The sequence below is a fragment of the Magallana gigas genome, chromosome 8, assembly GCF_963853765.1.
Source record: "Magallana gigas chromosome 8, xbMagGiga1.1, whole genome shotgun sequence".
Classification (NCBI taxonomy): Eukaryota; Metazoa; Mollusca; class Bivalvia; order Ostreida; family Ostreidae; genus Magallana; species Magallana gigas.
The window spans coordinates 10,424,692-10,546,587 of NC_088860.1; the positions used below are offsets into that span (position 1 = coordinate 10,424,692).

Below are 121,896 nucleotides of genomic sequence, written 5' to 3' on the forward strand. Positions count from 1 at the left end.
CCCCCCCCCCCCCCCCCACTTTGTCTCGCAGGAAAGATTATTGTTCCTAAATTTACCTTGAAAGATTGAGAAGTTGGATTCAGAAGCATATTAGCCCCCCCCTTCCCCCATGGATTAGGAATTTCATGATTTTGGAAAAAGAAAAAAATTGGGTGAGTAATTTTTTTTTGGAAGTTTAGGTATACACCCCCCCCCCCCCCCCCCCCCCCCCGGATTAGGATTTCCATGATTTTGGAAATTACTTTTTTCTCAATATTTTTTAAGGATTAGTCTAGCCCCCCCCCCACTTTCAATTTGCTTCCGACGCCAGTGGCATGGATGATGCATGTTATGATACTGATGCACAAGACAGGCTTGAATGGTTAATCTGAGCCATAGGTTTCAGATGCTGGAAGAGGTTGAGGTTTTAAGAGCTGGTTAAGGGTTTTGGAGCAGGTGCCCTCTGATGATGATATCTTAGTGCTTACTGGTCCCAACTTCACCAAAGTTGCATGGATGATGCGTGTTATGATACTGATGCAAATGACAGGCTTGAATGCTGAATCTGAGAGATAGGTTTAGGATGCTGGATGAGGCTTAGTTTTTTTGGAACAGGTCACATGTTTTATTGATAATAGTACTATTTCAAACTTACATAGTGTATTTAACTATAATATAAATGAATCGCAGAGGTAGCTTCAGATGCAGAGCCTAATCTCCATTATCAAGGATGCTAAAAATATATCTTGGTTATTACTGGTCCTAACTTCACTAAACTTGTTTGGATGGTGCTAAACAGGTAATACTAATGCATCTGACAGGCATGGGTGCTAAATATGACCCATAGGTTTCGGATGCTGGTTTGAAGAGCTGGTTAAAGTTTTTGGAGCAGGTGCTTCATAACATATGCTCTGTGGTCTATAACATGAATCCTATGATATAGTATTGTATGATATAATACACTGTTCTTTAATATGATACATTATTATATGATACATTATATTGTAAAAAGTTACAAGTCATACATGTATGTTATTATCTGAAATTTTGCGGTTAAGATGCGTTTCAATAAAACACGCAATATCGAAATCACTAACTATGGCGTTAAGGGAATCTATCTTGTTTCTAATACTTCGAACATTTAAATGAATAATTTCAACTACACTTTCATAAGTAGGGCCGTTGTAACGAAGAATTTTGACCCGGGTTGAAAATTGACCCGGGGGTCAATTTTCCACGTTGAATATTGAGACCAAAGGTGTTGAATAAAGACCCTAAAGGGGGGAAGGGTAAAAAATGAAACTTAAATAATTATTTTTTGAAATTACATATTATCCCTTTAAATATGTAATAACTACTTGATTAAGAGAATCAAAAATGCTTTGGAGCTCTAATATAAGTATAAACATGGGAAACAATTTTACAATTTTATCTATATAAAAATTTAGAACTACCATAAAGTACATAGTTCATATAAAAAGGTACACCAATGTAAATAAGTTGTTTAAAAAGTTCGTCTCTTTGTTGAGTTTACCTTGGATATTCAGGGGAAAAAAATCACATTTCTATCAGATTCAGACTCACAGTATTAACATCGACTCTCATCAGTTAAAAAAAATCCTTAAATAAGTAAGCTTTACTAGCTTTATTCCGTAATTGACGTAAAATAATATTTCCTATTGTCTTAACTGAAAGGTTTGTAAGCTCTAGGTATATTTTGTTTTTTAAGTTTTGACTTAAAAGAAAGATGATAAAGTTGATGAAATTTTCTTTTCTGCAGGAAGATTATTCCATAATTTACATGTAGACGGAGCAAAGCTATTGTAATAAGTATATAGCGGTAGATAGGAAAAAAGCTCATTCGACCTAAGATTATATGTATGTTCAGTTAGAAAATATGATTGAATTCAATCTAACATATCTTGTGGTGCTAAACCATTTATAATCTTGTAGAATATAATTAGTTTATGTTTATCCCTTCGAGATTGCAAGGTTTCCAAATTAAGCTCACTATATAAAATGATTTTAAAAGAATTAACTATGATCCCTGTCACTGTCCTGGTTGCTTCAATTTGTACATGTTTAATAAGCAATTCGGATTTTCCCTGATACAGCTGTTCCAAATAACATCACCATATTCCAATCTAGGTCTGATAAAAGCCGAATTTTAACAAGTGTTAGTCTATCAATTGTATGCTTGAGAAATCTTAATACATTCAACTTTTTGTATGCCTTTTCATGTATACTATTGATATAATTAGATCAACCATCCTCCGACTGCATATTTAGATGCAAACCTACTTTTTTAAAAATTGATAACAATTTTGCGGTAGAGGGTATATGTTTTTAATTTTGAGAAAATATATTACGTCGGTTGCCTGTGTTTCTAATTTACAGGTAAATAATGGAATTGAAAACTCAAAATGATAAAAATAAATTGCATTTTTTAAAAAGAATTATGATTCTGTAAATGCAGAAAATTGGATGGTGCTTCAATAAAGTTTATATGACAAGTTTATGAAAAATTATTGTTAAGTCGTAAAAAAAAATTAAAAACTAAAAACATGTGTAAATATGTATATGCTGTGTATATACGTATATATATTTACATTCCAAATATTTTTTGCATGTAAAGTGTGCGAAAAGGTACTGCAGTTATAGGACTGTAACACACATAAGGTACTCAAAGGTTAAAATGACGAGTTTTATTATGACGTCACAAACATTGAACGCTGTAAAATGAACGTCACAAGTGAGAATCAAAGTTCACGCTTGCGGCTGTTACAGTGGCTCTTCCATTAATTTGAACTTACCCTTAGGATAAAAAAGTAATTTTTACCTATAAATCACATTTGGCGACAAGGCAAGAAGTAAAAAAAATGTAAATATAAACATTAAATCATTATTTTTTGAAAGATATAGTCTCATAACTGCAGCGGTGTGTGCATACAAATTTTCATAACGCGCTAGCGCGCGTTACTCAATTTGTATGCACACACCGCTGCAGTTATGAGACTATATCTTTCAAAAAATAATGACTCAATGCTTAAATATTTACATTTCACATATATTTTGCATGTAAAGCTACTGCAGATATAGCAACATAACACAGACAGGGTACTAAAAGGTTAAATCACGAGTTTTAATTGTGACGTCACAAACGTTGAACGCTGTTAAGTGCAACGTCACAAACGAAAATCAAAGATCACGCTTGTGGCTGTTACTGTGGCTCTTCCATTAATTTGAACTTACCAATAGGATAATACAGTAATTTTGAGGTATCGCATAGCCCCCTAACTCCGTCACTACCCTAACTCCGTCACTTTCGGAAAACTCCTCGCCGTTTGAAATCAAGTACGATTATGACGTCATTTTTTACATGTCAAAAATCTTTAATCAAATGTCAACAATTTGCAACGGTTAAATTTAAGAATGTGTCAAAAAATAACAGAATTAAACCTTGTTCATTTTATGCACCATTAATTGTGTGAAATCAGCTAAAACTTTTTCACGAGTGCACTAAAATATCGATATTTCTGACATGCGGACCCATTCGATCATTTACGGTGGTCAGCCATTTTTAGAGATATCAAGATGAAACATTTCACATGTAATACATTTTTGATTAAGGTAATTAACACATTTTTTTTCAGTCCACAATAGTCTTTATGCACTATTCTTGATGATAACGTCAAATCGCTCATGCCGTAACTTTTGCCTTATACAGGGTATAGATATATCCGGTATATCGCTATTTAGAATAGGCTACATTTCTAAAAATGCAAGAAATAAGTAATGTAATAAGTAATATATTAATTAATGATATAAAATATTTGAAATAAGTAAGAACATAAATCAAACGGCATCCATACATTCTGAAAAGGCCATAGTGATAGTTGTTACATGGACCCATTTTTTTATTCTGGCAATCATTTCATTTCGATGAAATTAAATACAATTAAATTGTATGCACCATTTTTACTTATTATAACTTGGACTAGATACAAATGGAATTTTAACTAAATTGTTAATGTGTCTTCATTCCCTGCCATATCATAGAGCATGTGGGTGACGGAGTTAGGTTCCTAAGATATAATATTTGCATATGCATTGTTCTTTCCCACTGTAAGTCCATAGGGAGGAACTGCAATTATTTTTCTATAATCGCAATTGCTCCGTCTGTATACTATGACGTCATAAAGGTCTGACGTCATATACTTTTCCATGACGTTATAGATTTAAACCACTATACGATACATCATGTGTTTTTTTTCTCCAACTCCATAAAATTGATGTATTTAATATCAAAACCTGTCTTATAATAACATTTTAAAAGATTTACTGTTATAACATATCATTGATTCTGTTAAAAAATCTATGTGAATTAAAATACATTACAGTCTGAATGTTTATTTTTGATGTAATAGCTAACTGTCAAGGTCTAGGCTAATACAGGGTATTTGAGAGTGGTAAAATGCAAATATAAGTAATAAACAACGATTATTTAGTGAACATGGCGTTATGAACAGCAACTGCTCTGCTGGCATATTTTCCATGATGCGCTAGCGCGCATCATGGAATATGCCAACAGAGCAATTGCTATTCATAACGCCATGTTCACTAAATAACGTTGTTTATTTCTTAAATAAATCCTTATTTTTTGAAAGATATAGTCTCATAACTGCAACGGTGTGTGCAAACAAATTTTCATAACGCGCTAACGCGCGTTATTCAATTTGTATGCACACACCGTTGCAGTTATGAGACTATATCTTTCAAAAAATAAGGATTCAATACTTAAATATAAAAACGAGAAAAATTATTACAACCATTCATTTATTTTTTTGTCAGGGAAATATTTTGACTTCTTCAAATTAAGCATAGGTATCTGACATTATATCCTTTTGTCTTGATATAAATATATATACCATTTACCCAATAAAACAGTATAGAGGTTATATATTTTCAATTATTAGAAAAATATACAACGTCAGGTGCCAGTCAAATAGAGCTCTGTTGAATAGCCTTAAAATTGACGATAACGGGCAATACATTTGTTAGATATAATTATGAGAGATTATGACAAGTTTAAACTTCAAATTCTGTCACACGAGGGAATGAAAACCATGTCATCTATGTCAAAAAGTATTATAGCCCTACTCGCCTGTTCCATTCCGAAGCAAACGGTCATCTTCTTAGCTTTATTCACATAGTATTGTAATAATACATGGATATAATATTTTCAGTCTCAAAACTAAATGATTAATCGGACATATCAACCTGAAAGAAATTAGCCACGTCCGCATATGTATCTGACAGTATGAACATTCTAAAACTGAAACTTCAAATATGTGCATGATTGTACATGTACATTTAAACCGTGTAGAGTAAGTTCCAGTTCAGATCAAAACTCTGAGGTTGAGGTCAATTCTCAACAGGTTCAATTTTCAACGTGTCGAGGTCATCAGAGTTTAGAAAAATCTTTCTCATACCGTTGAAAAAATGACCCCGGGTATAAATTTCACGATTTTGGTCTCAATTTTCAACCTTGAAAAATGACCCCCCGGGTCGATATTCAACGTTGAAAAATGACCCCCGGGTCAATATTCTTCGTTCCACCGGGATTGGTTTCAATATCACCCGATAACATTAGATCTAAAGCAAAAAAAGCACATGGAAAAAATGATGTATGAAGCGATACCATAAACTCTCTGAAAGCTATTAAAATTACACATTCAACGTATTTAATAAACGACAAAATATGCTGTAATTTGAAAATAACGAAAATTTCTGAACGAATAACCTGCCTACACGCAGAGTAAAAATTACCTATCTCACTTATAACTTGATTTCTAATATTCAAATTTTGGTGAATCATTCAAAATACATTAGTAATTCATTTATACATGAAAATTAAAATTTCATCTATATAATAAAATCGCGTATAGGTTCCTTTGACTTGATCTAGGCAGTAAAATAGTTCATATTTACCTTAAATTATGAATAGCAATCATAAGCTCTTTAAACACGAATTCTTAGACGTTATAAAATATAGCCATGATGCTAAAAACTAATGTAATTGTATATTTCTGATTAGATTCAATACCAATTTCAATTGTGTGCGTAATACCGTTTTATTACCTTTAAAGCCTTCCTTAGAAAACATAATTTTTAAATCGAAAGTACACAGCGAATTGGTATCGTACAGTGATATTGTTCTTACATTAGATATTACTGCTTTAAAAATTATTTGTAGATAAGGGTAAGTAAAATATAGGGTTTTTTATATTTAAAACAGTATTTTAAAACATTACATAATGAATCAAATGTGCAAAAGACATTAAAAATCGCTTACAACCATATAATTGATGTATGCGCGGCCATCTTTTACATTTGAGAAGAAAATTGTGAAAATTTCTTGAATTGGCTTGTTTCTGTCCAAAACTTACTAAAAGATACAGAAGCAACAAATATGACATCAACTTGTTCCCTTTTATGTAAAATACGCATACAAGGGCAGAACAATGCATTTTTAATCACTTATACTCTCTCCCGAATTTTTGCTTCCACCACTTTTCCCTTGATATTTCGTTAATAATAAATACCTCTGTGCTCAAACTAGGTTCATCCACTAATATGAAAAATGTTCAGACTATCTACCCCTCTACCGCTTCAGGTTTCAATACATATCCCAAAATAGAAAGTCTACGGGGATTTTGCATTGCATCAGCCAGTAAAAAGCCCGGATGATAATGTTGAAAAATTGCGCGAGGTGTCCCGAGTACTTCAAAATGGAGAAAAGATGTAAACATTTCCCATTATGAATCTCCGTAAAAAAATATTTTTCCTTCCTGTTAACTTTTATGAGTGAAAATGAATAATTTATCAATGAAGATATCTTGGATATTTTCCATTTCATCAATTTCAACTGTACTTCTTTCACAGGTATGTGTATTCTTATTTAAAATCATCAAAAAGTGATGGAAGCAATACCTTGGGACAAACTATAATTAGAGCTGCGCAGCTTCAGACTAAAATTTAAGATTCTTAAAAATTATGAAAAGAGGTCCTTAGTGTTCACTCTACAACTATTGTTGAGAAAAAGGTCAAAGTTTGCTTATTTAAGTTATTGTTAAAAATAGATCTCAAAAACCATCAAATTGCACGAGATACTTTTGTCTGTATCTATGGAGGTACATAGAAGTTATATTTTCATTGAAAAATATTTATATATTTTTTAAAGGCAATTGATTTTTTGGACCCCTATCCTACTTCTAAAAAGAATTTAAACAATTGGAACTGGTGTAGAGATGTCTGTCACATTCAGCCCAGATTGACATTTTTTTTCGATAAAAATATAACTTCACTGTTAATTAATTAATCCATAGACATGGGAGTTCTAAGTATAGCTTGCTATTTTCTTGTTCTAAAAATAGACCCAAATGCCGACTGATAAAAATAGGGTACCCTATTTTGAGGCAAAGTTTCTACATTTAATTTGCAAAATTCAACCTTTTTCTAAAACAAATGGGTGTAGAGAAGACACCAATTAACCCCTCTGTTGCAAGTCATATAAAAAGCATTGTTCTGCTCTTGTATGCATAATATGCACACAAAACATGTAGAACCTCATATTTATTGTTTTCTTTTTTCATCTTTAGAGAACAGTTTGACCAGTTTTATGCAGAAACAAGCCAGTTTAAGAAATGTCTACATTTTTAATTTCAAATGTACAAGATGGTCGCACATTCCTCTTAACTTTAGAGCCTACGATTTATTCTAACAAAATACGCATTCTGCTAAATTCATCAGAACTGCTCAGAAACTAGTAGTAATTTACAGAGTCGATTTATCTATTAGATTTTGTTTTGTTTATGGTTCGACTTGAAGAACGAGAACTTCTTTACTTATTTTAAGCATTTCATAGGTGTGCTTTTCCGTTAACAGTAGAACAGCCCATTGTATTTCACTGTTTTCAAAGATTAAATTTATTACACCCCAAAAATAGATAAACAAAATATGATGAAACTAGACTTTGACCCGTGCGTGCACGGGTTGACATTGCATATGATATCGGACGTTCACGAAATAGATATACCGTATTGTTGACATTTACATAACCAAGCTTTAAGCCTACAATAATGCTATTAATTTCACTACACTCTGCTTAGTTAGAATAATCGGTGTCTCGGGACAGACCTTCACCACAGTTAAAATGCCTCTCATATACCTGTAATGTAGCCAAAAATTGCAGAATCGCTCCGAAACAATTTTGGAGAAAATTAATGAAGCTGCATTGAAAATAACAGTCAAATTATTCATAACAAACCATTTTGAGGCTGTAGATACCTTTCATCAAAAAATTTATTTCATATTAATGAGGAATTCAACACTATTTCATACCGAGTTAGAGTTATCTCCCATATTTTCTTTGATGAACAGAATATATGGAAAATTTTCAATGAAAGTTTACACGTACTTGTATTATCGTTTCTGAGTTTATCCATGCAAATATGATATTGTGGAAACATAAACTAAAGAGCCTCCCATGATTTAGCGTGAATGTAATGCGCATGCGCAAGATTGTAAAATCCAATAAATCCAGATGATTTCCGGATTTTTTAAAGGAATTTTCGTTGATTATTAATTAGAGAAGTTTGATTTAGAACAAACAAAAACAAATTGGTAATCTTCAAATACCAATGATGTTTAAAATATAGAAAGCAAGAGACAGTACGAATATGGTAGTATAGATTATTGTAATGTAAGTGGTGTCGACTTATAACAATCGTCTAGTTGTGTTCAAGTTCTTTAATTTTATTTTTTAAGCATCTACATGTATTTAAGTCTATTTAAAAATTAGTCATTTCCAATAAAATTCACCATTATAAAAGTGAAAACACCAAAATTATATATTTTGCCTTTTAATTTGATTTTATTTTTGCACAATTTTAATTACATGTATGTTTATAATTCTATATCTTTCGCAATTTCTAGCCTACTTCAAAGTTTTGAAAAATTGTTGAATACCCTGTTATCACTTGATTTTTTTGTTTCTACCAAAATTAAAAGAAACGTTTTATCATTTAGAATTTTGGGACCAGAGCAGCTGCTTTCATTTGTAGAATGAGCTATTTTTACATGTACCCTGCCCCCTTAGAGATTTCTGACTTTAATCCAAAGAAGTTACTGTTCCTCATCAAATCCCCTCCAAATCAGCGGGCAGTAGAAAAACAATTGGAGGCTGTTTATGGAAAGCCTGTCTGGCCTAAAAAGTCCAAATCTTATTCTCTCACTGTAGAATGCACACTGACTTCAGAAACAAAAGATTGCAGAAAGCTTGCCCGCACATGGGAAACAAAAGTGAGAGAAAACCTCAGTAAATTTTTAGATCTTCTACATGTTTGCAAGCACACTACATTACAAGAGGCATTCCCTTTGGTTCTAAGTGAGCTGAAATCTCTGATTATCTCCAACCCAGATGCTGTGTCTATTGTTCTGGAGAAAAGTAATCGTGAAATTTATGTGACGGGTCACAAACAGGCAGTTACTGACGTGTCCAAACAAGTGTCAGATATCATTCAAAAAGTTGATCAAGAGCTAGACAGAAAGAAACAGCAAATACAGGAAGAGAAACAGCTGAAAAGGCACCTAGTGCTAATGCTACAGTTCTGCAAGTTTGAGCAGGTACTGCAAAAGAAATATAAAGACATTTCATTAAAATATGACATCAGTAAAAATTTGGTCAAATTTGAAGGACTTAGTGGAGAAGTCACCAGTGCCATAGTGAAAATGTATGAATTTACATCAAGAGTTGTCAAAACTGAAGTTAAACCGTTTTCTAAGCTTCTACAGCAATTCTTGCTACAGCAGCCAGTGTATATGTATGTGAACCATAAAATGAAAGAGAGACACATCATTGGGATTTGGGAGTTTTGTACAGAAGACGAGACATTGACAGTTTTCTCAATGTCAGATGAGCAAGCTGTTCAAGCAGCACATTTCATCAAGGAGTCCGTAATAGAAACCCCGATTAAGTTGCAAAATGAGTCCAAAGCTTTACTTCCAACGAGAGAATGGCAGAGCAAATTTGAAGAGATCGAGAATAATGGGCAGGGTTTGATTAAGATAATAGCCCAGGCAGACCAGGGGAGAATTATCATCCTGTGTACAGACCAGTGGGAAGGTTTAGCTCGGGAATACATTGAAGACTTTATGTTAGCAAATACCATATATGAAGAAAGCTTAAATTTGGAACCATCAATGATGAACAACTTACAGATGAATTGTACAGGAGACCTCTATGATGTTGAAAGGAGTTTGCAGTCAGAAAAAGTAAATATTGTAGTAAAGGAAACCGGTATTGTTGTAAAAGCAACTCAGACGGGACTGAATCAAGCCAAATATGCAATCGATAAAATTATACAGGAGGTGAAGAAACAGATGAATTCAAATAATACAACAGGAAATTGGAAATGCATTAAATCTTCTCCAGGACAGGAGAAACATAGAACCATAGAAAGAAGTCAAGGGTTTGTGACTGAAGTCAGAGATGAAAGCGCTTTTGGTGAAGAAACAAGTAGTTCTGGACTAAAATGTGATATAAATGAGCAAACCCTAGCTGTTTCTGTGACAAAAAAGATCTCGGCTATTGTCGTGGATATGTTAAATTTGGATGTGGGTGCGAATGAAAACCCAGTTAACAAAGACATGTACTACATTGATGGTGTTGCTAACTCCATTGTGGATAAAGGTAAGAAATTCGTTGAAAATATTAAAATGTATTGAAATATGCAACACTTTTCAACTAACCAAAACCTTACTTACTATTGTAAAATGTCGTCTCTATTATGCATTGCCAACCAGACCGAATTAATTCTTTCAATTTACTCTTTTAAAGTAATTAAAGACAATTTTAACACAAATGCATATAAATATCTTTACTTATAATAACAGACAAAAAAGGAAACTAGCTATTTTAAATTTGTTGCACCAAACTAAACAAATTTTTAATAGAGACAGATTTCATTGATAATATGCTCATGATTTACACTTAAGGTCAAGATCTAGTAAATGAAAGGTGCCTACAGTTTTATGATTTTCAAGATATATCTTCTTTAAATGATGCTTCATAACAATACCTTTGTTTCATAGGGTGTACCGGGGCTTAAATTTTTGGTAAGCACAATGAAAAATCATGTTTTAATTAACCATTTTCTATGAAACATGAAGAATAAAAGTAACAGATCACTGAGTTTTGTCCATTTATGACCAAATAAATATATCTAGAATGCCTACAGTCTCTCCAAAAACAGCATCAAACAAGCTCTTGACCTCCTCTTTAAAAAAATGTCAAATTGAATATAGGCACCGGGATTACTTTTCCCGTTATTAAATATAGAATGTCAAAAAATTGTTTTATTTTCTACATAATCCCTTTAAAGCCGTAAAATACGGGAAAAGATTCATCAAATCAATTATGACGTCATAATGGTTCTAGCACCAAAAAATACACTTAAGCAGAGACCCGGAAATCCGAAAGCGTTTAGAAAAACTTAATAATCTTTTTAATCAGTTAAACCCTAACCGGCACACTTCTTTGAAAGATGTCGGCCCTTTAGTTTTCAATGTAATGTTTCCCCCACCTCAACTCGGCCACAGCAATTGTTTTCTCAAAATAAAAATTATTTCTTTTTACAATAGGCCATAAGCAAGTAGTTACTGAAGTGTCCAAACAAGTGGCTGATATCATTCTGAAGATGCATGCTGAACATCGTTTGACAAAAGGTGAGATATATAGCAATTCTTTTCTCAAATTATTGTTGATGTTGAATGATAATCAGTTGATGGTCTAGGCAATTCTAACAGCATAAACCTAATTAAGATACAATATGTATTGCATGAAGTAGTATTCTGTTCTAACTATTTACTGTATATATCCAACAGTGAATGCAATGTAAAGAACATATAATTTAACATAAAGAATATTTTCCCCGACCAGTAAACATGTTCTTTGTACCTGATTACAGAACTTTCTTTGAAAATATACATTTACTTACATCGAATTCTTAATCATGCTATGTTTATTGTTGAAATAAATATGCGATCGTGAGTCCCAGTGATAGCACTTTTTTGTGACATTTCTTTTTTTGCATTAATAGACGTATCTGATCTTTCAATGTCTCAGCATTGTGTGGAATGTCAGACCTGTGGATGTTATTCCGAATTTTACTGCAATGCCTGTCATCAGCAGATGTGTGGCAAATGTAGAGAGGAACATCTGAGGCACCGTGATAATACTCATCACGAAGTATGCAGGTATGAGGACAGAAAATTGAAAATTCCATCCGTTCCATGTAAATTACATCCCCGGCAACTATTGACCCTGTACTGCAAAAAGTGCCAACAAGCGATATGTGCTTTATGTACGACGAAAGAACACGATGGTCATGGTTTTTTGGATCTTGAAGATGTATACACTAAGAAATGCAAAACGCGAATTGAGCAAATTTGTAGAATTCGTGATGACATTCTCCCAAAAACTTGTATTCTTCTCCAAGAATCAAGGAATGCAAAACTGGAAATTAATAGAAATTTAGAAATGCTGAAAAGCAGTATGAAAAATCAAGCCAGTCAAATCAAAGGATTGGTTGACTCAATTTTGACAGAAAATTTACAAGATTTGCAAAGTTACGAAGCATTTGCTGTCGAGAAACTGGAAAATCAAGAGAAGGATTTACACACCTATGTTACTCAGATGAAGGATATGTTGGAGGAATATAACAATTCACTGTCTGGATATCCCTTTGAGTTTTTGTCTAAAATGAATGACACTTTAACTTTGAATTTAGAGCCTATTCCCGAAGTCCCCAAAGTAAGTCCAGGAAATTTTTCCCATGGAAAATTGAACAAGGAAGAAATACTTAAACAATTTGGGGTATTAACAAAACCAACAAATCAAACATGATTTATTGATTATATGAAAATAACTTTTTATTGAAAAAACATTGACAATTGATACAATGAAACAACTGGCCGTTGAATACAAAGTAATGTAAACACACACACACACACACACACACACACACACACACACACACACATACATAATTATATATATATATATATATATATATATATATATATATATATATATATATATATATATATATATATATATATATATATATATTTCGATTTATGAAACGTTCTTTTCGTTGCAAATATCGGTTCGGCTGCTGGTCAATATCCTTTGAAAATTTTAGTGGACGGTCTTCTCACTTGATACGCAAAACAAAACTAATGTCTAGATGATTCTATTTTACACAGAAAATAGAGTCTTAAATTTGCGAAAAGGGTTAATATGATTAATATCATTTGAAGCCAATGTTAAAAGTAAGCTAATATAAAAAGGTTAAAGTTATAAAGTACAGATTTTTATTCTTCAGATTTCCCTGTGTGTATTTGTATGCATGTGTGTGTGTGTGTGTGTGTGTGTGTGTGTGTGTGGGGAGGGGGACAAAAGGGGATAAAATTTGTTGGTTTGAATTAAACGTACGCCCAATTCAATGTTGAAAGGAAGTCTATACATAGAAGATTATAACTTTGTTTGAGCAATGCCTTTTTGCATTGCAATCACAGGTTAGTAATTACCCTGAAGTATTGGCTACGGATTTCCAATGAATGTGACTTGGCCATCTTTAACGTCTCTGCAACAGTTCAGTTTTTTTAAAAATTGGCAATGTTTGTCAAATTATTTTAATATTAAACTTTAGTCTGCTTAATTACTTTGAAGATTTTTACATTATTACATAATGTTGAACTTTATTATCTTCATTTTTTATAGTTATTAGGTATATAATTACAGTTAATAAAACATTTATATAACACTTTTAATTTGTGGTATGCATTAACTTTTAACACTGTTGATTTGTAGTATGCATTTAAGTATCAATACAATGTAATACTACTTCTTAGAAAAGTTATCGTTATTTTATAGTTATAAAACGTGTTGATATGTTTGAAAGTCGTATTATGATATTTGAAAAAAAACCCCATAAAATCATCAGATGGTGATGTTTAGAACATTTTATAGGTTACTAATAAGAGTCATGTTGATGAAAATTGCAACTTTTTAGAAACATTTGGTTTTCTTTCCACTTAGGTAACGTGAAAGTCAATGTCTTCTATTTAATCTTTCCTATCAAATTGATATATATGCAATCATTTTTATTTTAAGTTACTTAAGTCAGTTAATTTTGGGAATATTTATGGGTGGATCTGATAACAGCTCTGTGTGACTTAATATATTCTATGCTCATGTGGGATGGACGAGCAGTAAACAGTTTAAAGGAGACAACAGAACAAGTACAGAACATACTTTGACTCAGAACTCACGACTTTGTAATGACTAGTTCTAGTAAATGAAAGGTGCGTACAGTTTGCTAAAATTTGATGTATAATTTCTTCCGATTGTGCTTCATAAAAAAGCCTAGTTTTATAAGGTGTACCAGGACTTGATTTTCAGATGAACGCTTTGAAAAAATCGCGTTTTAAACTGTCATGAAATATGATGGAAACCAGCTACAAATCTGAAAGTTGTTTTTCGTCTTTGACATTATATAAATAGTGCCTGTTTGGGAGGGTAACAGTTGAAATTGACACCCCGAGAAAACCATTGTCAACCGACGCGAAGCACTATTTATTTTGTTATACTGAATGTCTTAATTTTTAAGAAAATTTTACTGCTTTTATATAGGAATAACGTGAATTCTACAGCGAACCGTACGTGCATAATTTTCGCGCATGTAACATTTTTTAATGTTACCCGTTGCTAAGTGCGTTGCTAACGCTGAGGGTAATAGAAAGGATTATGAACTGCGTCTTAACCAATCAGATTTCAGTATTTAACATGAAAGTATAACAAATGAAATATAATGCCTAAGGACTCTTTAAAAAAGACCTATAGAATATTCTTTACATCTTCTTTAAAATGACATTAAATTGAACATATACATTATTTTTCATTGGATTTAAATGGAATATCTAGAAATGTTTTATTTTCTATATAATTCTCTTGTAGTCATAAAGTACAGGAAAAAAATATATCAAATCAATTATGACGTTATGATAGATCTAGCATCTAATAAACACTCTGAAATCGTTTATTAGATCTTGACCTTTAGAAAGGTAGAGTTCTCTTTATAATGTACATGTAGCAACCCATGCAGCTAGTTACGTACTTAATGACTGCTGGCTAACTAATTGACCTTTGTCTTGGTTTTATAACAATCAGTTTCCCACCTGTAAGAAACAAATCTCCACATTTTTTCAAGTATATGCTTTTATAGCACTATTACTTTAAACATGTATGATACTTAGTAGAAATTGAATTTTCAACAGATTTGCGTTATTGTGATCTAACACATTACTGAATGTAGCGATACAGATACGGATATGCATAATATTCAGTGTTGCAATTCATTTAGGGAAGCTGCTTTCCCCCAAAACACTCAATCCAATACACAGTTAATTGTCTTACGTTTATAACAATGCTTCTTTAAATGCTCAATCATGTTTCTTAGATTGTCTTTTCGTTCAGGTTTTATCAGGGATGAAGAACATTGCGATATGTACTTTTATGCCACAATAATGCTGTTCGATGAAAGGTTCATGATGTGTAAACATTTAGTCTTTATTTGTTGTTTGTCAATTCTTGTATTTACAGCGATACAAAATGGTTTTATGTTTCACAATTTGAAATAATTTCTTCCTACTTTTGAAACTACTTGCAGTTTCCTGTGGGTTTATGGCACATTCTCAAATACATTCATGAATTCTTTATGTGGATGTGATTCGCTAAAATTTCAGATAAGAGCTAGTTTGTTTGCAGTGAATATAAAACATATATCGGGTACAGTACGATGTATATACAAAATTCCAAATTCTGAGAATTTAAAATTATTAATAAAGGATTTTTTTCATTATAGTATATGATTGTTATAATGCAAAGAATAAAGTCTCCTAAATAAGTATGGTATACTATTTATTATCCTTTTAGTCTTCCTTAGATAACATAGATCCAATAGAAAGTACAGCCAACTGACACTGCATTACAGTTACATTAATCTTGTTCATTACAACCCCCTTTACCGGTATTTTGAGTGTACAGGAAATTATAGTACAAAAATCCCCAGTAATTGTAAAATTGTCTTTAATGCGCATATAAAAAATCATGTTATTAAGGAGACATGTAAAGGTTCCAGCCAATATTTATTCTTCATCTTGCACTCTGAAAGGCCTCATGATGGAAACAGGAGGCCCCAATATAACTTTTGAAAAAACAAGCAAGTGAAGGGAATGGAAAACACAATATAGTATAGTTGTTACTAAATTTTTTTAGGACAGTTGATTTTCATGTCAAACAAACTGAAAATTGTTTACTTTTTATTTTATTTCCGCAAAATTATTTTCTTTCGTTATAGAACAAAATAAAATTAAGACTGCTATTTATTGATTCATTTTTTTTTTCAATAATGATTTGAAACTTGTCGTGTTGTAAATTTTATATTTACTGCCACTCCGTAAATTTAAAAAAAAGTACAACATGACACTGTAAACTCGTTACACAGTAAAATCTTAAATCGTCGATGACTTTGGAGGCTTACTACATGCAGTGAGAAAGACATTTAAATTGTCATCAAGTAGCATTTAAAGATTTCAAAAAAAGTGTTGCATTTGTAATTATAATAATGGTGTGTAATAAGTTACTACACTTTAACAGATTTTTCTTGTTAATCCCGTGACACCTTTAAGTTTATGCTTAAAGTCAATGTGTTTGCGATCGATTAATAATAAACAAATATAGTCCTCAAAGTAACAATTTTGTACCTTAACTACGAAAAGATTCATTGCTCCAATGTGGTAAATAGTTGTAGCCAAGTTTTGTGTTAATATCGGGTTTTTATTGCGTGGCTGTCGACCAGGCTTGGGGCGAATTACATTGTAAAGTAATGCATTACATTACCATTACTTCATGAATTAGGGCATTAAATTACCATTACCATTACTTAATTTTCTTGAAGTAATGCATTACATTACCATTACATGAGAGAAGTAATGCATTACCATTACCATTACTTTGTGAAAAGTCAATAAGTTTTAAAAGAGTACTTTAAAAGCAAAATAAAGAGTTTTTGTAAATGTTTCAGAAATAAAACATGTTTAAACATATTTACAGGTTCATGTTCACTATCAGGTTCAAATTTAATGACTTATACAAGATTGCTGTTGCACTATATGATCAAAGTTTCACAGGTTTCACATCTTTCAACTGCATCCTGATCCTGTCGGGTGTGAAAATCTAAGATACATGTATAAAAGTGTTTAGGTAATAATAGAAAAAATACATGAATCTTGTATTTTCTATCATTCCAAACTATTGTACTTAATACATGTATACAACATGTATACAACAAAGAGAGAGAGAGAGAGAGAGAGAGAGAGAGAGAGAGAGAGAGAGAGAGAGAGAAAGAGAGAGAGAGAGAGAGAGTGTGTAAAATTATTTTAAAATGGGTCATAATACTGGAAGTAATTTTTAAGCTTCAAGAGATCATGGTTGAACAGTGCATTCTTTTTAGTGCATTCATTTTTGCTTTTAAGGGTGTATGTCTGTTCTCCATTCTAATGGAACATGTACAGCAAATAGAAGGTTGGTGATTGGGGTGTTTAGCACCTCTTTAAACAATAGAATGTTTTGATACTTAAAACAACACTGTGTACAGTTGACACATTTTTCACAGTAAAGAATTAATTGAATGTACAACTAATTGGAGTACATTATTCAAATGATTTGAAATTCTTAATAAGACACTCTTAAAATGTTATGAAATTGTGTTGGTATAGCCAGTTATATTGACAATTTAAGAATGGATTTTTAATCTATTTTTTTTTAACATGCTTAATCATACAACTAAAATATTTTTATCTCAAGAATTATTTTTCTTCTTTAAAAACAATTTTTAATTAAATACATTTATTTAATTCATCACGATTTTACAAATAAACATGCATAGAAAAGCATAGTAATGCAAAGTAATGCCATGTAATGCCAGCATTACACTAGATTTTTGGAAGTAATGCATTACATTACCATTACTTGTAATGCTAAAATTGTGGCATTACACATTACTAGCATTACTTTGAAAATATGTAATGCATTGCAATGCATTACCATTACATTTAGCATTACCCCAAGCCTGCTGTCGACTGTGAAAATCACGCACGACCTGACGCTTACTTCAGACTACCGAATGCAAATAAACTGATTGATAATTATCAGTGCCGTTCCTCCATACATTACAAGTTCAGACGATTTTACTTTAACTGTTTAAGTACATGTAGGGTTGTCCAGATTGTTTGATGTCCATGTCCTTGTTTTGAAGTTGGAAAGAAAGTCCTGCTTAGATTCAACAGGACTAGAATATTTGATTATTGAATGACTCAAGGTGAGTTCTATATTATGACTTTGATTTTATAATACAGTTACTCTACAAAACGAAAGTAAAATATGGTTTATTTCATAATCCAGCCAAATTCTTTAACTATTCAATGACTGGATACAAGTTCAAATTTTCTGTGGCTTTATAGGTATATTTTATTAGGTCTTTACACCACAGTGTAAAGGCCTATTGATATTGTTCTGTTTCTTTTTATTTTTCTTCCGTAAGCAAAAATGATTTTTTTGTTTAGCGACTTATCGAAACGCTTTCATTCACGTCTTACTGCTTTCGGAAAATGATGAGGGCATTTTACCCTGCGTCTTAAAAACACCTCGCGTTTCGTTACTATTGACGCGTGCACGTAAAAGTTTGTTATCGCTACTCCTCGGAAGCCGCGACACTTGCAAGTTGCAAACCTTCGCGGATGATGTCGGTCTGAAGGGTAGTTGCATCTCTCCGAAAGACAGAAGGTTTCGCAGTCTCCTCTTAGAACGACTGCCTCTCAATTTTTTTAATTTTCATGAAAAAAAAATGTAACGACTAAAGGTAGAGCCGCGAAACCACTTGCGATGGCTTCGAGGAACTTTTTGGCTGCACCAAAGGTCAAGGTCAAAGGTCAAGGTCATCTGAAAATATGTGTATTAATGAGTTTTCGTATCTCTTTTGTTTAGGGTGATATAGAGAAATTTTATCAAGGATGTAGTAGGACGTCTTAAGATATTTCAAAATGTAGCCCTTCAGCTCCCACCTTGTAATAGTTAGCGAGTTATTGCCCCTTTTGTACGAAACGCTTGTTATCGCTACTCCTCTGAAACCATAACAGGTAGACCCTTGAAACTTTTACCAATGTCTTCAGCACACTTAGAAGTTTCTTCAATCTATTGATCCCAAAAGGGTCCAACGTCCCCTTCTGGTAGTAATTCCCCTTTGAATTTCATTGATTTCACTATCAAATACAAAATACCCCCCCTTTTTATTTTTAGGTTTGACCTTGACCTTTGACCTCTTAGAACTAATGAGTAATAAGTGTATGCAACATATATATCAGATTTATTTATATGTACAATTAACCCCCCCCCCCTTCGTTTCTACAAGGACTGAGTTCTTATATGAACTTGACCCTCGATATTTGAACTTGAAATTTAATATTCCTTTTTAAAATAAAACCTAAAAAAGTGTTACAACCGTTTGTCAGAATTTTTTGAAAAGTTGAAACACTGCCTGCCATTTCACTCCAGACCGCGTTTTAGACTACGCCTCCAAATAAAAATTCCAGCTCCAGTAAAACTCTGTAGAACTTGGCGAAAATTCATGGGACTGTTCCTCACACGGTCACGCCTGAATCTAATTGCCTGCCAAATTTCAAACGATATGAACCCTATTGAAGAAATTTATCCACCTCAGTGGCATCGAACCATCATTCCAAGAAACGAAATTTCAACGCTTCGATATTTGTGTCTAATAAATTCATGCTCAAATTTCACTGAAAATCTGTGTTTACATTTCTATCAGCAACCTGTGACGACTTGTGTTGAAGTTCTACGAAAGATAACTCTTCCTTCCCAGACCCCGATTTTAGATGAATTTAGTTTACATTTTCTTTCAGTTTGTTTATTTTCCCGACTTGGCTGAAATACATGACTGGCCTTAATTCAGTTCCGATTTTCCGTACTTGTAATCCACGAATGCATGACAGTTAATAGATTTCTAAGCACGTGCATTTCAAATCACAAGGAGATTCGCACCTTCAAATACCCGCTGGCGACCAGAGTTTGACCTGGCCTGTTGATTTCTTAGTCAACGCTATCCGGCCACATTGTTTACAAGCGGCACTGATTTTTATGAATCAACTGATGAACAAATACTGCCCTCCCAACCAATCGCTAAGCCCCCATCTATTCTAAAGGTTCCTCAGCGTCGGGTATCAATTTTAGATGGACAGAAGAATGCTTCATCTTTTCTTTCTATCATCATCCAAATCGACTAAACAGCTCAACAAGTTTTACCTTCTGTCATAGAACAAGCGAAATAGCGTAGTGGCAACACTCTCGCCTAGGAATCTAAGGGTACGCGGATCGATAGCGGGTGGGCGCGACCATTTTTTTTTTTGATTTTTTTTCGTAAATTGATTTTTCTCTAATTACTCAATAATTATCAACATTTTCGGGAATTTTTTTTAATCATTATGAATGGTGGAAAGGCCTCTAAATGTTCCGTGAACAATTAGTCTACTAGTTATTATTAATTTTGTAATGGTATTGCTTTTCGAATAGATGACATCACATATAAATTTGATTAGGTGGTGTCACCTATTCGAATATAATATGATATCATCAATTCGAACTGAATAGTGAATCCTCAATTCGGAAAGGTGTTATCACCTGTTTGAAACGAATTTGTGATATTACCTATTCCAAAAGGTGCAAATTGATTAGAATAAGCGATATCTACTTTTCGAATAATTGATATCAAATGGGAAACTTGGTTTTCCATCTAAATATACAACATCGATAATAGGAAACAGAATCAACTTTTGAAACTTTAAGTTAATAATTATAAGAAGATAAATATGAATAATAAAATAGTTTTTTTCCTCTCTCGAGTTGAACGCTCGCGTTGATAGGTGAACATATTTACATTTTCAATCTTAGACCTACTATGATTTTAATAACCAACGAATGAAAGTACCAAACAGTCTTCATCGGCAATGCCCTATCCTAAAGAGAGGAAATGTGCATCATTGGAAACGATGTTTGATATTTTTCATTGATGCTTACACCTTAATGATAGAAAATAACCCGCAAATGTAGATTGACGAATCGGTAATTTCATAACCTTTCAGAATTTTTTTTTGTGATAAAGAGCATCTCCTCTCTGTTGATACTAAACAACCCCTTATAAACATGTGCGTTTTTACAAATTTTGCAACCGAGTTGTAAAAAGTGATTTGAAATACCCCAAATTGCTGTGTACAATAACAATATCATTGTCGATCAATTTACTTTATAATAAAGTTTAAAACAAAGTTTAAAATGCCGTTGTAAATCTGATCTCTAGCAAAAAATATCAAATGTAAATTTTATTATCTCTCTCAAAATTGTCACATAACAGCGTAGCGCAATATGTGTTAGAGCGTTCACCACGAATCCAGAAGTCGTGAGTTTAAGTCCCATCGGGCATTTTAAATTGTTTACCTTTCCAAAAGTTTTAAAACCTTTTTTGGTTAAATATTGTAAAAATGTTTGTCCTATACGACCTTAAAGGGTCGACCGTAATAATGATATTGATATCGATTATAATTACAATATCAAATTTGATAACGATTATTATAATAACAGTTTGACTAAATATCAACCATTTAATCGAAATGTAGATTAAGAATTATCAAACGGTAACGATTGTGGCATATAATCATGATAAAATATCGTCGATTTATGTATATTTAGATAATCTCCTTTGAATAATTGATTACAACTGTATCGACGGTATTGATCCAGCCTGAAAACGAGTTGTTGTCAATAAGAATGTTGATTTTCTTGCTGAGAGTGTCACATGTTTATCATTTGAAATATACAATGAAATATTTGTAAAGAAAATATAAATAACACCTAGCTTGGTATTAAGTTTTGGATAAGGAATCATATTTTGAAGATTATGAGGTAATCAATAATAATGGTCATGATAAATCAAATCCAATGACTATATGGTAGATTTGAATACGCCCCGACCGCAATAATTACCTATTAAAATTCAAAATAGAATAAGTCCTTATTACTTACATTTATATGATTTTCTGCAATTTTACGATTCAAATTAAAATCAGCGACATTTTTAAATCATTTTCATTTCATATAATTATGCAAATCCTGCTTGCGCTCCAACAATACGTTTGCGTCATTGATAAACTGTATGAAACTTTGCGTTACAAATGATTCGTTGTGTTATCACAGAAAAATACGATTGAAAATGAAAATATCAAAAACTAAACTTTAAAGTCAATCCATGTTTCATTTGCATTTTAATTAGCTCTAATATATCTGTACTAAACATTTTTTAAAATTTAAAACAGTTACTTTGCGAAAGGAAGAATATATTTATGAAACAAATCATGCACCAACCACATACATAGAAGTTAAGTGCAATGGCTTATTCGGAGTACTCTAGGATATACCTGCCAGATAAGGAGACTGGAAATTCGGGTACATTTATTGTAATTATATATATAAAAAAAGAATAGTCTACATCTTCTGGAAAGACTTTATTTAGAATGTATAACGCTGAATTCTTGTGTTTGTTTTGAAAGAGGCAACCATGATAAAAGTGACCAATATTCCGGATGGAACTTACAAGGCTGCTTTGCTGTTTTTCTTTGAAAATCGTCGGAAAAGTGGTGGTGGATCGGTAGAAGACTTGGAGTATGACCCAGATACAAAGTCAGCTGTTATTACTTTTGAAGAGCCTGAAGGTTGGATTTCATACACTTAAGCAACGATTTGAAACATCTTTAATTTTATGCAAATTCTAGAAAATAGGACAATCAACACATCTTATAGAAATTAAAATTAATGTTAAACTAGTTTTTAATCATGAAAATTTTCACAATTGTTTAAAACAATATTTATAACTTATCATAGATATTCCAAACTGTAAAATGAGTAGAACCATATGGTTGACAAAGAAGGTAACTCATCTAAATAATTCAAAATATACAACGATATTAATTTTTTGTTCAATTCTTAATGTAAATTGGGTTAAGGTACTTTCAGCCTATTGTTTTCATAGATTTATGAACTTAACCGATTGTGATTTGTAGCTTTATAGAAACCGACAAGGCTGAAATGTACATGATCCAAGTTTATCCCTTTTATCGTTTGGCCGAAACATTCACCAAACGAACAAAGATCACGGACCGCACGAAATAATTATGATGATGTCAGACTCATAATCCCATATAAGACAACTTGATTATACATTTTTCTAACTAACTGATGTACCCTAATAATAATTGAGTTACTTTTACCTACTCTTTACGATCAACTCATTAATTTGTCCCATAACCCATTAACTCAACCCAATAACGCGGGTTAAGTATTTTATGTATCTTCTGCGATGTTGCTATCCCGCATGAATCATCTATGGAAGCAATTTATTGTTAAATTAGTCTGTATCGTACTGGAAGCAAAATAGGAAGGTATGCATCTACCTATAGCTGCGTCTACCGGTTTGAAAATCCAGACGCCTTACGCCATGAGTTAAAAAAAGGTTATTTTTTCTGCAATGCTAGCTACCGTCTAAACCCGAAAATAACACGCGCCAAAGAAATCATTTAATTGCTTTATGTACATTTAAAAGTTAAAGTATGTAAACTATTATTGTTGTCGGTTGAAACGTAACACATAAGTACAGTCAATTTTCTATACACATGTATATGAATGTTCCCATGATAACAACAACTACTTTGATGTATGAGGTTAGTCCTTGCAAGTCCAAGTTTTGGTTCTAATCGGTTAAGAAATAATCCACGCAAACATACACATCAAAAGTATTTTTAACGACTGAAAACGGCGTTTTTAAGTGCAAAAAGATCGAATCATTGATTAGGTGATGAAATTGTTAACATTTCCTTTATATTAGTTTAAATTTTATTCATTTTAAATATATTTTTATGTATTTGATGCCATGTTTCATTTAGATAAAAAAAATAAAGAAAAGGAAAATATGTTTATCTGTAAATTGCACTTTCAGTGCAGAAAGGTCATGTTAAATCCACTGTAGCGCCAAAAGAACATTATAGACCCCAACTTTTTGTTTTGAGTTTTGGTTAAGCTGTGAGTGTAGAATTTTTAAAAAATACTTTAGAAAAAAAAACTTAAAGACTCAACCTTATTAACTGCAGATGCGAATATATGTATTCCAACGCCGACAGCTAGGTCATTTTATGGAATCACGGAGATTTATATGACCCGCAAAATTCACCAAATGATCATAACATAGTTTCAGAATTGAAAAACCAGGTGTATCGATTATTATCTATTCTTAACGAACCACAATCTATAGTTAACGATTTATCAACTTTTTCATTTGTAAAACCTTATTTGATGCTTGTAAACTATAGTTTACGAATGCAAAGTTTTTCTGTCTGCAAATAAACATTAACTTTAGATTTTGACGATAAAAGTAGATTCACGTCTGTTAAAATACTTTATTTTCGTTAACTATAATATTAAGACTTGTTAATTATTGTTTTACAATCATGACACTATATATATCAGGGACATTTAAATTATGTTTTGGGACCGCAATAGTTAATTTTTTGTTAATTATACATGTAGTTTACACGTCTAAAACATAGACGAACGCGTTAACTATGATTTAGAAATGCTAAATAAAATAAAAAAATTGATAAATTAGGTTTGTCAAATGCCATTCATAGTTTACTTACCCTTAACTATTATTAACTGTTAACTATAGTTTAAAAACCGTAAATTACAGTTAACGATTCGGTTACTAAAGTGTTCATCTGTTAAGCTATGGTTAAAGCTTGTATTTTATATAATGCTATTCTAAGTTCATTTGTCTGTAAAAAACGTTAACAGTTTAGATTTTGCCGATTAATATAGATTCACATCTGTTATTTGCATTCCTTAACTATACTTTAGAGTTGTTAATCATAGTTTCTCAATCGTGAAATTATTTTATCAGATAAACTTTGTTTTGCAATCGCAAATGGTTGTTTTCAGATTTCTAAAACATAGATTATTATAGATGTGGTTTACAGCATCATTATGGAGGAAATAGATCCTCATGTATTCTTTAAAAAGGTTTGAAATTACAAATGGTTAATACATTGAAATTAGAAAATATATAACTGTAGAATCGTGCATTACATTTATTGTGGGCCAATTTTCGTGGAATGCATTGATTTCATTTTTTAGGTTTGTTTGGACGTAATTTCGTATATTTTCTTAAACTTTTAAATAACACGAATTATTACCCTTTATATTTTTAAATTCGTGAATATAAGCTACCTACGAATTCCACGTAAATTGAGCCACCACGAAATCTAATGATATCTTAATACCCGACGCAACAAAGTTTTGAGGGGTATAATGTTTGTGAGATGTTCTTCCAACCGTTTACCATCAATAAGTCAGTACGTCAGCCTTTTTTCTGTAAGAGCAACTCCTCTTTGCAGATATTTAAACAGAAGTGTAGATGTGGATATTAAATGTACTAGGAATTTCATTATTTTCTGTGAATTTTTGCTCTTTTGAACTTAGATTGTTGGCCATATGTTGAATATATTAATGAACTGTATGTAAGCACAACTCCTATCAAACCGGTGCATTGAATTGATTGAAACTTTGTAGGCATTTAGAACACAATGTGTAGATATGCTTATTACCAGGAAATGTTAGATTCAATATTTTTCTGTGAATTTCGGCTCTTTTAACTTTTCATTTTGGCCTTATATTGAATATAGTAATGGACAGTATGTAAGCGCACCTCCTATCAAACTGCTGCATGGACTTTTAACTAGATAAACTTTGTAGGTATTTAGGACATAATAATGTGAAGATCTATGTATACCAGGAATTTCCGATGCCATTTTTTAAAAAGACAAATACAAATGTGTGTAAATCTCAGGAAGGATTGAGCTGATGATAATTTATGAGTTATGTTCTCATTCAATGCATACTTTGCCATTTATTGTCATTTGAACTTTACGTTGGTTTAAAAAATACAAAGGAATAAATATGCGTATTTGTTTTGCAAGTTATGCCCTCTATCAAATTATTTAGTGTATTTAATGCATAATCTGCCATTCATTATGTAAATTATTGTCAAATAATAGGGGAACGTGGGTGAGTTTTGTGAGCTTGCTTACTTTTTATTTGATTTTATAATAAAAAGTGCGAAATACTTGTACAAATTTTATATCTGAGCGATCCTATTTTTATAATTAAAGCTGTGAAGAGAGTGATTAGAAAATCACCACTTCTCTTTAACGGAGTCCAAATTGGTGTAGAAGAATTCCGCCCAGATGTTAGAGTTAAAGACTTTTCAGGGGAAGCTGGCAAAGACTCGGAAAACGTCCTGGAAGTTAGAGGCGTGTCTTCTAAGACAAGTGAGGATACAGTGATGATGTACTTTGAAAACACTCGTCGATCGGGGGGTGGAGAAATAAAGAGCATGAAAGCAGAAGACGGGGTGTTTTACATCATATTTGAAGATGATCAAGGTAAGTTTTTATTACAACAAACTGGAATTTTAAATATCTGTTGCCAGTACGTTAGCGTGTATGTGTATTTAGCTTGAGAATTATTTATAATTTACTCTCCGATGCAAATAGAAATACACCAATAAATTTATATCAAAAATATATATATTAAAATATATATATATATATATATATATATATATATATATATATATATATATATATATATATATATATATATATATATATTTGCATAGCCATTGCGCTTTCCCACTGTAAGTCCATACGGAGGAACTGCAAATATTTTTCTATAATCGCAATTGCTCTGTCTGTATACTATGACGTCATAAAGGTGTGACGTCATATACTTTTCCATGACGTTATAGATTTAACGTAGCTCGCGGGTTTGCTGACGTCACAATAGGAATCGACGTAAAGAGTTGACCGTCACAGTAAACTCATAATTTTATTTTAAAATGACAAATGAGATGTTTAGAAGTATAAAAGAAAATATTTTAAAAAGCTATAAATATGCGGTTTATGACTGTTTATAAAAAGATTTATAATATCAAGTGCTGAAAATTTAAAGATGTCACATACATTGTCACATTTTGTTCTATAAAGATAAAGAATGAGTGTGCGTTAGAACTCTTCCATTTAAAGTCATGTTTTAAAATAGAATGTATGCATTAACTTCGCTTTTTTTTACAATTATAACTTCGGTAATCTGTACTACCGATTAAATTCTTAAATTTCTTTTGGCTTGAGATAACTGTTTTATATCATTACTTACTAATAATGTCAGTAGTTGCCTGGCATTTTATTTTTGCATTGATTGACTCAGAGTTTCATAAAAACAAAAATAGCAATTTTCTGTATCTTTACAGCCTTACATTAATTGCATTTACCGGTAATAACATTCACAATAATGTCTAATAAGCATTACCATGTTCTAAAATGTGTTAAGCAGCTAGTCTTGTCAATAAATGCATTTCAATTTTATTGTTCTAAGAAGTAAGGAAATGATGACGTCAGGCTAACGTCGTAATGAAAATATTATAGCATTGAATCATGATTTTTTGAAGTATACACTCTCATAACTGCAGCGGTGTGTGCATACAAATTGAGTAACGCGCGTTAGCGCGTTATGAAAATTTGTATGCACACACCGCTGCAGTTATGAGAGTGTATACTTCAAAAAATCATGATTTAATGCTTATATTTACATTTTTTTTAACTTCTTGCCTTGTCTGCAAATGTGATTCATACCTTAAAATTCCTATCTTATCCTAAGGGTAAGTTAATATTAATGGAAGAGCCACAGTAACAGCCATAAGCGTGAACTTTGATTTTCGCTTGTGACGTTGCAGTTTACAGCGTTCAACGTTTGTGACGTCATAATAAAACCCGTCAATTTGACCTTTGACTACTTGTTGCATTTAGAGGCATTTAAACATCACGGAATTTAATGGAAAAACACAGTAGAATGTAAATATAAGGTTTTGAGAAATCTTTTAAATCTTTAAAGTTTTTTTGCCAAAAATTGGCCGAGAACACATACTTATATTTTTTTATGAATTGATTCATAATTATCTCCTCTGTTTTTGTGTTGAGTATGATTAATTTCGTCTAAATCGTTTAAAAGTTTGGAGCATAGTTTTGTAATGCGTTTCTCGGTTAAAATGTGCATTTTACTATATATTTCATTGAAATGGCGTTGCTTGATTTTATTAATGACACTGTATTTGAAACACGATAACATTATTACCGCGCAGACGAATCTTAAATAAATTTTAGAAATAAAACTATAAAATCTATGGATCACGTGGACAAATTTTCAAGGTAGGTTTTCTCACAGGCAGGTAAACCCGCGAGCTACCTTAAACCATTACACGATACATCATGTGTTTTTCTCCAACTCCATAAAATTGATGTATTTACATGTAATATTAAAACATGTTTTTGATAACATTTTAAAGGAATTACTGTTATAACATATCATTGATTCTGTTAACAAATCTATGTGATTTTAAAGGGTACATTACATACTGAATGTTTATTTTTGATGCAATGGCTAAATGTCAAAGTCTAGGCGAATACAGGGTATTTGCGAGTGGTAAAATGCAAATATAAGTAATAAACAACGATTATTTAGTGAACATGGCGTTATGAATAGCAATTGCTCTGTTGGCATATTTACCATGATGCGCTAGCGCGCATCATGGAATATGCCAACAGAGCAATTGCTATTCATAACGCCATGTTCACTAAATAACGTTGTTTATTTCTTAAATATATATATATATATATATATATATATATATATATATATATATATATATATTATAAAAAACTTTTAAAACACTGTTTCAAAATATTTCGACCGTGTTACCGGTCTTCATCAGTCGGTGTTTATTGTCCATAGCAACACAACGTAGAACATATACTATGACGTTACAATGTGAATACAGTCTGGCAAGTGACGTCATACAACAATATTGCGCCAAAAACATATGAAATATAGGTGAGAGTCTATAGAAAGCACATTGATAGCCGTAATTAGTACATAAACAAGTAATATATGAAAAATGTATAGATAACGGGACATAAAATAAAGGAAATGTCTATACAAACTAGTAATAATGTAGTCTAAAGACAATAATGTTCCCTTTTGTTGATACCAAAAGGCATATAAATATTTAATTTTTTCTTCCACAAATTTTCACTGAATTTTCTGTAAGTTTCAACTTTAAACAATTTTTCGATACCTATTACAGAATAATCCTCAACTGTATGTTCGTCAGTATAAAAATGCATTGCTACAGGGTCGTTAGTTTCTCTCCTGATCAGTGACAAATTTAAAACATGTCTTTGATATAAAGTCACCCCCGTTTCCCCAACATATACAATTTTGTTACACTTTTTACAAAACACCCCATAAACAACATTACTTGACTTGCAATCGATATGATTTTTAACTTGATACGTTTTGCTCTTAGAATCTTGAAATTGGCCAGAACAAATAATATATTTACACATAACACATTTTTTTGCACCACACGGCTCGCATAAGTGTTGTTTTTTTTAAAAAAGAGGTTATTATGTTTCTTATGGACCAATATGTGTTTCAAGTTTTTGTCTCTCCTGAATGCCACTATAGGTGTGTTATGAAACGCAAGTTTTAGGCGGTCGGAATTTTCGAGAGTTTTTTGACGTTTCTTTAATATTTGATGAATATTTGGTAGTCCTCTGGAATAGTTTAACACAAACGGAACATGGTTACACTTTTTGTTATTTTTTCTGTAGTTCAATAAATCCGAGCGGTTGAATTTATCCACCTTCGCCAGCTGATCCTCGACCTCCTTGTTGGAATATCCACATTTGTGTAAATTAGTTTTAAATTTCTCCCGTTGTTTGAAATATCCCTCATCTGTTGAGCAGATTCGGCGCGCACGGATACCCAGTCCAAATGGTATAGATTTTTTTGTAGATTCAGGATGGCTGGATTTTTTATTTAGGTACATGTGTTTGTCAGTGGGTTTACTGTACAGGTCGGTAGAAAGAAATCCTTTTTCAATAGAAATATTTACATCTAGGAACTCTATGCTAGATTTAGAAAAGCGTAGATCAAGCTGAATATTTGGGTGTATACCATTTGCCATTTTATGGAAATGTAGGAGATCGGCTTCTGTCCCTGACCAGATTCCAAATATGTCATCGATATATCTAACATAAAAAAGAGGTTGTACGTTACACTTTTCCAAAAGAATACGTTCCCAATCCCCCATATACGCATAGTTTCTGCCAAGTTTGGATCAAATAGCAGTTCCTTCTGTTTGAATATATTGTTTGTTGTTAAAACTAAAATTGTTATTTTCCAGGACAGCATCCATCATTTGTAAAATGGTTTTTGTGTCAACTTCTTTTTTCTGTCGTTGATTTAAAACATTTGCTATTACTTCTTGCGCTTCTTGTCTGGGTATACTGGGATACAGCGCTTTCACGTCCATACAAAATAATATTGAGGAATTGGATAATGGTTGATTTACGGTAGAAAGTTTTCTTAAAAAATCCGTAGTGTCTTGTACATAACTTTTTAACGATCGGTTTGCCTCCTCCAATTGCGATTCTACATATTCTGTAAGCTTCTCTGTTGGATGTTGGCGGCCATTTACTATTGTTCTAAATGGGTGGTTTTCCTTATGAATTTTTGGATTTGCCTGTAGTTTTCCTGAAGATATTTCTGTAGGTAAAAGATAATGTCGTAATTCAGACGTGATGGATCCTTTTTTATACATATTGTTAATTAGTTTCTTAATTTTGTTAGTGATTTGTTTGCTTTTATCTACTTTAACTTGATCATATGACGCACTGTTAATCATTTCGTTCTCCAACTGGTCGACGTACTTATTGGTGTCCATCACTACTATCCCAGATCCCTTGTCTGCTGGTCTAATAATTATGCTTTGATCATGTAATAATTCCCTCATTGCTTTGTCTTCTGAAACAGTTAAGTTACTTGAAAATTTTCTATTTAACCCCCGGATAACGTCTTCTTTAACTTGTCTGATGTATTCATCCAACCACTTGTCTCTTCCCTCTTCTGGTGTCCAATTACTCTTAGAGTTTTTATGATTAATAGTACCTACATCTTGTGAAGAACTCCCGAAGCCGCATCCTACGTTCCCAATTCTGCAGATCTGTTAGTAACTGTGTGAAATAAATATTTTTTCTAGTTGGTACAAATTTTAATCCTTTTTTCAATAAACTCATTTGATCTGCAGTAAGTTTTTTTGATGATAAGTTGATAACTTTCATGTCACATGTTTCAGCTACTGTTTTTGGTGAACATACTTCCTGTTCGTTGGCCTGAGTAGTTATTTCATCAATATTAGCGTGGATTGATGGTTGGTAATTCTCTTCTTCAGGAGAGGGTGATAAGTTGCAAGTACATGGGCGATGTGAGGTCTTAATTAAGTTAAAATGATTTGACGAATAATTAAGACAAATAAAATCTTTCTTATGATTACATTCACCAAGCGGATATTTCTGCCACTGCGATTGTCCATTGAAATATGTTTTAACAAAAATGTCTTTATCAAAACGATAAGATGTAGCGATGATTTCTGCCTCTGTGGCCCAGGAGGCCACACTGCCATCTAATAACTTGACGTTGTTCAAATGAGTGTCAAAATCCCCATCCACAAATTCTCTGTAATATATATATATATATATATATATATATATATATATATATATATATATATATATATATATATATAAGCAAACTTGATTTCCAGACTATGAATGAAATGATGCAGTTACAAGATTTATTATTAAAGCTTATTTTACTCATCTTGGTTATTTCCCTTTTAAACACAGTTTGATAAAAGAAATCGTGCACATACCTAAAGTTTTGATCTTTTTGCTGCAATGATAAGCGTGTTAAAGCTTTTTCCTGTAATTCAAAATTTAAATGTTAAAATTTTATTTACAACACAAGTCAAATCTTTAGAAATTCGTGGTCTTTTCATCCTCTTACAGAGGCAACGCTGAGATGTTGTAAATAAAATTTCTCTGTTATCGAATCATACGTTCTGCAAAAGAAAAAGAAAGAGAACTTGGTATCAAATAACATAACATTAGGGATTTTCTAGCAGAGATGAAGATGAAAAAAATAAGGTGTTCAATATATTGTGAATCATTATTTATACATGTAATCATAACTATTAAAATATTTTTCCTTTTTGTAGCTTATTTGTTTTGTGTTTTACATAGAAGAGCGCGAATATTTAATATTCACAAAGTAGTTTATCGACTATCTCATGGAATTATGTGTAAGCGGTTTTTATCCGTTTGTTCCTCTATACCATTGATCGTTGAGGTATAACATGGGCATGATTCTTGTATCTGAAATAAATATATTTCAAATTGGCAATTATTTAACTGCACAATATAGACGTTTATCTTATTATCCAATAATGAAATATCAAATATCTTAATTGTAATGCATATGGATTTCAAGATTCGTCAACTGTCTTTTGATTTAGTACTATCATCCGGTGCTATCTATTTCATAAATTAATTTGCACTGAATAGTTTTGGAATACTTGAGCAAATTAAGTCTCAAAATGGGGTAGATCTCCTTATGAATTAATATATTCTACATTTTTTTTTGTAAAAACTCTTTTACTGATATTTGAAATGCTCTGAAAAAAAAAGCACAAGATTGACGGAACACATGTTGAATTGAATTTAATTTAAATTGAGTCTATATTTAGTGACTAATTCTCACTCTATTTTTACTTTACACTAACCTAGACAATCTCTTTTACAGCTATTGAAAAGGTTCTTAATAAACAGCACAAGATTGATGGAAAAACCATTGAAGTGTGCCGGTATATTCCACCCCCATTAAAGTTAGTGCATATGTACTCCAACAAATTTTTTGTAACAAACATCAGTAAGAAAACAGCCCAAGATAAACTGGAGAACTTTCTGGAGGCCAAAACGACCATAACACCTGCCAGTATTGAGTATGGGGAACTGGAGGGAACGGCTCTTATAACGTTTGAAGAAGATATAGGTAAGATGGGTAATAGTTATTTTACAATTTTGAATAATCCCATTCGAAAGCGTACGCCGTCGTCAGCAGGCTCGTTATTGTTCGTTATGCTTATACGATTTTCAGTGCTGTTCAAGTGAGTATTGTGACTTATGTCCGACTTATATAATCCGGGTGCAAGCAAAGGACTTTATTTTGTTTTACAGATTTTGAAAAACTACAACTGGCTTGTAAGAAGAGCACTTTAGGCAAATCTCACCTTGAAATATCTCGAGTCCCTATCACGAACTGTGCCATGGTAGGAAACATCGCAGAGTGGACGTCTCGAGATACACTTGAGTTTTACTTCGACAATGTAAAAAGAAGTGGTGCCGGCGGTGTGTTAGATGTTAAAATGCTAGATGGGTTCTCTCTGGTGTATTTTGAGGAACCGGAAGGTGATTATCATTTTAACAATATTCTGTGATATAAATTTGAACTATCTATTATTCAGGAATAGGCCACCAGTTGACCACTTGAAAAATACAAATATTACAAATAGTAATGATGAATAAAAAAAGATCTGCACTTATTAAACAAAGTATAGTTTTCAGATAGTCAGTAGAGATATCTTCAGTTGTGTACTACTTCATTACTTGATTTGACGAGTAAAAGCAAACATTTTAAAGGTTGTCTGGGAGACCTCCATATAATGACATGAACACAATATACATCCTTTCGAAATAAACAATCATATAAATTATAATTGTATATTTTTGCCCCAAAACTTTTACTTTACAGTGTAGCGCAATTTGTTAGAGCGTTAACCACAAATTTGAAAGTCATGAATTAGTATCCGCTGGGATTTTTAGAGTTTTTCACCTTTCAATTTTTTTTAAAACATCCTTTTGGTCAAGTATGCATGGTAATATTTGAAAATTCTTAAACGGAGAAATTATTTTGATTCTAATTTACTATAATGGTATCAAAATCGACAGGTGCTACATCCTACTTATCCTACTTACAGTGGCCATATGCATTATTGTAAACTTAATACTGTAGAACCATTGCACCATAATATGTAAAGAAAATCAATGATCATTCTACATGCTTTAACGTTTTAAATTTCCTTTATTAGGTTATCATTATTTCCAATGGAAAATAATGTTTTAAAATAGGTGTTTTAATTAGTCGTAATTTTACAAGACGCTAAAATATATTATTAAATGTACATAAACTATTTACTAGCTTATCAAATAGTTACAGTGTAGAATTACTTTTTCACAGCCGTGGATGTTGTATGCAGAAGACCTCATCGGGTAGATGGACAGGATCTAAATGTAAAAAAATATTATGAATGCCTTGGACAAGTTGAGCCATTTAAACTTCCTGCACCATTGGTGATTTCTGACTCTGATCCGAAGAAGTTACATTTCCTCATTGAGTCCCAATCAAAACAAAAGGCATTAGAAACACAACTTAATGCTGTTTATGGGAAGCCTATTTGGCCTAAAGAGACAATAGATAGTTCTTTTACCGTAAAATGCACCTTGACCCCTGAAACAAAGGATTGCCGAAAGCTTGCCCGAACCTGGAAAACAAATGTAAAAGAGAGCGTCAGCATATTTTTTAATCAACTAAATGCAGGTAATCATGCACCCTTTTATAAAGAAAAAAGATGTTTTGCTTCTAAATGAGCTAAAGTCTCTGAATATCGGTAATTAAGCCAGACTGTTTTGTAGAAGAAAATGACATCATAAAATTATGTGACTAATTGCAAGCAGGCAGTTACAGATGTGTTCAAACATGTGTCAAATATTGTACATAAAACAAATATTGACAACAGTATTTTCAAAAGGCGAGATGTATTACAGTCCGTTTTCTACTGCTACAGTTACAGCTACTAAAGCTGAAGGTTATATTCATGTACTTTGTTCAGTTTCCAAAGGTGATTTGGTGTTTGTTTTTTGTTTTGTTTTGTTTTTTGTTTGTTGTTTTTTGTTGTTGTTTTTACGTCAGATAGGCGCTTACTTTTAATAGATTGTATCTCTTTAAAATGATAGGCCCACTCTACATTTACCACCCGCATTTATCCTTTATAAAATCATCTGTTAATTGTCTGTTAACTGTGCTGAACGACCCCCCCCCCCCTCCCCAACATCTCATATCTATTGTATAGTGTTCGCAATTGGGCAAAGTTAAACACTGTTGTTTTTTTTTAATTATTTAAAATGACCAACTAAAGCCAAACTATACAAAAGTATTTGACTTAAAGAAACTGAATATTTATTTAAACAAATGTACTATAAGAACTTAAACCGGGTTCCTTTTTTGTTGCAAAGTATTTGACTTGAAAAATAAATATTCTAACAGATCAAAATACCAAAAGCACTGAAATATGGAACAGTTTTGTTGTGAAACAAGATCACTCAGTTTTGATTACCGTATAGCGTTTTTTTATCAAATAAAAAAATGACGTTTTGCCTGTTAAAAATATTGAAAATTTATTGCCCACATTTTAATAAAAGCAATGAACTTGATAAGTAAACTTTGCTGTTTTTGAACGTACTGGCACTGTGTGAACGGCATGATAAATTGCCTTTTTCTCTTTTCTACTAATTTAAATGTAACACTGATCGAGTGTAGAACCAAATCGTAAATACGAGTTACATTAGAAATACGTGTTAATAATATCTAAGGAAATTCAAATTTAATCGTTATTCATCATTATAAAGCTACATGGCAAGTTGAAAATCAATTCATCAAACCATAACAAAACAAGCTAGAAAACAAAGTTTTGATAGAATGATTGACAGGGAGCCAGAGAGACGGCAACAGATGATATACATTTAGACTCCCCCGAAAACAAGAATCGATTTTTCTCTGTTTAAACAATAAAAATAAATTTCAAGGAGATTCCTAAGCGCAGCTCTGTTACATACAGTAGAGGCTTATTCAGTAAATTTGAACAACTCTTATTCGATGATAAAGCATCTTTTTAATTACAAAAATTCACCAAGAATGCAGTGTTTTAATCCATCAACGAAATCCTTGTTTTATTTATAAAATTATATTTTAAAAAAACCCATAGAACAATCATTGGCCTGCTAATATCACTCACTCAGTATATTCAAAATTATTTATGTTTAATTGTGCAATATTGTTTTTAAGTTTTACAAGTAAAGTCTAATCTAGTATTAATAATGTCGGTATTTAATCAAAGTACTGAGAGTACTGAAAGTCGGGGTCTTGAAAGTTTGAATTTGTAATTGTCCTGAATTTCCTCGAATAAGCTTCCAAAATTTATGAGTTTGAATTAGTTGTTACAATCTATGTTAATTCGGCTTTTTTGCAATTGTCTGATACTTCGTCTAAATTTTACTCAATCCTGGCCTTCATAATTGTAGAAAATTGACACAATGTAATATATTATGTAAAATAAGACTTCAAGGAAAATTTTTAAAAACTACTACTAACCGGGAAAATCAAACAACTCTATCAAAGAAGATAATTTCAATCATTAGATTTATTCAATTTTGTGATCCAAGGGAAAATCCACAAATCGGACGGTATCCGTAATAAAAGTTTTATGAAAACCCCAAAAACTCTAAAACTGCTGAATTAACAAACAAAGTGAACATTTGTATACCGATAACAAACTTAGGCACCTGACGTTAGAAATATTTTTTTTACAATAAGATCCCAAGAACTTTGACAATAAAAAGATTTTTCACGGTCGCCAAGAAGACCGACCTATCCGACACGATTTTCTTCATTTGTGATTCATGCAAAATTAATTGGTAAAAATAAATCCGTTCGCCACTTACTACTTTTTTGAGTAAACTTGTACATCACCTACACGAATTACGATACAACCGTTTCTTTCCTTAAAAATCATACTCCGAAAATCAGAGACATAAATAACAGAGATTGTCAACTCCGCCATTAGCGTGTAAATGTTACGGGACCAACCTTACTAGTGCAACAGCAATCTTGTATACATGTAAGTCATTAAATTTGAACCTGATAGTGAACATGAATATGAACCTGTAAATATTTTAAGCATGTTTTATTTATGAAATATTTACAAAACTCTTTATTTAGTTTTTAAATTACTTTTTTAAAACTTATTGACTTTTCACAAAGTAATGGCAATGCATTACTTTACTCATGCAATGGAAATGTAATGCATTACTTCAAGAAAATTAAATAATGGTAATGGTTATTTAATGCCCTTATTCATGAAGTAATGGTAATGTAATGCATTATTTTACAATGTAATTCACCCAAAGCCTTATTCCAACTAAGCCGGAAAACAAGAACATTAACATTTAACTTGGTTCTTCAATCGATAAGATTGTATATACTATATGATGTATAAGTCTTCCAAAATGTATAATCTATAATAGATTTTGCTTACAATGCATTGTTTAAAATTTAAATTCAGTTTAATCAACTAAATAGCCAACGAACGAGAAGGCAAATTCAGACTTTTTTTTATTTTCTTTGTACAAAATTCCTCTCGAGGAGAACAGCAGTCATACCGCAAGAAGTTTGGTAGTTTTAAGGTGAAAGATTGTGAAAATAAAATTCACAACTTTTCAAAAATGGCACATTGCGTTTGGGAACTTTAATTTCGATTCCACCATCAACCTCTTATATTGATTAATGAGATCGTACACCTACTGAATCGTCAACGGCGCTGTGCATTCAGTTACGTAACTAATTTGAACCCGAGCAAGAATGATTTGATCAATAAAACTATTTGTTTATTTTCTAAATAGAATTTTGTTTATACACAGAGGACTTCAAAAGATTTAATACGTGTTTTATTATACATATTTACTGAAATGGATGAAAACTTTCTGCACTATTTTCTTACGCGTAGACTCAATTCATGTGTTCTACACGTGCCATTCGGTTCGTGACCCCGTCTAAAAATCAAAATCAATTTTTAAAAAATTAATAATCAAGTAAACATTTATATCAAATACTTATTACTGTAGTAAATTGCAGTCCGAAACTCTAACTTTCTGCATATCATCAAGTGCCCTAAAACCGACGTATATTTTCTTGATATCGTAAATTACAATGTACTCCTGATATTTTTCACATGATTGTACCATTAAGTCTCTTTGCTTTGCATTGGGTTATTTTTTTTTTTCATGAAAAAATGAAATATAATTTGTTTGTGTGTGTGAAAGTTTGGGTTTTAATGAATATATATATATTTCATATCAATTATTATTAGAGGGACATTGAGTGTCGAATGATGGAAGTTCAAGTTGCGCTGCGTATTTGATACCATCAGAAGCGTGACACCTTTACATTCATTATCGTATATTTCTTATTACCCCCGAGTATCTTATGGCATCCGGAATTTGCATTTTGATCACCTTTATTATTTAGATTTTATATTTTTAAGACGTGTTGTCAAAACGCGGCCTAGGATTTCGGAAGAACGTTTTTGTGACAGCTAAATGTAATATTTTCATGGCAATATTTTGTGTCCGAAGTGGAATTGCTTATGACGACGTAGACTTTACTATTCAGAATTCATTATTCTGCAATCCTCAATATGTGATAAGACTATAAAAGCATCCTGTTACAAAAGAGTATCAATGATAAAAATAAGAATATTTGGAGAAAAATTATTATATACACGATCCTTTCTACTATATAGTCCTGATGTTTTGTACATGACTCCATTTTATTACTTATTAGGTTTGTTGCTGAATGTTTACAGAAATTTGTGGGGTCGGTAAAGTCCATAGAAGGCGAGACGAAGCCGAGCTTTTTATGGACTTAACCGACCCCACAAATTTCTGTAAACAGTCAGCAACAGACCTTATAAGTGTTTTGTTTTGTCGAGGACCTTAAGTTTAATATGTAAACAAACAAAAGATAATATTAAGGAATTAATTTCATAGGCTTATTCTTTACCCTTTTCAAATTTTTTTTTAACTTCCTCGTCAGTCATCTGCGCAAATCTGGATGCCATTATAAGATCGTAATGTTACGTCACAGGCAAAGGGGGGTTATTCTTAATATTTTGGGCTTATAAATTAAAGGTATGGTTGAACGTTTGTGTGAATGAAAAAGAACAAATAACGTTGCGTCCACCATGTTCCCGTATAAATTTTGACGCCCACCGTGTAAAAAAAATTATAAGGCAATCACGTGACGCGATTCATCCCATGACTTCGAGGCATTCTAGTCCGAGGCAAAACAAATATGCTTTTATTATGGCTGATATTGCTCCGCTGGGTGAGTAAAGTAACCAATCGGCCACTTGTTGCGTATTTTAAAATGCCACATCAAAAGTTGAAATAAAAAAGTTTCCAACATAAAATGAAACCCTTTGAATTAAGGAAGCATTATTTAAAATATCAATGTGTTTATCAAATTTAAGGCCTTTTATTGCGGTAGACGTAAAGCATTTAAAAGTAACATCGTTACTGTGAGTTATGAAAATAAAAGAAAGGTATTTAATACATTCCTAAATATATACACATGAAATTGAACAAAAGCGTTTTTCTTAGAATTTGGGCGAGTGTTTGCCAATTTGTTTAAGAATGTTAATTGAAGTAAGAACAACAACAAATGATTTTGTTTTGCCGCCTACGTTAGTGTTATTAAAAAGGTTGTCTATTTTTTATTTTATTTTTATTAATGCAATTTAATGTGACAACATTGTTGTTTATTGTTTATTTCTATTAATGGAGAACTGAAATTGAATAGAAAGATCAGGTTAGAATAGAATTCTACAAGTAAATTCAACCAATATCAACATTATCAGAGCGTTGGTCCTATTGACATAACAAAGAACTATGTCTCTGGCTTATGACTTGAGATTTTAATGTTTGTTGAGCACTATAAAAACACTACCGTAGCAATAAAATATACAAATGAAATAAAAAAAGAAACTTTTCTACTCAAATTGCCACAATGTCTTTTAACATTGAACTACAAACATGTTTTTTGAAAGTGTACAAACATTAATTTATAAACTGTTTTGTAGAACCAGATTCATCTAATCTAGCAATGTATCAACATTACATAGAATGCCAGACTTGTGGAAGATATTCCGAATTTTACTGCAATGCCTGTCATCAGCGGATGTGTGGAAATTGCAGGGATGAGCATCTAAAAAATCCTGATAATACCAAACACGAAGTATGCAATTACAAGGAAAGAAAATTGAAGTTATCTTCTATTCCATGTAAATTACATCCCAGTCAGCTATTGGCTCTCTGCTGCAAAAAATGCCAACAAGCAATCTGCGCTCTATGTACAATAAAAGAGCATGAAGGACATGGGTTCTTGGATCTTGAAGAAGTATACACCAAGCACCATCAAATGCGTTTAGATCAAATTCGTAGAATTCGTGACGACATTATTCCGCAATGTCGTGTTCGTCTCAAAGAAGCAATGAATGCAAGAAATGAAACAAAAGAATACGTGGAATTGATGAAAAGCATTATGAAAGTGCAAGCATTTAAAATGAAGGAATTGGTTGACGCCGTTTTGACCGAAAACGAGCAAAATTTACAGAATTTTGAATCATCCGCTGTTAAAAATTTGGAAAACCAAGAGACCGCTTTAAATATCTATTTTACTCAGATGCAGACCTTGCTTGAATGTCATAATGAATCAATACCTTGCGCCAACCCTGTTGAATTTTTGTCCAAAATGAAAGAAATTGTAGATATTGATCCGATTCCTGAAATCTCTAAAATCAATCAATTAGTTTTTACCGATGGAAAGCTAAACAAGGATGAAATACGCAAACAGTTTGGGGCATTATCTTAATGTAAAAAAAACGGATTTTTTTTTAAGATTATAAAATTAGCACTTTTTGTGTTTTTGATTGAATTATTTGTCATTTATGATGAATTGACACAATGATCATTAACCAACATTAACAACTAGGTTACACTTTTATTATACGATAAAAAAAAAAAACAAAAAAAAAACAAGTTGTGTTACTGGTGATTTTTTAATTAAATAAAACTGATTTGTCTTGCATATAATCTTCCCCTTTATTATTTGTTCCTGTCTAATATTTTATGTTCAAAGAGCGTTCGAACTATTTGTATATCAGTAACAAACAAAAAATATGTTTAAATTACATTACACAAGACAATATACGTCTTTCGTGAAAGGATTTTCTCTTTCACAATAAGAAAACTATAAAGTATATTTTTGAAACATTGCATCATTTTGAAAGGGAAGATAAAAGCTGAAACATGGTAAGAATAGTCGAAAAATCAGTTCACCGTTCATCGATACAGTATGTGTTCAAAATACTTTACCAGTATCAATTAAATGCATTTATTCTTACTTGCAATAAAACTGTTACAGAATTTAAGCATGAATTTTAATTTCAATAAAAAGATTTTTTTTCAATTCCTCTTTTCTTGTCAATCCACATCACCTATTTGTGTGTTCTTGCTATCTTTTAAATGTACATTTATTTGTCAGTCTGACATGATGTTTAATTAATTCACATATAATGAGCTTATCAAGTTCCTCTTTCAAACATAATTCTCTTAATATCTGATATCCACCAGTCAATGTAAAAAATATATATTCTAGTTACGGAAATACCTGAATGCGACTTTATAAAAATGTCAACTACAATCAAACCCTGAAAACTCCGAGCGCTGATCATATTTGTATATGTTTTTCTACTAATAGTCTTTATTTGTTAATTTGAAGTTGGAATATAGAACCATTTTTATAAAGAGCTGGACTCTTTTCAGCTAAGACTACGCAATATATGCATTATTCACTCAAAACCAGCGTCATTATTAACTTGTTTTGATATTGATAGTTTTACCGAAAGTCCAAGGTCTTTTTAAAATGGTTCTAACTTTTTATTAATGTTGTATTTAGTCACTTTGCAAGGTTTTAGTACACCGGTGAACTGCACAAACTGTCTATCATTTTTACGATCTCATATGATTCCTGGTACTGTACTCTGTCCCAAGATATTTTGGATTCACGTTTGGACGATTTTTAATAAAAATACACTTACCTGTGAAAGAAGTGCAATTGAAATAGTTGAAAGGGATATTTTCCAAGATAATTTCATTGACACATTATCATCTTTCACTCGAACGAAAACAGATTCCTTACGGAGATTTAAAATGGGGAATGTTTACATCTTTTCTCCATTCGGAATACACTCGGAATACATCGCGCAATATTTCAACGTTACCATCCGGGCTTGCTGCAATGCAAAATCTCCGTAGACATCACATTTTTTAGCATTGTATTGAAACCTGATAAGCTAACAGGGGCGTTTTGACTGAGAAATCTTGGAAATTTTTCATACTTTTGAATGAACATCGTTTGGATCCTGAGGTATTTATAAATATCAAACAATTAAGCCAAACGTGAATCCAAAATATCTTGGGACATAGTATAGTATATATCAAAATTGAATTTGTACTACATCTATATACATGTTAACGTTGGCATAATTAGTTCATCTCTCTCCTCGATATAGATTATGGATATTTTTGACATATTCCATCGAGTTGTTGATGAAAATGCATGCCATCTAAAACATTCTAATATAAAATTCTAATCTCAAAATGAAGTTTACTATTTTAAATTACCAGAATGCTGTGACACAAAGGTGAAGGTCTCGGAGTGTCGAGGACCCTTGATAGGATAAGCGAGTAAGTCAAAACAGGTTTCTTTTAATTGATTAGCAAATCCGCAATCGATTTAAATCAAAATTTAAAAAAAAATCATTTTTTCATTTTGCTAACATTCCTTACATTTATGAATTTATAAAAATGAAATATTTTTTTGATTTCTTTTGAATATTTGTTACCCCCCCCCCCCCCCCAATATTGAAGAAGTGTAAGAATAATACAACGATTTAAGGTATTTATCCATACGTTGCAAATCAACGTCTGACGTAATTCACGCTTTATTACGTCTTGTCCGTACCCGATCTAATTAGGGGCTAAATGATGAATTTAACAAAGAGGCCAAGCTGGCCTAAAATTTCATTCAAAGTAAATTTTATTAAAATATTTTGACAATTGCACTCAATTACTAATCAACGGAATAAAAACAAGACTGGGTTGTGTTGATTGTTTACTCTTTAAAAAATATAGACGGCTTACTTTTTCCTGTCTAAACATCATTGCGTTGTAAGGTTGAAGTTAATACAGAGCACACAGGGCAGTCAGGTGAGACTGAGGAGGAGGTGATCCAGAAATCTAGCCGCGGTGACATAAGCGTCAAATTGCCAGTGAAAGAGGGGGAGGGAAACCAAAGAAAATTTATATCTTCAGGAGTGGAAAAATCTAAACCCAAGTGGCAAGCTTGTAAGAAAAAGGCAGAATAGGAAAAGTTTCATAAGGATGTAAATACTATCCTTAACGCATCAGAAGAATAAACAAGAAGATTGAAGGCATGTCAACGATGATGTACAATGTAGGTCTGGACAAATTTGGCAAGAAGGAAAAACAACAACCAGAGGAAGTGGCAAAAAAACCCTTAAAAAAGAAGACAAAGTGTGATTACCACTGAGGCATGGACTGTTATATGTGACAAAAATTTTGAGAAAATCAAATAAAAGGACTTATTTTTAGCTGAGTTAAGGAGGAATATCAGAGAAAAGCTAAAGATTATAACATGGACAAAAAAAGAGACGGAAAAGAAGCAAGCAAGAGCAAGATTTACAGCCAACGTATTCCAATTTACATCAAGATTTTAGGCAGTGAATTGTCCGAAACGTTTAGGCCTTGGACGAGGGAAAACATCGGATGTAATAGAGAACTTACTTACTGTCCGTGACATCTTTGGCGTATAGGGCAGTAACGATGGTTCTCCATCCTTGTCTGTTTAGAGTGTGCCCAAGTTCTCTTTTGTTCTTTTATTTCGGCTTCCATCTGTCCTCCGCCAAGTGTCCAGAAGAGAGCTGTCTTTATAAAGCTGTCCGATTTCCTTCTAAGTACCTGACCAATCCAATTCCAACGTCTTCTGAAGATGTTTGTGGCCATGTCCTCTTGCTGACAACTGTCTAGAAGGTCCTGATTTGAGATTGTTTTGGGCCAAAATAGTCTTAAGGTTCTTCTCAGGGACTTCGTATGGAAAGTTGATAATTTGCTTAGATCATTTTCTGTCATGCATTCTCCAGCACTCTGATCCGTACAAAAGGATAGGTAGAATGCAGCTTTTGTATAGTTTTAGTTTTGTTCTAGAGGTGTACTGACTAGATCTCAAAGCAGTTTGTAGGTTGTTAAATGGTGCTCTTGCCTTAGATAGTCTCTGTTTGATATCGGTCTCTGCTCCAACATCTATTGTTACTTTGCTACCAGAGTACGTAAAGATGTTGGTATGTGGGAGGATGTGATCTTCCACTTTAAAAGCTGTTGGGTTGTTAACATTTAGGGTTACTCATTTGAACAGAACAGAACTTTATTTATTTTACAATGATTGATGAGCAAGTTCTACAACTTATATTAATATCTCTCGTTGCCACGGATGTTAGCGCGAGGGGGTCAATGGTGTGGGATGACTCCGCGGAGTACCCGGAGAGAACCCACGTGTCCAAGCGGGCGACCACCATACCCTATCACACACAGCCATTGTCGTTCACGAGGATCGAACTCGGGTCGCAGCGGCGGGCGACCACCATACCCTATCACACACAGCCATTGGCGTTCACGAGGATCGAACTCGGGTCGCAGCGGTGACAAGCGAGTGCATTGTCCACTACGCTACTTGGACCCTAACATTTAGGGTCATGCTTATCTTTGGCCCAGTGCTTTCCGTGAGGTTTTGGAGTCTGTTGGTCTCGTCTCGAATGTGCTGGTGGGAGTGGGAGAATAAGGCTATGTCATCTAAGGCTAGGTCTTCTAGTGTCATGAATGTGCCCCATCTGATGCCTCTTGGGATGTCAGATGTTGTATTCTTCGTGATCCAGTCAATGGCTAAATGTATGATAAAGAGTGTTGATGACATTACACAGCCTTGACGAAGTCCTGTTTCAACATCAAACTCGATGCTGGTGTTTCCAACTCTGCATCTGAAATTGACATAAAAACTCTTGATGATATCTAGCAGATGTTGTGGGATACCATATGACCGCACAATTATCCAGAGACTGTCCCTGTGAATAATGTTGAAGGCTTTTTTTCAAAATCAATCAAATTAATATACATGTATAATTGTCGTTGCCATTTTGTACACTGATCTATGATGTTTTGAATGTAAATATTTAATCAATACATCCTCACCTCTGTTTGAATCCTGCTTGTTCTTTACACAGTTTGACATCCGCAGTTACGGATATTCTTCCTTTAATGGTTTTGAGCATGATATTACTAGGGATGGAAAAAGAAGTGTAACTAGTATTCCTCGCGAATTGTTGCAGTCTTTTAGGTTGTCTTTCTTTGGTATTTTAATGATGATGACTCCATGGTTTCATTCATCTGGTATGGTTTTTCTTTCCCAGATGTCTTGAAATAGTGGCTGTAAAATATGTTTCTAAGTAGAGCATCTGTGTTAAATAATTCTGCATTTAAGTTGTCAATTCCAGGGGATTTTCCATTTCAAGGGATTGTGTTGCAGAAACAATTTCTGGAATTTGTGGTGATTCAATGTTGATGTTTAGGTCAGTTGCTGTATTACTGATGTCAGGTTCATGAGTTGGAGTGGCCTGTTCAATTTTTCCTTAAAATGCCCGGTCCATCTCTCTTCCATCTCTTTCTCTGATGACAGCAACCTTCTTCTTTTATCCTTGACAGGTAGGTTTGGAGATAGTCTATTCCTATCACTAACTGCCTATGGTATTTTATAAAGCTTTCCCTGCTCTCCTCTATTGGCTGCCTCTTCTGCTTTTGTTGCAAGGGCATCTATGTGTGCTCTCTTATTTGTTCGCAGAGCCTTCTTCACTTCCTTCTGCATTTCACTGTATCTCTTTAGGCCTTAGTGATTCAGCCTCATTTCCTTCTTTTTAGCATCTCTAAATAAGCTAATCATTTTCCATGTTCTTGGTCTCATCCACTCTTTGTTCCTTTGTTGTTGTTTTTTTGCCTATATCCAATACATTTTTCACTAGTTTATATGAAGACTGCTTATTTCTTCCCACTTTTTGTCGATTGATGTTACTTGTACGTTGTTCTCTGGTTCCAAGTTTCGAAGTATATCAAACTTATTTCTGAGCATGATGTTGAAATAATTTCGTATTTTGATGTCTTTAAGTTCAACGTTGTTTAACCTTGATAGTTGCTATTTCCAGGTGGTGATGACTGTCAACATCAGCACCTCTCTTCACTTTTACATCTATTAATTGATCGTCTCCATTTTCCATTAATCATGATGTGATCAATTTGGTTTTTGTCTCTCAAATTTGGAGAATGCCAGGTTACGTTGTGGATGTTGATGAGGAAATAGTGTTCCTCCAATTACATAGTTGTTAGTGGTACAAAACTTTCATGATTCCACAACCATGTTCTCCCATTGCTCTGTTGTGTAGTTCATTATCAGCTCCGACTTTGGCATTCTAATCACCCATGATGATCTTAATATCATGGTCTGGTGTGTTGTCTAGTTTATGCTGTAGTTGTTCATAAAAAGCATTCGTGACCTCTTCATCTGCATCGTTAGTAGGCGCATAGCATTGGAATAGTGTCATAGAGACTTGTTTTCCTCTAAGCCGTACTGTTAGCTGTCTATTACTGATTGACTTCCATTCCATCAGAGACTTTTTGACCCCCTTTTTGAGGATAACTGCAACCCCTTTATGATGTCCATTTTATCGACCAGAATACAGGAGTGTTCCACCTGTTGTTGTTCGCATTCTCCTTGAATCCATTTATTTTCACTAACTCCCAGCACATGAAATTTGTATCTTCTCATTTCTGCTTTTTTTTTGCAAATTCACTTGTGGCATACATAATATGTACAATCCAAAATCCTATTCTGATCTTGGGTTTGGCCGTGTTGAGGGCCTCCCTATTCGTGCTGATAATTTTCCTATGTCTTTTACTACCTACTTGTACCAGTACTGGTCCTTGAGAGGCTCTTATTCTTATTATATGTTCCTCGTTACTGCTTCTGTAACAATATTTTTTTATGAGTTAGGGTTGTTAGCCCCAAGCTCAACCTCCTAGACTCGGAGGGCCAGTGGTTTTTCTGTCAGTGTGTCCTTTCCTTGGCCACGGGCTTCAGTTATTTCAAGGCGCCGGATGCTCGCCTTTTGCCACTGCCATTCAGCTTCTAAAGCATTTCCAGGTCCACCACAAGGAGGTGTTGCATGCGATAGAGAATGATTAAAATACGCGACAATATGACGGCGGCGTTTCGGATCTTGATACATGTATGTCTAAATATCTGGTTATTCCGGATTTTACTCCAATGCCTGTCATCATTGGTTGTGTGGCAAATGTCGAGATGAACATCTCTAACGTCCCGATAGTATCCAACACAAAGTTCCATCCTTTCTATGTAAATCACATCCCCGGCAACAACTGATCGTGTGCTGCAAAAAATTCTAACGAGCCATAAGCGCTCTTTGTATGACAAAGGGGCACGCAGGGCAAAGATTCTTGGATATTGAAGAAGTGTACACCAAGAAATACAAAATACGCAATGAACAAATTCGGAAAATTCCCGATGACATTCTTCCCACATCACGTCTTCGTCTCCAAAAAAAGTAAAACGTAAAAGAAAACTTGGAAATGTTGAAGAGTAGTATGAAGAAGCAAGCACGCCAACTTAAGGCGCGCCATTTTAACAGAAAATCATCAGGATTTACACATTTACGAAACATCTGCTGCATGTTTAGAAACTTGAAAACCAAGAAACGGCTGTTGACATCTTCTTTACTTAATTAAGTGCAGGTTATGTTGGAAGAATATAAAAATTAATTGCCTTCTGAAGATCTATCGACTCTTTGTCTGAATTGAATTATGCTCAAAATGTGAATTTGAAGCTTATTTCTGAAGTTCCAAAAAATAAGTCCTGGAAACTCTTCTCTTGGAAACTGAGCAAGGAAGAAATACATGTACGTAAACAATTTGGGGTATTAACCAAACCAATAAATTTGTATGAATCATTGTAGATGTAAAGTTCTTATCTATTTTTAGTCATATATCAATCTGTTAAAGTTGATAGATACGAGCTTATCGTTCCACTTTAGAAACATGGGAGTCAGTGTCCAGTCTACATCTTTTTTAATAATACTTTAACACATCTGATAACGCCAATTAACAACCGCAAGTGCAACTTTGAAGGACATATACAAGAACATATATATGAAGTTTAAACCCGTTATAAACCAACAGTGATATTATAGTGTTCAATGTACTTTTATAATAAATATAGAAGCATGTTATCCTCTACAGTAAAGACAAAATTGCAAAAATATATTTACAGAATATTCACGGAAAATGTCCCTCTTCTAGTTACATACACACCGTCATAAAATCATCACGCATAAAAGTAAAAATATCATACATAATGTAGATGCACTTTAATTGTACATGTATTTGTGCGTAAAATAATTCAATGACCATACGACATACCATCAATTGGATTAGGACCGACATACAATGAATATGGTATATCAACTGTATCTACTGTACATGGTAGCAAGTAAGTTTATTATGTAAGCAATTACAATAACTTAAAACAGGCATGAAACTAGGTTTAATGAAAGTATTGAAGTACTAAAACTGGGCTCTTTTAATTTGTAATCATGCATATTTTGTAGTACAGTCTCTCTCTCTCTCTCTCTCTCTCTCTCTCTCTCTCTCTCTCTCTCTCTCTCTCTCTCTCTCTCTCTCTCTCATGTTCTTAATGTCGGTAATGCGTTCTGGAGACTAAATTTTTTATATAGGGATTATAAGCAAAAATATGTATGTCTAGTATAAAAAAACAACAGTACATTGAATTTCATAACAGTCGCTAAAAACCAATTCCCTATTTCTTCAAATACCAATGCTTTGTAGTCCATGGAAATTCATGCGCATTGTATATGTGCCCAACATATAATTGTATAGTCTTGTTTTTTAGACACGTAATTAATAAGAAAATTGACTCATCGCTAAATTCAATCACCCCCCCCCCCAAAAAAAAATTGTCTGTCTACAGGCAGGACTTTGCTTTCAGCAAAGCCCGGTTAATAATTTCCCCCGTATTCTTTGTATTTCTGCCCTAGGGATTTCTTTTTCTTTCCGATATATAAAAGCTGTTGTAAAAAGTCACGAAATGGTGAAATTAGAAAAAAAAATGTTTACTTCGTGGTATTGTTAAAAAATCAAAGCAATCTGATTAAAATTAGACCTCTATGAAACGCCATACAAGTTGTATAGCGTATCGTAGATGAGCGGATTTACAATTCCAATTTCAATTAGATTGAATTTCAAAGTAAATTTTTCACTAAAAAATGGTACATTATGATATATATGGTTATAGAAATTAACTTTAAAAAAAAACACTTTTAAAATGCTAATATGTTTTTTTGTGATAATCTATCAAAATAATTTCCTAATTTTAAAATCCATCGCCGCCTCAAATAAATGAGCTTTTCATACCTTTTCCCTTTGCTTAACGGTTTAAATACCGGAAAACGATGACGCGTAAGCGCCATTCCAGTATTTGATGATCAAATTCATTAAATCACAATTTCTCAAATAAAAAAAAAACACTATATATTTTATAAAGTTAATTTTGTATACAGTTGCAAACACAATTCAAAAGAAAGTTTTAACTTTGCATGGAAAAAAAAGTTGCGTACTAGAACTGTACTAGGCTTCGTTAAATAATATTTTTTTAACAACATACCATGGTTTGACAGCCTTCATATTTGTTACTTAGCCAGTCATTGTCTTGAAAGGGGGATCATCATTCATTAGATATCCAAATGTTAAACTCAACTATTCAATAAGATAATATCATCAATTCAAGGAAATCGGGAAGAGATGTTACCTATTTGAATAGTTGATTTTATTGAAATAGGTAATATCGCTAAATGACAATTATTATACTTTATGTTTATAATTGGATCATGTAGATTTTAGTGTTGTGGACCAGTTTTTCTACGAATTACAACCGGTTTTTTTTGTATGAATTTGAGAAAAAAAAATTGTAAACCGTTTTAAAAGCCTGCAAATACATTTTTATTACCCTTATAGTCTTTGGTAGTTACAAACCAAACCGAAAGTACACCAGTGATTTGACACCTCCTGTTAACTCCTGTGCGGTGATATCATCCTAACGTTAAATACAACTTTTCTTTACCAGTGTTACCTATATGAAGGTAGGCAAATATAACTTATTATAGAAAGCGTATACATTTTAAAATCATCACAAAGTGACTTCCTTGTGCAATATCAATTATATTGAATATAACTAGGTAAGGAGACAAATTCATGTCACAAATCTTAACCTTTATCCTTTATTTTGCACTCTTTCAATCCTGTACAAAGGTTGTATCTTTCAAATGTATTAAGGGCCTATTATAGTAACATTAACAGAATATTCGAAATGTTTGACCTATTCTTTGACCTCATATTTGTTGAACGTGGAGCTGAGATCGACCTTCTGTACAAGTGCTGGCACGTTATACGAGGGTCAATCAAAAAATACGAAGACTTTTGTCATAGCTATGTTACTTAACGTCATATCATTACTAAATTTGGTAGACATAATTTAGCAATAGTTTCAAACAATTTGCAAGAAAAAAAGTTAAAAAATTCCTTTATTTCTAAGAATTATTTAGAATCTAATCCTGCAAAAATGAGGTCACGGCGCACGGTCAAAATTTGTGTTATGTCAACAATAAATCATACAATGTTGAAAGTAATATCTCTATAAATTGGGCTTAAAACCAAATATTATTGAAACCTCAAATTAAGTTTTGTCTTGGTATTCTATGTTCCAAATAATGACGGGATATATTGTTTTGTCGAGCAGATATTAGTACCTAAAGACAGATAGTCCTCTTTAGAATTGACTAAAAACATCGACGTCGCCGGACGTCACGGCGCAATGAGAGGTACAAACAAAATGGATTTAACTTAGGAAAAAGCCGACACAAGCTGTGAAAATGCTCAATGGTGCAAAAAAAAGTCAACAATTATTTGCAAGTTTGTGTTTAACTGTAATAAATTTTGTGGGGGTGGTGGTATTTGTATTTTGAATATAAAACAGTCCGAAAGAGAGTAGAATATCTGTAAATATTTGGTCAAAAAATAAGTAACGGCAACCGACGTTCAGGGTTATCCTTACTGTAAACCAAGAGATACACGGTTAGAAAATGAAAACTTTGAAGAACTAACTTATGATTCTCGAACAAATGTGTGCAAATAAGATGTTAAGTGGTTCAGTGCAATTTTAAATTGTAAGGAGAAAGGCACAAGAGACTAAGCGTGATATAAAGATGGGGTATATCTATAAACTGTGCGTGTTTAATATTGACATCATGTTTTGAACGTTACCGTGCGCCGTGGTGACAAAGCATGTTGTTTTTAAAAAGGGATAACAAAAATACCGTTTCATCAAATGGACTAAAACTTCGCATATCAATAACATAAGTGTTGGTGCACAGATTAATCTGTTAAGTATGACTTTTATGAAAAATATCTGATAGACAGCCACAATGTCTTCGTATTTTTTGATTGACCCTCGTAGTTACGTTTTATTTCATTGGTATGCTGCTTATCATCTCGCCTCGTAACTCGACTTAAGCAGTTTTGTAGACATCAAGCTAGTTTTGTACATGTAACATTCAAAATTTAAACGGTAGAAGAATCCACTCCACTGTCCACAGTTTTAGTCCAAAACTGAGTAATCGTTTTGCCAGAGATAAATAAGTTTATCATGTAAGTTTTTTAATGTTTAAAATATAAAACTTTTTGACATTCAGATTTGGGCATACAGAACACCCGCTTTGTGAAATGAGTCGTTCATTCAAACCTCTTGCTCAATTGGAAATATCTGATCTGGATCAAAAGAAGCTGCAGTTTCTCATCAAATCGCCTCCAAATCAGCAGGCAGTAGAGAAACAGTTGGAGGCTGTTTATGGGAAGCCTATCTGGCCTAAAAAGTCCAAATCTAATTCTCTCACTGTAGAATGCACATTGACTCCAGAAACAAAGAATTGTCAACAACTTTTAGGAACATGGGAAACAAATGTGAAAGAAAAACTAAACGTATTTCTTGATCAGTTGCTTGTTGTCAAGCACACTGCTTTACAGGAGGCTTACCCTTTGGTTCTAAATAAGCTGATGACCCTGACTATCCGCAATCCTGATACTGTAGCTGTTGTTTTGGAGAAGAGTAACAGTGAGCTTTACGTGACGGGTTATAGACAAGCAGTCACAGATGTGTCCAACCAAGTGGCTGAAATCATTCACAAAATCAGTGCTGAAAACGGATTTACACAAGGTTGGGGTCTCTCGTATAAGCTCTTTAAGTTAGAATAGAATTGCCTCTCAAATTAATACCACTGGTTCAATTTCATCGATGTTTGATGTATTTTTTACTTTATATAAAATGGTAATGTATGCTTTTTTAAAAATAGAGAATTAGATTATATAGTATAATTATGCACTGTCAGTGAGCACTTTGTATGATTAAGGTGTCAAATATTATATCTGTAAAGCCGTAAGATTCATTCATTCAAACATGCACTTTTCTTACCTATTAGCTTCTGTTTATTCATTTATTTATAATATAGGAATTTTTTCCTTCTTCTCATTTGTCAACGACATTACATTTCACACAAAAGACTTTTTGATTGTTTTGCTTTAAAATAAATATAAACGATATTATTTTATGCAGGAGAAGATCTCGCTATGTCTCAGCATCACATAGAATGTCAGACTCGGACGTGCGGAAATTATTCCGAATTTTATTGCAATGCCTGTCATCAGCGGATGTGTGGCGAATGCCGAGATGAACATCAGAAACACCCCGATAGTTCGCAACACGAAGTTTGCAGATACGAGGATAGAACGTTGACGGTCTCGTCCGTTCCATGTAAATTACATCCCCGGCAACAACTGACCCTCTGCTGCAAAAAATGCCATCAAGCAATCTGTGCGTTTTGTACAACAAAAGAACATGATGGTCACGGTTTTCTGAATCTTGAAGAAGTATACACCAAAAACTACAAAACTCGCATTGAGGAAATTCGGAAAATTCGCGATGACATGCTCCCAAAATCTCGTCTTCGTCACAAAGAATCAAAGGATGCAACACTGGAAGCAAAGGGGAATGTGGAAATGTTGAAAAACAGTATGAAAGAGCAAGCAAATCGAATCAAGGTATTGGTCGATGACATTTTAACTAAACATTTACAAGATTTACAGAGGTACGAAGCGTCTACTGTTGAGAAACTAGAAAATCAAGAGAAGGTTATCGACTCCTATGTTACTCGATTGCAGACTTTGCTTGAAGGATATAAACATTCCATATCTTCTAGTGATCCCACTGAATTTCTGCCTGAGATGTCAAATACCCCCATTGTGGATTTAGACCCTATTCCTGAAGTCAATAAAGAAAGTCCTAGAAACTTTTCTGGTGGAAATCTGAACAAGGATGAAATAAGTAAACAGTTTGGGAAATTGACTTAAAAAAAGATATTATATAAGGAGGCTGAGAGGTCAACAAATTATCCATCAGATCGACCCTAAATCTTTGGATTTGTTCTTTACATTTACAATTTACGATTTTGTTAAAAAAGAATAGTTAAGAAAAATTCCAAATAATTTTTAATTTAAAAGTTGAATATAATCCCATATATTTATGTAAAGCTCTTCGTCTAAAGGAAATTAATATTGTCTGAAATGACCACGGCCATCCATAAACAGCAAACTTATTAAAACTAAATATATCTCTGGTGTGCCTTTTTGGGAGTTGATTTTAATCAACTCTCATATGCAGTTACTCAGACAAACCGAAAGTGAAAGAGTGTTTGGACCTCAGCACAAATCATCGCTGCTGCCAAGACTTAGTTCTTGAAAATGATTGATGAATTCGATGTAATGTATGCTAAAGCATTGTTTTTCAAGGAAACTTATTTATAAATACCTTGAAAATAGACAGATTTTAAATGGTACGAACAATATAAATATTTTTTGTAGTCGTATGTATTCCTACGCCAGAGTTCAATATAGTCTCGTTCAACTCGACGCTCGGCTGTCTCCGTAAATCTCCGACAAGCAGAGAGTCTCTCTGTCGGAGATTTACGGTGTCAGCCGAGCGTTTGGTTGAACGAGACTAAAGTACAATATTGCTTGGATCCATACAATTTTCGAGAAATATTTCTATTACTGATACATAGTTTGATTGAATTAATTTTATCTTTAAATATTATTCAACATGATTCATATGGGGGTTTCTCGACATTCTTGTCGAAAAAGTCCAAAAATTCATATTAAAAAAATGTGCGTAATTCAAATACAAATTAGAAACTACCTGCACTTGTCATGCAAAATAACATATCATTGATTTTAAAATAAATAAACATCGACAAAATCAACTCCCGTCAGTTCTTCAGTACTTTGATTAGTATTAGAAGCGATGAAAATCGCCATGTGTTATAATCGGCAGAAATACAACCTTCGAATGTTATTTAATAAGGAAGTTCTTTTTCAATAAATATACTTGTATTATACATTTTACGAACAATATATAGTTCCAACATACAGAAGCCTTGTATTATTTTACCTTCAAAAGTCTAGATCTATTTGTTTTTATTTGACAATAAAACATGTTGCTTATACTTTTTTCTAACATAATCCACTCAAAGCACTTTACAACCGCCAGAAGGCCTTTAGTGTTCGGCAAATATATTACATTTGTACATGTTTTGATTTCGGATATATAAGAATTATTAAAACATTGATTTAATGAAAATCAAATATAAAATATTTCGAATTTGGTTTTTAAATTCCATGACAACTTGGAGGAACTGGCCGTTGATCCCGTGACTGTCTCAAATCTTTCATCAATCTTAAATCTATCAAAAGTTTCGTAATCTGTGTGATTTTATTTATTTTTTGGTGATGTAAAGTATCTTTTGTTGCAAATGGCGGTGGGAGAAACAGTTTTTGTAAGACCAAACTATCATGATTTTAGCCACGAAGGCGGGAATTCTATTCATTCACAGCTACCACGGCTGAAATTAAATACACTACACAGAAGAAGTATGTAAAGAGCATTAAACCAAATAAAGTTTTGAGTTTATTAAGGTTTCAGGTCTTTGAATGGCGATGTGTTCCTTCTCTCTGTAAAAAATCAATGGCCGAAACAACACTGCTACATTCTATCACGTGACGGGTGGTCTTGTGGGTTTTTTTACAAAACGGAATTTCATAATCCATTTATATTTATTTTGTATGGAAAGGTATTTTTCTTTACAACTTTCTGTTAAAAAATCATATACTAGTATACATCCAAATCCGTTTTGGAACAACCTGCAGCAATGATCACAATGGAATGAAACGATTATATATTCCACCTATTGATAAAATTACCCGACTATTATAATATATGAAAGCTACATTTGATAAACACCATTGAAGTGATACACTCTCATTATCTGTATGTCAACATCAGCTCTCTCTCTCTCTCTCTCTCTCTCTCTCTCCAGATGATCAGATCTTTTCTGTGTTTATCTTGCTTTATGGCAGGCACGTAGCATCGTTTTTTAAAGTTGGGGGGGGGGGGGGGGGGGCAGACTCATAAAAAAAACTTGGAAAAAAGAAGAAGAGGAAGTTACTTTACAAAATCCTGAAAATCCTAATGGGGGGGGGGGGGGTGTACTTTGCACTTCAATTTCACTGTTTATTTCCTTATTTTAAATTCAATTTTTACATCGTCCCATAAAGGTGGGGGGGACTCCATGTTGAATCAATTTTTTGTATGTAAAATAAAGAAAAATCTTTGCTGCGCAAAAAAAGGGAGGGGGCACCCCCCCCCCCCCGATGCTATACGTGCCTGTGTGGTGTGATAATCACATGTCATAAGAATAGAGTTAAGGAACGGCTCCTCCCTGACATTACTGGAAATTATTAATTAGATATTAATAACATGCATTTCCAACAAATTTTAAACTCTACAGTGTGTTAATTACTTGTATTGAAAAACCAAATTTTTTACTTTCTCTTAAAATATACATAAAATTTCGTATAAAATAGTTGGTGTAGCATTTCAACTTATAAGTTATGGTATCCATATTTATTTATTTAAAAAAGGTAAGAAATAGTTAATCTGTTAATGTGTCTTTGGCCTACGATTCATAGTTTAGGTTGCTGCATGATTCACATACCGCTGCCTTTCGTCAACAAATTACTGAAAGTTGTTGGCTCAGATACCAGTGCGAGCACTTGATGCTGTGTGTTCTGCTGAGCAGGGCTCCTCAAATAACGTTAGTTAATGTTGTTTCATTTCATCTGACCACCCAGAAGAAGACATGCACAGTGTATACGGCTTGCGGAGGCGGCACGTGACAATAATTATCAAAAGACCATTAATAAATAACAAGTGCATGACGTATACACATACATAGAACCATTTTAACAAGACCTTGGACTTTCAGTTGGACGAACCCTCCAATTTCTTGCGTCAAAACAAATTATAAATGACGCGGTTTCAAGTGAAATATGCACCGACTGCGTAGTCTTAGCCCAAAAGCCAGACAAATCTTGTTGATTTCAGAGAGCTGTGGCTGAATGGCCAGCAATGAAATAGACAGACCTACGTCACATCGCTGTTTCACACAACTACCCAAAGTCCGAGCTCTTTTTAAATGCTTCTATAATAATTTATTTACCAGTTATATTCAGTTATATTCAGCCTAATACGATATGTGTAGCTATTCGATCTTTGTTCGGAGGTAGAAAACTGTTTAAAATCAGATTCAGAAAGTCAAATTAATATTTTTGTATTGTACATATTAAGTTTGTGCAAACTTTGTAATAAAGAACGTTACTTAATTAGGCTTTATAAGGCATTTTACATCACCTTTGGAAATCATCAACATACGATGACCTAAATTGATAAGAAGTGAATGGAAGAGGGCGAGATTGTAACAATATTTTTAACCCTTACCCCCCCCCCCCCCCCCCCTCAACACACACACTTTGACCAGCTCCGTTATCTGTTAACAAATTAAATCGGGCTCGGGAGTCAGACTACAACTTTCTGAAATTCGGAGTACTCAGAAAATTAATCGAAAACGAAAGTAAAATCGATAACCATGGCCGTGATATTACTATAGGGATGAAGGGAACTACGTTGGATAATGTCTGAGAGTAATTGGAGAGATCTTTTGTCCCCACGTTGTCTTTATGTGTACAGCAATGATACAGAAACAATACGATCCGAGGAACTCGTGAGGGCTGTGGATGGGGTTGTCCAGGCGATTTCTGTACCTGACCCAGCAGATCAAAGGGGCGGAAATAGGCTCCTAGTGCTTCTTAATAATGAAGGTTTGTAGATAAGGAATTATTTAACATTTTGATTTTCTTGTGTGTGTTTTATTGTCTAATCTGTTAAGTCCGTAAACTATTAACTGTATACTTTTGATTTAAAATAAAAATGTTATAGGCCTAAAAGCAAAACTTTCAAAACGAAAGTTAAATCGAGAATTCCGTATGAAATATGCTCAAATAACAAAATTAACTTTGTCTTTTTCACAATACCTTCATTTGCAGTTACCTAAGACTCAAAAAACCTTTTCAAGGTTATTTTTATGAATGTTTGTTCAAACTTTTTAGCATTAAGATAGTAAAACTTTGTTTCAGAAAATAAAAAACATTTGGAGAATCATGGCATTATCTACCAAGGAAGAAATCTGAATGTTGAAAGAAGCAACAACACCTGCGACATTCCAAATGAATGGGAAAGATTTGTGGTATATCTAGTGGACTCCGCTTAATATAATAGTTATTTTGTCAGGAAAAATTATTATATTAACCGGACTATAATAATAATCAAACTTACAAAAATTAAACTGAGGCATACCTTTTGAACTAAAATGTTATTGTATGCATGTAAAATGAACATATGCTCAATATAATTGTTCTATCGTTTTATAGGATGGCGCATTCCAGCAGCCTATGCAGTATCCATCTGGTCAACAATCAGCCCAGGAAAATGATGTATATGCCAATACGCCCAGTGTTCAAAATATGCCTATGCCTAGTCCTCAGCAATACATGGGTCAACAAATGGCTGCAACCCCAGGACAACAGAACCCTATGAATCCTGGTCATTATCCATTCATGCATCAGTTTTACATGCAGGGGATGCCTCCCAACATGTATCCGCAGGAAGGAGCAGTGGGACAGAATGTACCACCAGAAGCTGGGAACTTCCCTAATCCCCAGCAACTGTGGCTGCAGATGCAGCATATGCAGCAAATGTTTTACCAAATGCATGGTGGAATGCCTGGTACTGAAGGGGCAACAGCTGCACAACCGCCTCCTTACACTCTTACCGAGGAAAAAAGTAGCTCATTGCAAGACTCCCTAGAAAATACTGGTATGTCAAAAAAAATTTATTTGGGATGTCAATGAGTATTTGAATACTTCACTATTGCTTTAATATGATAATCATATCAATCATCGACTGAAATTTTCTTAGTCAATTTTTTGCTTAAAATTGAGTTATATAAAACATCTTATATCTTTTGGTGTAACAGTTTTTGGGCTATGAATGAAAAAAAAACAGCTTTGTTTTCTTCACTCTTGTGGTACATTAATACGGTCTTAAGTGGCTAATAGTATCCGAAATCTCTTTTAATTTTGTAGATCAATTAAAAGTTTTGAATAAAGGTACTTTATATAATTGTGTCATTGAGGACACCAATTAAATGTTTCTTAATGAAAGATATCAGTTCAGTTAATTATTGAATTAACTGTTTGTAGAAATAAAAATATATATTAAAGAGACAGTACAGCGCATCTTATAAAAAAACCGACTTGAAAAAATTTTCCAATCGGGTTCGGTATTTTTGTACTACTCATGAATGTATAAACTTTCAGAAAATTACAAAGTTCTCCCTTAAATAAATCTAATTATTTCATTAAAATTAGTAATTACGTATAACCTATCACATAAATACATCGCAACATGTTAGGGGGTCAGCCTTCTATACTATTACGCATGCGTATTTACTGTAAACAAAACACATGCAGGGCTCGAGAAGATTCTCCTGTACATGTTTGTTGATAAAAATATGTCTTTTCTACTTCTCCCTGGTAATAGTTGTTCAAAGTTTTTAAAATAACACAATATTTTTTTTTGTAAGCATGTATTTTGCGTGCTTGTCATAGGAGTTGACTACAACCTAAATTTATTTTTGTAAGTGAGGCCCCTTGAGGGGTTATTTGACTCATTTATGTCTGTTCATTTTAAAATGAACCGAAATTGGAAAACCATTAATAGATTATCGAGAAAGTGATCATGTGTTCCGTTTAGAGAGTCCTTTTTACCTCGTATACCACGATGATCGTAGTCGGGAGAATATCTTGTAGTTTTCAGCACGTGTCAATTACTGTCAATCAAAATCCACGTGGTACAAATAAACAATATAAGATTATTCCGGTTTGTACGACTCTTAAATTTCAGGAAGCTCATAATTACATTAATTAGGTATGTGAAAGGGATTTTTATCTATTTCAACTGTTACAATCAACGTTATTTCTTATTTCCTAACGAAACAATGGGTAAATCTGAAGTTATTCACACATGTGTTTTCAGCTGTACTGTCTCTTTAATGATGCATATTACATACAGATTGTTGATTAGGAAGGGACAGTGACCTAATTAGCATGGAACAATTAAGACACGTTTGAAAAAAGTCTAGATCTTTGAGAGATCCATTTTCAAATCAAAGCTATCATGAAGCATCTCACCTTTTTTATGCTCATGATACCAAATTTAAAAAAAGACGCAAACGTAATTTAAGAAAATGTGGAAACTTGTTAATGAAGAGGAGAAGATACATATATAAGTAGCGGTATGTCCACTATATTTTTGTTTTCAGCCACTAAATTAAAGCAGAGCTATTCAGACCTTCAAAGTAGTGATGGAGAATCAGTAACTCCCAGTGCTCCAGACGAAGAGGTCCAAGAGGCCGATGAGTCGGAACAGGAGACCAGCAAATCAGGTATTGTAATCTATTAGAAAATGCTTTGTCTATGTCTTCAGACAAGAGTTTTAATCTAAAAATATGAGGCTGAATTCCTATATGATTTTTATTGTTTAATAGAGGCAGCCATGATAAAAGTGACCAATATTCCGGATGGAACTTCCAAGGATGCTTTGCTGTTTTTCTTTGAGAATCGTCGTAAAAGTGGTGGTGGATCGGTAGAAGACTTGGAGTATGACCCAGATACAAAGTCAGCTGTTATTACTTTTGAAGAGCCTGAAGGTAAGATTTCCTTAAGTCATATGATTTTGATTTATATGTTATACCTATTGGTGTTTTGGTCTACTTGAAATACACTGTTAAAAGCCTTAAGAGGTTCTTAAAAGAGGAAAAAAATTCTGTGGTTGACATACATGAAAATATTGTCGAGTGCAAGTGATAAAACCTGTCGCAAGGATTTTATGTAACTTTCATTACATATGAATTATCAGAAGTGAATTACATGGTAAATGCATGATTGTTTGTTTCGATGATTTTGCGAAATCTGAATTCTTTACCTGAATATCAGATGTGAAAAATTTTGAGGGTTAATTATGTTCAATTTACGTAAAATACATGCAACTTATAATTGACTATCATGTAAATCCGCAGACTTTTACCTCTTATGTTTTTAATATATTTTTTGTTCAATAGCTGTGAAAAGAGTTCTTGGAAAATTACCAATTCTCTATAACGGAGTCCAAATTGGTGTAGAAGAATTCCGCCCAGATGTTAGAGTTGAAGACTATTCAGAAGAAGCTGGCAAAAACTCGGAAAACATTCTAGAAGTTAGAGGCGTGTCTTCTAAGACAAGTGAGGATACAGTGATGATGTACTTTGAAAACACTCGTCGATCAGGGGGCGGAGAAATAAAGAGCATGGAAGCAGGAGATGGGGTGTTTTACATCAGATTTGAAGATGATCAAGGTAACTGCACATTTTTAAAATGTTTGTATACTTGTAGATACATGTATGTTATTCAGTCTCAGTGTAGTACTGACTGAAGAGAAATGACAAAGTTTGTGAAACTGAATGAAGGATTGTTTTTTATTTTTTAGATTACTGACAGTGCAGACACATATATACATGTATTTGTTAAAGTTCCTTCTTATTTTATCAAAAAGCATAATAAACAATTTTGAGGGTTTGCTTTTGTTGTTGTATAGTATTGTCCTCTGTGTTTTTTTATTATGCCAACATGAAAAAAGTTGATGTCTGCATGGTCACATAAAGCCAAAAGTTTTAGTCATAAGAATTACCATATTTTCAAGTAACTTTTAGTGGTGCAAATGTCTATATGTTCGTTTGATACCAGTTATTTTAGCCCAAATGAAATTAAAATGTACCTTATTGATGTTTCTTTTAAAAAAATAATGATAATAAAGGTTGATAGACATATTTGATTTGAAATTAGTCTATATTTAGTGGCTAACTATCAACCTATTTTTACTTTATACTAATCTAAATAAACTCTTTTTTTAGCTATTGAAAAGGTTCTAAAAAAACACCACAAGATTGATGGAACAGCCATTGAAGTGTGCCGGTATGTTCCACCCCCTCCACCAAAGCCAGTGCCAATGTACTCCAACAAAGTCTTCATAACAAACATCAGTGAGAAAACAACCAAAGATGGACTGGAGAACTTTCTGGAGGCCAAAACCAACATAACACCTGTCAGTATCGAGTATGGGGAGCTGGAGGGAACGGCTCTTATAACATTTGAGGAAGATATAGGTCAGAAGCTATACTAAAGTTGAGATAAATATTATTTAATGATTCTATGTGTTTAAAAACAGCTAGGAGAACTCTTCTGGATGCAAAATACAAATGGTTGATTGACTCAATATGATGCATCATTATTTTAATGATATATGCCTTCAGTTCATTTTAATATAAAGTCGAGGCTTGACACAAACTACAGTATATATAATTCGTTATTTCTTAAAACAAAAAATTAGAATGGTATAGCTTCTAAAACAGAAGGCAAGGGATAAAAGTATAGTGTTGTGTTGGTACTTTAGAATTAAGTCTTGGCCCCTTTTTAATGTCTTTTTTAACAGATTTTGAGAAACTACAACTGGCTTGTAAAAAGAGAACTCTGGACAAATCTCATCTTGAAATATCTCGAGTCCCTATCACAAACTGTGCCATTGTACGAAACATCTCAGAGAGGACGTCTCGAGATACACTTGAATTTTACTTCGACAATGAAAAAAGAAGTGGTGTCAGTGGGGTGTTGGATGTCAAAATGCTAGATGGGTTCTGTCTGGTGTATTTTGAGGAACCGGAAGGTAATTATCATTCTAACAATATTTTCTGGTATAAAAATATAATTGATATTTTGACCTAGCTACATGTATCATTTAGAAACTGGCAACCAGTTAACCATCTAAAAAAAGTATTTCAAATTTTAATGATGAATAAAAAATAGATATGCTGTTAATTTGAGTTTAAAAAACGAAGGAGGGAGCTCAGTCAGTAGAGATATCTTGAGATGTGAACTACGAGGGTCAAACAAAAAATATGAAGACAATGTTGATGTCTATCATATATTTTTTCAGAAAAGTCATAACTAACAGATTAATTTATGCAACAAAACTTATTTTATTGATATACGAAGTTTCATTCCATGAAAATTTATTTTTGTTACCCGATTTTAAAAACAGCATGTTTTGTTACCACTGCGCACGGTAAGGTTAAGACATGACAGTTAGATTCATACTGTTTATACTTTTCGCTGCACTGTGACCGCCTGTGATGTCAATGTTTTAGTCAATTTCATATAGGACTATCTGTCTTTGGTTACTGATATCTGTTAAACAAAACAAATCATCCCATCATTATTTGGTACATAGAATATCATGACAATTCTTAACTTGAGTTTTCAATATAATTTGGTTTTAAGTCCAATTTATAGAGATATTACTTTCAACATTATATGGTTTATTGTTGACATAACACAAATTTTGTCTGTGAGCCGTGGACTCATTTTTGCAGAATTAGAATTGATAATTCTAAAAAATAAAGGAAATAATATACTAATTTTTTTTATTGCAAATTGTTTGAAACTACTGTTAAATTACTGGTATGTCTACCAAATTTATAATGCAACATTAAGTAGCATAGTTTTGACAAAAGTCTTCATATTTTTTTAATGACCCTAGTACATTGTTTTTCATTACTTGCTTTGAAATGGAAAAACAACCATTTTTAGGTGGCTATAATTGTAAACTTATAAAGTATTAACATTGCCCAACAAAATTTAAAGGAAATGAACTTTAATGACTATTCTACATGCTTAAATGAAGTTATTTTGCTTTGGTTATCAAAATTATTTACAATGGAAAATTGTGTTTGAATGATATGTAAATTTACAAAATGTATAAATCTATTTTTAAACATGCATAAAATACTTACTAGCTTGTCTATTGGTTAAAGTGTGGATTCACTTTTTTTTTTTTACAGCTGTGGATGTAGTATGCAGAAGACCTCATCGAATAGATGAACAGGATTTAGATGTAAAGATATATTATGAATGCCTTGGACAAGTAGAGAGTGATGATGAGCCATTTAAAACCCCTGCTTCCTTGGAGATTTCCGACTTTGATCCGAAAAAGCTGCAGTTTCTCATCAAATCGCCTCCAAATCAGCAGGCAGTAGAGAAACAGTTGGAGGCTGTTTATGGGAAGCCTATCTGGCCTAAAAAGTCCAAATCTAATTCTCTCACTGTGGAGTGCACCTTGACTCCAGAAACAAAAGATTGCCGAAAGATTGCCAGGCATTGGGAAACAAAAGTAAAAGAGAACCTCAGCAAATTTTTAGATCTTCTACATGTTTGCAAGCACACTACATTACAAGAGGCATTTCCTTTGGTTTTAAGTGAGCTGAAGTCCTTAACCATTAGTAACCCAGATGCTGTGGCTGTTGTTTTGGAGAAAAGTAATCATGAAATTTATGTGACGGGTCACAAACAGGCAGTGACTGATGTGTCCAAACAAGTGTCAGATATCATTCAAAAGGTTGATCAAGAACTAGACAGAAAGAAACAGCAAATGCAGGAAGAGAAACAGCTGAAAAGGCACCTAGTGCTAATATTACAGTTCTGCAAGTTTGAGCAGGTACTGCAAAAGAAATATAAAGACATTTCATTAAAATATGACATCGGTAAAAACTTGGTCAAATTTGAAGGACTTAGTGGAGAAGTCACCAGTGCCATAGTGGAAATGTATGAATTTACATCAAAAGTCGTCAAAACTGAAGTTAAACAGTTTTCGAAGCTTCTAAAGCAATTCTTGCAACAGCAGCCAGTGTATATGTATGTAAACTCTAAAATGAAAGAGAGAAACATCATTGGGATTTGGGAGTTTTGTAAAGAAGAAGAGACATTGACAGTTTTTTCAATGTCAGATGAGCAGGCTGTGCAAGCAGCACATCTCATCAAGGAGTCTGTAAAAGAAACCCCGATTCAGTTGAAAAATGAGTCCAAAGCTTTACTTCCAACCAGAGAATGGCAGAGTAAAGTTGAAGAGATTGAGAATAATGGGCAAGGTTTGATCAAGATAATAGCCCAGGCAGATCAGGGGAGAATTATCATCCTGTGTACAGACCAGTGGGAAGGCTTAGCTCGGGAGTTCATTGAAGACTTTATGTTAGCAAATACCATATTTGAAGAAAGCTTAAATTTGGAACCAGCCATGATGAGGTACTTACAGATGAATTGTGCAAACGACCTTCAAAATGTTGGTATTAATCATCAACAGGAGAAAGTCAATGTAGTAGTAAATGATACTGGAATTGTGATAAAAGCAACCCAGACAGGACTAAATCAAGCCAAACATGCCATTAATAAAATTGTAAAAGGAGTGGAAAAACAGACACATTCAATTAATAAAGCAGGAATAAGGAAACACATGGAATCTACAGGGGGACAGGAGAAACTAAGAAAAGTTGAAAGAAGCGAGGGAGTTGTGATCGAGGTGAGTGACGAAAGTGCCTCTGATGAAGACACCAGTGGTTCCTGGCTGACAACTGGTGCGAATCGACAAGAACTCGCAGTCTGTGTCACAAAAGAAGGAAAGAAGATCTCTGCCACGGTGGTGGATATGTTGGAGCTGGATGTGGATGTGATTGTGAATCCAGCCAACAAAGACATGAAGCACATCGGAGGTATCGCCAAATTCATTGTGGAAAAAGGTGAGTAAAACTACATGTAATGATCCGACATTTGTCCTTTTGCTGTCATTTTTATATTGCGAAAAACAAAACATGCACAAGATGTATCTTTTAAAAAATGCATAACAGATATGAAGTATTTAAATTATTTTTTTAAATAGCAGACTGCAATTTAGTACATGTTGTTTTTTTCATTAACTGTAAATATTGTAGTACAAACTGAAGTTGTTGCCAAGTACATATAATATCATCATATTTTGTAGGTGGAAGGTCTATTCAAGATGAATGCAATGACTATGTCAGGAAGAAAGGTCGATTAATGGAGGGGCAGGTGTACCTCAGTGCCGCAGGGAACCTCAAGTGTAAGGGAGTCATCCATGCGGTGGGGCCGGTCTGGCAGAACGGAACCAATCAAGAGGAAGAGTACCTTAGAGAGGCAGTCATTAAGAGTCTGGAGGTGACGTCCGAGAAACGATTGACGTCCATTGCGTTTCCAGCCCTATGTACGGGTGTGTTTGGTTATCCGGTGCGAGAGGCCACCAGGGTTATTGTGGTGGCTGTAAGAGACTTCTTCAAAGAGAACCTTGGCTCCCCGGTGGAAGCTGTTTACTTGTGTGATGTGAAGGAAGACAATGTGAGTGGGTTCGTCACCGCCATGAAGAGGGAGCTGAAGGATGTCACAGTGAAGGCTCCAGAGCATGGCAGTCAGTGGAAGTCCGGCAAAACTTCTGTCCCTGCTGGTAAAGTCTTCTTTTAATTACATAAAGTGACCCATATAGGGCTAAACTGCTTGCAGGGACTTGGTCTTGTAACTTTCCTTGAAAATTGAAAACAACCTTCTTTTTCAGTTAACAGTAATTTTACAAAGAATTTGTCACTTTTTTGTTTTTGGGAGTTGATTTTAATCAACTCTCCTATGCACTTACTCAAGCAAACTGAAAGTGAAACAGTGTTTGGACCTATGCACAAATCAATACCGCTGACAACACTTAGTTCTTCAAAACAATTGATAAATTCGATGCAATGTATTCTGAAACATTGTTTTTCAGTAAAACTTATTTAAACCTTGTGAGATTTTAAATGGCACAAACAGTTTAGATATTTTTTGAAGTCGTATGTATTCCTCCGCTAGAGTTCAATGTAGTCTCGTTCAACCAGACGCTCGGCTGTCTCCGTTAATATCCGACAAAACATGAAGTATCTTTTGCTTGTTGGAGATAAACGGAGACATCCGAGCATTTGGAAGAACAAGACTAGAGTTCAATCTTGCCTGGGTCCAAACCATTTCTCAGAAATATTTCGATTACTGATACTACTTGCCATGCAAAATCACATATCGTTGATTTTAAAATAAATGATAATCGATAAAATCAACTCCCGTCAGTACTTCGGTACTTTGATTAAATAGGAAGTTATGGTAATCAAATCAATTTTAAATATGTACAGTGACTTCAAGCAGATATTATTAATTCATAAAAAAGCTATTTATTGTGAAATACACAGCAAGCAATGTGATAGACAGTTGAACCCAGATTTGTTTGGAAAATTGAAGTTTAAGGAAGATACAAGATATTGAGATGCAAGATAATTTTTTCCTTTAGCCAGGAAAGCTGTGAAGGTGGTACCTGTTGCTGCTGGTAACATCACCATCCATATTGTCAAGGGACAAATTTCTAAACAAAAGGTAGCTATACCATGTAGTTCTTTTTAATTTGTGTCTGAGATGCATGTACATGTATACACAAGCATCTATAATGTTTAATCTTAATAAACATTATATTCATTAGTATGGCTGAAGGAATGCCACCATTTCACCCTTATCTACCAAAAAAAATTGGTTTAAAAATCATTACAAGGGATTTTTTATGCAAAATAAACAATCTCTTCCATGTTAATTTTTTTCTAGCTAGTATTATTTTGATAAGATTATACTGGTTTAATAGCAACGGTATTGCAAATTGCATGCATATTTTTCATATCTCACATAAAGTTATTAATGGCATCAATAGGTGGATGTGGTTGTGAACACGACGTCTAAGGATCTCAAGTTGGGGAATGGCGCCGTCTCTGCCTCCCTACTAAAGGCTGGGGGGCCTATATTACAACAAGAGTGTGACCAGAACTACCCACAGGGCATCCAACACGGTGATATAGCAGTGACATCTGGTGGTAACCTCTATTGTCAGTCCATTTGTCACGGATCACTTCCTGGCTGGGATCAACAGGGAAAAGCATTGAAGGTATGGGCGGATGAGATACACATGTATTTGTCTGGATTTTAAGGTATAATTTAATTTAAATGATGGGAAAATTTCCAAGTTTATTGATTCTCTCTAAAAACACAATTCACAGACGTTTTTGTGTTTTTAAAAAAGAAATGTGATCGCTATTTTAAAGATAATTTTAGAATAGCAAAGGAACAACATTTGGACTAAAATGATCATTTATTTAAAACAGAGGTTAAAGCAAATGATATAATGATTATGATTTGATAATTTTTTTGATATTGTATAATTATTTGTTAACATCTTCCTGCATGTCCACTCATGATTTACTTTTTAGGTTTTGAGGGCATTCATGGAAAAATGCATGACATTTGTGGATCAGAACCAGCATTCCTCTGTGGCCTTCCCAGCCATGGGAACTGGAAATCTTGGTTACCCGAGGGAAACTGTTGCCAAGGAAATGTTCAGTATTGTCCATAACTTTGGTTCTAGCAATCCTAGCACTACGATCTCTGATGTCTACTTTGTGTTGTATGATAGGGATACAGAAACTGTGAAGGTAGGAACAGCTGATGATATCAGTGTACAGATTGGTCTTGTTGGTTTGAACATGTGAACACACAATGATTGCTTATGACCTAAGGGTGTCTCACAATTCTGACCCAAGGTCATTTTAGCAAGTTCAAGGTCATTGAAAATAAAAAAAGTTCACTATTTATGTCCAATCTCTACCTTTCTACTATATCTTTCTTATGGAAAAAAAAATTGGAAGTTCATACATCACACAAAGATTGGTTATGAGTTGAGGGTGTGGCATGATTTTGACATATGGTTATATGAGCAAGTTCAAGATCATTGTAAAAGAAAAAAATTATTTTTTGTGTCCAGCCTATACTTTTCTTAATTAGAAACATTGGAAATTCTTACTTCACATTAAGATTTCTATGACCTGAGGGTGTTGTAATGAACTTGACTCAGGTTCAGTTGTGCAAGTTTAAGGTCATTATTTAAAAAAAATGCATATTTCCTGATTAGGCGCCATATCTTGTAATGGATCATGATCAAAACTAAAATTTGGCACAAAGATTGAGGCCTGTTAATGTCCTGATTGTAAGTTTTGGTCATTTTTGCAAGTTCAAGGTAACTATAAGAAAAGGATGCATCCATAACTTTTCAGTAGGGAAATAATGGTACTTGAGTTATTATATTTTTTTAAGAGGGGAATATCATTTGTGAGCTTGTTCACAGTACCTATAGATAATATTTGGCGGGGTTATAGTAAATCTTTTTATCTATTTGAACTAGGATTATTGATCAACAGACTTTTATTATTTTAAAGATATTTTAACCCATGAGGAACAAAAGTTTTTTTTTTGTACATGTGTAAGAATATTTACCGTTTTCATTTACAGGCATTTGAAACTGAAGAAAGGAGGCAGGGAGGAGGGGGTGGAGGCGGTCGTCATGGGCGACAGTTAGGGCCCAGGTCTCAGAATCCATCCTCTGGCCAAAGCAGTGGTAAGTCCGTCTCATGTATGCTCACTTTCCAACTTAACCCGATTAAACCCTCATTTTCTGTTCCATATCTCTGATAAAGTCGAGGATATTTGCCCAGTTAGTTCAACCGGTAAGCTCTCTTATTGTTTACTGCGCTTGCTAATTGGGCAAATATCTTTACATTTATCAGGTTTGATGGAAGAGAAGACTCCACATTCTACATGGGAGCTAAGCACTGAAAACTTTGAGGGTCCAAGAAAATTTCCTGATTTCTACTCATTGACAAGAAGACGAGAGGAGAATATTCGAAGGGGAATTTATGACAGGTCACCATTACAATATGGAGAGCCAACTTTTGGTCTTGGTGAATCTGATTCTGAAACTGAAGTTGATGAAGTTGGTGAAATTCAACTTCTACCTCCTCCTAGTGCCAGAGTTAATGCCAGTAGGTACAGAAGAATGCAGTCATCTCCTGACTTGCAAAGACTTAAGGCTAGAAAACGAACTTTACAGAAATCCTCATCATCCCCAGGAATGAACAAAGTGTACTCATCTGATTGGCTGGATGACACGATTATGGATAAGGCAATGGCTATAGTGAAGCAATCTTATCCAGAAGTAAAAGGCTTACAAGAAACCTGTGTTGCCTCAGTACCTGGCCAGCATGGACTAAATAGACAGCCAGGGAAGTTCTTGCAGATCATTAACACAAAGGGCAACCACTGGATCCTGCTTTCAAACATGGGATGGGACCATCATCATGTACGAGTCTTCGACAGCTGCTACAGGATTTTGAATGCAGACACCAGGAACTGTATCGTCACCTTGGTACCGTCTTATAACAACACCATTCAAGTTCTGATGCCCGCCTATCAGAGACAAGAAAATCGCTGCGACTGTGGATTATTTGCTGTGGCAGCTATGTTTGCTCTTGCGCTTGGCAAGGATCCTTCTAAATGTTACTGGGATTCTAAAAAGATGAGACCCTTCTTGCTGGAGTGTCTGCAGACCAATACATGCAGACCTTTTCCTCCCAGCTCTACTCGAGTGAAACAGTTGCGGGAGAAGGAGTATAATATCACCATCTGTTTTAAATGCCAGAGCTTTCCCAGTGATAACCCTGCTATAGGACTTTGTTCTGTGTGTCAAAATAGCTATCTTTGATCTTTTGGAACATTGCTTCAAAATTTTTCTTAATAAAGGTAAAGTGCTGTACATAGGTGGTCATGCAGTAATTTTCATAGTGGTATAGATCAGACTTTTTTCTTGGAATTGAATTGATAGTACTGTACTTTTTGATTTAACATTTTATCATGTTTATATCTTTAAAGTTACGGTAAATATTATTGTTTTATGTTTGTTTGGTTGTACTTTTGTAATATGCATCCTTACAACAGAGTATTTTTTGGTGCCATACATGTTACTGCAGATGTGATTTTGTTTTTAAAATTTAAAGCTTTGAAAGATCAAATATTCCAGAGTTAAACTTATCAAAAGTTGCTTGGCATTGTGTTTGAAAGATTAAAATATTTCTAATAGTATGCAATGATGTTGTCTTATCCTCAGCAATGTTTGATAAACTTTTAATTATCTTGGAATTATTTGTTGATATCAAATATTTGGCTTTATGTTATGTTGGGAAATGTGAAATAATCTTGGAATGCTTATAATACCATTTGGTATGCGTCAATGACTTATATATGTATTATGAAGAACTAAAGAATATGAATATTATCATGAATGTTCATTTTAAGCTCTGATCTTTTACTCAAATTTTTACTTTAAATTCCAACATTTTTACACATTTTCCATTTCAACTTGTTGTAAAATGCTTGCCATTGAATGCCATATTAAAAATCTTTTTAATAGTAATCCATGTATAATGTATGAAGATTAAATAGCTACTTTAGGATGATTTAATATGTGCCTTAAAATTTAGCATGCAGAAGTTTGAAGAATTGTATTTTGTTTATTGAGGATTTTATTTGAAGAGAATCTGTGATAATGTTTTTTTTATGTTGTCATATATTTCATATTTTCTGTTAATCTGTTATGATTTTAATTTTTATATGATATAAATCATGACTTCAATGTGTACCATAAATTGTGATAATTAAAATTGTGATAATGCAGTTCTTGTTTAACCTGTCTTTGATTGTTTTAAATTAGATAAATAGGCATTGTTAATAAGTGTTTAAAGTAGATGCTTTTTTAATCTATTGCTATTGTTATAAGAATGTCTTAAAGTGATAACTTTTTAAAAAAAACCACATCATTGATATTATACCGGTACTCTAAAACACGGTTATAGCACACATGCTTATAACGAATTAACACTTACAGTGAAGTGATTTTCATTTCCCGTGAACCAATTACATGTTGTAAACTTGACAGATTTAACGAATTACGCTTATAGCAAAGGGAAATCTCCTTTCCCTGGCAATTTGGTATAAGCGTGTTTTACTGTAATAGCATGCAAAGCCTGTGTGTTGAAGTGTTTTTATTTACAGTAGGTTTCACATTGTATCAACTGTTTGAATTGAAAAGAATTTACTCATAATTCACTTTGTTCTTGTGTGTGTACATGTGCTGCAATAATGCCATCAACATTCACTCACTATTCAGCTTTTAAAAATTATTGAGGAAAAGCCCTTTGCTTGTTCAGTGTTTGTTCAATGATATTTATATATACTATACAGTGTTGATGACGACATATCATTGAAGTAGTACTTGATAAATATTGTGATGTAAACTAATTCATATTACCTATAACAATTTCTATGCTTCAACCTTTCCTATACAATAAAGTTGCAATTTAAAAAAAATGTTTTATGTTATCATTATAGAAGGTACAGTACATTTAAAACATATACTGTTAAGTCATTATAAGTCATAGGTGGTAAAAATATTACTGTTAGATCTACTCTTTATTTTTAAACATGATATTGGCTAATTCAATTTTAAAAGAAAAATTCCAAACATAATTGAACTTTTTCTTATATCCTTACACAGACTTTTTCTTCTCAAAGAAGAAAATTCTAAAATGGCCGTGACCATCTATCAAGCCCTCTTGAGAGATATCTAAACTTTTCACTTAATGTTTATGAATTTTCCTTATTGCTTGGATTTTAGGCAGCGGAGCCTCAGCTCAAGGGGGTAGCTATGGTAACAATTCCAGCAGCGATCTCTCTGACTCTGATGAAATTGTTATTGACTTTGACCACCTGGAGTTAAGAGTGTATCAAGGGGACATCACTAAAGCAAATGTAGATGTCATCGTAAACAGTACAAATCCACAATTTGATCTGACAAGAGGTAATACACAATCTACCACTCTGTGTACATATAGAATTAAAATCATAGTTTTCTAACACAGAGATTTTACATTTAATCATATGAAATTTGTCAAGGATGTGCATGCATACAGATGTATTGTATAATTGTTTTGTTGATGATTTTTTTTATATGAAGTCATTTATTCATATTATAACAAAAGATGCTTACTAAAGTTAATAGGCAGTCAAAATCATTTTAATTATATTGAAAGAAAATTGTGTATTTGACTATTAGGTTTGGTGTCAAAGATCATTCTTAAAAAGGGAGGAACGCGACTACAGCAAGAAGTGGAGCTACGTAGTATGTACTTCTAGGTCTATCAGTTAATTTTGCATTAATATAATAATAATAATCTCATCTAAGCTGATCTCATATTGTCCAGAATCCTTCTGTTTGTACATGTAAATATTTTTCTACTTTTTTGGGACATTTTTGACTTCTTCTCTGGGTAATAAGGAAAATTAAGAATAAGATGAGTTTGTTAATATTATTATTTTCAAGAACTAAATAATCTGTTATATCTTATATGCATGGGTCTCTTGTTTTTCTTCATCTCTATGGAGACCTTTAAACCCCCTTAAGACCTAAAGAGTAAAGACTCCTTTCAGAAATTGATAAATCATGTATAAGAAAGCTATTAATAAACGTACTTCGTAATAATTAGTTCTTGGGAGGAAAAATAGCATGCATTTTTTGTTATTTTGATAGAGAGTGATCTGAAGTCTAATGGAGTGGCTGTTACTATAGCAGAGAATCTAAATTGTCGTTACATTCTTCATCTTGATGCAGAGACTCAAAAGGAAACCTGGGAAGAGAAAATTACTAAATGCCTATTAACAATTGAAAACTCAAATGTTGGTCAGTCAATGGCCTTCCCTACACTTGGTCAAGGTATGGGAATTGGCGAAAATCTGAAAAATAGTCAATATCTGAATAAATATACCTATTAAATGTATGTCATATCTACAATAAGCAAAATTACTTAACAACAGATTTGTGAGAGATAAGCAATAGTTATTAAATCGCTTGCATAAATCATTTGACCATCATCCAGTAGAATGACTTTTTTAAAAGATTTATTCTCACATAAGCTGGTTCAACGACAGTTGCTCAGAAATACAATGTGATATTGTTTTTTTCAGCTTTTGGATTGGCTACAGAGGATCTGGCTAGACACTTTTTCAAGGCCATTATTAATGTCAAGGACAAAGTCTCCAACCTCAAACAAATCCATGTTGTCATCTTTGATGTCAAGAATATCAGCACATTTTTAGATTCGTTTAGGAAATGTTACCAGAGTTTCTCTCCAAAACCACAAGGTGTTTTAAAGAAGATGTCAAATTGGTTAGGCTTTGGTAAGTCAGATTTACAGTTTGTAATAAAAGATAATTAAAATAAAAAAGGTTTTAAAAGCAGGCTGGACATATAGAGAAAAAGATTTTTGACCTGTTTACAAACTATGGGAACAATAGCAATCCCACAAAACATAAACATTGCTTGTGTTCCTACAAAACAAGTTTGACTATTTGGAATAAATACATGTAAAAAGATGTAACCGTACATTGTACAATGAATTTTAAAGAAATAATTAATAGGCAAATTGAGACTATTTTGTGAAACTAATTATGGAACAAGTTATTTAAAAAAAAATTCAATTTAAGGATAATTCAATATCATCCGAAGCAAATTTAGGCTTTAATTTATTGTGAACTAATAGGGAAGTTTACACATTAAGAATGATCAATTTTTTTGGTAATGTTTTGTGTGGGATATATAGAAGGATAACTCAACACAAATGGTGTCTAACATGTCGAGACATCTCTATTTTTTTTCAGTGTCATATAATACTTTGAGCTTGCACAACACTTAACCCAGCTATAATTTATAAAATATGGCTGCACCGAAAAAATGCTAACCTCCTAAGAAAATATAGAACCTCAATTTCAAAATGTTGTGCAAGGAATTTTCAAATCATTTGATATTTTTAGTTTGAGGAGATAACAGTGACTGTCCTTCTCAGTAGTTCAAATTGTTTTTGATATCTGCATCAAAAGTATTTTACTGGAACTGCATGTCTTGCCCATTCAGAACTATATATTAGAGTGCCATTGTCAAATATCTCTCACTGATTGGTTGAAGCCTACAATGTCATATCTTTGACAGATAGTCCACCGTCCTGAATTTTGCTGTTGATGATTGAGTCCCATGTCCCTGAATGCCTGATCAGCATGAAATAACCTTTTATTACGCCATTCTTGATTATGTGGTTATTATTATACAAAAATAAACAACGTAATCATATCTTATCTGTCAATGCTGTTCACCATGTTTGCAAATGAATAGTGTTCAAGTTGTGCAGAAGACAATGCACTCGCTTGTCCCTGCTGCAACCCGAGTTCGATCCCTGTGATCGACAGTGGTTGTTTGTGGTAGTGTATTGTGGTCACCCGCTTGGACATGTGGGTTCCTCCAGGCACTCCGGCTTCCTCCCACATCAATGACTCCCTCACACTAACATACGTGCATACGAAAGATATGAATATAAGTTTAGAACATGTTTATCACTCGTTATGAAATAAATAAAGTTCAGTTTAAATAAATAGATTTTTCTGTGATCAGCTTTTGATCAGTTATATTTGCATTGAGAAGAAATTGAGAAGTACATGTATAAATCAGGTCTCCCCCCCCCTTTTTTTTTTTTTACATGTATGTGTACAATGTATATTCAAAAAACATTGTTTGTAAACTGTAAATAATTGCAATTGGTTAGTACATTAATTGCTGATAGCCAATTAATTCTGCTTACATAATACATTTAATTTGTTAATCTTTCAGCCGTTTCTCACTGTTTAACTTCAAATAAATGAGTGTAATAATTTAGAATTACATGCCCAAACATGTTTATATGCTTAGACAAGGAATTTCCATCTTTTTCTTGTACAGATTTTCATGATACAAGATACATGTACCTCTTGCAATTTGGTTTTTGGTGAATATAAAAGTACAGAAACTATCCCCCAATATGTTACCATTTAACAATAATTTTATTAATATGTATACATGAATAACAATGCAAAAAACATAAGTTAAAAAATCTTCATTTCTTTTGTCTATAGTTTTTTCTGTTTATTTGGGCTAGACAGTTTTAAAAGGAGCTGTTTGTATATAAGAAGAGTTCTCAGTTTTTATACGATGAATATTGTAAAAGACAATTAATTAATCTTATTTTCATATTTGAATTGATTTTAACATTTTCTAACAGTTTTTCCAACTTTGGAAATCATTATGATAATAAATTAATCAGAAGAGTATTGCCCTTTCTAGGCCATTAGACTATTATGTATGTGCCCAAAATATGCAATCTTGTTGTTATAAAATGAATATGAAGAATACAAAAGATATTTTAGCCTTGTCTGCTTAATTTGTTTTTTAGCAAAATCTTCTGACTAATAGATTTAATAAAAAATTAATGGCTCTCTTTATGAATTAATTTTTTTTGTTTAACAGAAACCTCTACGTTTTTGCTGTTTGGTTTTTTGTGTACTTTTGTAGTTATTTTATTAATTGAAACATTGGCATTTAGTCTAATCCGAGCAAAATCCAATTAAAAACTTAATTTGACTGCATTCCCCACAATTACAGATACCACAGTTTCCAACATTGAAAGATGATAATCAATTTAATTGCAATACATAATAAAAATGTATTAATTAATACATCCGCAGTCAAACAAAAACCCTTTTCATTTGAAACCTGAAGAAAATTGAAAACCAGATGTGGAATAATAAATGCATGGTAAACAAATTTATAAGTATAGTTAAAAAAAAAAAACTCTTCAAGAGAACAAGTATCGCTAAAGCAAAATGCTCAGAATGTTTATATTATTTTTAATTACATACCGATAAATTCACAATAGTCAAATTAATTATACTTTAAAAAGACAATTCTTTCATGATAAAATTTTATACAGATGAACAGAATTACACTGAATGTCGGCGACGTACATAATTAATTCAAAAATATTCAAATTTTGTTTTTAATTAATATGCTTTTTCAATGGGCAGATGATGAAGATGCACTAGATATGCAAAATAATTATGAAATAGAAATGTTACACATGCTGTAGTTGTGTTTTTGTGTTCTTATAAAGGAAAATCAGACCCTGGTGTTGACATTTCGGGAAAAATACGTAAAGAACAACGTCCTGTGGAGGATATGAGATCAGTCACCTTAGTTATCTATGGAAAAGATGCCAATCAAATAAGAAATGCTATTCGTAATATTGAAGAGGGCATAGATGATGTTTTCAGGAAGAAAACCTATAATGAAACGATTATTAAAAGTTTTTCTGCAAGCCAGGTAAACTAATTACCTTTAAGACAATTACAGTTAAATAAAATATTGTGAATATTTCCCAAATCATGCACAGCTTTAATTTAAGATGAATTGGTTAGAAATGGTGTAAAGAAATTTCATTGACATTACATGTATAAGCTCTCCTGGGCCAAATTGTAATAATATATGTTTAAAATGTTTAAACTGTACCCAGAAGAGATTTATGGAAAGTGGTTTAAACAAAGTAACTGAATTATTATGAAGAAATATCACAAATAGATTTTCTTTGCTGCAATGACTTTTTATTATGTAAAATTGATAGTGAATTAACAAGGCTAGAAGGAGGAGATGTTATAAAAAATTTGATCGTCTATTTTCGAAAAAATTAATTTTTTTAATGTATGCATATACATATGTAATTGATATCCATTAAGATCTGAGTTGTAATGAAAATAACATGTTATACCTATGTAGCTGCTGGGGTTTGGGGTTATTTTTGCAGAGGTAAGCAAAGTCACCCATGAGCCTCTTAGTTTTATGTGCATTTATTGTCATTCGTAGAGAAGTGAAATGGAGAAAATACAAAAGGATTTTGGTGTTGATGTAAATGTAGAAACTAGAATTGGAAGAATAACATTACACGGGTTAATCGAAGATGTCATGGATGCTTCAGAAAAAGTTCATAATATAATTAGAAAAGCAGAAGCTATACAGCAAGACAAGCAAGCTGCAGAAATGATGGCCGACATGGTAGAATGGTGTTTCCTTGATACAAGCACTGTTCCGTCTAAATTGGAAAAATATCCAGCTAATATTAATTTACAATTAGAGAAAGCCTTAAGGAAACAGGAGTCTAAAACATCTTTTTGTGATGCTCAAGGGAATAGATATATTGTTGATTTGACATCGTACGAAGAATACCCTGAAGGAGATGATACAGACGTTGTTAAAGTTATAAGAAAAAGCAAAATTGATGGTAAGTTCATACAGAACTTTCATGTGTATTCTTATTCTACATGGTAGGATGGGTTTATGGTTATTATAATAATTCATGTTATTATGATAACGTATTTTCCAAAGCATATGATTAGTCGATTGCTGTCACATGACCGTGCAATAAGTTCTGTTACAGCTAGACTTTACTAAACTAAAATAGGAAATTTAAAGACCTCACTATACTTAAAAATAGTGGTTTTAACTCGTGCGAAATTGTGACGTCATTATAGCAAAATCAAAACCTCTACATTATGAACAAAATAATTTACTATTTTACGCTTGAAGCGAGTGAAGATAATTAGTTTTTGAATTATTATTAAAAAACAACAACAATTATAGCCTTTTGATATCGGTCAATACATGGTTTTATAGTCCTGATAGAGAATATTAACCTCAGACTTCGTCCTCAGTCGATATACTCTCATCAGGATTATAAAACCATGTACTGACCTCATAATTATATAATATTTGTCAAAATGACATTAATGTTAAAATTACAAACGAGTAATGCTATATCGATCATATAATATGTCATAGAATACAAGATTGTGTGAAATTATATGATTCAATATTATAGCAAATTTCATGATAAAATATTGTATAATATGTACAATAATGTATTATTCAATATCATATTATATGATACATACAGTAGTGATATCTTATGATTTCATACTATTACTTATTAGGTTAGTTACTGACTCACTACGGAAATATATTGGGTTGATCAATCTCATAGATGGCGAGGCGAAGCCGAGCCTTCTATGAGATTGATCAACCCAATATATTTCCGTAGTGAGTCAGTAACTAACCTAATAAGTGTTTTGTTTTCTCGAGGACTATCAAGCGACATATTTATTCACAAATAGCGATGATCTACGCAAAGCCATGTACAAGATGCCTTACATCTCGTCCATTTTAACTCATTTTATTTAAACTCTTCAAAATTTTCAATCTCACCTTTCAAATACTCTTTCAAAATCTTTGCTTCACCCATGTTTACTAACAATGTTTTGTTGCTATTCAGTTTTAAATGTTTTCTCCCTTTCCTCTGCAGAGATTTGAACAAATTTCGACGCTGCTATTTTGTTCTGCTCCAGACAAAACAATGTGACGTCAATATTCTAATGGCAACTACTCTAATTTTAAAGAATTTCAAAGGGCAACTACTCCAAATACTTTAAGAACTTACGGCATGTAGTTTATGTATAAAATACTATGAAATGTATAATGAGTAAAAATGAGAAAGCGAAGCGTCGACCAATGACGGCCATATTGCCTAATATTATTTCTCACAGAACAAATATAGAGATATATGAGGCAATCACGTGCTATGTTTAAACCAATGAAAATGTGACATTTCAGTCCAAGGGAAAACAAAATATTGTATTGTATTATATAATTCAATATGGTAAATATTATAATAAACATATCCTCATACGATATTTTACATATGTTATACAATGCAATTTTGTAATATATACAAATTTCATTTTATATGATCATATTGGTGGTCTCCTAAAAGGTGATGCCTTTGTATCATTGATTATCTATTTTAGAATCTATAAAATAACATCTATTATTAACTTTAAACACGTTTTTTTTTTTTTTAATTCTAAACTTGATTAAATACACATGAACAGATACCTACCCTAATTTACAATATAATTACTAGTATGTCGAATACATTAAATACATACAGAATAACCATTTTAGCAAACATAAGCGTTAAAAACTTTTTAATCATGTTTGTTATATACATGTAATTCTATTCATTCAAGTATTGGTTTTTTAACTTGGCGATGTACAAAGAAAACTTACCTAAAAAAAATTCATATTCAAATAATTATTTGTTGCACAGCACGTATACTATAGCATTGAATGATTTATTTTTGACGTCGTCGTGTCAATAACTGCCGTCAGGTGAGCAAACAAATTGAATAACGCGCGTTAGCACGTTATGATAATTTGTCTGCTCATCTGACGGCAGTTATTGATACGACGACGTCAGAAATAAATCATTTAATGCTTATATTTACATTCCCTTACTGAAGAAATCAATTGTTTACTTAAATAAATCGATATAAAGTGCAGATCACGGAGGGAGTGAATAAGTAACAGCAAGAACAGCTGTTTTGTAAAACCGGTTTAAACTGGTTTTCACATAGACTGTTGAGATGAGATCGACGAGCATGAAAATATAATCCATGATAAATAACTCTTGAAATGTTGCTTTTAACAATAAAGTCAACTTTTTTGTTGAATAATTAGAAAACATGGTGTTTTGACAACATTCATGAAATACATTTATAACTGATAACAGAAATCACTGTTTGATAACTACTTATGTAAATTACTCGGAAATTCATACGCAGTGAATATGTGTTGCATTTAGAGGCATTAAACATCACGGAATTTAATGGAAAAACACAGTAGAATGTAAATATTTGCCAAAAACCTAAATAAAATTACTATTACTAGTTTAACATATTGTAAATATATTAATTCAACAAAACATCGACTGTTTTAATTTGCTGTATGTAATAAAGCTTAATTTTAGTTGTAAAAGATATGGGTTTTTATGAATAAATAACGGTGAATTTTCAAAGTCTTCGATCAAATTATCAGATTTATTCAATTATGTTTCCTACCGTACAGTCACGGTTTAATCATATGATGTTCTTGCTCTTTAATGTAGGATTATCTAAGATTGATATTTGCTAATGCCAAACGTAGTATCTTCATTTGAGCAAAAATGTTACATCTTTGACTGTTCTTTATTTAGGGTCTTCCTCAGAGCAGCCATCTACTTGGACAAACATGGACAAGGAAAATGTGGCAGTTATCACACTGCTTCAAAACAGTCAGGAATACCAGGATGTTCTGAATGATTTCGTACAAAGTGCTGGACAGCACAAAATAGTGAAGGTATATTTTACATTTTGCTCTGTTTATAATGTTTTGTTGTATTCTTCAGACAAGATAAATTATAAGTCTTTATTTTTTCAGGCAAAAATAATAACCGACATACAGTAATTTTTATTTTATCTTTATTGCAATATTAAATAGTAGAAGGTCTAACTTTTAGAAAAATGAAAATCAACAATTTTATTATTCATTGTTGTAGCTTTTGACATATTATATTATTGTAAATCCAAAAAATGGTGTTATTTATTATTGGGTTGAATTGAATATTCAAATAAGCTAGCATAAAGAAAGGTATGAATTCACAAGTCATGTCATCTAGTGCACTAAAATCCGCATTAGGTGCATCATAGTGCACATATTTTTAGCTCACCTAAGCTGAAAGCTCAAGTGAGGTTTTTGATCACATTTTTTCTGTCGCCCGTTGTCTATAACTATTTTTTTGTTTTTTACATTTTCAACATCTTCTGAAAAACCACTGACAAATTTCAACCAAACTTTGTGAAAAGCACCCTTAGGCAAAGGGGATTTAAAGTTGTTAAAATTGAGTATTACGCCCTTTTCAATGGAGGGAGGGGTGTCAAATTTTACATAGCTATATGAAGAAGATATCTTCAAAATCTTATATTCTAAAACTAGTCGGCCAGAAAAGCTTTCACTTGTCTGGAAGCATCCCCAGGTAGTTTAGATTCAAGTTTGTTCAAATCATGTTCCCCAGGGGAAGGATTTCTCATAGAAGGGTCGAATTTTTACATGGGAATATTAAGAGAAAAATCTTTAGAAATCATCTCAGATACCGATCGGCCAGTAATGCTGTTACCCATGTGGAAGTATCCTCAGGTAGGGTAGATTAAAATTTGTCAAAATCAGAATCTACAGGAGTAAGGTTGGGCCATAAGGGGGGGGGATTCCAATTTAACGAAGGAAAGCATTTAAATTATTCACAAGAATTTAAATGTTATTATAATTACATGTATACGGTTTTACTTATATGCAAGCTAGACAATTCTTCGCCTTTTAAGTGGTTTAAAGTTTGTTGTAGGTTTATAATCCATACTCTCGACAAAACGTCTAAATGTTCACCTTGATAAATAAAGTACTAGTAATTTGAAAATTACGAAGTAAAATAATGTGATAGTTTCAACAGTTCGTTATTGATATGTCGTTTCATCAATAACACAGATAAGATAAGAAAACAACGATTGAAATCAAATACTAGTACCCGTGACAAAGCGTCAAAACATTAAACTAGTATTTTCTGTGCATGTTTTACAGGTTTGACATTTTTTTATGATTGATATTAGTCTTTGGTGATAGTGTAAAAAGAAAAACACTTATTGTACCCCCGCTCCGAAGAAGAAGGGAGTACTATTTTGCATATTCACATCAGAGCGGGGGTATCAAGTGAGCATTGGCTCACAGATATGTTTTAATTAATATTGCCAAAATGATCATTGAGAAAACAGTCAGAGCCTTAAAAAGTTTTCAATTTTGATGTCTGCATTTAATGACACACTTTACTCAATTTGAATTTGCTGTTTATTTTGTCATCAACATCGTTTTATAATATTAATATAATTAAGCAATCTGAAGGAAACGTTATTTTGATATAATTTTTTTTCATAAGTGTAACGTCATTTCCATCATGTATCTCTTGTTTGTATCATAATATATTATTCTTTTAAAGGTTGATTTGGATGATTTGTTGATGATAAATTTTATCCAATCTTTCCAATGAGACCTGCAAGCTTTTTTGAAAATTTAATTCCATGTACATGCTTTCAAAAAAGCAAAAAAAAAATGAATGATGCCGTTGATCTTTTTGATTTATATACTGCAGTATTAAATTTCTTTTTTTACAGATTGAAAGAATACAAAACAGAATGCTTCATCAGCAATATGAAGCTAAGTTAAAGCTACTTGAGAAACAGAATCCAACCGGCTGTACTAATGAGCGAAAGTTATGGCATGGTACAGCCAATGAGGCAGTCGCTAGTATCAACACCTACGGCTTTAACAGGAGCTACTGTGGGAAAAATGGTATTAATTACGATTATAACGACTGATTATAATATCAGATTTTAGAACCTTTGAACCACTTATTAACTAAGTGGATTAGTCTTTGAGCTGGTTATTACATTTAAGCATTAAATTCAATTTAATTCTAGAGAGGTTGAGAGGTTGAGATTTAAAACGCGTACGGGTACACGTACCTGTGTTAAAACTACACGTACATGTACACGTTTTTTTGTAATTTATCAGTTGAGATTTCTTAACTTGTAGGATATAAACGTTTACGTAAATCGACGCAGTTTTGTGACACGAATTAATTTAGTTAATTCCAAATAAATGGTATATTTCTTATCAATTTTCATGCAAATGAAGTTTAAAATATATATAATGTATCACGAGAATACATTCACTCATCAATAAGATTTTATTTGTTGTAAAAAGCTACACGTTTGTACTTACGTGTAGACGACACTCTACAAGTTTAGAGAACGTGTAGAAACTATGTCGTCACAAAAACTGATGACGTAATACGCGAAGAATTTAGGTGATTCCCCTAGTACACGTACACGTACCCGTACACGTTTGAAATCTCAACCTCCCTATTAGGGTACAAAGTGCAAGCTCAAAAGATTTATCGTATATTAAATCTTCAAATGTTTTATACCTCCATATGAATTCAATGCAAACATAAGGGAAAATATACACTGAATGTAAATTTGTTGAAAAAAAATATTCACTTGCATTGTTAAAATAACTATCAATGTGTTTAAATGATAGTGAAGAATAGGGCAGGTTAAAGTTCAAAACAGGTTTGCAAGCTCGAGTTGGTGTCGAATATATTCAGGTAAATATTTGTCGCAAATAAGCAGCAAAATTATGAAAAATACATCAATGAACCATGTAAATATTATTTATCGTAAATGTTTTTAAAAATTAGAGAATACAAGGATTTAAAAATATTTGAATATGTGAATATGTGATGTAACTCTAATCATATCAATAACTTAAAATCTTATTATGTAATGATCTGTTGTTGTATACAAAATTAATATTATTTTATCATAATACCTTAAAATTCAAGAGTAATGTTGTGTACTGATGCAGTTTTAAATGATTTGAGTTGAAATCAAATCAGATGTTACAATAGCATTTACATTGTATGAATTTTAAATCATTTTGTATAAAATCAGAAAAAATTGTAAGATTATGCAAATCAATTTAAACTGTAATTTTGATGCAATCGAGCCCTTATATAGGTTATGTTTAGAGGTAAATTCTGTTACCACTGATTTCATATTTTTGCGTTTAGAATTAGCATTAAAATTAACATTCTTTAAATTCACTTTCAGCCGTGGTTTATGGAGATGGTGTGTATTTTGCATCAAACGCTAACTACTCTGCAAACGACACATACAGTCCTAGAGATTTCAATAACAACAAAAGAGTATACCGGTGTCGAGTTCTGACTGGAGAGTTCTGTAGAGGAGCAAGGGGGACAAAAGTTCCCCCAAGCAAGCAGGGAGCCAGCTCGCCCCATATATTGTATGACTCAGTTGTTGACAATCCTTCAAATCCGGGAATTTTTGTGATATTTAACGACACACAGGCCTACCCCGAGTATCTGATAACTTTTCAGTGAAACATGAAAAACTGAGGAATTAATGTGAATATCTGACAAATATAAATGGAGATATCGTGGATTTTGTTTTCCTGTTAAATATTAGAGAAAGCATTCAATTACATGGTGATTTTCAGGCATTATAGAGATTCCAAAAACTATTCAGATTAGAATTGCATTCATTTGAAAAAAAATCTTACACAAGTTATGGCATATACAGGTATATAACATTTTTAAATAAATTTTCCCGTTATGTCACAAATGAGATAATTTTGTTACTGTTTAAACACGCCGGAAACATATATATATATATATATATATATATATATATATATATATATATATATATATGCCTTCGGCATCGGTCGATATGACACTCAGGGGCTTTACTGTCACCTCGGTGCGAATATTCTGGAATGTCGCCCTCGAAGCCATGTAATATATGTATAATAATGATTAGAAATCACGTTATTTTTTTTTTAATTTAAAACATTGCTTATGGTATTTATACAATAAGTTCTCTTAGAAAAATCTACGTAAATTTACATTTATTTGTATGAGCATTAAAAAGAGTGCATTTTTGAGTGACCTAAGTCTGTATGGTAATCCTATTTGTGCTAGACGCAAGTCTAGCGAAGATTAAGGAATTAGAATTATTCGTTTTTTTATGCTTACAAGTTTAAACACAGAATTGGAGGTCTGATTCTCCATTTTACAAACTTTGGTTATCAGAGCATATGGTATTAACGAGCCTTACTAAATATACATACATTTTGTAAAGTTTTAAGGTAGACATAATGTTTCTACTCCTTGTATCTTTGACTAGATTGCTTTTAAAAGAATGTGTCATTCATGATTTGTGTTAAATTTTATTAAAGAAATTGAATTTATTTATGAGTTATATTACTGCTAAATCATTATAAACATTTTTTAAGAAAGTAGTTTCATTATTTTTTAAAAGTTACATGTATCTATTAATTTTTTTTAATTTGTTCAAAGAAAGCGAAAATAAAATATTGTCAACAATTTGCCCCGTGCTTCTTTTTTTAGCTTTTGTTCTAATTTTCTCTTATTTGAACTAGGACTACAGTTGATTTTCATTACAAATTACCCAATAGAACTGGATAAACTGGACGTTATGATCTCTTAGAATTGGCCTTAACTTATATAATGATAATAGCGTGATGATGACAATAAATGGAGAAGAACAGGAACTAGCGCGGAATATTTTAATCATTTGAGTTAATATACATAAACGCACAACCTACAAAACATTTACAGTATTACAGTGTGGTTTTAATCAATAACAACAGCAAAAGACACACGGAGTATAATGCTCATACATTTGTATATATAGCACGTATCCATTATGGGAATACAAATACCAAGTCTGGAGTGTGACATTCATATTTTGAATAATTCATAAGCTGACAATGGACAGAAAACTGTAAAAGTATATATCTATAGATACAAAATGGGTTTTAAATGTGTTTAGAAAACAAATAAGTGTTTTTCTGAAGGAATAATATAGACTGATAAATATTATTATAACATTTTGATGTTTTAAATGCTTACAATGTTGAAACAAAACGATGAACCCCAAGAAAATACTAGCAGCGAACAGCTACTGTATATAAAATAATATTTAAGGAATCCTTCTTTGAGTATTATGAGGTGATAATTTCGGTCGGGGCGTGGTCAAATCCAATAAAGCCCGAAGGGTTTTATAATTAATTAATATTCAAAGAGTGATTCCTTATTACTTATATTCATATTTTTTCCAATTTGTACACTATAAAACAACATTTTAAAACCACTATTTTTTTATGTAGCACATGCTACGTATTACTACGCAGCGCAGCCAATACCGTGTCTCGGTTATGCTATAAGACACGCCCATTTTGTGCGACTCATGTTTTATGGAGTTAATGGTTTTTTGGGGTTCAACATTGATTCGTAATGTTATCACAGACAGTGACAGTTTAAAATGTAAATAAATGTATTCATTCAATCAGAAGACGAAATCTAAAAGGCTACTTTTTTGCTTCAATGGCACACACATGTACGAACTATCTTTTATTGGTGTAACCCAGAATTTTCACTTTTTAAGACAATTTAATGTTAAAAAACTATACCAAGCAAAGAAATGATCAACATCTATCATAAAATTAAGGTTTTCAAAAGTAAAATACATCACTGTAACACATGTTTTTCGTAATGCGTTGCGACAGACCTACAAGTTCATGTACATGTATTTGCTAGACTTAAATAGACATAAAATACAAAATAACTTGCGCTATGTAAAATAAATGTAAATAAAGGAATGAAATGAAACAACGTAAATCAAGCCATGAAAATAATCTGTTAATCTTTAAGTATAATTTTACAACCACTGTCTATTCTGTTAACAAGGAAAAATCAAATTACAATAAATTTAACTACAACCAAATATACTTGTAGTGGTTATCTTGATACGCTAATGTTTCATTTTCGTTGTTCGTTAATTTGTGTGTCAAATAAAGTTTCACTATAAAACAATCAATAGTTTAAAATTAACATTTTTATTTAGACCTCCGCTTGGGTTTCTTTTTGAGTTTGAACTTTATTTGGGTTGATATAAGTGCCATTCAGCTGAGGTTACCCAATAACATTTTTGTACAAATCGAAAGTAAAACTTAGTTTACAAGTCAGGGAAGAATGATCGATACCATAGACACGGCGCGCCATTGAAGGTAACTTGTATTAATGTATGTTAATGTACTTGTATTTATGCATCTGTAATGATTATGAGCCGAAAACTGATCATTCTGATGGTCTGAAGCTGAGATGAATTGAACAATATCTGTCTTAACAATTTGCCTTTTATTAATCTTTGGACATTTTTTTTTACAATCGTTCTGCTTCGTTTCATTTATCATCTGGCGTTCCAATCAGGCCAGGATACATAAGATATTTCAGTTTGTAAATGAGAAATGAACACTTGTTCCAACAAATAGGGATGTTAATGTGAAGAATCAATTTTGAGTAGCTGCATGTATCTTCTCAGATGAGGTACATTTACGAGTGCGGTGTCTTCCCTCCTGGCCAACATTTTGAAAAAATACAAGTAAAATACAGGTAGATCTGTCTTGGCTATGGGGTGCAGGTTGAGAAGAAAAACAGGCTATAGCCCCCTGATCACTCAGGTGTGAAAATCAAAATGTTGGCAAGGTGTGGATTGAGAATTTCAGAATGTTGGCTAAGTGGGAATAAACCACAAGTGTAATGTATTAGATTTTTTATGCTGATAGAATTTTTAAAAATATCCTTTTGATTCTAGGAAGTGGAAAAGAAAATAAAAGAAATGTTTCAACAGCCAAGATGGGAAATTAAAAATTTAAAAACTACACTTTTGAAATAAAAATTTCAGGTTATCCACATGGATTTACCAATTATAATTCAATGCAATTACTTTTTAAACTTAAAAAGTTCTAAAATCATTATTAGAACAGGTAAGCTTTTATAAAAGCCCAGTTAGGAGAAAAAATTCCTCCAGCGTATGTGTGTTTTATGTAGTACAACTCTTCGTAAAAATTTTTGAAATTTTCTTTCAATGTTTATTGTTTTCGAAATATAAATTTACGAAAATCAATGGAAATTGTATCGTTTAAACTATTTTACTTATTTTATTTCTAGCAGCTGGTGAAATGTTGAATAACAAATCATATTAAAAGGAGAATTTAAAAATTGAAGTGGAAACATTTCGATCAGATATGGAGTGCCCACCAGAAGAAGCGGACAACGAGTCAGAAATCATTCTCCAAGTGCGGGGCGTGTCTCCATCAACAAATGCATTTACAGTGCAGATGTACTTTGAAAACAGTCGTCGATCAGGGGGTGGAGAAATAAAGAAAATAGAGATAAAGGATGGAATATTTTACATTGAATTTAAAGATGAACAAGGTACAATAAATATTTTTTAATCGATTGTATGTCTGATTATTTGGTTTTCGTTTCTCTCTGTCATGCGTTTTGCTGTAATTCAGCGAAGACATGTAGACGGAACAATGAACAAAAGAAACGCTGCCGTCAAAAGTAGCGTTAAGCAAACGATAATCCTTCTTCTTGACATTATAATGTCAATGTATTTTGATTTTTATTAAGATTATAAACACTTCGTCATAAAAGTCAACATTGTACTCTTTGAAGAAAATCATGATCTTGTCTAGTCAACATATTCCCCTTTATAGAAATTATTTAAAAAAAACTTTAGTTTAGAGAGCAATTAAGTGTAAATGGATTTTTCTTCAGCATAAATAAAATTAGAAGTTAATTTAAAATGATATGCAGTAAAATTATTCTCGAATTCAATACATATATTTTGCAAAATTCCTTGAATAAAAATGAAAATGATATCCTAATATAGAATCAAAACGTCAATGGATTAAAATTGCAATTTCATAAAATTCTACACGTAAGTAAAGTTTTTAGGAAAAACTTATTCATCTGACTTATCTGAAAGTACCTAAAACTAATAAACTAAAAGTACAAGTGATTAATTTTATTCCTTGAGACTAGATGTTATTACGAGAGGCAACTCCTTTTTGTTGGTTTTGTTTTGTGTACGATATGGATTGAATTATAATTTACAAATACTTAAAATGTCCTTAAAGAAGATGATTCTTAATTAAATGTATTGAAGGACACGGTATTTTTTTAGTAAATTAATGTTTGTGGATGTATTAATTTCATTTTAATAGTTTAGATGTTGCGTAAAATTGATAGCATTGTTTGTTGATAGAACAGGTGTTCAAGATCTAGACTATTTATAATCTGTATAGAAATGAACAAAAAATTCTTTTAAAATACAAAGAATATTTATTAGGTATAAATATTTAAAGCTGCAAATTTATGTGCGGTTGACAATTTCGATCCCGATAGAAAAAAAAAACTTCATACAACTGAAGATTAATAAGAAAATAAAGCAACAGAATGAATGTTGATCAGCTGATTTTAATGTATTCTTTTAAACATACTTATCTAATTCACATTTTCCAGTAATTGATATGGTTCTAAAGAAAAAGCACATCATTGATAAAACAACTATTGAAGTGTGTCGGTGTCCACCAAAGCCAGTGCCAACCTGCTCCAATAAAGTCTTCTTAACAAACATCAGTGAGAAAACAACTAGGGATGGCCTAGAGAACTTTCTAGAAGCTAAAGCTAATGTAACACCCGTTAGTATTGAGTATGGAGAACTCAGGGGGACAGCTCTCATCACGTTTGAGAAAGATATAGGTCAGTTGCCTCATTTTGATTATAATGATAGATAAAATTTTAAATAAAAGTGTTCAATTTGCACTTTTTAGGAAATGGTGTCTTTGATAACTTAATACTCTCTGAAAACCACTATCTCTGTCCCAAGTTTTGCTTCCACCACTTTTTGCATATCATTATCTCGATAATTTAAGTACCTTTGCGCCCAAACTAAAACCATTCACTCGAATGAAAAAAGGCCAGACATGTTTTGAAATGCTCCCTCTTCTGCTTTAGGTTTCAATAGTCTACGAGGATTTTGCATTGCAAATTACATGAAAGTATCCCGGATGATAACGTTAAAAATTGTGCGAGATGTCAAGAGTACTTCCGAATGAATAAAAGATTTAAACATTTCCCAGTTTGAATTTCAGCACAATGTTTTTAGCTCACAAGCTGAAAGCTCAAGTGAGCATCTCTGATCACATTCTTTTGGTCGTCCGTTTGTCTGTCCGTCAACTTTTAACATTTTTTATATCTCTCAAAAACTATCGGGCTATTTTCAACCAAACTTGGCACAAAGCACCCTTAGGCAAAGGGGATTCAAAGTTGTGAAAATTAAAGACCGCGTCCCTTTTCAAAATGAGTTAATGAGGAATTATTGAAAATTTTGAGACGTTTTCCAAAATCTTCTCCTTAAGAACCAGCTGAAACTTGTGTGGAAGTATCTTCAGGTTTGTTATAGGTTGTGAAAATTTTATCAAGTCCTCCGGGGGTAGGGTGGGACCACAATGGTTTTTTTTTATATAGGAATATCTATAGTAAATCTTAAAAAATCTTCCTCTCAAAATCTTATTAGCCAAGAAAACTGATACTTGTGTGGAAGCATCCTCAGGTAATGTAGATTTAAAATTGTGAATATCATGACCCCCTAGAGTAGGGTGGGGCCACAAAGGGGGGGGGGGTAAATTTTTACCTAGTAATATATGAATTGTAGTAAATCCTTAAAAATCTTCTTCTCATAAACTAATTAGCCAGGAAAGCTGAAATTTGTGTGGAAGCATCCTATGGAAGTGTTAATTTGGAGTTGTGAAAATCATGACCCCTGGGGGTAGGGTGGGGCCATAATGGGGGACAAATTTGTACATAGGAATATATAGAGTAATTCTTTAAAAATCCTCTTCTCAGAAACTATTCCGCCAGAAAAGCTGGACCTTGTGTGGAAGCAACCTCTGGTACATGTAGTGTAGATTCAAATTGTGAAAATCGTGACACTGGGGGTAGTGTTGGGCCGTAATGGGGGGGGGGTCAAATTTCTACAAAGGAAATGTGAAATTCTCGGGGCAAAATCAGATGATGTATTGATAAAGAAATATTGGATTTTTCTTCACCTTTTATGGATTTGAAATGTACTTAATCGACAAGTATGTTAATTTTAATTGAAAATCATCAAAAAATGATGGAAGCAACAACTTGAGGCAGACTATAGTTAGTGTTTCTTGAGTTTTTAAATGATTTATGAATATGATAAGACCTAAATATCTACATGTATTAACAGGAATACTAGCAGACATGCAGTGAGAAAATCATAACTAATGAAGGACTTGTAAAACTTTAAAGATACTCACACTTGTTTCAATACCCCGGTTTGTATTTCAACAGATAAAAATTCATTCATAAGTTATTTTTTATTACTTTAAATCAGATTTTGAAAAACTACAACTAGCTTGTAAAAAAAGAACTTTGGACGACTCTCACCTGGAGGTATCTGCAGTTCCTGTCACCAACTGTGTCATCGTACTGAACATCTCACAGAGTATTTCACATGATACACTTTTGTTTTACTTTGACAATGAAAAAAGAAGTGGTGTTAGTGGAGTGATGGATGTCAAAATGCTAGATGGATTCTGTCTTGTGTATTTTGAGGAACCAGAAGGTAAGAATCAAAATGGTATTTTCTCCAGGATATAAAAATGAATGTTTTGAGATGACAAGGACTTTTTTTTATATGAAAATACATTGTTCTAAAGGTTATGCAACAAACATGCTTTTTCGACAGCAAAACTCAATACGTTTACCAAATGAAAATTCACGTTTTACTTTTTTAGTTTTTACTACAGTGACCTATTGCAATTTGTCTTCGTCCGTCGTCGTGGGTCGTGTGGTGTTCGTCGTCTGTCGTGCGTTAACAATTTTGCATTTTTACTTCTTAAAAATTAAAAAGTCAATGGATATAAATTTTGGTGTGAAGATATGGTAAGAGGAATCTAAATGTGATCTTCATGGATCTACCAACCCCGGGGCCCCACAGGCGAGGCAAAAAATCTTCTTCTCTACTCCCTCACATGTAATAAATAACTGCATGGTTATAATGTTCATGCAGCCCTCTACCGAGATTGTTCAATTTATTGCCCCTGGGTCAGGGGTTTAGGCTCTTTGGTTGGTCTAAAATGGCCATCTTGTAAAAATGTATTAAATCTTGAAAACTATTGAAAACTAAATGCATGGTTCTAAATTCCATGACGTATTCTACCTAAATTGTGAAATTTATGGCCCTGGGACGGACAGGGTTGAGGTTCTTGGACGGGGCAAATATAGCGATATATGAGAAATGTATGAAATCATAAAGTCAATATATTTTGAATTTGATGCTAAAATGCATTTAATCAGGTATGGCTATTGTTGCTCAGGTGAGCGATTTGAACCCCTGGAACTCTTGTTTTGTTAATTCTTAATTATTGTTTGTAAAGAACTACAGTACCGATCAGACCCAACCTAACAGAAAGTAAACCCCAACTAAACCCTGGGTTTAATCTCGTTTAACTCCGGGTTTACTAGATTGGACCCAGAGAAAACCCAAAGTATACTCAGTTGACACAGAGAGTAAACCCGGTCAGATGTGTACCCCTGAAAGCAGACGCTTACTGTGTATTCGAATTATACAAGGGGCATGAATTACAGGCCGTAGGATTGTAAGATAAAAGACGTGTCTGCTTTACATTTCAGTGCCACCAGTTGGCCTCAAAAGCAATATCCAATAAACCAAAAGTAAACCCCGAGAGGACCAAAATTTTCAAAAGGTAAAGTCAGAGTAACCCCCAAGTGAACCCCAAAAGTAAACCCGGGGTTTAGTTGGGGTATACCTGAGTGTTAGGTTGGGTATGATCGATACTGTATATCTGGGATAAAGTGTTTTAATGCCCCAAAATTTAAAGTTATACATAGAGCTTTAGAAATTAGCTCAAAGATAAATAATCTAATTGAAATCGTAAGAGAACTATGGTATGTTAACAAAGAGCTAATTTCACAAAAGGTACGTATTTTAGCCAAAAATGGGAAATTTTAACTCGGTTTTTTGAAAAGGACACATCGAGCGCATGCTCGCTCCAACACTATTTCTTAATATGATATGCAAAATAAAATGAACAGTAATTTATGTCAAAATGATTTTGGGGCAACATTGCGCTTTATAACTCCTACACTTGAATATGAAGAAAAACTGATAAAATGTTCATGCTTTTAAGAATCAAAGTACTGATAGTACTGAAAAGCGCTAACCCAGCCTATGTATGTATATAACAGATATATGTATATAACATTTCAGCTTCTGTATTCGCACAATATCCTTATCACTGCGTGGCACCCCCTGCAATGATGTTTGTAAGCCCCGTACATTAAATTCACAATAGCCCGTACGATTCACAATAGCCCGTGCAGTTATGTGCCAATCGCGGCTTCTCGGGCCGTTCCGGCAGGGTCGGAAAAACACCTCGAATGTATTACCTAGGCGTCCATGACAACCCTCCTTTTTATAAAACTTGATATAAATACAGCACATTTTACGATCTGTTGAGATGTAAGCTAGACTTCAATAAAGTAAATGATGTACCCTAAAATATAACACAGAAGCGACTTATAAGGCTGTCTAGCAGATACTTATTTTAATGGGAAGCGACTCCATTTTGTATAAAATTCTAACATCCGGTAATGTTAATACATTCGAGGTGTTTTTCCGAGCCTGCCGGAAAGGCCCGAGAATTTGCGATTGGTTATGTGCATAAACCACTGAAACTGGTTCCCTAACCAATTATGAATAATGTATACTTTTGCCCATAGGGGGCAGGTATTCGATGCACCGGAAGTAGAAGTCTAACGACAATAAAGCGCTGAGCTATGGCTAAGCGCTTTAAAAATAAATGAACGATGTTGAAAAATTTTGATTTGATTTCTGTAACTAGCATATCCAGTTTGATGTTTTATCATGATATCTTAATGATATGGTTTTTCAAATTAATAAAACACAGGGGCAAAAATTAGACCTAATGGCATACCGTTCTTTAAGACAACACAAATGCAATGCATCGTTCTTTGTTATTCATTTCAAAATCATTAAGTAATTATCTGATACATCTTTTTACACAGCCGTGAATATCGTATGTGGTAGACCTCATAGAATAATCGATCAGGATCTGGATATAAAAATGTACCATCAATGCCTAGGACACATTGAAATAAAGGAAAACCTGTTAAAACATTCTCCTCTATTAGAAGTTCATGACAAAAAAGGACAAGAGAGAAAGAAACAACCAGTGCAGGAAGAGAAACAACTGAAAAGGCACCTATTGCAAATGCTACAGTTATGCAAGTTTGAGCAGGAACTGCAAAAGAAATATAAAGACGTTTCATTAAAATATGACATCAGTAAAAACTTGGTCAAATTTAAAGGACTTAGTGGTGAAGTCACTAATGCCATTGTAGAAATGTATGAATTTGTGTCAAAAGTTACCAAAACTGAAGTTAAAGAGTTTTCTAAGCTTCTTCAGCAATTCTTGCAACAGCAGCCAGTGTATATGTATGTAAACTCTAAGATGAAACAGAAAAACCTCATTGGGTTTTGGGAGTATTTTAAAGGAGAAGAGACATTGACAGTTGTTTCAATGTCAGACGAGCAAGCTGTTCAAGCAGCACATCTCATCAAGGAGTCCGTAATAGAAACCCCAATTAAGTTGGAAAATGAGTCCAAAGCTTTACTTCCAACAAAAGAATGGCAGAGTAAAGTTGAAGAGATCGAGAATAATGGGCAAGGTTTGATCAAGATAATAGCCCAGGCAGACCAGGGGAGAATTATCATCCTGTGTACAGACCAATGGGAAGGCTTAGCTCGGGAGTTCATTCAAAATTTTATGTTAGCAAATACCATATATGAAGAAAGCTTAAATTTGGAACCAGCCATGATAAGATATTTACAGATGAATTGTGCAAACGACCTTCTAAAGGTTGGTATTAATCTTCAACACGAAAAAGTAAATGTAGTAGTAAATAATACTGGAATTGTCATAAAAGCAACTCAGACAGGACTTAATCAAGCCAAATTTGCCATAAATAAAATTGTTAAGGGAGTGGAAAAACATGCACATTCAATTGATAAAGCGGGAATAAGGAAACATATGGAATCTGCAGTGGGACAGGAGAAACTAAAAAAAGTTGAAAGAAGTGAGGGAGTTGTGATTCAGGTTAGTGATGAAAGTGCCTCTGATGAAGACACCAGTGGTTCCTGGCTGACAACTGGTGCGAATCGACAAGAACTCGCAGTCTGTGTCACAAAAGAAGGAAAGAAGATCTCTGCCATGGTGGTGGATATGTTGGAGCTGGATGTGGATGTGATTGTGAATTCGACCAACAAAGACATGAGGCACGTTGGAGGTATCGCCAAATTCATTGTGGAAAAAGGTGAGAAAAAACAACTTGATCTGTCTTTTGGCCTTTTGCCTTTATTCTTGTATTGCAAAAAACTTGCAATATATCGGTATATGTTAAAAAATGCAAACAGATATGAAGTATTCAAATGATTTTATAAATTAGCAGAGTTCATAAGCTGCATCTAGTACAGGTTTTTTTCTTAATAACTGTATAAACAAAGTAGTACCAATTAAAGTTGTTATGTATACTAAATACATATACAGCAAAACTCGTTTAGTACGAATTTCAAGGGACCATAGAAAAAACTTCGTTATAGCCTTAATTCGCTATACGTTTATAACGAATTCGTAAAAATATTAGAGCGAATTCGTTATAACAGTTTTCTAAACTATTGTAAGTTACAAAATTAGTATTACCGTCATTTACAAAAAATGTCAATATAACCATTTCATTTCAATTTTTAAAAATATTCCGTATACTATTTGAATTTGAGTATTTTATATATGCATCTTAAAATTGCATGTTTCTTCAATGAAATTTGAAATGGAAAAAATTCGTTATAAAAATGATAAAATACGTTTAAATTTTGCCAGCGGGGGTCTTAAAATTACTTCGTTATAGCCGTAAATTCGTAATAGCCGTGTTCGTTATATACATCAATTTTCTATAGGTTTATATAAGAAATTTGCCGGGGCATGAATAATAATTCGTTATAGCCGTAAATTCGCTATATCCGTGTTCGTTATATTCGAGTTTTGCTGTAATGTGATCAAATTTTGTAGGTGGAAGGTCTATACAGTATGAATGCTTTGACTATGTCAGGAAGAAAGGTCGACTCATGGAGGGGCAGGTGTACCTCAGCGCCGCAGGGAACCTCAAGTGTAAGGGAGTCATCCACGCGGTAGAGCCGGTCTGGCAGAATGGAATCAATCAGGAGAAAGAGTACCTGAGAGAGGCGGTCTTTAAGAGTCTAGGGGTGACTTCTGAAAGACGATTAACTTCCATCGCGTTCCCAGCGCTGTGTACGGGTGTGTTTGGTTTTCCAGTGCGGGAGGCCACCAGTGTTATTGTGGTGGCTGTAAGAGACTTCTTCCAAGAGAACTCTGGCTCCTCAGTGGAGGCAGTGTATTTATGTGGCTTGGAGAAAGAAACAGTAAATTGTTTTGCCACCGACATGGTTAGGGAGATGAAGAATGTCCTTCTTAAGCCTGAAGAGCGTGAAAATCAGTGGAAGTGTGCCCAAGTTCCTGTTCCTGCAAGTAAGATGTTAAAGCTGCTTGATCCGATATTGTATTAAATTTTATGTATGGTGTAAAACAATGGTTTTGTTTAGTATATGTATAATAATAGGCAATACTATTCCATTCTGGATCATTCTATGATCTATGGAAAAATTGATGCATTCATTCTGTTTACAAAAAAAAACTAAACATAACATTGTAGCACATGATTTCGCCACTTATAAATATTCGGACCAATGTTGAGGCACGCATGATTGTATTACGACTTTGGCTTTTGATCAAGATTATATAAGTACGCTTTTAAAATATACATTGGCAAATTTGAAAATTAAACTCAAGCAATCGGGAAACTAAACCAAGCAGTTCCCTTTTGTTAACTCATGACATGGGTGATAGTTTTAAATTTTTAAAAATATTTGGTGTGTATTGAAAATTAATTGATACTGTAATAATGTAAGCCAATTATCGAACCAAACAGCTTAAAACGTCGAAAAGGTATACGAAAATATAAATTCCTATCTAATAACCCCCCCCCCCAAAAAAAAAACCCCAAAACATAACAAAACAAAACAAAAACAAACAAAAAAATCTGATAAATTCTTGTATGTGAAGTATAACGCGAACAGGATTTTAAGTGTAAGTTCATGAGAAAATATTGATATTAGATACAAAAATTACCATTTTTGTTACAAATCAATGTTTACAAGTTGAGAACGTTTGATCGTTCCTACAACCAATATGCTTCCCTATTGTTTTTTATGCAGTGCTAACTGTAAAATATTATTTATCAGGTTTCATTAAACAGAAAATAAAATCTCTAGATTAGACTAAATTCCAAAGGCTGTTTTTAAAAAAATGGCGTTTTCTTGACTTTCTTCCCCATAAGACAAGGATCTTTTTTACCATCATATGGAATCCGATCTCAACTCTTTCAAACTTTTGTTGAATCTGAGTAAAACTTGCCATATCGATTTGTTCTAAACGCAGTTAATTGTTTGACTTCATATTATTGACAACATTTACGTTTAATGATGTGCCAATGATGGTTTATGTAAATACTAGTAAAAAATTCAAATAATATGATGTAGATAACGAAAATTGGAAAGGAAGAGGGTTGTTTTTACATTAACATTGAAAAAAAGCCATGTTTTTGAAATGAACATACACTGTAATCAATATTTTTAGATGACTTGTGTGGCATCATTTTAGATAATTTTTCGATGGTTTCTATATAAAATAACAAAATATCTGATTTTATTGGTATTTAGAATTTGATAAGTTTAATTTTCATTGACTGATCAAATCGATAAGTATATGTAATTCAATTTTTTGTCCTCTTTTTGTAAATTGAAATAACATTTTGTGTAAACTGTAAATCATGATCTACTTAAATAGTTTATAGTCAATTATTTCTAAGCTTAAATCTATAATTTGTTAATCCTTTACAACTGTTTGTCTCATTTTTACTGTAAATGAGTTTAATTTCACTTTTCATGCACTTACCTGTTTGCATAATAATTTTATAGAATTCGATTGTTTTTCTTTGTACAGATTTTTATGATGAGATACTTCTTGCAATTTGGTTTCTGGTTATTAATCATCCACAATATGATACCTATTGACGTAAATTTTATTAATTTAAACGAATAACAATGCATACGTAGAAAATCTTCATTTAACTTGTCTGTAGTATTCCTCTTAATTTGTATCTACAATTTAAAGGAACTGGGGTTTTCTTTTAAATTTTATACTGTGCAATTGATCCTCTTTATTTTATTAGAAATGATTTTAAATAGTCTAATCATATCTTAAAATAATTTTTCCAAAGTTGAAACTCATAAATTCATTAGAAAAAAATTGCTCTTTTTAGACAATTGTCCTGCAGCCAATGCATATGTTTTAAAATTAAAACATGATTATCAATAGAAAATATAATACCGGTATCTCTCCTTGCTTTATCTATCGCTGTTTAGTTCTTTTTTGTTTACTTTTGTGTTTATTCTATTTATCATTCATTTGGTATTTCGCCTACCTACGAGAGTTTTGCTCTCAGCAAAATCCAGTTTTAGAACTACATTTGACTGCCTTTTTCCACTCAACAAACAAACACACATTTTACATACCAGAGATTTTAACATTATAAAAATGAAATTTAAATGAAATAGAAATGTTATCGTGCTGTATATGTCTTTTTGTGTTCTTAAAAAGGAAATTCAGCAGACCCTGGCATTGGCATTTTGGGAAAACTATATAAGGAACAGCGCCGTGCGCAGGATTTAAGACCAGTCACCTTAATTATCTACGGAAAAGATGTCAATCAAATAAGAAATGCTATTCGAATTATTGAAGAAAACATGGAAGATGTTTTCAAGACAAAGATCTATGCTGAAAGAATAATTAAAAGTTTTTCTGAGAGCCAGGTAAACTAAATCATATGATATAGACATTTTTTCTTCAAATTACATGTACAATGTATGCATAGCTTTGATTTTGGATAAACTAAATAGAATAAGTTAAAGACCCTGAAACGTGCGACTTCATCAGTTGCACGGTTCGGTTCTGTACGCTTTATGAACGGTAGGGTTAGCTTCTTGCACGGTACAGTTCGTTTCTTGAACGTTACGGTTTGTTTTATGAATGATAGGTTCGCTTTTTGCACGGGTACGGTTTGGTAAAAATACCTTCCACACTTTGTGAACGCTTTGTGCTCTTTATTGCTGAGATGAGCGTGTCCTGATCGTTTTTAAAAATTTTTTTTTGACATTTTATCCGTTCCACGGTTACTAAAACGTCGCGTGAAACTTATCAAAAATTGGGGAGCGGATGGAAGTTTTTTTTTTCATGAAATTGATATTTGATATATGCTTTGAATTAATGGGTAAATTATTGCTACTTTTTATATAAAAAAAATATTTGCCTTTAAAGGGGCATAGTCACGATTTTTGTCAAAAAATATTTTCCGAATTTAATGTTTACAGTGCTTAAGTAGGGCATTTTCAATATGCAACCATAATTTGAGTGTCATTCGTTGAGTTACAAGCGAGTTACAGAGCTCACAATTCTTTACTATATAAACAATGCTTTTGTTTACATTTTGAATGTGGAAGTGAAAAGTCCAATTTTAGACCTTAAATAAATGTGTTAAACGTTATGAACTGTTTATTTATGCTTAAGACGAATAAGAAGATAGACAAATGAGCTTGAAAAAGATTTTTTACAAGTATATTGAACCTATGTAAACAAAACCAGGGCACGAGCCTTGTTTACATAACAAAGAATTGTGAGCCCTGTATCTTGCTTATAAACTAATGACTCACTCTCAAATTTCAATTCATCATTAGAAATGTATATCTAAAGCATTGTAAATAATAAAAACAGAAAAATAGAATTTGACTAAAATCGTGACCATGCCCCTTTAAAGGGGCGGTCAACAAAAGAGTCCAAATGTCCTCTGTTTTGCTAAAAGCCCAAATTTATTTGTCAATGAGCTTATGTCCACAATATAGTAAAAATATCAAATGTCATATCAATAATAATTCATTTCATTAATCCTTTTTGAGTCATGACATTGAACTTTATAACAATCCAAATTTGAGAACTCAAAACCCTGAGTAAACATCGTCCTTAATTGTGGTTCGGCAGATTTTAATAATGACAAGTATCTCTCTGTTTCTTAATTCATATTAACAGATATTTCTTTTTTATTTTGTTTTACGTATTGCAGCCATCAAATTTGTCTTATTAATTAAACAAAAATAGTTACAGACGATTTAATGAATAAAATAGAAAATATCCGTTGACGGATTTTTTAAATGAGAGTGTAGATTTTACTTACAACCTTGACCAATAGAATCATCCTGTTTTATTGTAAAAGGTACTGACGCCAAAAAATATCCAAACAAATTATTCAAAAATTCCAATCAACACCTACATGTACATGTAGAATGATTGTAAAATATCAGTTTCCGTTTCTCCGGGATATTGGGTTCACTGTAACTATAACACCAACAGAGGTGTTGGAGTAATTAAATTATAATTAAGAAATATCACAGAAAGGTTTTTTTGTAGAATGCACTGGCTCTTTATTTTGTAAAATTGATGTTTTATTAAGAAAAAGAGTATACGTTTTTTAAAAGGTTGCTTAGGTTTGCAAAATATCAAAACATGCCTTCTTTTATTGTCTTTCTTTTGCAGAAAAATGAACTTCAGAAACTTCAGAAAGATTTTGGTGTTGATGTAAATGTAGAAACTAGAATTGGAAGAATAACATTACACGGGCTAATGAAAGATGTCATGAATGCATCAGAAAAAGTTTGTTATATGATCAGAAAAGCAGAAGCCATTCAGCAAGAAAAGCAAGCTGCAGAAATGATGGCCGACATGGTAATATGGTGTTTCCTTGATACAGACAGCGTTCCTCCCAAATTAGAAAAATATCCTGCTAATATTAATTTGCAATTAGAGAAAGCCTTAAGGAAACAGGAGTCTAAAACATCCTTCTGTGATGCCCAAGGGAATATATATATTGTTGATTTGACATCATATGAAGAATACCCTGAAGGAGATAGAACAGATGTTGTTAAAATCTTAAGAAAGAGCAATATTAGTGGTGAGTTCATATGCGAATTTCACGTTTATTGTTATCTTACCTTGTGTGATGGGCTATGGGTTTAAAAATAGCGTAAAAAATTGTCAAAATGATATTTATGTTAAAATGACAATTAAGCAATATTGTATTGTATCATATGATACATGGTTTTGTCAAATCATATGTATAATAATATTTCATATTACATTATACAATATTGTATCTTCTAATTTTTCTCCTTTAGAAAGATATGCATAGACAGACAGACGGACGGACAAACCGATAGACAGACGGATAGACGGACGAACAGACAAGGTGATTCCTATATAAACCCCCAAACTTCGTTTGCGGGGAGTATAACATATGCTACATATAATGGTGGTCTCATAAAAGGGACCCGATTACCATATGTGTATATACTGCTTTATTAACAATTTTACGTTTTGTATATCCCTGATTCTAAACTTGATTACATACACATTAGCAGATACCTATCCTAAGTTACAATATTAGTAGATACATACATATATGATGAACACATTTAATATTTACAGAATTAACATTTTGGCAAACAATGAAATCACATTTTTCACTTTAAGAATTGTTACTATGTTTGTGATATAATTCTATTCATTTAGGCATTGGTTTTAAGACTTGGTGATACACTGATAAAACTTTTATAAAAATGCATGTTCAGATAATTATTTAACACGTATACTAACCATGCCATGATAAGGTAAGAGTAGCTAGTTAGTCTCTTTACGGGAAGTTTAACCTGTAAAGATTAATTCAACAAAACACTTTTTGTGTTTTGTTATACGTATTAATGTTTTATTCTTTAACAGAAATGGAGTTTTAAGAACAAATAACAGTGAATTTTGGAAGTTTTTTTTTAACAAAATATCAAATTTATTTACTAGTATTGAATGTGCTCACCTTCGTAATTCCTACTATACATTCATTGTTTAGTCTTGTGATTTCCTATATATTAGTATGACCTCCTCACCCGTTATAAAATTCACTTGTTCTGTAGTGTAGTTTTATCTGAAGGATTGGTTTTTGCAAATGCTAGACTTAGTATTTTCATTAGGGATACAATGTTACATTTTTGACTGTTCTTTACCTAGGGTCTCTCTTTGAGCAACCATGTACTTGGACAACAATGGACAAAGAACATGTGGCAATAGTCACTCTTCTTGAAAACAGTCAGGAATACCAGGATGTTCTGCATGATTTTGTTCAAAGTGCTGGATTTCACACAATAGTGAAGGTACATATATATATATATAAATATAAATATATATATATATATATATATATATATATATATATATATATATATATATTATTATTTTCACATTTTGTTTTTAGCTCACCTGAGCCAAAGGCTCAAGTGAGCTTTTCTGATCACAATTTGTCCGTTTTCTGTCGTTGTCGTCGTCGTCGTCGTCGTTAACTTTTCACATTTTCATCTTCTTCTCAAGAACCACTGGACAGATTTCAACCAAATTTGGCACAAAGCAACATTAGGTGAAGGGGATTCAAGTTTGTTCAAATGAAGTGCCACGCCCTTTTTAAAGGGGAGATAATTGAGAATTATTAAAAATGTGTTGGTATTTTCAAAAATCTTCTTCTCAAAAACTATTCAGCCGGAAAAGCTTAAACTTGTGTGGAGGCATCCTCAGGTAGTGTAGATTCACGTTTGTTCAAATCATGGTCCCCGGAGGTAGGGAGGGGCCACAAGAGGGGGATCAAGTTTTACATAGGAATATATAGAGAAAATCTTTAAAAATCTTCTTCTCAAAAACTATCAGGCCAGAAAAGCTCAAATTAAAATGGGAGCATCCTCAGGTAGTGTAGATTCAAGTTTGTTCAAATCATTGTTCCCGGGGGTAGGGTGGGGCCACAATTGGGGGATCAAGCTATACATAGGAATATATGGAGAAAATCTTTAAAAATCTTCTCAAAAACTATTAGGCCAGGAAAGCTTAACTTTGAGTGGAAGCATCCTCAGGTAGTGTAGATTCAAGTTTGTTCAAATCATGGTCCCAGGGGGTAGGGTGGGGCCACAATAGGGGGATCATGTTTTAAATAGGAATTTATAGGGAAAATCTTTAAAAATCTTCTTCTCAAAAACTATTTGGCCAGAAAAGCTCAATTAAAATGGAAGCATCCTCTGGTAGTGTAGATTTAAGTCTGTTCAAATCATGATCCCCGGGGGTAGGGTGGGGCCACAATTGGGGGATCAAGTTTTACATAGGAATATATAGAGAGAAAATCTTTAAAAATCTTCTTCTCAAAATCTATTCGGCCAGATAAGCTCAAATTAAAATGGAAGCATCTTCAGGTAGTGTAGTTTCACGTTTCTTCAAATCATAGTCCCCGGGGGTAGGGTGGGGCCACAATTGGGGGATCAATTTTTACATAAGAGTATATAGAGAAAATCTTTTTAAAAAATTCTTTTAATAACTTTTTGGCCAAGAAATCTCAAATTGGCGTGTAACCATCCTCAGATAATGTAGATTCAAGTTTGTTCAAATCATGGTCCCTGGGGGTAGGGCGGGGCCACAATGGGGGATACATTTTTATATATAGAGAAAATCTTTAAAAGTCTTCTTCTCAAAAGTATTAGGCCAGGAAAGCCCAAATTTGAGTGGAGGCATCCCCAGATCATATAGATTCAAGTTTGTTTAAATAATAGTCCAGGGGTATGGTGCGGCCACAATGGGGAATGAAATTTTACTTAGGAATATATAGAGAAAATCTTTCAAAATCTTCTTTTTAAAGACGATTTGGCCAGAAAAGCTTAAACTTGTGTAGAGGCATCCTCGGGTAGTGTAAATTCAAGTTTGCAAAATCACAGTCCCTTGTGGTAGGGCGGGACCGTGATGGCGGTTTGAATTTTTGCATAGAAATATATAGAGAAAATCTTTAAAAATATTCTGGGAAAGTTTTTGGTCCAAATTAAACTCAGTACTTTGTGTGAAAGCACAGGTTATGAGATTAAAGGTAGATTTAAGTTTGATGAAACCATGATTCCCTAGAGAATAGTAGGGCCACGAAAGGGGGGGGGGGTATATAGGAATAGAGAAAAATCTTAGAGGTACAACAACAAAAGGGGCTTGGTATTTACCAAAAAATAAGAGGTGGATAAAAATTGGCAGATTTTCAATTTTTTTTAGCAAGATCTACTGTACTCAGTTGTCAAGATATTTTGATACTGTAATGCTAATTTGATCAGAATTAAGGCAATTGTTGCTCAGGTGAGCGATGTGGCCCATGGGCCTCTTGTTTTGTTATGTTTTCATTTGTTATATTCTTCCGACTTAATCAATTATAAGTCGATATCTTTTCAGACCAAAAACATAACTGATATTAAGGGATTTTTATTTTTATCTTTATACATGTAGTAATATCAAATTTTGTATATAGGGAAATTTTTCCCCGTGTTATTTTCGCTCTTCTTTAACTTTAAACAGTTTTGTCTTGTCTTGAATTCACCCAAACAAAGTCGTGTTTAAGAGAAGATAATTTTATTTAGTTTGGTATACTTACCAATCATTATATACATAAAGATATCTTCCCCGTTCGTATTTTGCGGGCAAGAGTTTAGAGAATAAGATTCAAGCGCTTTAAAGACTGAGATCACCTCTCAGACGCTTGCCCAAATCAGTTCATCTTTCGGCATGCAACGTTCGTGTTATCTCTATCGGATAATTTTTTTTCAAGTATTATTATATGGGTATTGGGATATAACTGAGTTATCTATACGAGGAAGAGTTAGAGATACATGTTTTGAATGCAAAAAAGCGAAACCATGATGGCCTCTCGTACGAGAGGGGCACGATCTTCCAAGAAAAATTCAACCAAAAAAAGCATCAGACAAAAGGTTTCAGGCTTTAGAAAATAAATTCAATGACAAACCCGCACCAAGTGTTTGCACCTAAATAACATTTTTTGTTAAAGAACCAGTTTTAGTAAAAACGAAGGCTACATGCGATTTCCAGTAATTTTTAAAATTTATAATTTTCATAGAGGATAAGATCCTATCCCATAATACACATGAGAAGTCTTTTTTGTACGATTAGGGGGTTGAACTGTTTGCCTGTGAATTAATTTTTTAAGTTAATCATCTTAACATTTTATGTCATAAAAAGTATGGTCTATATAATTATTAAAAACAAAATAAAATTATGACCCCTCCCCTTGGCGGTTGCAGGCTTTAGATTTGGTCTAGACCCTCCTCTCCACTTGAAATTTTTTTATATTACTGTAAAAGTAAAATTACCAAAATTACACCTCGGACCCCAATTCCCCCAACCCCAACCGCCCCCCCCCCTTGCAAACATAATAACATGTATTACTCTGAACCCCCCCCCCTTCCCCACACTCCTCATGGATAAATAAATATACATCATAATATCTTGATAACAACGAAAGCCTGTACATGTAGTTGCAACAAAGAAGATTGTAAACAGATAAAGTAAATGATATACATGTAAGTATACTTTGCAATGGTTTTCAATGCAGAACTGAAATGAAGGTGGTACATGTATAAGACACATGTCAATATTTACGTGGATATAAAGTGTGATATAATCTTTCATGATGATGTTTCAGAATTTTAAAATTCATATAAAAATGTATTCATATTAAAATACATATATTTGGAAAAAAAAGAAAAAAATCAGTTTTTAAATTTTTGGAAACTTAAGTGAAAAATAGAAAAGCCCCAGCAGGATTTTAACTTAAACATTATTTTTGGGGGAAATATTAAATTTATACTTTATTGTTTATTTAAATAGGGATTGCATCACAATATGCATGTGTCCTGTGCCACCTTAAAACTGAAATGTGTGCTTTACATAGTTATTTACCTTATAAAATAGTGTAACAGGTTTTGGGGAATAAAGTCATAAAAATACATGCATGTTACAAATAACTGATCTTTGTTTGAAGTTACGTACACAACACAGGGCTGCAGGCTGCATTAGCGGGTACTAGTTTTACCCAGCTCCTTGGTTAGATGGGTTTCACGTGGTGTACATACCGGTATGTGTTATCCATATGCATAAACCTTTCTTTAGTGATGATTAGCTAAAGGGATTCATATTGTGCTCTAATTGGATTATCATTATGATGTTGACCGATATAGGTAAGCATAAAACATGTAGTAGCAAAATAATATGAGACACCGGTATAGGTACAAGTATTACTTTCACTTTCTAAATAAGTGATGCCCCTTTGCCCGCATACTGTATCATCATCTTTCAATATCCTCGTGTGCCCAGTAGTCGTGAAATAATATGATTTATTGAGCGGTTATATTAAATCAAAACTTACTGAACTGTATTCTATTTTTCTGTGTATCTAAAATACATTAAAGTGCTTTAAACAGCTTATTATTGAGGCCCAAACGAAGCGAGGTTTCAATGTCGGCCATCTTTGTTTGGAACCAGTAGTCGTGCACCCTGATATGTAAGCAAAAATGAGGCCAAGAAAAGTAAATTTGTTGTGGTTTGTAACTTTTTCATTTTGATATCACAAATAACATATCAAATATATTCATAAACATCAACATATTCCAACAAATGCAATGAAAACTTAACAATAAGTTAAATAAACAATGTTTCATAATCTTGATGATTTTCATCATTTCACAACATATGATGCAGTCATATACAGGGTAATTTGTATTTCAAGATAACAAATATTTGATCCAATCTTAAAAATCACATTAATTTATCAAGATCAAGGTATAAACAAATTTGAAACTCAAAATCTACTCTATTTACAGTAAGGGTATAGATAGTGATTCCCTATCCGGACTAATCTGATTTCAGTGCAGTAATTTAAATGCATTTAATGTCTACATTTGTCACATTGTACCCAGTTTACAAAAATAAGGGATGTGCTATTTCGAACAGCATGTGGGGTGAACGTTTTACAGATACAACACTGTTCTTCCTCAGAAATAGAGACGTTCTCAGAGTCTTCGGATAGGAATTATTGCCTTGAAGATGTGTTGTCAATTGGCCGCACATAGGAGGATCCAGGTTCCTGTGAATGACCTTTTGTTTGAGCAGATGTTTCCTTCCTCTTGTTTGCACACTTTGGGCTTTTACCATTCTTCGGTAGGGAGCTTCTGATTTTTTATGTTTTTTCTCTGTTTTGGGGCTGCTGCTGCTGAAACATGCTCCATAATTTTTGCTGTACCTCCAGCTCAGTAATTGCTCTGCCTGATGTAATCTTGCTCAAGGTTTTGCGTTCTTTTTCGGCCTTTAATCCCTCGGATTTTATAAGAACAAGCTCTCTGGTTAGCTCTGCAAAAAAATCCTGACTGTTGTTGTTTTCATCTGCATCTAAATTAGAGGGACAAGAGCTTCTGTTGGCACCACATCAGCATTAAAAGGATAAATTCCACACTTGCGGAAGACAGACTGAAGATTTTGAGCTGATAAAGCTTTGCTGTATGCCTGGCATATCAGGGCACAAACATCCTGTTTGATGATTACTGTTGACTTACTCTCATCTTTAAGTGGCACAAATTGTTATAAATTTTCTGTAGAGGGCCATAGCAACCAACATCCATTAGCTGAAGAATGTGACTAGTGTGCGCTGGCAAAATATGTAACACGATATTGAGTTCTTTTGCTCATTCAACAGCTGCAACTGAAACGTGAGACCTATGCCCATCTAACAGCAGCAGAACTGGTTAATCGAGTCCACCAGGAACATAATGAACAAAGTGGCTCTGTAAATACTGAAGAAATATAACAGAGTTTGACCATCCACTCTCTGTGACATCACCAGCTGCTCCAGGTGTTGAACCTTCCATCAACTCGGACCTCATCCGCATGCCAGGAAAGACAAAATATGGAGGAATGGCAACCCCAGAGGGGCACTACCACATCCCAGTTTGGTAACCGTAGGGAACTTTTCTGTTGTTACAGCTTGTGGCGTGTCTCCAGTGCTGGATACCACATGAGGAGGTGCATGGTTGGATGTGATCCCCTTCTTGTCCACATTAAAATTCTACGGGGCTTATCAAATAAGTTGTACTTTGTGACGATCAACGACAGTTCAACAAAGTATCATTATACATAACCTGGATTTGATGACTTTGCGCGTTGATACTCCAATGCCCGTGGCTTAATAACCTTCATATCTGGTCAATGCTTCATGAACCCTCTAAACCATTTTAATGTTAGAGGTTTCTGCTGCTTGGTCCTCTTACGTAGCTGAATGGCATAGTCAGATGCCATATTGGTCACCTCTTTTCGGGTATACCCATAACCAAATGATGCCATTGCTTTCAAATGTGAAAGAAGCATAGCATCCTCTTCTTGTCCAAGCAATGGTGCTGGCCCCATATGTGAAAGAAGCATAGCCTCCTCTTCTTGTCCAAGCAATGGTGCTGGCCCCATAGTAACTTTCTTCATGTCTACTTTCCCGTTGACCCGGTCACGAAGAGTTTGAGTTGGAACATTATACTGCATTAATATTGCAGCCTTGCGAACACTTGCCCCTTTTCCTTGACAGCTAGATACGCATTTATGAGTCGAGTTGGACTGTACTGTCTAAATTTAATTTTAGGTTTTTTCTTTGGGTTCTAAAAATATGAAAAGGGGTCTTTAATTTGATTTTATAATTTTTCTTTTTAATACGTAGGAATTTTTTTATTTAATGAATAGAATAAACATTTTCATAATATAAACTGGACAATTATCTCCTTATTAAAATGTAAATTCATTCAAATAATTTCTTTTTTATATTATAAATATAAATTCAAATATTTTTATTTCAAATTAAAGGTAGAAAAGTGTTTTCCCCTCAATTAGGATTATTGTTTTTAGTCCCTTTCTCTATTGAATTTATTCCTGCGTTATAATTACGTCTACAAAAAATGTAAGGAATACCAACATTTTCATAACCCAACAATTAAAATGTTTGGCCTGTAGAAACAATCGATAACCATTGTGACCTTTAGATATGCTAATTAGACATGCGCCTTTCATGTCTGAAGTGTACGCTTCAACCCGGTAAACATACATTTTTATAAATAATAAATTTGGTTTTTACAAAATGGCGGATTTTACATATAAAATATAAGTTTGTATAATTTCCTACCTGTTTATTCCGTGTATATTTAACTCTTCGTTTCTGTTTATACGCACTTGTTAACAACCTTTCAAAATCAGCCGTTTATGAAGTAATAGTTTGGCACGTGACCAAATACGACAACAAACAAGATGGCACGCACGACTATAGGACCTTCAAACATATTTGAATAAGCTTATCATCATTACCCATCCTATCGCATTTGTACAGTTTCTCTCATTTTAATTGCAGAGATTATTTATTCAATTGTCAGACTGACACTATTGAGTTGACCTCATATTGAACCTGTGACCTTTTGTATAAAATGTGTGTATTACATGTTAGGAAGTGTAGAAAATTATCAACATGTTTATATGAGTTATAATAGGAAGGAAGGTTTTTTTTCTTTATGTATTATGATGAATCAAATATAATGTAGGCCATGACCCTATGGGAATGATTGTTCTGACCCTAAGAAACAGGAAAATACCAAATATCTTGAAAACTGTTGAGATCCCCACCACTAAACCATATATCATAATTTTTGTTTCTAATTTCATTTTGATGCATCAAATAGTGTTAAGTACATGACCCCAGGTGTTGTCTTTAAATCAACCCCCCTCTCTGAAATAGAAAATGATGATATATTTTGATAACTTTTGAGATCCCCATCCCTAAACTATATTTATTCTAGCTCTTTGTGTCATTGCGCATCAAATGCTATATAGGTTATGCCCCCTTGGAGGAGACACCCTGACTAGAACTAGAAACAATTGTAACGTGTGCCGAATGTAGAAATCTAACAATAGTCCAAAAACTTTCCCAAATTCTAAATATAGCGACACTTACAAAAGACACCAGTCAAGACGATTAACGTTTACACATTTAATAGATTACATATATATCAAAACACACAAACGATAAACAAATACAGAATCAATTAATCTTGACAAAGTTTCACAGATACTCCGCTGATTGAATGGCGACACATAACAGGACGGTGTAGTTTGATGGGACGGTACGCGCACACGGGCGAATTACAGTTCACACACGGATCACAGTTCCCCACCAGATCACAGTTCTCCAAAGTTAAAGACAGTCCAATAGTCACAACTGGATCCCGCACGGCTTGGCCGAATTACCGAGGATTCCTGAATGTATAATAGTCTTTCCTCTCCGATCCCTGGCGTCTCTCTAACTTCGCAGACGAAACTACACATCCTGTCGCGCGCTATGACGTCACACATAAACATGAACACAAAACAGCTGATTATCATAACACAATAAAGTATTTTATCTTATTCATATGTAGTGTTAGACCCATGTGGGTAATTCCTAGCCTGTGGAGGATAAAACTTTTTATACCCCAAATTATATTTTAATTTTAATAGATCATTCGACAATTAAGAATAGCGTTAATTTAAGTCCTTTTTTATTTTAAGCAAATGCGGAAAAATGATACCCATAATAAATTTGAGACCTCTTAACCATTATCTCATGAAACAACATTTTAAAAAAGGAGATATTAAACAAAGTTTTGAATGTAGTGAAACCAATAGACTAAGCAATACGAATCGATCTAAAGGATGCTTATGTACACATTTCAATTTTTCTAAACCTTTAAAAATTTTGAGGTTTTATGCACAAAATCAGTGTTACCAATAGAAAACACTTTCTTTTAGTCCAACATCGACACCAAAATGGTATCAGTAGTAGCTGCTTACCTGGGAACACGCAATGTTTGTCTAGAAGTGTATTTGGACGATTGGTTGGTAGTAAACCAATGCAAAAAAAAATTTGATTCAAGACCGAGGGGTATGCTTGAATCTTCTTGAAACACTAGGTTTCAAAATCAACAAAAAGAAATCTTGTCTGTACCCCTGTCAATCAATTGCTCATCATGGAGCTTTGTTTCTGTGCATACAAAAATTGATACTTCTATCTCAAAACAGAATATTAAATTTGTACACACAACCAAAATGTTAATGCATGGTCAGAAAACAGTCAGATATCTATCTTCTTCAATGGTTAGGAATAGTTTCCTCGTGTATAGATCTAATTCCAAATGCAAGTCTATATATGAGACCTTTTAAAATTTTGAAAACCAAGTTCATTACATTTGGGAAAAGCAATTCCTATTACACAACATCTCAAACTGCACCTACAGTGATGGTTAAATCCCGCAAACACTCGGGGCAGATCTCTGCAACTGGAAGAAATAGGAATGACTAAAACTACAAATTAATTCATCTCTAACTGGTTATGGGGGTCACCTTAGCAATCAGATAATTCAGATAATTCAAGGACTATGGGAGAGTTGTCACCAGAATTGGTACATCAAATGTCTAAAGATGGAAGCAGTATTTTTGACTTTGAAGCATTTTCAAAGACAACTTTTAAAAAAAAACGGTGTGATCAGATGCGACAAAACAGGAGTTGTAGAGTTCAAAAACAAACAGGGGAGAACGAAATATTTTCGTCTTTGTTATCAAACTTAGGATCTTAAAAATTGGGCAATGAAAAAAAAGACAATAACAAACTGACAATCATCTCAAAAATCCATAAAACGAAATGCAAATTTAAAGCAGGGAAACACGGACCTCTAAAATAATAGAGGTAGGATCAGGTGCCTAGGAGGAGTGAGCATCCTCTGCTGACCGGTCACACCAGCTTAATGCTCTTTGTCTTAATCGGGAAAAAGCGGAAAAGTCCCTAGACAATTAGGTGATTAACTATGGTCTAACAATTAGTATGAAAAACGTCAGTCAGCATGCGACTCAGTGGAAGATTGTATTTGCTGAGATGGTCGTTGTATCAACCATAGAACTTACGAAAAGATTACTTCAAACGAGACTGACGATAGTCCTGTATTATCTACTTGTTGTCAGTAGCTTGCATCGCCTTAGAAACTGTTCATACGAAGAGCTGCTCTTGTGTATCGATAAACTAAGAGACAAAAACACCATATGTAGGTGATGAAGGTATATAACTACATAAGTAAGGAAAGTTGAATATAAAAAAATTGTAGTCATCGCGTTTATCATTAAGTTTTGTTGCTGGGTTACCATCAATGTCCATTTCCAGTAAAATAACCAAATATATGAAACAGATGGTGCAGACTATGTGGTAATAAGTCTAAATATCATATTGAAGACTGCACATATAGCTGGAAAATTGAATGTTTCAGCAGATCATTTGAGCAGGGTCAAGATCAGACAAACGGAATGGGTGTTGAGCAAAGAAATGGTTTAGACAATTTTTCAAATGTGGGGACACCCACTTGGCCAGTGATAGACATATGTTATATGATAATACAATGTTAAGGCGTCCCGGAGTTTAAATAGGACTGGAAAACAATATTATTTGAATCATCGCAAAAATACTTTGACCGGGAGTATTTCTAAAAAATATTTATTACATTTATTGACAACGATGTTAAACATTATATTTGATGCATTTTTGTGACGTCATGTGTACTTCTTAATAATGTGACGGGCGAATCCTAATATTGCAGATTATCATATAGACCGTTTCACGATAACTGCAGTACTGCTCTCTAGCAGGGCAAAATGATATATTTTGCCGAAATTCAGTAGGTAGATAATTAAATAACTTAAATGATAAACTCATATTTCACAAAACCACGTCATTTTGCCCTGCAAAAGAGCAGTACTGCAGTTATCGTGAAGGGGTTAATTAAATAAGGTGAATAAAGACATTCAATCTCAAATATTTAAAAAAAAATCCTTTGGTTTTTACATGCATTTAAAATTCTTGACTCAGTTGTTTACACGTAGCAGGGAGGGTCTCTTAACCAATAGTTTATAAATAGTCGTTTACTTTAAATGAGGCTTTAAAGCTGCCGATTATTTGATACTTGTTTTTCAATATGAGTGAATTCTGTACGTCTAGCATTAACGGCAGCAACCATGTAAAGAAAACATGTGGTTTTATTACTGGTTTGATATAATTCACTTTTAACGTTAAGATACATGCCCTAAAAACTATCGACAGTAACTGAAGATCGGGACGTCAAAGTTAATCATGACGTCTTATCGTATGAAGTACAGACAATTGTTTTTCTACAGTTCGCTGTTAAATTAATTGGGAAGCCTTAACATACCTGCGATCCATTTTCTTCCTAGGCACCCGATCCCACCTCTATCTTCTTAGAGGTCCGTGTTTGCTCTGCCTCGAATTTGTATTTCGCCATATTGATTTTTTAGACGGTTGACAGTTGTTATTGTCATATATCTCATATTGCACACATTTTTTTTCTATATTTATTTACTGTTCACTAGAATTTGGATTTGGATAGTTTAATTATAATGGATATGATTCAGTCTTTCCAGTGAGACCTGCAAGCTTCTTATAAATAATTATTTACCAGTACATACTTTCAACAATGAAAAAATGATGCCGTTGATCATTTAAATTCATAGAGTAAGTCTTAAATTTGTTGTTTTTTCCAGATTGAAAGAATACAAAACAGATTACTTTATCAGCAATATGAAGCTAAGTTAAAGCTACTTGAGAACCAAAATTCAACCGGTTGTATTAATGAGCGGATTTTATGGCATGGAACAGCTAATGAGACAGTCGCTTGTATCAACACCTACGGCTTTAACAGGAGCTACTGTGGAAAAAACGGTATTCATAACTACAATAACAACCTGGTTTTAATCAGATCTTCGAATCTTTGAACTATATATTTACTAGCTTTAGGTGCTAGGGCAGGTTTGCGATTTTGAAGCAACTTTAAATGAACTAGATTATTTGAACTGGTTATTACATTTTGAAATAAATACCCACCCGCATTGCTAAAAAAAACAATGAATGTACGTTTTAACAAAGCAGGTGAGTAATTGGGACATGATTAAGTTCAAACCAGGTTTGCTTTAGATTAAATTTTTTTTATAAAAATATAGCATAGAGCTAGTATTAGGTTCAAGTCCTGATCTTAATTTTTCTCGGAGTTTTGCTATTTAGCTAGCCTGAGAATTAGGCTGAAGTGAGCTTTTCTGATCAGAGTTTCTCCAATTTCTGTCATTGTAAACTTTTCACATAGGCCAGAAATGCTGTAACGTGTTGAAGCATCCTCTAGTGTAGATTCAAAGGTTTTTTTTTTCAGATCATGATTCCCGTGGATAGAGTGGGGCCTTAATAAGAGTCGAACTTGTACATAAAAAAATAAGAGAGCGATCTTTATAAATCTTTTTCTCAAAAATATTCCGGCTAGAAAAAGCAAGAACCTGTATGAAAACATCCTCAGTAGTGAAAATTCAAATTTGTTTAAAGTATATATAATATCGGGGGTAGAGTGGGGGTAAAAATCGAGATGTGTTGAATTTTTACATTAGAATAAACATAGAAAAACTTCTAAAATCATATCTAAAAAGTTGAAACATTAAAATGAGCGCAAACACTGTGAAGAAAATTTGAAAATCTTTTTAACAAGATATACGATGCTAAGTTGTAGGACACTTTGTATATGATACTTTAAGGACTCTGTAAAGCTTGGCTAATTTTGCTCAGTTGAGCGATTTTGCTCACTGGACTCTTGTTTGCATGATATCTTATAATTCATTAGCAATATATTGTGTACTGATGCAATTTTGAAAAGTTACACGTTGCAATGTTTAAAATTTTTCATATGTAACCTTTGATTTTCTTAAATAATGCTACTATATCATTTATAACAATATAGCTTTCATATTACAAGAATTTTAAATTATGACAACCCTTATATAGGCTATGTTTGAGGTGAATTCTGTTACCCCTGAATTCATGATTTTTTCATTTAAAATTAGCAATATTAACATGCTTTAAAATTTACTTTCAGCTGTGGTTTATGGAACTGGTGTTTATTTTGCCATAAATGCTGCTTACTCTGCAAGAGACACTTACAGCCCCCGAGATTATAACAAATGCAAGAGAGTATACCGGTGTCGCGTTTTGACAGGAGAGTACTGTCAAGGGACACAAGGAATGAAAATTCCCCCAATTAAACCTGTAGCCGCATTTACCCATACATTGTATGACTCTGTGGTTGACAATATGAGAAATCCGGGAATCTTTGTAATATTTAGCGACACACAGGCCTATCCCGAGTATTTGATCACTTTTGTTTAGCAATTTTTCTGGAATAGAAAAACTTTGTGCATTATTTTCATTTTTCTGACTTCGAGATTAGGTTCTAATTGTGATATCCAGGCATTACAGTGATCTTATCATCTATTCCAATTCGAACTCTTGTTTTCCCTGTGAAATATATGAGTATTGCAAGTAAGGGAATGCATTCTTGATCACCTGTGGTCTCTGATATAATGACTGATTACCACCATATGTCGTCATTACATTTGTTGTTTCAAGGAGCTTATCACTGGCTAAAGCATTTTTGCCAATATATTTATTGATATGTACTAACAATTATCAAACAGCAAAAAGATAGTGGCGGGTGCATCTGACTTTCCTTGATACTCTTTCATGCAAAAAGCATGTTTCTTCTATTTAAATTTGAGCCTTTTAATTCATCAACTTTTTAGCTCACCGAGACGAAGTCGCGGTTTATTTTTTTTGCTATACCCCCGGCCTGATTTAAATTTTTGTTGCAGGTCCTGTATCTAACTTATTACTTGTCCTGTCCTCACCAAACTTGCATGGATGATGCATCTGGACCTAATTATGGGCTTAAAAGACTTGGATGCTGAATCAGGGCCTTGAATTTCAGATGCTGTAGGAGGTTAAGGTTTTTGGAGCAGGTGCCCTTTGATAGCAATTTCTAAGTTACTGCTGGTCCGTACTTCACCAAACTTGCATGGGTAATGCGTCTTATAATACTGATGCACTAGACAAGCTTGAATGTTGAATATGAGCCATAGGTTTTGGAAGATGGAGGAGGTTAAGCTAGAGCTGGTTAAAGTTTTTGGAATAAGTGCCCTCTGATGATTATATCTTACTTATTACTGGTCCCTACTTCACCAAACCTGCATTGATTGTGCATCTTATAATACTGATGCACTTGACAGGCTTGAATGCTGAATTTGAGCCATAGGTTTCGGATGCCGAAGAAGGTTAAGGTTTTTAGAGCTGGTTAAAGTTTTTGGAGTCCTTTGATGAGTATATCTTAGTTATTATTGGTCTTAACATCACTACACTTGCATGAATGGTGTGTATTATGATACTGATGCAGGCTTGAAAGCTGAATCTGCGTCATAGGTTCCAGATGCTGATGAGGTAAAGTTTTTTGATCGCAGAGGCAGCTTCAGGTGCAGGATCTGATCTCCATCATCAAGGATACTAAAAAGTATAGCTTAGTTATTACTGGTCCTAACTTCACCAAACTTGCATGGATGGTACGTCTTATGATACTGATGCTCCAGACAGGCGTAAATGTTGAATTTGAGCCATAGGTTTCGGAAACTTGAGGAGATTAAGATTTTAAAAGCTGGTTGTTGGTTTTTTTTTTTTGGAACAGGTGCCCTCTGATGATTATATATTAATTATTACTGGTACTTCACCAAACTTGCATGGATGATGCGTCTTATGATAATGATGCACCTGGCAGGCTTGAATGGTGAATCTGAGCCATAGGTTTCGGTTGCTGGATGAGACTTAGTTTTTTTGAACAAATGTTTTTATAGATAATAGCCTGCATAGTTGATTAACTTTGATATAAATGAATCACAGAGGTAGCTTCAGATGCAGAGCTTGATCTCCATTATCATGGATGCAAAAAAACATTTCCTACCTTATTCAAACCTGCTTGCTAGATGTGTTTGTTGTTAATAATATAAAATGATTCCTATGATATAGTATTGTATGATATGATGCACTATTGTTTTATATGATACAATATTATATCATATTGCATACCTGTTAACCTTTCAAAGCTGTTATGTGGGAGAATCTCCCCCTTACCAACTTGGCTAAGGGGGAGATTTTGCGTAAACGACGTTTTTCCACGTGAAATGCAAAAAAAATACTGTTAGATACCTTATTTTAGCATTGTAATTAATGCATTTGCAATCATTTTAAATTTTATTATTTCTTTGACTACCAGTGTGCAATTACAACTTGTGTTGTGTTCAGAAAACTGCATGGTACAATACAAGAAGTCAATAGTGCCACTTTTTATATTAAGTCTTCTTATTGTTGAGTATTGAACCATCACTGCATGCTGACATGCTGACATCTAGGGTAGGCCCTATACACAAAAAAATTATTTTGCGTATTTTGAATATGCAGTGAAACCCAGTTAAGAAAATACCAGTAAATAATATTCATTAAAATTATTTTTTGCCTTATATATAGGAAAGATTTTTAATTCACAAAACAACATGTATTTCTCCAGTATCATTTAAAAATGATCTCTGTTGTAATGTCTATAGCATCCCTGTAATTCATAGTACCGGTACAATAAACTTTAAAAACTCTTGTGAAATGCTTTTACACTTTTTCCTCGAGCTTCACTTTTATCGGTAGCTTGTATAAACACTCAGTGTTCCAAACTCACTTTGATTTTTACCGACCGTGCTGGCCAGACATAATTAGTCACGACTCCCTGCACGTGGCGTGGGTGCTTTACCTGTGCACCTGTTAAGTGACATCACTGGCTGTGTATTGTTTTCTTTGGTGTTACAGAGTAAAATCAAGATGTTTTAAGCTTTCACTTATTTTTTATAAGGCCTATGCATAACTAAATACGTAACTGATTTAAGTCAAAACCGGAAGTAATCGTAAAAAGTAAACTGGACTATAACATGTCATACTATGATCACGGTAGACAGTACTTGGAGATGGATTTTGATATATTCAAGCTACACAGCAGCTTTTTTAGCTCAAATTCAGAGAAAAACCCGCAGTGGTTGTTGAAATTTGCATGTAAAGATTCAGAATTGGGAAGGGGGGGGGGTATGGGGAAGACAAATACGATTGCGGGAGAAATTTGTCTCCCGCGCGGGAGATAGGTTGGATGCGGGAGATCTTAGATTTTTAGGCCGTTTTGCGGGAGTCTCCCGCGCAATGCGGGAGGGTTAACAGGTATGTATTGTAAAAAGTTATATGACAAGATATAATATGGTATCAATTTTTTGCACATTATTATATGAAATTGTATTATGATATCGTTATGTATAGTATTGTAAATTATAATACAATATTGTAAAATATGATATTGCACTATTTTATCACATGCTATTGTTTCATATAATATCGCAATGTATAATATTGTAACATATGATACGATATTATATACTATTTAATATCTTATAATATAATACAGTATTGCATACCATGATTTTGGTTAAAATATGATATATTTTTATATCACATGAAATTGTAATAATTGTATTTATATATATATTAGTGTATAATATGATTGATATTGTATACTATGATATTGTATTATATCATATATTACTGTATCATGTGATAATTTATCAATTAATATGATACAATATTGTATCAAATTATATTGTATCATATGATACAATATCATATTATGTGTCAAATATTATTACTTATTAGGTTAGTTACTGACTCACTACGGAAATATACTGGGTTGATCAATCTCATAGATGGCGAGGCGAGCTATCCTAATAAGTGCTTTGTTTTCCCGAGGACTATCAAGCGACATATTTATTCACAAATAGCGATGATCTACACAAAGCCATGTACAAGATGCCTTACATCTCGTCAGATTTAACTCATTTAAACTCTTTAAAATATTCAATCTCACATTTCAAATAATCTATAAAATTTTTTGCTTCACCTCTGTTTACTTACAATGTTTTGTTGCTATTCAATTTTAAATGTTTTCCCTTTCTTCGGCAGAGATTTTAGCAAATTTCGACGCTGCCGTTTTGTTCTGCTCCAGACAAAACAATGTGACGTCAATATTCTAAGGGCAACTACTCTAATTTTAAAGAATTTCAAAAGGCAACTACTCCTAATACTTTAAGAACTTACGGCATGCGGTTTATGTATTAAATACTATAAAATGTCGAAATGAGTAAGCGAAGCGGTGGCCAATGACGGCCATATTGCCTAATATTATTTCTCACCGAACAAATATAGAGATATATGAGGCAATCACGTGCTATGTTTAAACCAATGAAAGTGTGACATTTCAGTCCAAAGGAAAACAAAATCCAATAAAAAACATTACAATATCATACTATATTATATAATATAATATCATATCTTACAATATTGTAATGTATTATGTGATATGATATTGTATCATTTAATACTAATAAGATTGTATCATATATTACATATAATGATACTGTATTATGTGATTAAATATATTAATGTATTACACGATACAATATCATTTGTCACTATATTATGTTGCATCATTATCTTTTTACAGTATTTTATTGTATTACATGAGATATATTGTAAATATCAAACGATGCAACACCGTATGAAATTTAAATATAATCATCATACCATTTTTAAACATATTAGATATGATATTGTGTCAAAGCAGTATCCATGTACAACCAAGATCATTAACTATGATTTTCATATAATGTGATAAAGGTGGTCTCATAAAGGTGATGTCTTGTCTCGGCGAGCTTTGTAATCTGTGATTACCTATGTTGGAATACGGTATACGAGGGTTGTTCGGAAATAATTGAGACGTTTACTCTAACTTCCTTGTGTAAAAAGATAAATCATTGAAATTTCACCAGGATATAAACCAGGATTTTTTTATTATCGTAAAAATGTTGAAGTTGATGACATCATTTGTTCATTCCCGGTAAGCTAACAAACTTGCCTACATCCGATGACCCGGCGCAATCATAAAATCATCGCAATGTTACTTTGACGTTTTCCCTTGGCCCTATTTTATAAACACCTTACAAACGAAAGGAAAACATTAACTATTCTTCATTTTTCTTCTTTTCTTTTTATTTGAAAATTGCAACAGTTAAATATATTTTCCATTTTTTGATTTTTTGTGAAAAAGTCAAGTTATTTCTTCCCAAAAGTAGACTACTGTGAAATTGCTCTTACAATCAATGTGTTTATATCTTTTAACTGTTAAAATCAGTTTGTGTGAAAAAAAGTACTTGATACATGTATTAAGTCCCTTTGTTTTAAGTCTAGTTAAACAATCAGTTGGAAAAAACCCGACTAACTGAAGCTTTTGACCCTTTTCCATCGTATTGTTTTTACGCAGCAATGTTAAGGCGTCCCTATGCTAAAATACGGCTGGAAAATGATATTATTGGAATCATATCAAAAACACTTTGACCGGGAGTATTTCTTAAAATCTATGATTCATTTATTGACATCGATGTTAAACATACATATTTTTAAGAAAAATCCTTTGTTAAGTCATATTCTTTGAAGTTCTTGCTTGGGAAAAAACCAGATAATTCGTTTATGGAAAATATTGTTGAAACATTCCACAAAATCATCAAAATAGTGCACATTTCTACTATTTCAAATGCGATTTACAAAAAACGGGGGTAAATCCGTAGGTTTCCCAAGCACGATTCACCTTGGTACTTATATTCTCTACCAATTTTACGTAAAAGATTTTAAAATTTTGTTGATCTTTTACCTGCACCAAGCTGGTTTTACATGCATTAAAATTTCTTTATTCAGTTGTTTACACGTAGCAGGGAGAGTCTCCAAACCACTAGTTTATGAATAGTCTTTTACTTAAAACGAAGCTTTAAAACTGCCGATTACTTGATACTGGTTTTTAATATGAATGAATTCTGTTCGTCTACATTAACGGCAGCATCTATGTAAAGGAAACATGCGGTATTATATAGGTTTGATATAATTCACTTTTAACGTTAAGATACATTCCCTGAGAACTACCGACAGGAATGAAGATCGTGACTTCAAAGCTAATTATGGCGTCATATCGTATAAAGTACAGACAAGTGACTTTCTACATATCGCTGTAAAATCCATCGGGAAGCCTTAACATGCCCACGTATTAAGGCAATTTCATGGCCAAAAATGTCTTTTTCCGGGGTTCACACCAATTTTATGTGTATTCGCTACGCCGCCTTGACGTCAAAATTCAATGAACCGCCCCATTCAGATTTCAATTGCTTGGTAAATATATAAGTACTTTCCTTGTATTTCAAGTCATACACCAGTTAAACTTACACAAAAGTTAGTCACAATAAAGAGCAAAATGAACATACATAATTTTATTTCTTAACAACACTTAAAATGAAGATGTTTAACTTGTTTAACTCCGAGTGTGTGCCTGCGCCGGGTACCCCGACCACAGACTTGTTAATGTATTGTCATAAACAGACTATTAATCATTTTGGAGTATTACTTAGCTCATTTATACGGTTATGTTTCGTCAATGTTCATACCAATTTTCATTAAAATCCCCCGCTTAGAAAGATAGATATTTGTGTTGTCTCAATAATTTTCGAACAACCTTACCATTAGGCATATAGCATGATAGAGGGTTCAGCCCCCCACTTTTCTCGCAGAAAAGATTATT

The 121,896-nt window shown here is 33.1% G+C and overlaps 6 protein-coding genes across 10 annotated transcripts; 5 read left to right on the plus strand and 1 right to left on the minus strand.

Annotated features, from left to right (window-relative positions):
• Positions 1-6,142: 6,142 nt before the first annotated feature.
• LOC105326978 (uncharacterized) lies at positions 6,143-13,033 on the plus strand. The gene is made up of 4 exons (XM_066069979.1): positions 6,143-6,241; positions 9,070-10,732; positions 11,683-11,766; positions 12,141-13,033. The coding sequence occupies exons 2-4, from the start codon at positions 9,106-9,108 to the stop codon at positions 12,944-12,946; spliced, it is 2,517 nt and encodes an 838-aa protein (XP_065926051.1). The 5' UTR covers positions 6,143-6,241; positions 9,070-9,105; the 3' UTR covers positions 12,947-13,033.
• A 5,308-nt stretch (positions 13,034-18,341) lies between these two features.
• Positions 18,342-41,628, plus strand: LOC105326985 (uncharacterized). Its single transcript, XM_034473291.2, has 8 exons — positions 18,342-18,485; positions 22,549-22,678; positions 22,783-22,944; positions 26,449-26,721; positions 33,038-33,286; positions 33,472-33,702; positions 34,532-34,891; positions 40,266-41,628. The coding sequence occupies exons 2-8, from the start codon at positions 22,621-22,623 to the stop codon at positions 41,054-41,056; spliced, it is 2,124 nt and encodes a 707-aa protein (XP_034329182.2). The 5' UTR covers positions 18,342-18,485; positions 22,549-22,620; the 3' UTR covers positions 41,057-41,628.
• Positions 41,629-50,383: 8,755 nt separating this feature from the next.
• On the plus strand, positions 50,384-55,266 carry LOC105324282 (uncharacterized). Its single transcript, XM_034473292.2, has 3 exons — positions 50,384-50,537; positions 52,146-52,666; positions 53,063-55,266. Exons 2-3 carry the CDS (start codon positions 52,177-52,179, stop codon positions 53,854-53,856), a joined length of 1,284 nt encoding a protein of 427 aa, XP_034329183.2. The 5' UTR covers positions 50,384-50,537; positions 52,146-52,176; the 3' UTR covers positions 53,857-55,266.
• Positions 55,267-57,431: 2,165 nt separating this feature from the next.
• On the plus strand, positions 57,432-85,567 carry LOC105324292 (protein mono-ADP-ribosyltransferase PARP14). 3 transcript variants are annotated; one of them, XM_066069624.1, is made up of 23 exons: positions 57,434-57,717; positions 58,033-58,142; positions 58,327-58,771; positions 60,279-60,401; positions 60,504-60,665; positions 61,077-61,349; positions 61,905-62,156; positions 62,483-62,713; positions 63,888-65,615; positions 65,858-66,334; positions 67,196-67,278; positions 67,604-67,834; positions 68,157-68,378; positions 69,232-69,337; positions 72,449-72,631; positions 72,887-72,952; positions 73,361-73,543; positions 73,795-74,007; positions 76,803-77,011; positions 77,549-77,963; positions 80,769-80,911; positions 82,771-82,948; positions 84,271-85,567. In XM_066069624.1, the coding sequence occupies exons 1-23, from the start codon at positions 57,531-57,533 to the stop codon at positions 84,558-84,560; spliced, it is 6,510 nt and encodes a 2,169-aa protein (XP_065925696.1). In that variant the 5' UTR covers positions 57,434-57,530; the 3' UTR covers positions 84,561-85,567. The 3 variants fall into 3 exon arrangements, with proteins under 3 accessions (XP_034329179.2, XP_065925696.1, XP_019921081.3); XM_020065522.3 differs by lacking the exons at positions 76,803-77,011; positions 77,549-77,963; positions 80,769-80,911; positions 82,771-82,948; positions 84,271-85,567 and adding an exon at positions 74,816-74,958; XM_034473288.2 differs by lacking the exons at positions 72,449-72,631; positions 72,887-72,952; positions 73,361-73,543; ... (4 more) ...; positions 82,771-82,948; positions 84,271-85,567 and adding an exon at positions 69,507-71,865 and having other exon boundaries at positions 57,432-57,717.
• A 1,576-nt stretch (positions 85,568-87,143) lies between these two features.
• LOC105347629 (protein mono-ADP-ribosyltransferase PARP15) lies at positions 87,144-117,494 on the plus strand. Of its 3 annotated transcripts, none has more exons than XM_066069626.1 (11): positions 87,144-87,271; positions 88,218-88,481; positions 89,577-89,816; positions 91,480-91,710; positions 94,197-95,504; positions 96,257-96,733; positions 98,924-99,135; positions 100,910-101,324; positions 102,431-102,573; positions 113,876-114,053; positions 115,246-117,494. In XM_066069626.1, exons 2-11 carry the CDS (start codon positions 88,292-88,294, stop codon positions 115,533-115,535), a joined length of 3,684 nt encoding a protein of 1,227 aa, XP_065925698.1. In that variant the 5' UTR covers positions 87,144-87,271; positions 88,218-88,291; the 3' UTR covers positions 115,536-117,494. The 3 variants fall into 3 exon arrangements, with proteins under 3 accessions (XP_065925698.1, XP_065925697.1, XP_065925699.1); XM_066069625.1 differs by having other exon boundaries at positions 87,160-87,271; positions 88,215-88,481; XM_066069627.1 differs by lacking the exons at positions 87,144-87,271; positions 88,218-88,481; positions 89,577-89,816; positions 91,480-91,710 and adding an exon at positions 92,779-92,854.
• LOC136270616 (uncharacterized) lies at positions 107,666-108,897 on the minus strand. The gene is made up of 3 exons (XM_066068857.1): positions 108,483-108,897; positions 108,212-108,276; positions 107,666-107,835 (listed from the first exon to the last, which is right to left on the minus strand). The coding sequence occupies exons 1-3, from the start codon at positions 108,800-108,802 to the stop codon at positions 107,666-107,668; spliced, it is 555 nt and encodes a 184-aa protein (XP_065924929.1). The 5' UTR covers positions 108,803-108,897.
• Positions 117,495-121,896: the final 4,402 nt, after the last annotated feature.

Excerpts from the sequence above, each read along its gene's own strand:
- LOC105326978 (XM_066069979.1), top strand. The coding sequence starts at position 9,106 with ATGAGCTATTTTTACATGTACCCTGCCCCCTTAGAGATTTCTGACTTT. Across the intron at positions 10,733-11,682 it reads TAACTCCATTGTGGATAAAG|GCCATAAGCAAGTAGTTACT; the intron begins GTAAGAAATTCG and ends TTTTTACAATAG. Across the intron at positions 11,767-12,140 it reads TGAACATCGTTTGACAAAAG|ACGTATCTGATCTTTCAATG; the intron begins GTGAGATATATA and ends TTGCATTAATAG.
- LOC105326985 (XM_034473291.2), top strand. The coding sequence starts at position 22,621 with ATGGCTTATTCGGAGTACTCTAGGATATACCTGCCAGATAAGGAGACT. Across the intron at positions 22,679-22,782 it reads TAAGGAGACTGGAAATTCGG|AGGCAACCATGATAAAAGTG; the intron begins GTACATTTATTG and ends TTGTTTTGAAAG. Across the intron at positions 22,945-26,448 it reads TACTTTTGAAGAGCCTGAAG|CTGTGAAGAGAGTGATTAGA; the intron begins GTTGGATTTCAT and ends TTATAATTAAAG.
- LOC105324282 (XM_034473292.2), top strand. The coding sequence starts at position 52,177 with ATGAGTCGTTCATTCAAACCTCTTGCTCAATTGGAAATATCTGATCTG. Across the intron at positions 52,667-53,062 it reads TGAAAACGGATTTACACAAG|GAGAAGATCTCGCTATGTCT; the intron begins GTTGGGGTCTCT and ends TATTTTATGCAG.
- LOC105324292 (XM_066069624.1), top strand. The coding sequence starts at position 57,531 with ATGTCTGAGAGTAATTGGAGAGATCTTTTGTCCCCACGTTGTCTTTAT. Across the intron at positions 62,157-62,482 it reads AACATTTGAGGAAGATATAG|ATTTTGAGAAACTACAACTG; the intron begins GTCAGAAGCTAT and ends CTTTTTTAACAG. Across the intron at positions 62,714-63,887 it reads GTATTTTGAGGAACCGGAAG|CTGTGGATGTAGTATGCAGA; the intron begins GTAATTATCATT and ends TTTTTTTTACAG.
- LOC105347629 (XM_066069626.1), top strand. The coding sequence starts at position 88,292 with ATGGAGTGCCCACCAGAAGAAGCGGACAACGAGTCAGAAATCATTCTC. Across the intron at positions 96,734-98,923 it reads CCAAGTTCCTGTTCCTGCAA|GAAATTCAGCAGACCCTGGC; the intron begins GTAAGATGTTAA and ends GTTCTTAAAAAG. Across the intron at positions 101,325-102,430 it reads AAGAAAGAGCAATATTAGTG|GGTCTCTCTTTGAGCAACCA; the intron begins GTGAGTTCATAT and ends TTCTTTACCTAG.
- LOC136270616 (XM_066068857.1), bottom strand. The coding sequence starts at position 108,802 with ATGCAGTATAATGTTCCAACTCAAACTCTTCGTGACCGGGTCAACGGG. Across the intron at positions 108,277-108,482 it reads TGGTTTAGAGGGTTCATGAA|CACTGGAGACACGCCACAAG; the intron begins GCATTGACCAGA and ends TGTGGTATCCAG. Across the intron at positions 107,836-108,211 it reads GGTTACCAAACTGGGATGTG|ATGAGAGTAAGTCAACAGTA; the intron begins GTAGTGCCCCTC and ends TGCCACTTAAAG.